The 144,179-nt window shown below is 38.7% G+C and overlaps 4 protein-coding genes and 1 long non-coding RNA gene across 5 annotated transcripts; 2 read left to right on the top strand and 3 right to left on the bottom strand.

The window, feature by feature from the left end:
- Positions 1-23,264: 23,264 nt before the first annotated feature.
- On the bottom strand, positions 23,265-24,107 carry LOC138876093 (uncharacterized). Its single transcript, XM_070154987.1, has one exon. It carries the CDS (start codon positions 24,105-24,107, stop codon positions 23,265-23,267), a length of 843 nt encoding a protein of 280 aa, XP_070011088.1.
- Positions 24,108-55,741: 31,634 nt separating this feature from the next.
- On the bottom strand, positions 55,742-56,982 carry LOC138876094 (uncharacterized). Its single transcript, XM_070154988.1, has 2 exons — positions 56,858-56,982; positions 55,742-56,198 (listed from the first exon to the last, which is right to left on the bottom strand). The coding sequence occupies exons 1-2, from the start codon at positions 56,980-56,982 to the stop codon at positions 55,742-55,744; spliced, it is 582 nt and encodes a 193-aa protein (XP_070011089.1).
- A 2,146-nt stretch (positions 56,983-59,128) lies between these two features.
- LOC104241002 (protein OXIDATIVE STRESS 3 LIKE 1-like) lies at positions 59,129-61,013 on the top strand. Its single transcript, XM_009795902.2, has 2 exons — positions 59,129-59,619; positions 60,463-61,013. Exons 1-2 carry the CDS (start codon positions 59,291-59,293, stop codon positions 60,956-60,958), a joined length of 825 nt encoding a protein of 274 aa, XP_009794204.1. The 5' UTR covers positions 59,129-59,290; the 3' UTR covers positions 60,959-61,013.
- Positions 61,014-63,647: 2,634 nt separating this feature from the next.
- On the top strand, positions 63,648-64,379 carry LOC138876470 (uncharacterized). Its single transcript, XR_011401767.1, has 2 exons — positions 63,648-63,868; positions 64,057-64,379. It is a non-coding gene; the product is annotated as an uncharacterized lncRNA (long non-coding RNA).
- On the bottom strand, positions 64,209-117,119 carry LOC104241003 (myosin-15). Its single transcript, XM_009795903.2, has 38 exons — positions 116,719-117,119; positions 116,477-116,620; positions 114,798-114,943; positions 114,553-114,709; positions 109,405-109,463; positions 108,951-109,107; positions 108,541-108,690; positions 108,301-108,437; positions 97,493-97,639; positions 97,299-97,400; positions 94,944-95,001; positions 94,697-94,798; positions 93,484-93,521; positions 93,265-93,391; positions 92,998-93,171; positions 92,037-92,168; positions 91,229-91,338; positions 88,833-88,893; positions 88,532-88,709; positions 87,111-87,316; positions 86,778-86,897; positions 85,386-85,484; positions 85,063-85,284; positions 83,436-83,575; positions 83,083-83,194; positions 82,929-82,979; positions 82,751-82,840; positions 82,222-82,392; positions 80,832-80,981; positions 79,219-79,395; positions 68,117-68,254; positions 66,066-66,136; positions 65,874-65,973; positions 65,731-65,787; positions 65,589-65,645; positions 65,426-65,506; positions 65,262-65,344; positions 64,209-64,825 (listed from the first exon to the last, which is right to left on the bottom strand). Exons 1-38 carry the CDS (start codon positions 116,836-116,838, stop codon positions 64,702-64,704), a joined length of 4,548 nt encoding a protein of 1,515 aa, XP_009794205.1. The 5' UTR covers positions 116,839-117,119; the 3' UTR covers positions 64,209-64,701.
- Positions 117,120-144,179: the final 27,060 nt, after the last annotated feature.

Below are 144,179 nucleotides of genomic sequence, written 5' to 3' on the forward strand. Positions count from 1 at the left end.
CGGCTTTTCAATCTCCGCCGGGACCTCAAAGTGGGGATTATAGGTATGTGGCTCGGGTGCTTTGAATGTGAGTTCAGGGGGGTAATATTGTGTATCGTGAGCCTGAAACAGTGGCTCACTAGATGATCTGTGCAATGGGGCTGGGGGAGGTGCCACAAAGACGGGAACATTTGGTGGAGGAGGGTTTTGAGTGGGTGGTGGAGCTTGGGAATCATAAGCCTCTCTTCCCTGATAATAGTGATGGCTTGGGAAACTTGTTGAAGGACCGGGAGAGGGGTATTCCGGCGTGTGTGTTGGTTGGAGGGTAGGAGTAACGGGTAGTTCTTGCCCCTTCTGGGCTCTAGCTAAGGCTATCTGCATTTCATTCATTTCTAGCCTCATTTTTTCCATTTTCTCCAGGGCTTCCTTCAGCATCTGATTGGCCGTTTTTTCTGACTCAACGCTGTTGTCTGACCCAGTCATGCTTTCTGGTATAGGACCTTTTGATCTTGTTTGATAATGGTACGGTGCCAGTACGCTCTAACAACTAACTGATATTGATTGGAAAAACAACAAACTTGTCAGTGTTAGAGTCTTAACAGATATTGTAATTGCACGTTATGGGGATGCAATGCTCCTAGGCAGTTAATCATTTCTAACATGCTTTTGCTCTGACCGCATGCATCATCCCGGCTTATTTTTGCTCTGACAAATATATATATATATATATATATATATATATATATATATATATATATTTTATAATTACGGTCGAATCCTATAGAGATTGCCTACGTATCGTGACCCCGCACGAATCAGACCAAGCGTAGTTCGTGCTATAAGACAAATTTTTTTTTATTACTCAAAATAATGCTATTACAAGCCATCACAAAAAAAAATACAGACTTCATATATATATATATATATATATATATATATATATATATATATATATATATATATATATATATATATATATATATATTTTTTTTTTTTTTTTTTTTTTGAGAATGTTTGAAAAAAAACATATGGGTAGACAACAGACTCGAAAAACAAACAAGTGCAAGATTGAACTAGGGATACATTAAAGCTTTGAATTTTGGTGCCCGCGAGGCATCATTCGGCCTTTCCGCGGGCTTGGGGGCCAGGCTTCTTTGCAAGCTTTTTAGTTCCTCCATGATCTGATGGACATAACCCATGACTGAGGCAAAAAGGATATCACGAGGCATCTCTTCACATGTTAGGCACTTCGTGGTGATATAGCGCCCTATATCATTGATCCTACCCCTGATTCTATCCCTCTCTATGCACAGCTGTTCTATCCGTTGATTCTTTAGTCCCAATATTCGAGTATTGTCAATGAGCTGCTCTTGGAACCTCTCCATTTGTTCTTCCATCCGGGCTATCGACTCATAGCAGCGTTCTCTATCTGTTCTAGCATCCTGGGCTTGTTTGAGGACCCGATTATTGAGAATGGAGTTTATCTCTCTCAATGTCGCAACACTCATTTCGTAGTCCCTTTTTACTTGCCATAGGTGCTCTCTCCGTGATGTTGTAACTGTGGCCCACCTGACCCGCATTCTTGTTATACAAGCCTGGGATCTCTCCAAGTCTTCTCGGCTTTGGCTGACTTGATTTCTCAATTCCGCTATCAACCTTTCATCAGAGCGAACGTTTCTGTCGGTCGCTATCACTCTTACCGACTTGGCGAATTCGGGCTTTCAGTGCCTGGTTTTCTTTGGCTAATTTGTTCTTCTCACCCTGCTCTGAGGCTACTTGAACGTTGTTTTCAAACATAAGCCTTTCAATTTGTCGCTTCAGCTTCCCGATTTCAACCCGGTAGCCTTCCTCTCTCACTAACCAGCCCCACTGTTCCTGCGAATCATCCGTAAATTGTTGGACGTGAGCTCTTTTGGCAGGCCTCTGACGAATCTGGAACCTTTTCCCGAACCAAACATCGTATTTTGGGTCTACCTCACCCTTAGCCAGCTCTCGAACCATAGTCTTGGGTTCAAGGAATCTACATTCGTGCCACAGCTTTCTAATTTTTCCTTCGGGGAACACGACTCCTGGACTCAACTCAATGGCGTGCTTGCTTAGATCCTCATCAGTGGGAATTACCTGAAATCTTCCTAGTTGGCGCAGTACCCGATGAGGAGCATATGGCTGGATGCTACGAAGTCCCATCAAAAGAACATGACATTCCTCGGCCGCCATGTATATTACCTCAGTATCATTCAACCACCCAAATGCCCATTCAACTTGGTCGGCTGTTGTTGACCTCAATTGTGCAAGCCATGCTTCGACGCCTTCGGGAAATATGACGCCTGTCATTCGTTTCTCAAAGCCGCTAATGCAGTTTCTCTCAGTCAACCCGTGGTTCATGTATCCCACTCGGTGATGGAGGTGTTCTTGCATCCACAGCTGGAGTAACAGATTGCATCCCTGAAAGAACTTGCCTCCTTCTCGGCATATAGTTAAAGCTCGGTAGATTTCGGACAAAATCAAAGGAACCACAGTACTGTCGGTTCTTTTGATTGCAACATCGGCCATCCCTACAAGGCCTATCTCTATTTTTTTATCTTTGCGGGGACAGACCACAACTCCCAGAAATGCTGTGATAAATGCCAAAGTACGTCTTGCTTCCCACTTGATTCTGTTCCCAGTGTGAATTAATCCGAGGTTTGGTTCTTCCAAACCCTGAGGAATTCCGTACCGTTGATACAAGAATTGGAGAGTACAACATCCCTTCGACAAATCATCATTCTGCATCTTCCGACTAATGCTTAGCAAATCCAAGAACGCGTGCGGAGATACTGGTCTTGGTGAAAGTAAATACTGCCCTCTTAGTTTCCCATTCAACCCCGCATATCCGGCGACTTCCTCTAGTGTAGGTGAAAGTTCAAAGTCAGCAAAACGAAACACGTTGCGTGTTGGGTCCCAGAACGGTATTAGAGCCTCGATGATATCTGTCCTTGGCTTGATATTCAACAGATCGACAAAACCTCCCAAAACTCTTTCCACTATCTTTATACTATCCTTTCCCATATCATTCCACCACATGTGGAGTTGCAAAGGGATCTCGCTACACACTGAGAATGGTTCATTTTGACTTGTGCTCATCCTGCACATTTATTATAGTGATTAAAGAAGGAAAAACTTTTATTTAACTTAAAAACTATCTATATTCTAAAGAAATATTTTTTGGATTTTATTTTTTATTTTTTATTTTTTATTTTTTTTTTGAAAAAACTTTTAAGGAGAAAGGAAATATTTTTGAACTAATATTCTGAATTTATGAAAGAAATACTACAAAAAAAAATATTTTTGAATTTTATTTTGAATATCTTTTAACAAATAATTGGGATTTTGAGATTAAAAGGAAATATGTTTTTAAAAAAAAAAAAAAATTGAAGTCTAAAAGAAAAACTTTCTAAAGAAGTGAGTAATGTTAAATATTTTTGGATTTTTTTTTGAATACGGTGAGCCGAAACCAAAGAGGTTTGCCTCTGATCTCACATCCGGTGAGAATCAGACCCGCGTAGTTCAGGCTATAAACTAACTAATTTTTGAAAACAAACAAATTTTTTCCTTTTTCTTTTATAGCAAAAAAAAACTATTTTCATTTTTCATTTTTTTTTTGAAAATAAAGCAAATTAAAATAAAAGACTTATTCCTACACACTTTCTGCTTTCTAGGCAAACAAACAATTCTAAAAGTAAAAATATATATGTTTTTTTTAAAAAAAAATTTCGGCAGCATTTCGACAGTACTTGGACACTGATTTTTCTAAATTAATCATCTAACTTTCCACTTGCTATTTTTATTTTATTTTATTTTTTACACTCCCGAGACTCAGAAGCCGGTCAACATGCAAGACCGAGCAAATAAATGCACATAAAACAAATAAGATGCATCAGGATGGTTCTTTATTTCAGGTTGCTAGCCCTAGACGGACTCAACCCCTGTGTTGAGTCCCCTAAGTCAAAATGCACATGATGCAAATAAGCGTTCCTATTAGGGATCCGGCATGAAACTGAGTTATTCTAGGTTCAGAACTTGGGTGTTTGTTCTAGACCTGGCTTACCCGAGCGGACAGCTCGAGCCGAGGGGGAGGCAGCGTACCGGGAATACAGAAGTTTCACCGGCTTTGCAACTTATCCAACCTCGTTCTAAATTGGGAATTTAGACACTATACAGAAAAGAAGTCACACGAAGTGCACCCTTCTTCATGATTTAGAAGACTCAGAGAGGAGATGGGTTTCGGCACAGCTTATATACAGTTCACATAAGATCAAAGCGGTAAAAGCAGTTAATTAGCACATTAAGCACAGATCATGTAACAAAATCAAACGAAGCCAAATACAACAATTATTCCAAGCTCGAATTCTGAACCCTGAACCAGAGATTGTGGGTCCTAGAATTCCCCAGCAGAGTCGTCAGAGCTGTCACACCTCCTTTTTCCGGCACCGCGAGGTGCGAAGGGAGTTTTTCCAATTAAAGGACAATCAAAACGGGATTTATTTATTTATTTCAGAGTCGCCACTTGGGAGATTTAGGGTGTCCCAAGTCACCAATTTTAATCCCGGATCGAGGAAAAGAATGACTCCATATTACAGTCTGCGTACCAGAAATCCGGATAAGGAATTCTGTTAACCCAGGAGAAGGTGTTAGGCATTCCCGAGTTCCATGGTTTTAGCACGGTCGCTCAATTGTCATATTTGGCTTATTTATCTGATTTTAATACCATTATGACCCGATGTGCCAATTTTAACTTTTTACCACTTTATTATTATTATTATTATTATTATTATTATTATTATTATTATTATTATTATCATTATTATTATTTTTAAAAAAAATTGTGAACATCGTTTAAAACATGTCTTTGGATTACGTCACATGAAATGCACCCGCAATCCGGAACACATTTTTATTCAATGTTTTAGGATTTAGATTTGGGTCGCATGAAATGCGCATCCGAGTTTAAGAAGGTAAAATTAATTAAATCGCGCCTAAAGAGTCTAGCGCGTCATTATCTTTGGGGAAGGAAGTGAAATTCACTAAACAATCCATCCCAAATTCTAAGTAATTTTTTTAAAATAATTAAATAAATAAATGAGATTGGAGAATCCTGTAAATTTGTATTATTTACATCTATTTATTTTTAGCGAAATCCTTCCTTATTTTAAGAATATCCTTTAATGACTACCTTTTTATTATTACTAAGTTTGTCTATAAATATAAAATCAATATCTACATTCTTGAAAATAACATATTAAATAGAAGAGAAAAACAAATATTAACAGAAAGTAATAAAAATTATAATCATAAATACAACATGGAATTATCGAAAAATAAAATAAAAAAATAAAAAAAACTAATTATCCCATAGTTGGATTAAAATTTAAATTGTTAGTAAGACTTAAGCTTATTGAAACTAATTATTTACAAATACTGAAAATTGAAAGAAAGAAAAAAAAACTTGATTACTAAACCATATTTCTAAAAAATTTAAACAATTTAACCTTAACTAACTTTGTTTTAATTCACATCATGTCCTAATACTTGTTCGCAAACTAATTCATGTTTTAACTGAAATTGACTACATGATTCCGATTAACTTATCGTTGACGAAAAACCTTATGAATAAGGAACTTAGTTAATTTTTGCCAAACTGATTCAATAACGCCATTTTTTACGTTATTTCTTCTATTTTTTTTTATTAAACAGTTTTAATTAATAATCAGGCTTAAATATATTTCCTAATAATCTGGTTAAGGCGTTATTTAATATGTCGCTATAATATGCCTAGTTATGCCAAATGACAGTGATTTACAGAATAATAATACATGAATAACCTAAATACAATACAAAAAATTAAATTAAACTAAATTAAAAATTTAACACTCCATTCTTCATTTCAGCTTACAAAATGCCAAAATTACAGTTGTGTACCTGATATTGTCAATATAAGAAGAAGAAAGTCAGCAACGTAATACGTAACACAGCAACAGCAACAATAACCAGCAATAACCAGTCAACGAAAATCCCAGTGACAGCTTTGAAAAATTCAAAATAAAATCCAGGAATGCCGAAAATAACGGACAGAAACCAAGGGAAATTTTCAGATTTTTGAAAGGCTAGTTAATCTTCAACCCTTAATTTCTACACCTGTATACCAGAATATTTATCAGGTGTGTACTACTTTCTCTTCTAATTTTCAACTTTTTTTTATTTTTCTTTGTATGTTTTTCTTTTCTTGAGAGTTTCAATGTTTTTTTCGGAATAAATGTTCAGCTCCTTTTTTTTTCTCTAATCTCTCTTTTTTTCTCCCTCTCCTCTCTGATTTTTCAGACCTCTATATATAATCCCCACCCTTTAATCAATTAAAATCAATCCCTTTCTCTACCAAACCCATTATCTTCCCACTCATCCCCATTACATTAAATAAATATATCACACCACCCCATTATATTTTGTCCCCCATGCTTCATTTAAAATAATGCAAGATTCCCCTTTAAATTAAATCTTGTCCCCCCTTTATATTAAATAATCATATCACAACCCACCCCATTTCATTTTGTCCCCCATGCTTCAAATAAACAATTACAAAATGTACAATTCCTAAACTACCCCTTCCGACCTTACTGAAATTACCAAACTACCCCTGAACGTATTACAAATTTACCAAACTACCCATCAGCTATAACACATCAATTAATCAAACTTAACCAAAATATAGACAATATGATCAATTTCTAACAATGTTCAAACAACAATATGAACACGGATGAACATCATAACAACAATATCACATGAACATGATTTTAACAATATTTCAACAACAAATCACATGAACACAAATTGAACAACCAAGAACAACTAAAATTTGATTGAACAATATTTTTGGCAACAACAAACCTATTTTTCGGATTTAAACAACAACAACAATCAAACAAGTATATTTAGATTCTTAAATTCAATAATATTGAACTTAAAATCAACTCTAACAACATTATAACAAACAATTCTTATATTAAACTTTAAACAAGATTATGAGACTAATTCAAGAAATAATCACAAATGGTAAACAAGAAATCAAACTATACACATTTCGGATTCAAAATCAAACAAACATAATATGAACATGAATTAAATCTAAAAATAAAAACGACGGATTCAAATGACTAAAAACCAACATACTTCCCTTATTGCAACTAAATTCTTTTAGGCAAATGACAAAACAAAACTAAAAAGAAACAATTATGAATTTAAACTTGAACTTTAACAATATTAACAATTTCCGGAAAATACATCAAATACATAAAACAAATTGAGGAAACAATTAATTAAACTTCAATTTGTATCTAACTAACATTAAACTAACAACATTTACCTAAACAATAAAACAAACATGAAATAAACATGAAAAATTCACCAAATAATGAACAAACTAGAAAATTATTTCAACGAAGAACAAACCAAACAAGAATTGAATCATTTATCGATTTTGGATCCGAAAAATACCAAACAAAAATATGGACGATAAATGAGATTCAAAAACCAACTAACCGGAAATGAAACGACGAACAACGACCAACCAACGACGAACTCGGACAGTGATCGACGACATCGACCAAAACTACTCCATGTACGCGAACTCGACTGGACTGAAACAGTAGCATCCGCTACTGCTGGACATCGGCGCTTGAACTGAATGATGAAGACGAAACAGAAGCAGCTGATGATGAAGAGAAATGGACGCAGCGCAGCTTAATGAAGAAGCCATAGCCATCGAGGTTCGCGAGCTCGACTGGACTGAAGCAGTAGCATCCGCTACTGCTGGACATCGGAGCTTGAAATGGACGCAGCAGCAGCTCGGACGCGAGGAGGAGCAGCGGCGACGGTGTGGTTTGGACGACGAAGCAGTGGCTATGGCTGTTCGAGCTGAAGAAGACGAAGTGAGGCAGCATCAACTCGGTTGTTCGAGCTTGGTCGTTAATGGCGGACGTCTGGCATGGTCGTTCATGGTGAAGCAACAACGAGAAACAGACGATGTGAGGCAGCAGCTAGGAGGACGCTGAAGCAGAAGCAGTGGGCAGTCCATGGTCGAGCTTGAGCTCGTCAATGGAGAAACAACGCTGGGGCGATGGACTATCGTGGTGGTTGTGTCGTTTGGTTATGTATGTGTATGTGAGTGTGACGACGTGAGGGGGTGTTCGTGGGGGAGGGTGGTCGACGTTGCAGGCTGGGGTTTGTGTGGACGAAGAAGAAAGTAAAGGGAAGCCATGGGAGGTGTCTTTGAGTTTGGGGAAGAAGAAGCCAAAATGGGGGGGGGGGGCGGATGCTTTAGGCATTTTTTAGGGTTTTCTTACTATTTTTTTTTTGTTTTTCTTTGTTTTATTTTTTGAAATGCAAGATAATAGGGTATTGGGTTATGGACCGGGTTGACCCAGTTCGAAATGGACTGGGTCGTAGGGAAGATTGGGCCATTTTGTTTTTGGGCCTGTGGCTTGAAATTGAAGAAGAGGCCCAATTCCGACTTTCTTTATATTTTCGCTCTCTTTTCTTCTTTTATTTTTCTAAAACTAAATTATAAAAATACTTAAACTATTATTAAGAACTAAATTAAGTTATAAAAGCGCAAATTAACTCCCAATAACAATTAACGCACAATTAAGTATTAATTAAGCATAAAATTGTATATTTGGACATTAAATGCTAAAAATGCAAACGATGCCTATTTTTGTAAATTTTTATTTTTGTAAAACAAATTTAATTATTATCAATTGTAGAATTAAATTCTACATGCAAAATGCGACATATTTTTGTATTTTTTATTAATTTAACAAATAAACACGCACACACAAATACAAATAATTATTCAAAATATCACAAAATATCACAAAATTGCATACCAAAGAAAAATCATTTTATTTTTGAATTTTTTGGGAGTAATTCTCATATAGGGCAAAAATCGCGTGCTTACACGGCCGGCGAGTAGGGGTTGTGGTTATGCAAAGAGCTTAAGAAAGAATGAGAGAGTGTAATGGCGGAGTGAAAGAGAGAAAATGAGAGTTTGGGGGGGTAGTCTATTAGGTTAAATTAGGAAAGGGGGATCTGGATCGTTGATTAGAATTGATCAATGGTCCAGATTGGGCCAGGGATTGGGTCGGGTAATTTAGGAATTGGGCTTTGGGATATTGGCTGATTTAATTAGGCTTGGGGCTAGTTTAATTTAGGCTAGAATTGAAATCTAATAGGTTATTGGTTAAATACCCAATTAAATTAAATAAAACAATTTATAAAAATACCTGATAATTGTACAAAATAAATTGCATGCATAAAAAGTAGTTAAAAATGATTGTTTAGTATTTAAAAATACAATTGATTAATTTCTGGTCAAAAATAGTATAAAATCATATGATTGGGCTATAATTGCAAAGTTATTGTAACTATAGCCAAAAGATGCCAATTTGGCTAATTATGAAATAATTTGGTTTAAATAGGACCATAAATAATAAATTAAATCAAGAGATGCTTTTTGAAATCATTTGTCTTTCCCTACTCCAACCAGCTTGTCACAGTAAGTTCTCAAATGGACACTTGGATCCCCTGTAAAATCAAATATTTCAAACTTCGGAGGTTTGTACCCCTCGGGCAGTTCGACATCGGGCTGTATGCAAAGATCTTCATTGTTCAGCCTTTCAATTCCCTCACTTCCTTCAACGCCTTGAATTCGGCTAGTCAATTTCTTGAGTTCTTCAGTCAGGTTCCTGATGAGAAAATCTTTGTCATCATACTCGGGTATGCTTGAGATGGGTTGGGTGGAGTGTGGCATAGTCTCCACATAAATGAGGGTGTTATGGTGGGTGTGGAAGTGGTCATTTGTGGAGTTTTGGAGTTCTGGGATGAGCAGCAGGGTGTTGTTTGAGGTATGGCAGGTGTTGCAGTGAGGAGCGGGATGGTTTGGTTGCTTTGAGATATTTTGTGGAGGTGTAGGGTTCTGAGCATTTGGGAAATTGATATCTGGAGTGGTGAGGGAAAATGACAGATTTGACAGATTTCGAACCTGATCAAGTTCTTCCTGGAATTTCAATAGCTTTTGTTCGAGTTGGGATGCATTTTCTTTGGAAACCTGAGTACTGTGACCATGAGTGACCTCTACCCGTTCAGTTGAGTTCTCTTTTCTGACATTATTCAAATCTTCCATCTTCCTTTTGTTCTTGTTTTTGACAGGAATAAGAGGAGGAGTGGGTGGAGGGTCCCTGGATCTCGTGGAATAAGATGATGTTGCTAGAGTGCACGAACTAACCTTTGGGGAGGGGAATAATAAACAAAAAGTAAAAAACAAAAAGGTAACAAGTTAGTGAGGATTATAAAAAGTATTGCAATATTTAAACACATAGTGCATGAATGTAAAGTGTGTCCTAATTTGGGAACCTCGCTGTGCCCGAGGTAGGCCTAGCGACAAATTGATTTGGAGAACTTAGAATGCTAAATGCCTCATTTTATTGATAAAAAAATAGACGAATCCCAAATCGACACTAAATAAACAAGAAATAAAAGTTACTAATTGCCATTGGCCTTATTACATTCATAAAGCGAAAAAAAAAAATTCCTATCTATTTGGTCCCAGAAGGACCTTCCTCAGGTTGAATGCTCTCGCTAATCAAATCCTCCAGCTCGCGTAGGTTCACCAGTAGAAATGCCTTTGACATGTGTTCTCCTTCGTTTCCTTCAGCGTTCTGGCAGTCGGTGACTCTCTTCCTCACTTTCCCTTCCAATTCCAGCAGATTGTACTCCAGATATTCCAACTTTCACTACCTTTGGCGGACCTCTCTTTCCACTTGTTGATTTGGTCATTTGATGGAAGACTCCTCCACTAGTCTAGCAAGCTTGGGGGCATGCTAATCATACCAAAAATCAACTATAAGCAAGAATAAGGAAATCAATGACAAGTGCACGGCATCACCTTTTGTGCTTTTACTCTCGTTCTTACCATAAGAATCAATATATTCGGCACGGCATCACCTTTCATTCTTTTACCTCACAAAATCGTGGCACGGCATTATCCTTCGTGCATTATCACTCATATCATGGCACAACATCACCCTACGTGCTTTTACATTTACAATATCGGCACGGCTTCAACCTTCGTGCATTAACACTCACTCATAAATATCACGCACGGCATCACCCTTCGTGCTTTTACACTCTTCCTTACCCACGCAAGAATCACAAGGCAATTCGGGCAAGGGAACAATAGTATAACAATAATATCCTGGCAAGGGAAACAATATCATCAGCAATAACATTTTGGCAAGGGAAATAATATCAAAAGTAATAACATCCCAGCAAGGGAGACAATATCATAAACCTCTTCTCTTTCCCACAATTACTTCACAACTCAATTCTCAACATAAGCCAACGCTCTACGATGTTCAATTACCAATAATGCTTCCATAAGCCTTGTTCAACATTAGAAATCATCATATTAAGCATGGACAATACAAAACGGAGTCACATCAATCATAGTATAAGACTCACGGGCATACTTGACACCGACGTATAGATACTCATCACCACACCTATACATCTTACTCAACAATTAACACATAGCAAATAAGACCATGACTCATATTCCCTCAAACTAAGGTTAGACCAAACACTTATCTCAATGCCACGAATACAATCAAGCCTCAACTACCGTTTTACCTCTTGATTCCACCACCGAACCGTTTGTATCTAGCCACAATTTACTTAACGATATAAATAAATGCTAAATGAGTCAATTCTAATGCATGAAAATAGGTTTTCCAATGATTTCCCCAAAAAAGTCAAAAATCGACCCCGGGCCCACATGGTCAAAACTCGAGGTTCGAACCAAAACTCGATCACACATTCACCTACGAAATCAAATAGGTAATTTGTTTTGAAATTAGACCTCAAATTGAGGTCCAAATCCCCAAAATTTGAAAATCCTAAGTTCTACCCAAAAACACCCAACTTCCCCAAGAAAACCCTTGATTTTGAATTGAAATCATGTGAAAAGATGTTATAGATTGAAGAAAATGAGTTAGAAATGACTTACAATGGATTTGGAGAAGAACTTTTCTTGGGAAAATCGCCCAAGAGAGCTTAGGGTTTGAGAGAGTTTGAAAAATGAAAAAATTTCGTCTAAGTTATAATTTGCACAAATATAGATATCGCATTTGCGATGCCAGGTTCGCAAATGCGAACTCGCAAATGCGGCCCAGGCTTCGCAAATGCGACGGTAGGCCAGTCCTGCTTTCTTCACAAATACAAACTACTGTTCACAATTGCGGTCCCTGTTGAAATCGCATTTGAAACACTGAACTTCGCAAATGCGAAGGTCTCCCTGCCCAGCCCATCTTCACAATTGCGATAATTCTTTGCAATTGCGAGCTCGCAATTGCGAAGCCTGCAGACCTGCAACACACTAGCAGTTTTCCTAAGTCCAATTTCACTCTGCGACCTATCCAAAACTCACTCGACCCCTCGGGGCTCCAAACCAAACATGCACGCAAGTCCAAAAATATCTTACGAACTTGCTCATGCGATCAAATCATCAAAATAACATCAACAACTATGAATTAAACCTCAAATTCATGAAATCACTCAAGAACATCAAAATTCCCATTTTCTCAATTAAAGGTCCGATTTATACTAAATGAACTCCAAATCTTACCAAACTTCAGATATTCAACTTAATTATTATATAAGACCTGTACCGGGCTCCGGAACTAAAATACGGGCCCGATACCATCAATTTCAAACCTCTTTACATTTTAAAAAACTCTTAAAATTTCAGTTAAACAATTTCTTTCAAAAATTCATTTCTCGGGTTTAGGACCTCAAAATTCGATTCCGGATATATTTCCAAGTCCCATATTTTACTACGGACCCTACGAGACCGTCGGATCACGGGTCCGGGTCCGTTTATCAAGAATGTTGACCAAAGTCAACTTTAATCAATTTTAAAAGTCAATTTCCTTATTTTTCTTAGTTTTCACATAAAAGTTTTTCGAAAACGCGCCCGGACTGCGCATACAAATCGAGGTGAGACAAAAAGTGATTTTTAAGACCTCGAAACACGGAATTTACTTTCAAAACGAGTGAAGACCTTTTGGGTCATCACACGTAGTTCAATGTAATATTGGAGTAGATAGAAGATCAATTTTTATCGTTATCAATAATCAAAAAGAATTTTTATGTGTTTAACCCATAAAAAATAATTAGAATTGCACGTAAAGAAGCTATTGAATATACAAGAGCACCTTCTCTAACATTAAAATAACGATGTTATTCTCTTTCTTTTCATATTCTCTTCATGTACACTTTTCTTTTTTAGAAAAATGGGGGTGCTACACTATTCTATATTTTCTACTGAAATCTTAAAAAATTAACTTTATTTATCTCTTTTTAAAATTCAAATATTTAGTGCCTATTTAAGCTAGAGTAGCTACCTTTTCTTTATAGAAAAATTAGTGAATTTTATCACGTAATGCGCGATCAAAAGATATCATTAGATTTATGATTTAATTTCTTCTTATACCCAAATATTGAAAGTAACCACAAAAGTAATGTTGTAAAATCTAAATTTCTTTATTTTTCTTTCATATGATAAACTAAAAAAGCATATAATTACAACTGATATGAATTTTGGTGAAACTTAAATTTTCGAAAATCAAACAAAAAGTCAAATATCACCTACATATTTTCCTCCTAATTTTATGCAAAATCCCCAAAAATCAGAATTTTCCTAGAAGACACTTATAAGTTATATCATTTTAGCCTATAAAGTGGAAGTGTTCTTTTTTAATATATAAACGATAAAGGTGCTTCAATGAAAAAATGGGAGAGGGGACAGTTGAAACTAAAAGAGAGAAAAAAAAACTAGTATCACACAAATTCATGTAAACAAAAAAGTATATCAAAGTGGTTTTTGCTTCCATGAAAAACTTCTACAATGCTTCTCACCCCCTGCTTCCTTCCTTTTTCGCTTGTTTCTTGGTCACGCCCAACTATGCCTTATTAAAAAGGATAACGGACGTTGCAAATATAATCTGAGTATTTCGCCCAAAGTCGAACCCACAAGAAATTAACCTATCAATTACTCTTGTCAGACTCACTTAATTCTACGTAATCAACTTCCCAAACGTTTTGAATAACAATTGAGGATATTTTTACTAACTATGATGGACTGCAATTAAGTAAATAAAGATTAACTATGATTAAAATGTAAACAATTAAGAGAATGATCTAAGGTTATAATTTCTCCTATTGATGGAATCCCTTCCGATTATGTTTCACATAACTAATCACTTCTATCAATCATGAGCACTCTTATTACTGTAAATCTCTCCCGAGTAATCACGACAATTTACTAGACACACTCTCCTGAGTTACACTAGCTGGCTTTGTTTATTATAGCTCACTTTAGATTACACCCACAGCTCCGTTATCCCTAATCCTGCCTTTAAACCCTCGGTTATTGATCCCTCATATACTCTGTGAGTGGTGTTGTTCAACAATTACCTAAATATGCACTCTCTCCCGAGTTATGCATACTAAATAGGCACAGCTAATTGAGGATCCTATCAACTAACTACAACAAGAATGTAGTTGACACAAATAGAGATTAAACCAAGCAATCTATATTAACATAACAAGAAGTTCATCCTTCAATAGGGTCCATCAAAACCTTAGACTAAATATTTAGCTACTCATACTAGTGTTCATCATAACAATAGCCAAATTCATCACAAATGGTAAAATACAAAAGGAAGAAATGAAGAACTCTATGTTGAAGTCTCCTCCTTGCCTCTTGCTTCTTCTTCCTTGAACTCATCTATCCAGATCTTGATAATCCTGTTGTGGGCGAGCTGGACCTCTTTTAGGTTTTGTGGGATTGCCCCCGAACTTCCAAGTTTACCCCTGAAATTCATTTTTCCGTAGCTGGACTAGCGCGGTCGCGCTTGTGGGTGCGCTAAAGGCCGCGCATATGGCCTACCATTCTGCCTCGAATTCCTAGGCTAGCACGGTCGCGCTAGAGGGCGCGCTAGTTTGGGTTCTCATTTCAGCCCTTCTTTCTCTCTTCTTCCCACGTACTCAGCTCTGAGGGCTTCCCTTGCTTCAATCTATCTCCAATTATAGTTCTAAGTCCTCATACACGTAACTCGCTCCTTCAAAACATGAAATTCACAATTAGAGTCAATTTACCATCATTTACCTATCCTACAACAGTCAAACCTAGTCAAGCTGGGGTATAAGCAGTCGTCAAATTACATAAATCTAGCCTATTATCAACACCCCACACTTAAATCATTGCTAGTCCTCGAGCAATCCATCACACTCTATAAAGGTCCCTTTGCTAAGTCTTTTCCCCTAACGTATCACACCAAGAACAAATTACCAAAGTTACACCTAGTAGTGAACAATCTTTGCCTCAGAAGTCGACTCTCACGTGTTGTTCAATATTCGTACTTACTCAAATTACTCTATAGATCAGTCAAGATTTACCTTTCCTTCGTGAATCGCATGTCCTCACATCACACAAGAGAGTAGTTCCGCAAATATTAATATTGAGAACAATTAGGAACTTAGATGAAGAAAATCCGCTCACTCTCAAAAAGAATATTCACATGCCACAAAGACGCACCATAGGCTTGCCCGTAGTGTACTACTCTACTAATCGAGCTCATTCAGTCGAAGATCAGTTAGGACTTCACTTGGTTGTAATGTAGGCTAAGGGACGGGTAGGATATATTTGGATACAGCGACTAACCTCCCTAAGCACTTTTAATACAATTACATTAACCTTCAAAACCATATTTATGTCAACCAGACATTCCACCACATTTTTATTTATAACATCTCATTCCATTAGGTGCAATTGTATCAAATCACCACTTATCAACTATTACATTTACTCTTTAGTGGTGCTTATTCTTTTACTTTTCCAAACAATTGCACATTTTCTCTATTTCATCGGTTCCACTCAAAAATCAAACCACCACCCCACACCTTAGCTTTTGCATATTTCACTACCATTCAAGTGCTTACAGGAGGTAACGGGGTTCAAATTGATGTCCATTCAAACAATTGGGTAAGGTTTGCAATGTGGTTGCCAAAGAAACAGGCTTAAAGGCTCAACGGGGTTGACTACGATGTATTACATTTAGGTGGGTCTACTTTATATATCTGGCTCAACAAAAAAATGCCTATATCGCTTCTAAGACTGAATGAAGCTACTATTTCGCTTTGCAAACACACGGGACAAGTTCTAGGCATCAAATGTAAAGCATAGAATACAGTACAACTCACACACACATGGCATATGACTCACTCCAGATTGGCTTATCCAGACACTCTCTTTTGAGTATTCAAGTCAGTTACAAATACAATTTAAGGCACTTTAGCAAGAGTCAACCACTGAGACTAAGCGTACACTCTAGTATCTACTGTGTTCAGGTGTATCAACGCCAAGGGTTTCTATTTCTATTTTAGCTCGTAGCCCATCAATACTAACTAAAAAAACTAAAATCAAAATAAACAAAAACTAACTACACCCGGTTCAAGATAAACCCTTGGAAAAGAACTGTGGCCCAAAGAAAAACCAAGGAGGAGTTATTACACTACCTAAAACAAAACAAGAAAAATACGAAATCTTTTTGGTATTTTCTTTAGACATACTTCCCTCAAGAAGATTTTCTAAAAGATCCGTCATCAGGAAGAGTCCTCATATTCCTCTTTTTTTTTAAAGTTAATTTACCTACCTTAAGCTTACCTAATGTACTATTACTCAAAACACCAAAAACAATCAAGAAGAAACGAAGGAACATTAATCAGTCAAATTATTACATATACATATATACATTCAAGTAACCCCCACCCCACACTCAAAATGAAGTCGTGTCCCCATGGCATACAAAATAACGAATAGTGAGGTAAAGGAATTTCCCTGAAGGATCACTCTTGGTTGGAGACAGTGTCTGGGTTCAAATTGCAAGCACGACCCAGCGCTCTCAACCAGCCCAATATTTTCTTCTTCGATTTCACCTGTCTGTCAGCCACCGCGTCAACACAGGTACCCAAGTCAGTGACTGAGGTACACAATCTAGCCACCTCCTGCTCCAAAGCTGTGAATCGTGTAACCCAAGCAGCTCCAGATGGTGTTGTAATCCCAGATTGTGTTGCAGCTGCCTCATTTTACTCATGGGCTTGTGGCTCGGCTTCCACCTCCTCCTGCTCAGCCTCCGCTTCCTCAGAGTTATTAGAATCATCACTAGTATTACCACCAGCTACCATCGACTCCATACCAGTAGTCACCTTGGCAGCTCGGAACTTGTGGTCTATTGGCACTCTCCTATCAGCATCTAGATTTTCCGGCACCCGAGCCGCCCTGCAAAGTTTAGTAACCAACGAAGGGAAGAAGAACCCATACCTTTTGATTGGGCAACGAGTGAACATCTCCTCATGAATCACTCTAGCCACGTCAAAGTTGTGACCATTAATGAAGCACCAATTCAAGGCCGCTCGAGGTCCATTTACCTCCGTAGTGTTGGAGGATGGGATCAGACGATTGTTGATAATATACAACCAGCACTTCCCTTCAAAGGTTACCGCCGAGGAATGAAACTTCCGACCATACTTCATCCAGACTATCTCCTTTCTGGGTACATAATTGTTTCAAAGAACCTCGCCCACTGCGTGTGTGATCAGCTATATCCCTCATAATAGTCATCATAAGGATCCACAGGAGGGGCAGCTGGTACATCATCCGTATAGTCTCAAAAGAGGCATTCACCGCCTTTCGGCGCACAGTGACTATGCCATCGATATGCTCTTTCGCATTGGCGTAAAACTCTCTGACCACCATCACATTCCCCTTGCCCAGCTCGTCAATGAAAGTTTGTAACCCCCGCCTCACTAGCTCAGTATACATGTGGGGGCATCCTAACTGGATCGATCCTATATTGATGCCCCTTTCCGATATCGGCTCTTTAGGGGCCTTATTCTCAAAGCGGTCCTGAGCCTTGGTAGATACAAACCTGTTACTATCGAAGGGATGAGCAAGCGCTGACCCGCGCGCCCTGGACGATCCAGCTTGACTGTTAGAAGAGGTACCTGTGGTACAGTGTTTCCTAGGTGGAGCCATAATACCTGGAAAACGGAACATCATTAGCACAACCCAAAACAAAATGCAATGCGGTTATTCAAACTTCACATGCACAATAGGTCATAATTACACAATTACATTCACTGAGACATTTACACAAACACCTTGTGGGCATTATACACTCACACCTCATTTCAAACATGTTATCACCCCAAAACAACCACAATGTTCCCAAAATCAGAAACTAATTCAAGTTACAACTCCACCAACCTTACCACCTACAATTACTACAACATATGCTACAAATTCTACTAATAACCAAAAAAACATAAAAAGAAAAGAAAACAAAATCTAAAAACATATATATAAAAAAATGGCACAAAGAGAACATACCTGTAGTGAGAATGGGTGGAAAATTGAAGAAGAGAAGTTAGAACGTGACTTGAAGTTTGGGGAAGGTGGGTTGGAAATCTGAAGAAGATGGGAGATGAAGAAGGGGGTTAGGGTTTTGAGGGTCGTTTGTTTTTGTTAAGTGTTGGGAGGATTTGGGAATGACAAGGGATTAAGAATTATATATTAGGGGTTATTTAGACTAAAGGAAAACTACATACTAAAATAACAAAAGAAAGTAATAGCAACATAAAATAACATACTAAAAATGCATCAGTTACGCTGTACTAGCACATCTCTAGTGTGATACTAGCGCGGTCGTGCTAGTCCAGGCAGAAGACTAGGCGATATGCGCGGCCACATGTGTGATCTGCAGCGCAGTCGCGCTAGTATTTTAGAGCTGAGGTAGAACACTTGCTCATATGCGCAGCCTGTAGCGCGGTGGGTAGCGCAGCCACGCTCTTGGGAATGATTTTTTTCATATTTTTCACATGTTCTTTCTGCTTCCGACAGACTTGTCACTTGCCCAAGCTCCCCTGCATTGGTTAGTACTTTCCTAAACTCAAAATTACAACTACTACCATCAATAGTTTGCCTCTCATGCAGCGCCTGATTTAATATCGTGGCACGATGCAGACAAGCGCATTTAAGGCTCGCTCGACCTCTGAGGTTCAGTCAGATGGATCTCTGATGCTTCTTTTGGTTCATTCATGCCTACATATAGTTTCAATCTCTGCCCATTGACTCTAAGAGTATGAGAGTCTTTCTCTGAGGCAATCTCTACAGCCCCTGAAGGGAATAGTTCGACCACTCAAAATGGGCCAGACCATCGTGCCTTGAGCTTACCCGGGAATAGCCTCAATCTTGAGTAATAGAGCAATACCATGTCCCTGGGGTTGAAATATCTCTCAATAATATTCTGGTCGTGCAACCTCTTCATCATTTCCTTGTACAACCTTGTGCTTTCAAAAGCCAGATATCGGAACTCGTCGAGCTCATGCAATTCTGTGATTCTTGTTGTGCCCACAGCCTCAATGTCTAGATTCAGCTATTGTAGTGCCTACCAAGTTCGATGTTCAAGTTCCACTGGCAAGTGACAGGCCTTCCCGAACACCAACTTATATGGTTACATACCAATCGGTGTTTTAAAAGCAGTTATATAGGCCCAGAGTGCATCATCTAGCCTTTTCGCCCAATCAGTTCTTGTGGCATTTACAGTCTGGTCAATACACTCTTTATCTCTATATTAGACACTTCGACCTGTCCACTAGTCTGAGGATGATATGGTGTTTCCACCTTGTGGCGCACATCGTACTTTTCCAGCAACTTCTCGAAAGCTCGATTACAAAAGTGAGTGTCTCCATCACTGATAATATCTCTTGGGGTCCCAAAACGGGTGAATATGTTCTTCTTCAAAAACCCCACCACCACTCTTTCATCATTGGTGGGGAGTGTTGCAGCTTTCACCCACTTGGACACATATCTACAGCAACAAGTATGTACTTATTGCCAAAGGAGCTGACAAATGGTCCTATGAAATCAATCCCCCAAACATCGAACACTTCAACCTCTTGAATTGGGTTCATGGGCATCTCATGGCGACGGGAGATGTTCCCGGTTTTTTGACATTCATTACAGCTCTTCACCCATTGATAATCATCCTTGAACATTGTTGGCCAATAGAACCCGGCCTCTAGCACTTTTGCGGTCGTCCTAACTCCTCCAAAATGCCCTTCATAAGCCGATGTGTGACACGCCTACAAAATCGAAGATTGGTCTATCCTGGGGACACACCTCCGGATCATATTGTCAACACATATTCGAAAAAGATAAGGTTCATCCCAATAATACATATGGCAGTCATGATAAAACTTTTTCTTTTGTACAAAGGAAAGGTCATAAGGCAATATAACGCTTGCCAGGTAATTTGCAAAGTCGCATACCATGGCACTTCCTCAAGGCTTGTAGCGAGAAGCTTCTCATTTGGAAAGGTTTCCAGAATATCCTCAACCTCGACTGAGTTTTCAGCTCTTTCAAGTCGTGATAGATGATCACCGACCTGGTTTTCTGTGCCCTTACTGTCATGAATTTCGAGATCGAACTCTTGAAGTAAAAGCACCCAACAAATCAGGCGTGGTTTAGACTCCTTCTTCTCAATCAAGTACCTGAGAGCTGCATGATCAGTATATACTATTACTTTAGAGCCAATCAGATATGATCTGAACTTGTCATATGCAAACACCACAGCCAGCATCTCCTTTTCAGTTACAGTGTAGTTCAGTTGGGCTCCACTCAGTGTTCTACTGACATAGTAGATCGGGTGTATTAGCTTGTCTTTTCGCTGCCCCAGCACTGCCCCACTGCATAGTCACTAGCGTTACACATAAGTTCGAATGGTTGCTCCTAGTCGGGGGCAATAATGATGGGTGCTGTGACTAGCCTCTTTTTTAACTCCTCGAATGCTACCTTGTAATCATCAGAAAACAAGAAGGGATGATCTTTTTCTAACAACTTACAAAGAGGGTTGGCAATTTTTTAAAAGTCTCTTATGAATCTCCGGTAGAAACCAGCATGCCCGAGGAAGCTCCTGATTGCCTTGACTAAAGTGGGAGGAGGGATCTTTGCTATCACGTCAACTTTGGCACGATCCACCTCGATTCCTTTACTTGATACCTGGTGTCCCAAGATTATTCCCTCTTGTACCATGAAATGGCACTTCTCCCAATTAAGAACCAGGTTAGTCTCAATACATCGTTTCAGTACACGGGTCAGATTTATAAGGCAATCTTCGAATGAGTTTCCCACCACTAAGAAATTATCCATGAATACCTCCATTATTTCTTCTACCATGTCAGTGAATATGTCCATCATGCACTTTTGGAATGTGGCGCGTGCATTGCATAAGCCAAAGGGCATCCTCCGAAAAGCATAAATGTCATATGGGCAAGTGAAGGAGGTCTTCTCTCTGTCTTCTGGTGCAATGGAGATTTGATTGTACCCTGATTACCCATCCAAAAAACAGAAGTGAGACCTCCCTGCCAATCTATCTAGCATATGATCAATAAAGGGAAGTGGGAAGTGGTCTTTTCGGGTGGCTAGATTTAATTTTCTGTAGTCCATGCAAATTTTCCATCCTGTGACGGTTCTTGTAGAGATCAGCTCATTGTTATTGTTTTTTACCACCGTCATGCCACCTTTTTTAGGCACACATTGCACCGGGCTAACCCAATGCTGTCAGAGATTGGGAAAATGATTCCTGCATCCAACCACTTTATCACTTCTTTCTTCACCACTTCCTTCATATTGGGGTTCAGCCTTCTTTCGTGTTCCCTGGAAGGTTTGAGTCCCTCTTCTAGCAAAATTTTATGCATACAATAGGCTGGGTTGATCCCCTTAATGTCTACCATGGTCCACCCAATGGCAGTATTACACTCTTTAAGCACCTACAAAAGTTGTTGTGCTTGCAAATCTAACAAACTAGATGAGATAATAACAGGTAGTGTAGAGTTAGGTCCTAGGAACTCATACCTAAGATGGGTGGCAGTGGCTTCAGTTCCAACTTTGGTGGTTCTTCTATGGATGGCTTGGTTGGAGAAGTTTCTCTATTTTCTAAATGTAGGGGCTCGAATGCAAGAGTTCTATCCCAAAACCCTCTGCCCTCTAAAGCCAACACCCATTCTGCCAGTTCTTCCCCCATCACCTCATCCAAATTTACCTAACATGCAGCAAGGGGGTCCTCAATAGTTAGCGTCTCATCATCAGCTTCTACGATTACATCCACGGCATCAATAAGAGAACAATTGGCGAATTCGCTTGGTCGCCTCATAGATTTCTGCACATTGAATATTATCTCCTCATCGTTCAACCTTATCTTTAGCTCTCCAGTCTCACAATCAATGAGAGCTCTCCCAGTGGCCAAGAACGGCCTTCCCAAAATTATGGAAATTTCTTCATCCACCTTGCAATCTAGAATCACAAAAACACAAATTTCCCTACCTGGATCAACACATCATCTAAGATACCAAAGGGTCTTTTCACGGTCCTGTCATCCAGTTGCAACAACATTGAAGTAGGTCTAGCTCTTCCAATCTCCAACCTCTTATAGATCGCCAGAGGCATAAGATTTATGCTAGCCCCCAAATCACAAAGTACTTTGGTGAAAGCAAAGTTGCCAATAGTGCAGGGAATTGTGAAACTCCTTGGGTCAGACAGCTTCTCAGCAATTGGTTTAGTCACCACTGCACTGCATGTCTGAGTAAGAGTTACCGTGGCCAAGTCTTGGAAATCGAATTTTTGGGACATCAAGTCTTTCATCATTTTTGCATAACCAGGCATCTCCTTCAAAGCATCAATCAATGGAATGTTTACCTGGATTTGTTTCAGCATCTCCAAGAATTTCTTGTATTGCTCCTCTTTTTGATATTTAGCCAGCCTCTGTGGGAATGGTGCGGGGGGGTCTCTTTTTCCCAATGATGTGGGTATTTTCTTTGTCAACTGCAACCTCAACTACCGGTTCCTGGGCTGTCTCAACTTCTTTCTCAGCCTCAGTCTGGGTGTTATGTACTTCCTGGGCAGGCTGCACTATCACCTCTGTCAGTCTCGTTGACTCATCTAGCTCAATGAGCACTGGTACAAGTGTCTCAGCCTGTTTGCTTTCTCGAATCCTCTCTTTCTCCAAGTCTAAGTCTCTGCCATTACGTAGACTCACTGCCATCAGCTGCTTCGGGCCTTGATCTTTTGAATTTATCTAAGTATCTGCAGGTAGTGTCCCATGAGGACGACTATTCAAAGACATCGAAATCTGGCCCATTTGCACTTCAATATTCTTAATAGCTGACTCATGTGCATATACTCTTTTATTGATTTTTGCATTTGACCCAATAACCTGCTGCATCATTTCCTCGAGTCTAGCAAACCCATCTCCCTGCCTTCCACCATGCTGCTGTTGCAGCTGAGGAGGATGATACCTTTGCTGCTGATTTTGATTATTATATCCCTGTGGCCTTTTGTAAGGCGTCATATTATTGAGATGTCTCATACCTCCCATGTTTCCATTATTGAGTTGCGGTTGGACTGGCCTGTACGGAAGATTTTGTTGGCCCCAATTTTGACCACCTTGTCTCTGGCCTCCATAATTAGACACATAATTCATGTCCTCATGATAGTGATGATGATCACTTTCTACATTCCACTGGTTACCAATTAGTTGACTAATGCAAGATGTGCATAAGCCCTCATTGGTAGTATCTTCCACTCTTTTGGTGAGTATGCTCATCTGTGTCATTAACGTGGCCATGTTTTCAGCAAGAGTGTTAGATGCATCTAAGGGTACTGAGTGAACTACTGGAGTGATAGGTGTATTCCTGGTTGTCCACCCCGAATTTTGTGCCATCTTGTCAAGCAGACTCTGGCTTTCTCTCCATATTTTGTACAAAAATGCTCCACCAACTGAAGTATCAACATTACCTTTCATACCGTCTGCAAAACCCATGTAAAATTGTTGCTTTAACATCTGATCTGGAATACCGTGGTGCGGACATATAACCAACATTCCTTTGGATCGTTCCCATGTCTCTTGTAGTGTCTCCATTGGTCTCTGTTTGAAACTCAAAATTTCATCAATTTGTTGAGCAGTCTTATTGGGTGGGTGAAACTTGTTCACAAATTGCTTGACTAACTCCTCCCAAGTTATTATGGAATTAATGGGGAGTGAGTTAAGCCAGGTCTAGGCAGCTCCTATCACTGAGAATGGAAACAATAACAGCTTGATGGCTTCCTGAGTTACGTTAGGCTGCCTTTGAGTTTTGCAGATTAACAGGAAATTCTTCAAGTGTTGTTGAGGGTATTCGATTTGTGACCCCGAAAATAGTCCTTTGTTTTGCAGCAGGTGCAGCATGTTGTTTGTGATTTGAAACGAGTCAGCCTGTATCTGCGAGACTAAAATCTCTGTGGTCAAGTTGTCTGTTGTGGGTTGTGCCTAGTCATATAGCACAGCCTCTGGCACAAGAGGTGCTACTGGCGCTAATGGCGCAGCTGGGTCTACTTCGTGATCCCCCATGTCTGGTTCGAATTGTTTAGTTGTTTGTTTTCCGGTTGGCCTGATTCAAGGCCTTGAAAACTTTCTCGGGATCTGATAATGCTTTAAATATTTCACTAGTTCTCGATGAGTTTCTAGGCATGCACTTGCATAACCAAGTCAACGGACGTTGCAAATATAATCTGAGTATTTCGCTCACAGTCGAACCCACAAGGAATTAACCTATAAATTACTCTTGTCAGACTCACTTAATTCTACGTAATCAACTTCCCAAACATTTTGAATAACAATTGAGGATATTTTTACTAACTATGATGGACTACAATTAAGTAAATAAAGACTAACTATGATTAAATTGTAAACAATTAAGAGAAGGATCTAAGGTTATGATTTCTCTTATTGATGGAATCCCTTCCGGTTATATTTCACATAGATTCGTATAATCGCCTCTATCAATCATGAGCACTCTTATTACCGTAAATCTCTCCCGAGTAATCACGACAATTTACTAGACACACTCTCCCGAGTTACACTAGCTGGCTTTGTTTATTACAGCTCACTTTAGATTGCACCTACGGCTTCGTTATCCCTAATTCCGCTTTTAAACCCTCGATTATTGATCCCTCATATACTCTGGGAGTGGTGTTGTTCAACAATTACCTAAATATGCACTCTCTCCCGAGTTATGCATACTAAATAGGCACAACTAATTGAGGATCCTATCAATTAACTACAACAAGAACGTAATTGACACAAATAGAGATTAAACCAAGCAATCTATATTAACATAACAAGAAGTTCATCCTTCAATAGGGTCCATCAAAACCTTAGACTAAATATTTAGCTACTCATACTAGTGTTCATCATAACAATAGCCAAATTCATCACAAATGGTAAAATACAAAAGGAAGAAATGAAAAACTCTATGTTGAAGTCTCCTCCTTGCCTCTTGCTTCTTCTTCCTTGAACTCAGCTATCCAGATCTTGATAATCCTCTTGTGGGCGAGCTGGACCTCTTTTAGGTTTTGTGGGATTGCCCCCGAACTTCCAAGTTTACCCCTGAAATTCATTTTTCCGGAGCTGGACTAGCGCAGTCGCACTAGTGGGCGCGCTAAAGGCCGCGCATATGGCCTACCATTCTGCCTCGAATTCCTGGGCTAGCACGGGCGCGCTAGTCTGGGTTCTCATTTCAGCCCTTCTTTTTCTCTTCTTCCCACGTACTCAGCTCCAAGGGCTTCCCTTGCTTCAATCTAGCTCCAATTACATTTTTAAGTCCTCATACGCGTAACTCGCTTCTGCAAAACATGAAATTCACAATTAGAGCCAATTTACTATCATTTAACTATCCTACAACAGTCAAATCTAGTCAAGCTGGGACATAAGCAGTCGCCAAATTACATAAATCTAGCTTATTATCACTTCTCCCCGTGATATCCCTGAAATTTAAACCCATAACAGAAGTTGCCCGACTCCTTTGCCACTGGTCAAGGAAGAGCTATTTATATATCTATACTATAAATCTATTTATGCTAAACTTTACTGCACAATGTGTGGATATGATGTCTGCTTATATAGTGGTTTTCATAATATAATGGTCAAGATTCCATTCAAATTATGTAATTAAGGAATGCATCTATAAATGTGTAACCGAAAGAATGTGGAGGAATCCATGATCATGTAAAGTTGTAACCGAAAGAATAATCAATTTTATAACTGACACTTTTTGTTAAGTCTTTAACATCAGAATGAAAAATGAATAGAAGATCGGAAAAACAAGAAATAATTGTGAAAATCTAAGAAAAAAGATAAATAAGAATGGTGGCTTAGAGGCATGCCACGTAAGCTTCTCAATTGCCCACATTTATATTTATATATAGTTACAAGTTTAATTTTGTTATGAACAACAAAGTAACCGAAAATACTATAAGATTATTCAACTGAACCTACAAGCTTTTCCCCATTAGTCGAAGCGCATAGACGGAGTTAATAACAATAACACTAAAAAAATAATACGTTTTGACTTTTCATGTCCCTTAAAAAATAATAAATGAAGTACATAATTTACCATATTACGCATGTTAATTGATGCATATTTTATTAAATTTAAGAAAATGATTTGAAATGATAATAAATATTATGAGTAAAATATGAAAAAATTTGTTATCTACTCCTAATATGCATAAAGTTTCAAATAAAAGTGAACATCTATTTTTAATATATATGCCAAATAAAAATAACCGAAGTACATTAATTAAAAGTTTGTGCGGCTTGAAAATGAATTTGTGGGGCTTGAAGTTTCTATGATTAGGTTGATCCAAGAAAAATATTTTTATAAAGGAAAAAGGAAAAGTAGAGATTAGAAATGGATTATCCCAAGAAATGGTGAGTCATCTCCACGTGATTGAAAGGTAAACCAAATCCTTAACTACTTTTTTATAGGGGATACGTGGTCGTTTGATACTTTCCCAAGTTTCTGTTGGACCCTTCAACTTCCCCTCCCTTTCAAAACTCTCTCATCATCTAATTTATTACTCGCTCCCGTCCACAATATGATCATTTTATATTTTTATTTTTGTTTAAAATAAATAAATATTTATTTATATAATTAATAAGAAATTAATTTTATTTTTTCAAAATTCACCCTTATTTACATATTCCGATATGTCAAGTTAACAATTAATTAAGGTTAATTTAGTGAATTTGTTTTTTTTCTAAAATTTTATATTTCCTTAATGAGTACTATGTCAAAGGTAAAATGTTCACCTACCGGAGGGAGTAATAAATTAGATGAGCGTTTTTAAGAGTTTCACAAGTCCTTTCGTATTTTCCCTTTTCAAAAAATGATTAGACTTTTATATGAAATGATAAGATTAAATAGTTTTAAATATAATAACTATGGCATTATTTTTTAAATAAATTTAAAAAGAAAAATATATCATATAAAATAAGATTGGAAGACAATAGATAGTAAGATGTATACTTTTCGTCTTTTGATTAAACCTTTTACGTAATTATTTATAAATTTCATCATTCTTTATGTAGGATGTTTTATTACTATTGAAAAAGACCGTTAATTTCAAATACTTTTTCCAATTTCAATTTCAATTTCAGATATGATCAAAACGCCTAATTACAAATAGAGTTGGATGCATACCTAACCTCCACGGATAATTGAGAAAGGCAAAAAAAAAATTAATGAAAGAATGCATATTGAAGCTAATATCTTGTTTTAACAAATTTATTTATGTAGGTGAGTAGGTCGTTGAGAAATCATGTAAAGAAAAGATTTTAATAAATGTCTATTGGAGTTGAAGCAAATTAAAGGAATACTATTACTCTTGCATCCGGAATCTAGGGAAATGAAAGGTTAAAAATCAAACTCGAAATTTTCATATTTAATTGGAATTGTCCAAACGCCTACCCCTACATGAAATAGTTAAAGAAATCTCCCTTTAAATTATTTTTATTTTTATCTTAGTGTACAAGTAAATGATTTTCACTAGTTTCTAGATAATGACTTCCCCCCTATAAATGCAAAACGAGGAGAGACATGAGAGAGAAGTTAGGACAAAGATCTAATCAAATCTTATCTTAAGAAGATAATGAGTAATGGGACCCACAACGGCCAAAACTGAAGCTTTAGACTTTTTTACATTGTTAGGATTTGGATAAGCCTATTATGGCTAGCTGGTCCTTTCTCAGTCTCACCACCACATCAATATTTGTACTGCCATTTCCTGTTTCCTTTTTTAAAGCAAACGAGTTAAAGATTGAACTGTCGCGAGAAAATTGTTAAAATAGTACTATCTTGACTCAGCATTTGTTAAGTCATTGAAAAATAGTTACTATTTTACTGCAATAAAGACTGGTCCAGCAGAATATACTGGAGTTCGGTGCACCTGTGTATGAACTTCCAACATATTATGCAAGATCGGTATATTTTGCAAGCTCCAGTATATTATGCTGGACAGGTATATTATACTGAAACTCCAGTATATTAGACTGGAGTTTTAGTATAATATACTCCAGTATATTATGCTGGAGTATTTTTCCGAATTTTGAACAGTGTTTTCGTTCAGATTTATCTTTACATGAAAAGTAACTAAATTTCGATTACTTTTAAAACTGTGGCTATTTTTAAATGACACTTGTAAATCTGACTATTTTTGAATTTCATTACTCACATATTATTCTTGGAAAAGATGAATTATTTAATGAGAATTAATACAAAAAAAAAAAACAAGAAAAACAAAATCGTTTTCTAATAACAATATCAACTAAAAATTGTGTTTTTTAACATGTCCAATTTACCTAACTATTAATTTTGCCCTCCATTACATTTTTGGTCCATTCGTGCCTTTGTAGTTAACAAATCATCTTGCATGTGTACTTGTCACCGTCGTGAAATGTATGAACTCTACGTGTTCAAAAAATAGTACTCTCTTCCGATTTATAATAAGTAATTTTTTTAACTTTTTATTTTGGTTCAAAATAAATAACCTTTTACATAATCAAAAAGGAAATAACTTTATTTTTTCAAAATTTATCTTATTTACATATTCCAATGTGTCAAGTTAACAATATACAAATTTAATTATGGGTAATTTAATAAAAATATCTATTTTTTTCTCGATGAGTTAATATTTTCTTAAGGGGTATACCAAAGGCCAAAGATCACTTATTATGACCGAAAGGAGTATATGTACTTGTTATGCCCTTCAAATTTTGGATATGATTTAAAAATTACTCTCATGTTAAAATATCATTAAAGGTCAAGGAAAAAAAATAAAGCCATTTCTGATGAGTTAATAAGATTAGACTAAACATTTAAGGGAAAATTACGTATCAAACATATACATTATATTTATCATTCGAAATTATACTTTCAGCAAATTTATTATTTGTATCTATATTTGAATTTTATAGCAAATTCATGAAACAAGATATTAATTATTTTAAACTGAAATAAGAGAGCAACAAGCTCTCCTGGTTCAGTTAGTTAGAGCGCACATTTAGTTAGCGGAGGTCTTGAGTTTGACTCTTAACAAAAATATTTTATTTTATTTTATTCTGAATTTCGCCTTGATTATATTCAAACAATAGCTAAGAATGATAATTAGGCAAATTATAGTTATTAGGCTGTAAACTATAGTGATAAAAATAATATTTAGTCAATGATTAACGGATGGCAAAGTTGCTCTCGCTCACCCCACCCCTAACCCCTTTTTTCACAAGTTTTAGCCATGTTACTGTATAGAGAGAGAGATGACTAGCTCTTCTTTTAATTGGAGAAGTCCAATCAATATTCACTTGTTTGTTAGTACAATAAGGAAATTAGGAGGATAAAGAAATGGTTGGATAAGAACCAACCAAAAGTAGCCACATTTTTTTGTTTTGTCCAATTGGTATTTATGATGTCTCCTTTAAGGGGCAATCCCTAACAATTCTTCTTCAATCTCTCATAAATCATAATAGTGCAATTTTATCATCATTTCTTAAGGCCCATACATATATTATTCAATCACTATCCATCCTATCGAATGTTTCCTATGCAATAACCAGTCGGTTTTCTTCCTACACGACTCTAATTTTCTTACCATTAATTATGTCATTGCTTACCATGGAAATGGATTTGAAAATTTTATAACTAAACACTAATTTTTAAATAAAGTGAAAAATTATTCTGAAAAAAAAAGTGAATAAAATTCATGGCCAAACGGCTTCTAATAATCACTCGATATTGATTTTTCAAGAGCGAAAAGTTAGAACTTTTTCGTACAAAATGAGTACTAAAACTAAAGTAAATAGATAGTACAGTAGTAACTATTTTCTTCTCTGAGTGTTCTCTCCATTTTAAACTAGTTTGTGCAACTACATGTCAAAAGAGAAACAGTCATATTCAACTAACAACCCTCAAATCCTCACTTTGTTCAATGAGCATCATTTTTATCAAAATACAAATTAATAAATTTGATATCAACAACAACAATAATATATCCAGTAAAATTTTATAAGGACATCTCAGAAGATAGAGTGTATGCAAACTTTACCCGTACCTTATGAAGGTTGAGAAATTTTTTTTTATAGCCCTCGGCTCAAAGAAAGTGATTCCAAAACAGGTTTGAAGAAAGAAGAAAAAAATATATATCGAAAGTACTAGCAAAAATAATACGGTAGTACTAGTAAAAGAATAGCAAAATAGTAATATGGTTGTACTAGTAAAAGAAATACAATAGTAAAGGAGTATGTCGAAAATACTGGCGAATAGAAAAGTATCAACAACAAAAACAGTAAACTAGCCTAAGCGACAACATCATCGGGTAGTTATAGATAGGGGCGGAGCTAAGGCAGAGAATGCGGGTTCGGACGAACCCAGTAACTTTTTTTGAGACCCTATATTTGTATTAAAATTTTTATTATTTATATATAAATATATCATGTCGAACCCAATAACAAAAGGGATCTGGGTTCAATGATAAGAGTTCTTGGTTCGCTTGGAGAATATGTGGGTTCAAATCCTGTTGAAAGCAGTGAGCTATTTTCTTTTTTATTACAATTTTTCTTTTTTAACAAAGCAGAAATTAAACAACGTCGTAATCCCCAAACAACTTCAAAGTTCAAAAGACACTTTGCCTTCCCAGCTTGTTTGGATGGTTGTTACGTATCGTTTTATAATGTATTGTATCGTACTGTATTGTATTATACTGTATCGTTTGATAAATATAATATTTGGATAGATTGTGTCGTTTGTCATTGTTTTATAATATCACACACCAGCAATATAAAGAATAAACTTGCAATATTATAAAAACAACTTATGATATAGGGTAAAATTATTACATAAAAAGGTAGGGTAAATGATAAAATAAAATTATTTAATAATAATGAAGGGTGAGATTGAGAGAAAAAGACAAGGTAACGACGCGACCACACCAAATCAGTCGTTACATAAAGTGGCACATTTCATCGTTATGTAACGACGGATTTAACGATACAATACAATAAAATTTAAGTAACAATCAAAATAAATATCGTATTTAATGTAACAATACGATACAATACAATGGTAACAACCATCCAAATAAGCTGAACTACTCCATTTATTCTTTTTAATAAATAAACCATAAGGATGTTTCTTCTAATCTTCTCAACTCCCAAATCAAAAAAGCTAGGGTTCTGCCTCTATTGATTGCCGGCGCTGCTACCACAATTTGCCGGAGCCGGACGCCTTCCAACTCTCGCAGTGTATGCTCTTTCTCCCTTAGAAGTTAGACCCTTTTTCCTTCTTCAGTTCTTCTTTCCTGATTTTTTTCTTCATGTTTTCCTCTTATATTTTATATTTGTCAATTTATACGAAATCTGATTTTTAATTTTTGATTCTAGGGTTGTCCCATATTTTGAACTTCATTCTCTTTGTCAATTAGTGTTTTGGTTCTTTCAGAAAGTTCAAACTTGGATTCTGCCGACTACAAGGTATGTGGTTGTTGTCCTACTTTCTTGTTTTTAGTTTCTTAGTGAGACTAACTTGCATTCACATGGAGTGGTCTTATGCCCTTATTAAGAAGAAAGCTTTCATATGTAGTCAGGGGAGGAGCTACAGTAGAAGAAAATTCAGTGACTTTTTTCGAGACCCTGTATGTAATTTAACACATACACTTTAAATCCTAGCTCCGCCTCTGGTTATAGAAATGGAGAATAAAATAATACGAGCATAATAGTAATAGTACGGATAAGGCGCATAGGGAGCAGAAAAAGGTACTCCAAACTAAAGCCATGTTATCCCATAGAAAAGAGAGAACACTCGACTACCTACTAACATTTTACCCTAATTCTGAACCTTTATACCTTCCTATCTAGGATCATGTCAGCTATAAGCTGAAAATGTGTCATAATGTCTAATCACTTCTCCTGAATACTTCTTCGGTCTACCTCTATCTCTATTCAGACTTGCCATTGCCAACCTCTCGCACCTATTTACTGAAGCATCTGCACATCTCATCTTCACATACCCGAACCATTTTAGACTCGATTCCCTTGTATCTTCCATGAAAGTCACTCCCACCTTAATTTTACAACTAATCACAATAGCCACACAAGTTTGAAACAATAGGACTGCAAGCCAATAGGCACGTATATATAAAGTTACTGATGACACAATTACATTTTTTTTTGGTGAAATGCCATTAGTATTTTAAATTATGGAAAAAGGTCAATAGTTAAAAAAGATTTAAGTAATAATACGTCAACAACGTCAAAGAACTTTGCACTGCTAGAATGTTTAGGGATCGTTTGGTTGGGAAACAAGCTATCCCATAATTAATTATCTCGAGATTAGTTAGCCTAGGATTAGTTATTCTATTCTCCCATCGGGATAAAAAATACTATTGTATACGGTTAAAACCGGGCCTATCCAATTCTACTATTTGATCGAGATCAGGGAGTTGCATCGAAGGCTGGCCCCGCAATGGATCAGACCAAAGCATGAGGACATGGTACCGAGTTTGAGAATCGAGGTGCCTGTCGAGATCGAGGCCAGTAGAGATTGAGACCTAATAGGGCAGGCTTCGAGCAAAGCACAATAACAGAAAAGCGAGATATCTGTGACTGGCCGAAGATCATGACGAAAATCTCGGAACAGATCAAATCAAAGGTGGTTATTTAAGCTAATCATAGGATTTACTTCCGTAATTAGAATTGTACCATAGATAGGGTTCCTCTACAATATAAAGAGGGTTCTAATCATTTTGTAAGCATCTTACATTCTGAGACATAAAAGCAATATAACGCCTTTTCTTTTTCATATTCTTGTTCATTAGCTTGTTATATTTTTAATTGTTCTTCCACCAACCAGTTCGAGGGTATTCAAGCTCGAGGGTTGAATTCCGTTCAAACATCGGTTTGCTTTATCTTATTGTTAATTTCTATTACTAATCTTTATATTTATCAATTGATATTAGGTAAAATTACGTGTCTTTAAAACCACATTATAAGTTTAATTGTTATCCAATTTTAATGGTAAACAGTTTGGCGCCCACCGTAGGGCTAAGTATAATAGTGATTTCCTGGTATTAATTCTCATAACACATATTGCTTTACGCTTGTTCTCGTAAGTGTCTTTGATTTCAGGAATCAACATGTCAAACCCTCAAGTAGCGCCCACTCATACAGACAACGGCCTTGGTTTTCATGGCGAGAACAAAAACATAGTTGTCCCGGAAAACAGAGTACATTCAATCAACCCCGATGGACCACCGGCCATAGACCCAGTTGATGTCATCTCTTATATTGCCAGTAGTGGGAATTTGGGCGTTGACTGGAGGTACTTATCAATCCGGAGGATCAGGAAAAGACTTCGTTCATCACTAAATACAACACCTATTGTTAAAAAATGTCAGTGCTACTTATCAACGCCTAGTGAATCGGATGTTCGAAGAACAAATAGGTAAATTAATGGAGGTTTATATTGATGATATGTTATTCAAGTCCCTACGAGCAGATGACCATTTGAAACATTTGCAGGAGACCTTCGACATATTGAGAAAGTACAGCATGAAGCTTAACCCGGAGAAATGTGCATTAGGGGTTGGCTCGGGCAAGTTCCTCGGCTTTATGGTATCAAATCGGGGAATCAAAATCAACCCCAATAAAATCAAGGCAATCGAAGACTTCACAGTTGTTGATAATGTCAAGGTTGTACAAAGGTTGACAGGGTGCATAGTCGCCCTGGGTCGATTTATTTCGAGGTCCTCAGATAGAAGCCACAAGTTCTTCTCACTGCTTAAGAAGAAGAGCAATTTCACATGGACCCTAGAATGTCAACAAGCCTTGGAGGAACTCAGACGATACCTGTCGAGCCACCATTGCTTCACATCCCGAAGGTAGACGAGCAACTTTACTTATACTTAGCGGTCTCAGAGATAACGGTAAATGGGGTATTAGTTCGAGAAGAGTAAGGTACGCAATTTCCTTTTTATTATGTTAGTTGGACCCTAAGCGAAGCCGAGACGCAGTACCCGCACTTAGAAAAATTAGTGCTTGCTTTAATAAGTGCCTCTAGGAAATTAAAGCCATATTTTCAATGTCACTCAATTTGTGTTGTAACCACCTACCCCCTTTGCAACATTTTGCACAAGCCCGAACTCTCGGGTCGATTGGCTAAATGGGCCGTCGAGATTGGATACGAAATCGGGTATCAGCCCCGAAAAGCCATCAAGTCCCAAATCTTGGCAGACTTCATGGCCGACTTTACGCCAGCCCTCGTACCCGAGGTCGCAAAGTAACTATTATTAAAATTAGGTACATCATCGTGGGTGTGGACCCTCTTTACAGATGGCGCTTCGAACGTGAAGGGGTCCGGGCTAGGCATCATTTTGAAGCCACCCACAGGTAATACAATTAGACAGTATATCAAAACTTCGAAATTAACTAACAATGAGACCGAGTATGAGGCCATGATTGCAGGTCTCGAGCTAGCTAAGAGCTTGGGAGCGGAGGTCATCAAGGCCAAGTGTGACTCCCAACTTGTGGTAAATCAAGTCAACAGAACTTTCGAGGTTCAAGAAGATCGAATGCAGAGGTACTTGGACAAACTACAAATGTCTCTACATCGATTTAAAGAATGGACCCTGCAACACGTACCTCGAGAAAAAAATAGTGATGTCGATGCCCTTGCAAATTTTGGATCGTCGATCGAAGATGATGAACTTTTCTCGGGGGATGTCATACAACTTTCGAGGTCAGTAATCGAAGAGGGACACGCTGAAACAAACTCCACAAGTCTAATCTGGGATTGGAGGAATAAATACATCGAATACCTAAAGAACGGGAAGCTTCCATCGGATCCTAAAGAATCAAGGACTCTATGCACGAAGGCCACACGGTTTACATTGGCCGGGGATGGGACACTGTATAGGAGAACATTTGATGGACAATTAGCGAAATGTTTGGGACCAGGAGACACCAACTATGTTTTGCAGGTAATTCACGAGGGCACTTGTGGAAATCATTCTGGTACCGAGTCATTGATTCACAAAATCATCAGAGTAAGGTACTATTGGGACGATATGGAAAAGGACACTAAAGAATTTGTTTGAAAGTGCGACAAATGTCAAAGGTATGCACCAATGATCGACTAGCCCGGAGAGCAACTCCACTCAGTCCTATCCCTATGGCCGTTTATGAAATGAGGGATGGATATCGTCGGCCCTCTACCATTAGCCCCAGGTAAAGCTAAATTCATTTTTTTATGACTGTCTATTTCTCTAAGTGGGTTGAAGCACAAGCCTTCGAAAAAGTTGGACAAATAGAAGTCATAGACTTCATTTGGGACCACATTATATGCTGATCCGGAATGCCCGTCGAGATCGTGTACGACAATGGAAAGCAATTCGTCGGTAGCAAAGTGACAAAGTTTTTCGAAGACCATAAAATAAAAAGGATCCTATCGATACCATATCATCCTAGTGGGAACGGACAGGCCGAATCGACAAACAAGACCGTCATCCAAAATCTTAAGAAAAGATTGAACGAAGCTAAAGGAAAATAGAGAGAAATATTGCTCGAGGTCTTTTGGGCGTATCGAACAACGTCAAAATCCAGTACGGGGGCAACACTGTTCTCTTTAGTCTACGGTGCCGAAACTCTAATCCTAGTCGAAGTCGGGGAACTTAGCTCCAGGTTTCGATATGCAATGGAAGAGTCAAATCACGAGGCTATGAATGAGCCTTGAATTTCTAGATGAAATACGGGAAGCCGCCCTCGTTCGAATATCCACACAGAAGCAGCGGATCGAGAGGTATTACAACCGAAGAACCAATATTCGACACTTTAAAATCGGGGACTTAGTTCTGAGAAAGGTCACCCTCAATACTCAAGACCCAAATGAAGGAAAACTTGGCCCGAACTGGGAGGGACCGTATCAGGTCCTTGATATCGTCGGAAAGGAATCCTACAAACTTGGCACGATGGATGGCGAACAATTACCAAACAATTGGAACGTATCACTCCTCAAAAGATATTACTGCTAAGGTACGACCTTCTCTATTTTCATTTAAATTTTGTACTAACCAATTGCAAGTATTCAATCGAAGACATCGAAGGATTCTTCATCACAAAGTCCTTAGGTATAAAAGCACGCATTGCACTCTTTTTCCCTTAGACCGATTTTTAACCCAATTGGGTTTTTCCGGCGAGGTTTTTAATGAGGCAAGCATTGTTTGTGCTAACTTAGAGAAATTCAATAGTATCCGAGGCTTCTTTACAATCAACCTCGAATACTGGGGGGCATCACCCTCGGATGTTAACTTTGTTACAAGGAAGGTACTTCCTATTAACAGTGTCTCAATAGGTAAAACTTTATAAGGGCCAAATGGTTAAATGAATCGTGCCCATTGATAAGTAGAGATTTTAACGAGTTTTATGCTCCTTCTTGCTTATGCTTTGATTATAAATCGTTACAAAATAGTCCCAAAAGGCTCATAAGTTGTGCTTGATTGCAGGTTTGATCGACAAAGTGACGAAATGTCAAAGATCGGCTCAAAAGGAGTGAAACAAAGTAAACTAAGGGCAAACAAGCCTAGTGCGGACCGCACAAAATGGAATGTGGCCGCACTAGGTGATTTGGAGAGATGGCAAGATCAAGCTTCAAGCAACACGGCCGCAGTCCACACTGTGCGGCCCACGGTGAAAGTTCTGTGGCCGCACTGCCTTTTTGTGCGGTCCGCGGAAGAGGTATTCAGAGAGATGACAAAAACCAAGCCTCAGGCAATGCGGCCGCAGTCCACATTGCGCGGTCCGCGGTGAAGTTTCCGCGGCTGCACTGCCTTCTTGTGCGGTCCGCAGAAGAAATATTCAGAGAGATGAAAAATGCCAACGCGGTTCGCGGTCATTGTTGCGCGGTCCGCGACAGCTGCCTCCGCGGCCGCGGTCCATTTTACGCGATCCGTGGAGCCCAAGTCAGAGAACCCAAAATTGAAGTCCAAGAGCCTAGCACGGCCACAATCCATTTTATGCGGCCCGCGCTAACCCCGCAGGGGTATTTTTGTCCAATTTTTCCAGCCTAGTATAAATAGAACAATTTATCATTTTAGGGTATCAGATATATCCAGAACTTAGGTGCGCTCATGGGAACTTCATCTATAGCCATTTTTTGGCATCTTAGCTTCAAGTTAACGATAGATTCTTGTATTTTCATTTAGCATTTAATTAATATGCTTTGTTCTTCATCTATTTCTCTATTTTCTTCTTCAAGCATGAGTAGCTAAACTCATTAGCTAGGGTTGTGGCTCAACTCTAGTGTGGGTAATTGATGGGTGTTGTCATCTATTGTTAGATTGACTATGGGTGTTTGTTATTTGGGTCAATTTTATGGTTTATTCGATGAATTGGTGATTGCAAACACTGGTTTGTGCTAAGTTGACTTGGCTCTTCTTGAGAAAGACCCCAAGTCTCCAAAATTGACCCAACAAGGAATTGGGATGGACTCAAGAGAATTGATAGTCCCAATTAAAGGGTTAAACCTCGAGAGAGTAATTACCCCACTTGAACCCTAGTTGCTTGAGCTAATTTGCCTACCCATTTGGTCTCGAGAGAGTCAATTGGGCAAAATCACTCTCTCTATCGAGAGGTGTGAGAGTGGGTAAAATTGTGCAACGGTTACAGCATAAGCCCCAATTATGTCAATCAAATTTTAGTAACTTCTACCCGTCAATTAGCCACCTAGGTAATGTCACGACCCTAGTGCCCTTCTTCCCATTAGATACAACTTAACAAAACTCGTAGCATAATCTAGTTTCAATTAATAGCTTGGTAATAGTAGTTTATAATCTAAAAACCCAAAAATGTATGGAAGTGACATTTGGAACAAATACACACTTCTAGTCTAGATAGATACTCGACTTCATTCCTAGATCCCTGTGGAAATCGATCCCGACCCTCATATCAGGTAAAAGCTATTACGACCCTCTCTTCCTACTTTTTAGTAGTGTGTAGTTTGAAGCGATCACTTTTTGGCGTCGTTGCCGGGGAGCTAACGGTTTTGGCTATCTATTTAGTTAGTTTTGTGTATTGTTCTTCTTTCCTTTCTTGTTACTTACTTATTTGTGTCATTACTCAGGTACCAACACGGCTTAAACAACGCTAATGATCCTCTTGGAAATGTGATAGCGGGGGAGGAGGTAGATGATCTTGAACAAGATGAGGTGCCTCTTGCGCCTCAAGGTCAATGGAGAGGCCGGAATGCAAATGTTATTCCAAATGACAATATTCCAGACCCTCCCTCGGTTCCCCTAAGAGTGGCTCCCAGAGTATTACCGAACCAGGTCTACGCAAGTGCTATTGTCCCACCCCGAATTCGGGCGGGCAACTATCAGATAACCAATGTGATGTTGACCTTACTTGAGCAGCGTGGGTACTTCACGGGCGCTGCAAATCAAAATGCCTACAAATATCTCAAGGGGTTCATAGATACATGGTGGGGGAGCAAACAGACGAATGTGTTCGAGGATGCATTGAGATTGAGACTTTTATCATTCTCACTTCGGGGAAAGGCATTGGATTGGCTCGAGAGACTCCCCAACCATTCCATCACAACTTGGGATGAGCTGGCGGATAGGTTTATTGCCAAATTCTTCTATCCTAGTTATATGGCGGCACTTCGAGATGAAATATTAGCCTTCAAGCAAGAGCTAACGGAACCTTTGCATGAGATTTGGGAGCGATATAGAACGATGGTGAAGGAGTGACCAAATAATGATATGATCGAGGCCATGATCCAACAAACCTTCTACCGAGGCATAAATACTACAAATCAATGCATTGTTAACCAATTGGCCGGAGGCAATTTTATGAAACTTTCTTATGAGGAGGCATGTGATGTACTTGATGAAGTGGCGGACATATCTTCAGCATGGTAGAGTAGAGCAAATGTGCCTCAAGATGACCCTACGGTTATCCATTTGCACAAGGAATTACATGATCACGGGAAAGCGATAGTTGAGCTTACCACCACGATGAATTAATTGGCTAAGGCACAATTGCAACAAGTTCAGAATCCGCGTCAAGTGAATGCCATGGAGGGTGTTAGTATGCTTGTCAACAAGAGAAGGCAAAGGAGGCAACAAAATCAAGGAAATTCTGAGCAATTTGTTGATGAATATGATGGGTGTCAAAATGATACAATATGTCAACAACTATCAAGGCAATAGGGGCAACTCTTCAAACCAACAATGGTGACCCCAAGGAAATTGGGGCGTTCAACAACAAATTGGTGGCAATTGGAACAACAACCAAAACAACAATTGGGGTAATCAGAACAACAACCAAGGCAACTGTAATGGAAATAACAACAACTGGGACAACAAAAACAATCAAGGCGGGTGGAACAACAATGGAAACCAATGCAACAGGGGGCAAGGCTTTCAAAGGCCCCCAATGTACCAACAACCGAACAATCCACCCCTTTTCTCTTCTCAGGATCCTAGTTCTTCTGGTAATGATATGGGTAGAATTGAAATGATGTTCGAGCAGATGATGAAGAGGAATGCAGATTCTAATGCACAGTTGGCTTCTCACAACACCTCTATCCGAAACTTGGAGGTGCAATTAGGCCAAATCTCTCAGTCATTGAATACTCGCCCAAAGGGTGCTCTACCAAGTGATACGGGAGTGAACCTAAAGGGTGGAAATAACAATCATGTGATGGCGGTTACAACAAGAAGTGGGAGAGGTGGTGATGTGAATGCCTCGAAGCAAAAGCAAGTTATGGATGAAGATGTTGAGTTGCGGGATATTGATGTACCTTTGATTGTTGAAGATGTGGTTGAAGAGAATGTGAACAATGATGTAAGGATTGATATTGGTGAGTCCGAGGTAGAAACTCATGATGTCGTGAACCCGTCTAGGGAACACGTGATTGACATGCCCGAGCCGGTGGTTCCAAAAGCCAAGGTTCCTCTGTCAAAGCCACCTCCACATTATCCTCAAAGGCTCGCAAAGCAGAAGATTAATAATCAGTTTAAAAAGTTCATTGACATGATGAAGGACTTATCTATTAATGTGCCTCTGGTGGAGGCACTTGAACAAATGTCGGGCTATACAAAATTCATAAAAGATTTGGTTACAAAGAACCGTTCTATAGGCTATGAAACTATAAAGATGACTCACCAGGTTAGTGCTATAGTGCATTCAATGGCCCCGAAGCTTGAAGATCCCGGTGCTTTCACCATTTCTTGCACCATTAGGAGTGCGGATTTTGCTAAAGCTCTTTGTAACTTAGGAGCTAGTATCAATTTGATGCCCTACTCGGTTTTCAAAACTTTGGGTATTGGGTAACCTAGTCCAACTTCAATGAGACTTCAAAATCGATCGATGAAGCGACCTTTGGGCATTATTAATAATGTGTTTGTTCGGGTGGACAAATTCATATTGCCGGCCGACTTTGTGATTTTGAATTGTGAGGTGGACTATGAGGTTCCTATTATCTTGGGCAGACCTTTCCTTGCAACGGGGAAGGCATTGGTTGATGTTAAAGCGGGTGAGCTCACTTTCCGAGTGGGAGACGAATAAGTCGTTTTCCATATTTGCAAATCTATGAAGCAGCCCAATAGCACCGAGGTGTGCTCATTTGTAGACATTGTCATAGTAGTGATTGTGGATGATACCAGTGCTATGATCAACGTGGAAGATCCACTTAAATCAGTGCTCTTGAAAATGGATGTCAATGATGATGCTAGTAGAGTGGAAAGTGTCAATGCCCTCCATGGGATGGGCTCTTATTATTATGAGCTGAGGAAGCTATCTTTGGATATTAAAAACCGGAAAACTCCACCAACAAAGCCATCCATTGAGGAGCCACCGGTGTTGGAGTTAAAGCCATTTCCTCCACACCTCAGGTATGAATTCTTGGGTTCAAATTCTATTTTACTAGTTATTTTTTCTTCTTGCCTTACTAACATGCAGGTTGAGGCCACTTTGGCGGTGCTTCAAAAGTGAAAAAGGGCAATTGGATGGACTCTAGCTGACATTCAGGGAATAAGCCCCGCATTATGCATGCACAAAATCATTTTGGAGGAGGATGCAAAGCCTTCCTTGGAGCATCAAAGAAGATTAAATGAGGCGATGCAAGAAGTGGTGAAGAAAGAGGTTATCAAGTGGTTGGACGCCGGTGTGGTTTATCCTATTTCTTATAGTTCTTGGACTTCTCCGGTGCAATGTGTGCCGAAGAAGGGTGGTATGACTGTGGTGGCCAATGACAATAATGAACTCATTCCTACTCGCACGGTCACCAGGTGGAGAGTATGTATGGACTACCGGAAGCTAAACAAGGTGACCCGAAAAGATCATTTCCCATTGCCATTCCTTGACCAAATGCTAGATTGTCTTGTGGGGCGTGCTTTCTATTGCTTCTTGGATGGTTACTCGGGGTACAATCAAATTTTAATTGCCCCGGAGGACCAAGAGAAGACAACTTTTACATGTCCCTGTGGCACATTCGCCTTCTCTTGAATGCCATTCGGATTGCGTAATGATTTGGCAACCTTCCAACGTTGCATGATGGCTATTTTCACCGACATGGTGGAGGATATCTTGGAGGTTTTCATGGATGATTTCATTGTGGTTGGGGATTCTTTTGATGAGTGTCTGAAAAATTTGGATAGAGTATTGGCCCGGTGTGAAGACACAAACCTCATACTCAATTGGGAAAAATGTCATTTCATGGTTGAAGAGGGTATAGTGTTGGGTCACAAAATCTCGAAGCGAGTAATTGAGGTTGACAAAGCCAAGATAGAGGTGATTTCAAGGCTTTCTCCCCTATTTCTGTCAAAGGGGTGAGGAGTTTTCTTGGGCACGTGGGTTTTTACCGGAGGTTCATAAAGGATTTTTCTAAAGTGGTATACCCTTTGTGCAAGTTGCTAGAGAAAGATGCAAAGTTCTTGTTCGACGAGAGTTGTATGCAAGCATTCGAGCTTCTAAAGCTCAAGTTGACTTCTACCCCCATCATTACCACACCAAATTGGAGCTTGCCTTTCGAGCTCATGTGTGATGCTAGTGACGTTGCGGTTGGGGCTTTATTGGGCCAAAGAATCAACAAGATGTTTCATCCGGTGTACTACGCAAGCAAGACCATGAATGAGGCTCAAAAGAACTATACAGTCACCGAGAAAGAGTTGTTGGCTATTGTGTTTACTATGGAAAAGTTTCGACCTTACCTTATGGGGGCCAAAGTTATAGTGCACACCGATCATGCCGCCCTTAGGTATTTGATGACCAAGAAAGACTCCAAGGCGAGATTGATGAGATGGGTGTTACTTCTTCAAGAGTTTGATCTAGAAATTATTGACCGGAAAGGTAGTGAGAATCAAGTGGCGGACCACTTGTCCCGTTTGGAGGAGGAGGGAGGCCTTGTGATGGCCTTGAGATCAATGATTCATTTCCCGACGAACAACTCCTTACGGTGTCAATGAAGGATATGCCATGGTTTGTCGATGTTGCCAATTACCTTGTGACCGGAATAATCCCGTGTGAGCTCTCTTCTAACCAAAGGAAGAAGCTCAAGTGGGATAGTTTGGATTTTTATTGGGATGAGCCATACTTATTCAAGATTTGCACGGATGGTATGATTCGTAGATATGTCCCGGAGGAGGAATAATTGAGTATCTTAGAGGCTTGCCATTCTTCACCCTATGGTGTCCATCATGGTGGGGTGAGGACTGCCTCGAAAGTTCTTAGTTGTGGATTCTATTGGCCCACCTTGTTCAAAGATGCGGGCGATTTGGTGAAGAGATGTGATGAGTGCCAAAGAGCGGGCGAAATTTCAAAAAGGGATGAGATGTCTCTCAATACGATTCTTGAAGTGGATACCTTTGATGTTTGGGGCATCGATTTCATAGGTCCATTTGTTAGCTCTTGTGGGAATACTTACATTCTCATGGCAGTTGATTATGTCTCAAAATGGGTTGAAGTCATGGTTTTGCCTAATAATGAAGCCCGGAGTGTTGTTACATTTCTTAAAAAGAGCATCTTCACAAGGTTTGGCACTCCTCGTGCGATTATTAGTGATGGAGGGTCTCACTTTTGCAACAAGGCTTTCGACACGTTGCTTTCCAAGTACGGTGTCAATCATAAGGTTTCTACCCCCTATCATCCTCAAGCTAGTGGTCAAGTGGAAGTCTCCAACTGAGAAATTAAGAGCATGTTGTCAAAAGCTGCTAATGCTAATAGGACCGATTGGTCAAAAACGTTGGATGACGCTCTATGGGCTTATCGGACGGCTTATAAAACTCCGATGGTATGTCTCCGTATCGGTTGGTGTTTGGAAAAGCTTGTCATTTTCCGGTTGAGTTAGAGCACAAGGCCATGTGGGCTTTGAGGAAGTTGAATTTGGAATGGGATGTTGCGGCAAATCTTCGTGTTGAACAACTCAATGAGCTCGATGAGTTTAGATTCATGCCTACTCAAGTTCATCCTTGTATAAGGACAAAATGAAGTACCTTCACGACAAATATGCTCGGGGTAAGGAGTTCAAGGTTGGAGATATGGTTCTCTTATTCAATTCCCGATTACGTCTATTTCCGGGTAAGCTCAAGTCAAAGTGGAGTGGGCCATTTGAAGTTGTGTTTGTGACCTCATTTGGTGCTCTTGATCTAAGGAACAAAAATGGTGAAGTTTTTAGAGTTAATGGGCACCAGGTCTGGCATTATCTTGGAAAATTTGATGACAGCCACGTGGTGACACTTCTTCATCTAAAGTAATGTGATGATAACATGCGTCGTGTCGCGACGTTAAATCAAGCGCTTCTTGGGAGGCAACCCATGTCTTTTTCTTCTTATTTTCTTTCATTTTCTTTGTAGTGTAGGATTGATTTTTGAGCTAATTGGCTGTGAGATGTTGCAGGGACTTGATCTAGTGCAAAACAATTTGGGAAAAATTGAACAGTCTCTGAAGTTGCCAGTGCGGCCTGCATTGCACTTTGTGCGGTCCGCACTGGTGAAGGACAAGTGAGGTTCTCTCTGATGATTGCCACCGTGGCCGCATTCCATTTAGTGCGGACCGTGATGGACCTCCGCGGCCGCGGTCAATTTTGTGCGGACCGCAGAGGTTGCCTTCTCAAGCTTCTTCTGAACAAACCCAGCGCGGTCCACGGTCCGTTTTGTGCGGCCACGCCGGTAGTTGAGGATGGGTCCCATGTGCTTTTCTATAAATAGACCTCTGAGGTCACCGGTTACCCTTTTCGAAAAATTGATTCTTAGAGACCTAAAAATCACTGTTTATCTTCCCTCTTCTTTATACTAGCTTATTTGCATTGTGTTTCTTCACTTCTTCTCAATATCTGGCAATAATTCAACCACTTCTTGTTATTTTAATTAGTTAATCATTTTATGTCATTTTCTATTAACTGTGTAGGCTTCTTTCCCCCGTAATTCTTCAATTTTGATGTTAGTTTAGTTTAACTGTTAAGTTTTGCGTGCCTGAGGAGTATTATTAACTGGGTAAATTGAGTAGGGACAAAGTTAGGTGAAAATTTGAATAAAAATGCAAGACCAAGAACTCTAACTCAATGCCTTGACCAAGCACCCACCGCGGACCGCGGTCGTTTTTATGCGGTCCGCGATGCTTTGATGCGGTCCGCAGTACCATTTTGTGCGGACCGCGATGAGGATTTTTCAGGAATTGAGCTCTTGCCCAACGCGGCCGCGTTGCATTTTGTGCGGTCCGCGCTGGCCCACCGCGGCCGCTGTGCTACCTTGTGCGGGCCGCGGTGGTTGGATTTAGAGAGGTGGTGTTATAAACCTTGCCTCAGTGCAGACCACGGTAGCCTTTATGCAGTCCGCGGTGCCCCTAGTGCGGCCGCACTCCTTTTTGTGCGGGCCGCGGTGCACTATTTCTGCAACATGTTCTGCAGCTTGTGGTTTCTATTCTGCAATTCATTTTCCACATCTTTTTCACTGTCTGTGTTGATACTAACAAAGCTAGATGTTTATGTTTGCAGGCAATGATCAAACAAAGAGGCAAAGGCTCGAAACAACCCGGCCGAGGTAACTCCTCCCGGGGAGGGAAGCAAAGGATGGTAAAACTCACTCCCCAGGCTAGACAAAACATAAAGGACATGAGGAAAGCAATATAAGAGGCTGACAGAGCCATTGACAACTCGGGGAGTGAGTACGAGCCCTCTCGGGAGATCTCTTCAGATTCAGTCCCACTATACATCTCGTATCCGGAGAACGCCATACATAGAGACACTCCTCCCTCTTCCTCCGATGCTCGAGCTTCAATCAACATTTCTTCTGGGTTGTCTGAGGGCTCAACAGCAGGTAGTGAGGATGAATTCTCTACCTCTCCCACAACGTCAATATCTGGAGAGGGTGCTAGAGGTGATGAGGGAGTTGGGGAGTTACCTGGGGGTGGTGTGCCTCAGGTTGGGGGTGTTGACCGGACTAGAAATCTCGTTATTTGGGAAGATAGATTCGTCAGCCAGGTGGCGTTCCACAAGTTTAGGGAATGGTGGTCGGCATGAAAGTTGATTCTTGAGAGGAGATTCATTGACAGAGACCTTCTACCCCTACACCCCAATGTACATAGACAGTTTCGAGCTCGAGTGGGTTGGGAGCATTTCAAAGATAATTGTGTGAAAGTAAATGAGCACATGGTAAAGGAGTTTTATAGCAATGTGGCCCACATCTTGAAGGGCACTAAAGTGACCAAAGTGTGAAACAAAAATGTGGTATTTACCGGAAAGGCACTAAATGAATACCTGGGGTTCAACGAAGAAGATGAGTCCCTTTACAATGAAAAGTTGGTAATGGGCGAGGAGGTTCGTCCGTGGTTAGCCTCATACCTGGCAGTCTCAGGTACGGTTCTAGAGTGGTTGCAAGCAGGGGTCAAAATACTTCGGAGGACTTTTAACTTTGAGGCTAGGGGTGGTTGACTTTTGTGTGCAGTCGGCTCGACCCCACTACCCATGATCAGACTATTCCGCTTGCCTGAGCTGTTCTTGTTGCATCTATTATGGCAGGATACCCTATCAATATGGGCAATGTTATGTCCTGCGTCATTTCTGCAGTGGGGGTTGAGCATGACCGAAACTACCCTTTTTCCATCACCCTCATTATGTATTTTAGGGACCTGGAGGTGGAGAAGAGACCTTTTGACATCAAGGTCAAACCTGTGGCTCCGTTTTCATGGTACAGTCTGAAGGGGTCAGACAACCCCAAGGACAAAAATTACAAGCCACCTGCTTCTGCCCCAACCGGCCAGTCTGAAGAGCCGGTTGCGGTAGAGCCCTCCACTGAGCCTGCTTCCACATTTGCTGACATGCCTCCCGGACCTTCCACTACTGCTGGTCCCTCTACTTCAGCTTGCTCGGGGATTCCATCTTCCCGGGCCCATCCTATCACTGCCCACCAGCTTAGCCATACACTTCATAGCTTGAACAACTGGATGTTAGCTGCGTCATCCAAGTTGTCCACCTTGACTTCTACCATTGTGGCTCAATCGGCACTGCAGCCAGCACAACTTCCATAGGCCATTGATGATACATTGAAGAAGATCCTGGAGAACCAGGAAAAGATCATCATTACTTAGGGTGCCTTGTCTAAGGCAGTAGATTCATATGGCAAGGCCCTGAAGGAGCTTGCCAGGGAGCACAAGAAGCTGCGCAAAACACATGCTTCCAAGGAGTCTGTAAAGGAGCTTAGAACGGATGTGGACAAACTGAAGGCAGACCAGCTGCCTTTAGACTTGTTATTTGAGGATCCAGCTCCAGCAACAGTACCAGCAGCAGAGCCACAGCAGGAGCAGACACAAAGGCTTCCAAAGAAGAAAAGGAAGCTCCCTAGTGCAGATGAGGCGATCATCCAATTGGCGGACCCACCGGAGGCTCCCTCCAGTCAGCCACAGGATGTTCCTGATATTCAGCCCATCCAGGTCCAGGCCCCAGTCCCAGCAGCTGAGCAGCAGGAGACCAGGAACCAGTCTGAGGTTCCCGCACATACAGAGGATCCAGGGACCACTGATGATCCTATGCAGACGGACACAGCTTAGGGAGTTCCCATATCTTTTCCTTATACTTTTTGGTGCTTATTTGTTTAGTTGGCATTGGGGACAATGCCAGCTTTTTTTTGAGGGGGTGCGCCCTACATACTGTATGTATTGTTACATTTTATGTCTTTTTGATTTTCATCTTTGGTCTGTATATAATTTTATGTTTAGTTACTTTTATCGCACTTTTTATCTTTCATTTGGTCTGTATATAAAGTTACATTATTATATATATTCATCCTCATTGTATATTCAAATCCCCTATTGTGCACATTCATTCTATTTTCTATTTTCGTAATTTTTTTTGTTTTTAGTTTCTTATATAGGCTCGTAGCTTTTTGTTTTGTTTTTGGCGCTTTCAATAAGCCTTTAGTTTTCTTAATGCCACGGCTCTGATACCAAGTTTGTCACGACCCAAACTGAAGGGCCATGACTAGCACCCGACCACACTTGCCGAGCACCAACGTACATTTCATCTAACCTTCATTATTATCTTTTAGGGCTGACGAGATCAATATAAATGGTAGACCTAGATCATGGACAACCAGCAATAAAATATGACGGCATGAACATACATAGCAGGGGATGACCAGACAATCAAGAAACTACATATAAGGTATGAGCTACCACGCTACTATGAAAGACTATACAACAAAAACTAGCCGACAAGGCATACCAAACTATACATGAGCCGACACCTGTCTATGAGCCTCTAAAAGAACATAAGTGTTGCAACATAGCCGGAACAGGGCCCCGACATACCCATAATGTCTATAACAAAAATTGCATACCAAGACCAAGGCAAGTCCGGAGAAGGGATCTCGCCAATCACCGCTGAACTGGACAGTCTACTGTGGTGGGGGAGCTGCACCTGCCTGTCTATCAGGACCTGCAGCACGACATGCAGCGTCCACAAATAAAAGGACGTCAGTACGAATAAAGTACTGAGTATGTAAGGCAAGGAACCATAAATACGATCAGTAATGTAAGCAAGGATAGAGAATATACAACCTGTAACATCTTAGTACCTCTGAGGGATACTTACATGAAATGCATGATACATATGTATAAATACATAAACCTTTAAAGCATTCGCCTCTGTGGGCATCATCATCATCATATCGTACCCGGCCATAATAGGCTCGGTAGAATCGTACCCGGCCACGTGGAGCTCGGTAAAACCCAACTGATCAGTGGTTGCACAATAGGTGCCGTACCCGGCCAACTATAGCGTGGCTCGGTAGAGTAAAATAGATACATATATATAATGCATGCTCGACTCATGGAATCACATTCTAAACCTTTCGGAGTGACGTAAGGTCGGTATCCTCTATACACGTTATTAGGACTAACTCTTCACTATGAACCTTATAATATTTAGGAAGTACGAACAACATTGATAACATAAGAATAAGAGAAGTAACATTAACATCAATCGTTCCATAAGAGGGAAAACAATGTAAGTACTGCTAGCTTCTAAGAGTAGAGTATCTTGGAAGCTCGTTCATTACATTATATACAATCGGAGTCGTGCAAAAGAAGGAAAGGGATAGCCTCACATACCTTGTATATACTGCCCCAATCTCAAGCTATGCAATTGTCAAAACTCCTTAGTCTACAATAAGAGAAATGATACTATCGTTATCATTTAAGCGTCATAACTATTATGTATCGACCACAACCTATTTTACGATGAAACGGACAGCACCTCCCCTATATATATGACCTCACACCATTCAAAACAGTCACCAAACAGCCCAAACAACATCAATAATAAACATATTGAGCCTCCCAAAATAGTCCACACACAGCCTAATCACTCCATACATACGACGACCACCGTAGTCGTGTCAAACAACCTGGAAATGTTACGAATAACTATCAGCCCATAACCCTACATATATATGGTGTTTATCCACACCCTTCCTCCTCCAAAACTCCACAAGATAGTAGTAAAATACGCAGCCCAACAACAACGCAAAACAGTCCACAAAACAATAACATTACTACCAAGCCTTTCGATATATATCTCACAAGTTCTAGCTTCAATGGCTTAGCCGCAACTTGGATAATCTTAAATACATATAGAGTAAGAGGTTCCTTACCTTTATACAGAAAGAACAACTCCAATTTGACCTTAAATTTCCATGAAATATCCCTCCAATGCTGCCACAACAACAAAAAAGCGAAACTAGCGATCAATTAGTGTTTTTCGGCACTAGAATCACTTTAGAAGGCTTGAAATCACCTAGGATTGATATTAAGAACATGAGGGAGTATTTACAGAACATAAACCCTTTAAAACAACCTCCCACACGAGCTGGAACGACACAAAAATGAGCAACAACAAGAAGAACAAGAGACTTACTAGCGCCACGGAATTCCCGACACTTGATTTGTGTTGTTTGCCCTTTTTTTGGGTCTTGAATCTTGAGAGAACCTTGAGAGGATGTTCCTAGGGTTCTAAGGTCTGAAAATAGTGAAAATAAATGACTTAAAACGGGTTGGAGGCATCCTATATAGGTCCAAATATCTTAAACCGACTTAGTGGGCCCCATAGAGAGGTGCTTGGCGCAGTCTCGCGAAAATGCGAATATCTCTCTACTCCGAGATCGTATCGATGAACGGTTTAATGCGTTGGAAACTAGACTCATAGATATTTAATTTGGTTGGTAGATCACCCCGTAATTCCTTGTAAATTATGAGAAAAGATTAGAAACATTTGACCCAATGTTTAAGTAAAATTATGAACCTAAGTTGCGACAACTTTTGTCGACTTTTGTTTCATAACTCGTTTGACTTCAAGACTTATGATACGGATATTATATGATTAAAATACCTTAATAAATGACCTCTTGAGTGTATTAAGCACCGCTAGATTACCTGAAAATACGAGTTACAACATCCTTGATTCGTTTAACTTCTAATACTGGTTAATCACCCTTATACACTCTTGTATCACTTAAGACCAATAGGATTGACTTCTTATCATCTAAAAGATAATTCCTTCTTGGATTTATGTTAACTAATATATGGCATGAACTAACACATGTGGATATGGGTTGTAACACCCTCCCCCCCTTAGGAACATTCGTCCTCGAATGTAAGGGTTTATGGGGAGTTTAAATCATCGTGGATTCCAATGGAAATTTCCGATCAATTTTCCCCTATAAAATGGTCACTAGCAAAACTTGCATGTAATTAAGCCCAACATATGGCTTCACAAGGCTACACAAAGCATTATGCGTATTTACATTATCTACATATCACCATTTTGTATTAAGGAGGAGTATTCTCAAATTGTGTCTAAGGTTGTTGTGGGTCCCCGACTCTATGTCTTTAACAATCCTTGAGTTTGTGTGGTGAGAAATTGAATTGTGAGTCCAAGTTCCGAGCCAATGGTCTAGAACTTGCCCTGAATGTCTGTTGAGGCGAAATCTTAAGTGAAATTTGGCTTGAGAAGTGATTATAGGCTCTCCTTGATCCAAATGATAGTTGAACAATTCCATAGCCCACCAATGATATACTCCCTAGTTAACCCTTTTGAGCCTTAAACCTTTTTCTTTCAAGAACCAATACTATCAGCCTATATCCATTCTAAAATATACCCTCTTTCGGCACCCGATATTCCCTTGAGCAATGGCAAAAGTCTAAGTTTGGGGGAGAGACGAGAGAAGGAACAAGTGGTAAAAGGTACTAAAGCGAAGAAAAGGAAGGCAATGAAAAAGAAAAGAAAAGAAAAGAGAAAGACAAAAAGAAAGCCCAATGTGAAAAAGAATAAAAAGGATTCAAAAAAACAAAAGAGAAAAAGGTGTGGAAAATTTTGAAAAAGGAGAAACGCTTTGAAGTGCAATAAAAAGAGTGACGTCTCTCTAACCCCTTAAAAAGAAGTGAGATACTCAAAGAGTCAAGAGAATTGTGTCAAATGAATCAAAAGAAATGCTTAAGGGAAGATGGGACCCATTTAGACCAAACCTTTCCTACCCTGAACCAAAAGCCTTCACATTGACTCCTCAAAAGCCCTATATGATCTTGAGTTGAAGGACGCTTACATTAGAGGATACTTACATGAGGGGCAAGCATATGGTACTTAGAGCCGGACTTGTGACCTTTCCTTGAGAAGAGATGAGTGAATTCCCATTAACCTCGGTTTGTGTGTTAATACTCTAAAAGGTGAGGTTTGCTTAGGGAGAGTTGAGGATGTGTGAGTTTGGGTTCCACAATGGCCAAAGTAAATTGAGAGAGTTCTTTGATGTAATGAGTCAACTCTTGATGCTCTTGTGTCACACTTGATCCATAGTATTTCAAAGTTTAAATGTTGTTAATGATTCATTTGTATTGAGGGCAGTTGTTAGTCACAATTGATGATTATTGAGGTTATTTTAGGATAGTTGAAAATACTTGGATTTTTCCCTTAGGGGTTGGGTCTTATTTTATTTGCTTGAGGATAAGAAAAGGCTTAAGTTTGGGGGAGTTGATAAGTAGAGATTTTAACGAGTTTTATGCTCCTTCTTGCTTATGCTTTGATTATAAATCATTACAAAATAGTCCCAAAGGGCTCATAAGTTATGCTTGATTGCAGGTTTGATCGACAAAGTGACGAAATGTCAAAGATCGGCTCAAAAGGAGTGAAACAAAGTAAACTGAGGGAAAACAAGCCTAGTACGGACCGCACAAAATAGAATGTGGCCGCACTAGGTGATTCAGAGAGATGTCAAGATCAAGCTTAAAGCAACGCGGCTGCAGTCCACACTGCGTAGCCCGCGGTGAAAGTTTTGCGGTCGCACTGCCTTTTTGTGCGGTCTGCGGAAGAGGTATTCAGAGAGATGACAAAAACCAGGCCTCAGGCAACGCGGCCGCAGTCCACATTGTGCGGTCCGCGGTGAAGGTTCCGCGGCCGCACTGCCTTCTTGTGCGGTCCGCGGAAGAGATATTCAAAGAGATGAAAAATGCCAATGCGGTTCGCGGTCATTGTTGTGCGGACCGCGACAGCTGCCTCCGCGGCCGCGGTCCATTTTACGCGATCCGCGGAGCCTAAGTCAGAGAACCCAGAATTGAAGTCCAAAAGCCTAGCGTGGCCACAGTTCATTTTACGCGGCCCGCGCTGACCATGTAGGGGTATTTTTGTCTACTTTTTCCAGCCTAGTATAAATAGAACAATTTATCATTTTTAGGGTATAAGATATATCCAGAACTTAGGTGCGCTCGTGGGAACTTCATCTATAGCCATTTTTTGGCATCTTAGCTTCAAGTTAACGATAGATTCTTGTATTTTCATTTAGCATTTAATTAATATGCCTTGTTCTTCATCTATTTCTCTATTTTCTTCTTCAAGCATGAGTAACTAAACCCATTAGCTAGGATTTTGGCTCAACCCTAGTGTGGGTAATTGAAGGGTGTTGTCATCTATTGTTAGATTGACTATGGGTGTTTGTTATTTGGGTCAATTTTATGGTTTAATCTATGAATTAGTGGTTGCAAATACTGGTTAGTGCTAAGTTGACTTGATTCTTCTTGAGAAAGAGAGCCCACGTCTCTAAAATTGACCCAAAAAGGAATTGGGATGGACTCAAGAAAATTGATAGTCCCAATTAAAGGGTTAAACCTCGAGAGAGTAATTACCCCACTTGAACCCTAGTAGCTTGAGCTAATTTGCCTACCCGTTTGGTCTCGAGAGAGTCAATTGGACAAAATCACTCTCTCTACCGAGAGGTGTGAGAGTGGGTAAAATTGTGCAATGGTTATAGCATAAGCCCCAATTATGTCAATCGAATTTTAGTAACTTCTACCCATCAATTAGCCACCTAGGTAATGTCACAACCCTAGTGCCCTTCTTCCCATTAGATACAACTTAACAATTATCTCGTAGCATAATCTAGTTTCAATTAATAGCTTGGTAATATTAGTTTATAATCTAAAAACCCAAAAATGTATGGAAGTGACATTTGGAACAAATACACACTTCTAGTCTAGATAGATACTAGACTCCATTCCTAGCTCCCTGTGGAAATCGATCCCGACCCTCATATTGGGTAAAAGCTATTGCGACCCTCTCTTCCTACTTTTTAGTAGTGTGGAGTTTGAAGCGATCACCCATGTAGATTACTCGAGACCAAAAGGTGAACATGTACGCATGTATAATATATTGAGAGAAGTATTTTTCCTTGCCAAATATTTCCTGCCTTAAAGAAATTTTTACTTTATGATTTCATAATTTTGATCTATTGTGGAAACAGGCTTAAGGACCAATCACAACTGAAGTTCAAACAACTTACCCCATACTCGGGGACTGCCATCCAAGAAATCGATGTAATCGACTTATTAAAGCCTCGAGATTATAAGACCTTGAAAAGGCAACCCTCATTTTTATAGGCCACGGCCACCCCACTCGGGGACTGACACTTCGACCAAATTTGAATTGTAATCGGGAAATAAGCGCAAGAGGCAAATCCCAAATTAAAGGCTACCGCCAAGACTACCACGGTTCGGAGATGTCCGAATTCCGTAATGAAACAGGCCTTCTAATATCTTCACAAAACTGGTTAAAAAGGCAACCCTCGGCAAAATTATAAAGGATTCTGATAACATCAACCCTCGAAAACCCTAAGAGGTACCAGATTGTTCGAACTCTCGAACAACCTTATTTCATGATAAGGCATAACAAATTTTTATATGATCAAATTTTTAAGCCGAAAAGGGAAAAGAGTCATTCTTTTGAGGCCATATCGGCCTAATTCAAGAACCTAAGGGCCATTCCATTTTTTGAGTTCGAGAAGTCATCCTCTATCAACTAAAACCTAAGGGTCATCCTACTTCGAGTTCGAGCAAGTACTCGCTCGATTATAAAGACTACACTAGTCTGACTTCGATCAAATATCCCAAACCTCGTACTTAAGAAAGTTTTCAAGATGTGGACGAAACAGAATTTGCACGAGGCAAAAATTGAAATAAAGCCAAGTCCAAGAGAAAATAGGTCTTTTATATATGAAAATATTTACAATGACTGATCAGGATCCTATGCAAAAATTCAAAAAAGAAAAATCCTAACTGCCTAATTTTCCTCATGAGCTACATCTTCGCCATCGGGATCTCCTCCGCTCTCGGATCCACTCACGCTCCCAGAATCATTATCATCATAAGAGAGCAATGCTTTGGATTCAGCCTCAAGCTCTTTCGCATTCTCGATCTCGGCAACAAGGTTAAAGCTACGATCATGAATCTCCTCAAGAGTCTCTCTTCGAGACTGGAACTTGACATGCTCGGCAATCCAAAAAGCTCGATTTTGAGCGGCCTCGGCAGATTCTCTTGCTTGGTCTTGAGCAACTTCAGCATCAGATCGGTAAACGGCCACGATCGCCACCACGTCAGCCTTTACTTTTTCTGCCTCAGATTTAACTTTTACAAGTTCAGTGGCTAACCGAGCCTCGAGATCCTCTATTTTCTTGGCTTGAGCTGAGCTTTCCTCCTTCATGCCTTGAAGCTGATTTTTGGCCGATGATAGTTGGGCTCGAGTAGCTTCTTTCTCCGAGGCAAGGCGGTCCATGTTTTGTTTCCACCCCAAGGTCTCCGCCCTTATCATGTTAACCTCCTCACGGAGCTGTTCGATCTTTTCAGCCTTCTTCTAAACCTGTAAGATCAAAGTATTAGTCATCGTCCCCGGACTGATACATTGAGATTCTAAGATTTTCATTACCTGCTCAATCAGTTCGGTCTACTCTTTCTAAGTCGTGGCCAATGCAGCTCGGAGGTCCTTGATCTCCTCTTCTTTTTGCATGCTAAGAAGTTTGAGGGCATTTCTCTCCTCCGTGAGCCTTTGAAGATCGGCCCCGCATCGGCTTAGATCTGCTCGAGAAATGCATCATGATAGAGTGTCAAGGCCTATGCAGAAAGAAGAAAGGAAATTAGACAAGAAGAAGTAAATATAAGTGTGATATCGATGAGGGGAGTTGAGACTTACCCAACTCAGGATTCATTGAGCCTCATCGAAGAGACTTGATGCTTCAATCATGTCGGCAGCATCTTCGACCCCGGTAAAACACCCACGGAGGAGGTCCTCCCCTCCGTGGGCTCCTTCCACATAGGGGTCCCCATGGCCTGGGCTTCTTAAATTGCCCCCTCAAAAAATGTAGGAAGGGTCGGCGAATCGCCAATTTCTATTGCCCAAGCGAGTCACTTGGGGCGTTCTCTTCATTTCGAAGGGCCTCAGAGCTGGCCCCTTCAGGCATACCCACCGATTGCTCATTTCGGCGAGAGGCATCTATAGTCTCCGATGACTCGGGGATTTTTCTCGGGCCTTCTTCCGGGACCTCCTCGGTTCGAGGCTGAATCTCTTCAACCCTTACCGACTCAGCGGCCTTTGAGGCCTCAATGTTTTTCTTCACTCGGGCAACCAGTTCAGAGCCATCGTCTTCATCTTCTTCTTCTTCCTCTCTTAGTCCCTGAGCTACATCAACAGGTAGAGGGACGGTATCTGTCTTCGGCTTACAAGCCTTACTTTTCTTGGGCTTTGGATCCTCGGAGGTCGAGACCCTTTTTCTCTTTTTATCCTTCGCCGATTTCGGAACCTCCTCCTCCACGGATGGGGCCTCATGACAACATCTTGTCTGAGGTCTGTATGAAAGGAAATCAAGTGAGTATGAAAAGAAACATTTAAGCGAAAATCATTAAATACGCGAAAAGGGGCTTACCATGATTTTTGACCTCCCATCGGCCCCTTGCCAAATCACGCCATGAGCGCTCAGCGTACGAAGAGGTCAAAGTTAGGTCCCGAACCCAATTCTCGAGGTTAAGAATTGCACCGGGCATCCAAGAGAACGCTACATCGTAGAAAGGGCTGTCGATAAGAAGAAGCAAAGGAAACAAAACAATAAATGGAAGCTATAGGTGGGATTGTACTTATGTTTCATATTCTATTTCTCGGGAAATGGCATCTTCTCGGTCGGGATTAGGTTGGAAGTCTTCACTCGAACGAATCGGCCCATCCATACTCGATCCTTATCCTCATCTATGCTCGAGAACAACACCTTGGTAGCCCGACGCTGAAGCCTTATTAACCTTCCTCAATAGTGTCGGGGGATGTACAACCTGATGAGATAGTCGAGGGTGAAAGACATCCCCTCGACTTTGCTCGAAAAGAATCGGAGCAGAATAACAATTCGTAAAAAGAGGAATGGATTTGACCTAAGGTTATTTGATATTGACAGCAAAAATCAACGATGACGGGATCGAGAGGACCCAGCGTGAAAGAGTAAGTGTAAACACTTAGAAACCCTTCCACATGAGTAGTGATGTCTTCTTCTGGGGCCAGAATCACCACCTCTATGTCTTCCCAACGGCAGTCTTCCTTTACCTGCTTAAGGTCGCTCTCAGTTATCGAGCATATATATCTCGACATTGACTCGCATCGACTAGGGACCGACAAAGTTTTCTCGACCTTAAAGTCGGAAGTAAGGACACACCCCCCGGGAACGCACTCATCAAGGCACGGTGCCACCGGTGTTTTATCGTCAGCCGGTCGCGATGAAGAAGATTTTTCCTTTTGAAGAATGGTTTTTGATGTTTTTGCCATTTTTATGTGAGTTTGAAGAGAGAAGGAAACGACAGGACTTGGTGTTTGAGAGGGGATTAACATCAAACCCTGGAAATTCTGAAGAAAGGAGTGACTTAAGAGGCGTAAAAGCTTAAGAGATTAGAAGAAAGTGAAAGTAAAGATTGAATCAATGAGAGAGAGGGCCTATTTAAGGGATCCACGACGACGGTTCAATGGCACTAGTGGCCGACCACTAACTGACGCTCATTAATGACTTGGGGAACTGTACTGATGGGACATTTCAGTCATTTCCGCCGCTTACGTCACGAGAATGACGTCATGACAGGTCGAAGTACAAAATTGAAGGGTCAATTCGTTTCTTCTCATTACATTCCAAGAAACGAGGGGACTGTATGTATACTGTTAAAATTGGGCCTACCCGATTCTACTATTTGATCGAGATCAGAGAGTTGCATCGAAGGCCGGCCCCGTAGTGGATCAGACCGAAGCACGAGGACAGGATATCGAGTTCAAGAATTGAGGTGCCTATCGAGATCGAGGCCAGTAGCGATCGAGACTTAATAGGGCAAACTTCGAGCAAAGCGCAATAACAGAAAAGTGAGATATCCGTGACTGGCCGAAGATCATGGAGAAAATCTCGGAACAGATCAAATCAAAGGCGGTTGTTTAGGTTAATCATGGGATTTACTTCCGTAATTAGAATTATATCATAGATAGGATTCACATACTATATAAAGAGGGTTCTAATCATTTTGTAAGCATCTTACATTCTAAGACATAAAAGCAATATAACGCCTTATCTTTAGTTCATATTCTTGTTCATCAGCTTGTTATATTTTTAAATGTTCTTGCACCAACCAATTCGAGGGCATTCAAGCTCGAGGGTTGAATTCCGTTCAAACATCGGTTTGCTTTATCTTATTGTTAATTTCTATTACTAATCTTTACATTTATCAATTGATATTAGGTGAAATATGTGTCCTTAAAATCAAATTATAAGTTTAATTGTTATCCAATTTTAAGGGTAAACAATTATAATCACGGGATAACTAATCTCGGGATTAGTTATACCACGATTTTATCCCAACCAAACATGGGATAAACTCATCTCAAATTTAATATCGGGATTAATTATCCATTATCTGTCGTACCAAATAAGTCCTTAATGTGTTATATCATAATTACTTACTACTATTTGTTCTGAGATATTAATTAATATTTATTAAATAAGTTCCCTTGTAATTACTTTTTAAGCAACTTTGTTGCATAAATATTTCTTGCACCCGAAGTCAAACTCTAATTTTGGTGGTAATGATTTTTATTTATTGAAATATAGCATCTCAACAAGATTGATACGGATTAGGTTTATCCTTAACAATAATAGCTGTAAAGCTGACTAGATGCATAGTAAACCATATCCTTTCTTGGATTTATACTATTTAACGCAAACCAATGGATTTACATCTCATAATGACATTGCCAATGGCTTATCCTTTATTTGTGATTTGAATATTTATTCAATTTGTACTCTTTTTTTAAAATTAAAATTTCTTTTTTCTAACAAGGACAATCAGTGGATTAGGATTCAGGATAAGACCTACCCCTTCTTTTTTCTTCATTTACTATCTATTTATTTCTGAATTTCATAAACATTGACAATGTAGTTTTTTTTATACTTATTAAAAAAATTAATTTATAATATTAGGGCAGTTATCATTTTTCTGAGATTATAAATTAATATCTAAAAATTATATAAAATTATAAAATATTGATCTGATTGTATAAATATATCTTTACACATCAGACTTAGACTCATTTTTTATATATATATACCCCATTAGCCCCATTATTCTATTTACTTATCTTTAAGGTTTCTTAATTATTTTCTAAACAAAGTTTTTTCTTTTTTCTTTTTTCCAATGATAACTTATCATCTCAATATTATATAAACAAGATATGTGTCCTCTATTCTGCTCTTCTTCTCCTTCTTGTCCCAAAGATCTAAGCTTTTTCATGTTAAAATTTTGCCTTTCTTTCACCAACCTTTTCTTTAAAATCCCATTTTTATAGTTTCCAATATTTCTTAATTCAATATTTGGCTTATACAATTCTTTTTTTATGTGATCTGAAGCTGAGGAAAATTAAAAAAGAAATGTCTGTGAGTATGATAATGAAGAAAAGAGAAGTTGAAGGTTCATCTGGATTTATGCATGCATTAGCATCTGTTTGTGTTAATCCAAATGAGAAATTTAAAGGAGATCAGAATTCTTTTTGTGGTAATAATAAAAAGATGGTTTTTTATGAAGAGAAAATTAATGAAGAAAAGTCATTGAATTCATGTAGTTCTTCATCTTCTATTGGAAAAAATAGTGATATTTCAGAAGGATCAATGGAAAAAACAGATGATTCTGAGGAAGTTCAGAGTTCTTATAAAAGTCCTTTGAATTCTATGGAAACTCTAGAGGAAGTTTTACCAATGAGGTAATTTTTACAGCTTTTTATCTGTTTTTTTTTAATTTTTATTTTGTCCATGTTTTTTCTTATATTTTAGATGAAAACAATTGATTCTTTTTCACTCAAAGAAAAAATAAATAAATTGCATTCTTCATCATCCAGCAACCGATGAAGTTTTTCTTTTAAATTTTTTGAGGATTTTCCTCTTCTTCTTTTTTTCAAACTTTTAATGTTCTGTCTTTTTTTAATGGTTTCTTCTAGTTTATCTGTGTTGTTTTGAGAGAGATCAAAGCTTTTGATTTGATTGATAAAGCCAAGTTTTTCCTTAGTTTATTAATCATTTTTTATATTAAGAACATAGTGGGGTTGCTAATTAGCTGGAATTCAACTATACTATTTAAGAAATCCAGATTCTTTAGCATATTCACCAATATTATAGTCTCCTATTTTTTTGTCCTTTTGAATTTTCAATTTCTTGAGAAAGTGAGAATCTTCCAACACTTGAGAGAAATCAAGAATCAGTTTTTTAATTTAAAAAAAAATTGTTCCAGGCTTTATCAAAATGATTCTCATGATTTACCCTTTCTAGTAGGAATCTATGCCTAGAAAATTAATTTTTCTTTATGTGCTCCAATTTTTTTTTGAATCTTCTTGAGCCGAGGTCTATCGGAAACCGCCTCCATATCGGGTAGGTGTAACGTCCGCATACACACGCTGCCCTCTTGTCGTGCTCTAATTTGTTATAGATCTGGATTTCAATGAGCTACTATTTTTACCAAAAATGTTAATTTTCATCTCTTTTGGTAGGTTCTTATAAGGAAAAAATATTATCTCTAGATTTCCAATTAACATATGTGTGATTTTTTGCAGAAAAGGTATCTCAAGGTTCTATAATGGAAAGTCAAAATCATTCACAAGTTTAAGAGAAGCTTCAACTACATCCTCAACAAAAGATTTAGCAAAGCCAGAAAATGCATATATTAGAAAAAGAAGAAACCTATTGGCTTGTGGTTTAGCTTGGGATACTAACAAAAACAGAGGTGGAATCTCAAAAAGAGTAACAAATTCAAGTAGAACCACATTAGCATTAGCAGCAGCTATGAATTGTTACTCATCATCAGGTTCAGTACTTAGCAGCATTAGTGAAAACACAACAATCTCATCTGTTCCTTTCGTGTCGCGCCTTAATCCTCATTTCAAAGAGTACAACAATCACAACCATTGTAATGGATTGAATTCTCCTTGTTTATCGCCATTAGCTCGTGGGAATTTCTCGGGTTGGAGATCATTCTCCTTGGCTGATTTGCAGCAATGTGAGGTTGTTTCTGTTACAACAAGTCCTACATTAGAAGCTAATATGGAATAATTTCTTGTCCAAGAATTTCCATAGAAATTATAGTATAAACAGAATTTCTTGTTCAGTTTATTTAGCAAGAGGGTTCAAGAATTCTTGTCCTTTAAGCTAGCAAGTCTTATAGAAGCCTCCAGATTCAAATGCGTTTGGATAACATCCTTTTTTTAATTAGGTTTAGCGAGCTTAATCCTGCAACATGTTAATTAGTCATATTTTAATTAATGAACGTATAGTAGATATACTGACTTATCGCTCCAACTCAAATATCATTAGTCACTTAACGTCGGGAGATGCCAGATTGAGTGAACGGAAATAATTTGGTACAGATATATCCAATCCGTTTAATACTTGCTCATTCATGCCCTTAGTTTTAACGGAACCACTATTTTGTCTTTCTTTAGTAATGAATAACTTGACCCAAACCCAAATTTGCTAACCCGATCTATTAGGACCCGACCCACTCTTATTTCAAAAATATTTTTTGATATATTATTTTTGTTTGATTGAGAAATTGTGTGATAATCATATTTATTTATTTGAATAATTGATAATCAATTTATTTTTGTTATACATCATTTCGGGAAGTAATCTTACTAAAAGTAGTAATATTTATTTATTATTTAAATAATATAATATTCGAACTAGTTTGTGCTTTCTTCGATCATTTTACCATCTATTTTTATTTTTCTCACAATCTATTTGTTATTTTTCACCAATACAAATATAAATAACTCCATGTTCACTATAACTTAACCCGATGGATCCATTTTTTTTGTTTAGATAAGTGATCATTATATGATTGATTATTATTTTATTGGATTATTTTCTGCATTACAAATTTGTTATGAAATAAGTAATAAATTGTTAAAACAATGGTGCTTCTTTTCCATTTTTATTAATTAATTATTTCATAACAAATATTATTTCATAGCAAGCACCTCTGTTAAAATAGTGGTACTTCTTTTTCATTTTTATTAATTAATTATTTTATAAATAATATTATTTCATAACAAGCACCACCGAGAAAAATAAAAATAGATGGTAAAATGATTGAAGAAAGCACAAAGTAATCGAATATTATGTTAGTAAAATAATAAACAAATATCACTTGCTACTTTTAGTAGGATTACTTCCCGAAATGATGTATAACAAAAAAAAACTTATTATCAAATTACTCGAATAAATAAATATGATTATCACACAATTTCTCAATCAAACAAAAATAATATATCAAAAAATATTTTTGAAATAAGGGCGGGTCAATAGATTTTGGTTGGATCCGATTATTAATTATTTAAAAATGACAAAATAGTGATTCTGTTAAACTAAGGGTATGAATGAGCAAGTATTGGACGGATTAGACATATATGTGCCAAACTATTAACGACGGGCATATCTGTCCTAATTCGCATAGTTCACTGGTATATATGACCCTTTGGATGTATGAACGAATGAGCAATTTGGGATGTAACATGAGAAATGAGGGTATGAATTCCTTTAGATTAACATTTTATGAGGTGAAATTACTGGTGGCCTGTTTAATAGTCATGCCTATAGCAACAACAATGCTTTAATGGATATAGAGCCCGTTCGGCTTAGCTGATTTAGAGTAGTTGATAAGCATTAAGTGTTGAAAAGCATTTTTAAGTGTTGTAGCTAATTTAAAAAATAAGCAGTTACGTGTTTGGATAAAAGTGCTGAAATTAATAATAAGCAGCTGAAGAACTGGGTATACGAAGAGTTTTGTTTTAAAAAGAAGTATTTTAGAGATAAAATAATAAATATTTTGGTCAAATCTAAAGTGTTTATAAGCTGAAATTTGATAAGTTGGAGGAGACCAACTTATGACTTTTGGCTTATAAGCACTTTTAATTTTACCAAACGCGTAGATAAACCAAAAAATACTTATAAACCAGTTTGAGCAGCTTATAGGCTTATCCAATAGTTGATTTAACTTTGCTTCTTTTTATCTCCTCCACTCCCAACTTTTAACAAGTTTTTATCTTATATAGAGCCCATATTGCTTTATTGGACAAAGGACCCCCACATTTAAAGTGACAACATCCCCAAAGCCAACAGTTTAACTTATGCCCACTGTTTTCCCTGCTAATGGAGCTGGCACCGAGTGATGTGGAGATAGGAAAAACCAATTTTTTAGCTTGAAGCAAAAGATTAAAATAGGACATTATTTTGTCACTATTAAAGCAAAAGACTTTAAATGTCACTATTAAAGGACATTATTTTGTCCTACCAAAATAGGATATTCCACTGCAGCTTAGGAAGTGTAAAAAGTTTGAATATTTTGATTTTCAGATTTCAGCGTGACTTTAAATAATTCTTTAAACTTTTATGAATTTACATAATAACAAACTAAATAGAAGACTAAAAACCATACGTTTTTACAACTAACAAGAAATTGAAAATAATCAGTATTCAGTCGTTAAGTTGTAGAGTAAGTGAGTTTTCAACCAATATTGTCCCTTATCTTTGAGGATAGGTTTATTTTGGTCCCTCAAATATAACCCTAAGCATATTTAGTCTCTTTCAAACAAAATTGGCCAAAAACTCTAGAGTAAGTAAATGGCCCATCTTTCAAACAATATTTTTTTATCAGATTATTTTCAGTATTGAGTCGTTAAGTTGTAGACTAAAAGCATCACATAAAATGAGATCAGATTATTTTTAGAATATCAGTGTTGCGAAGATGTTGACAATAAATCTTTCAAAAAGTTGATCGTTTGCCCCTTACGCCTGTTCTAGATAAGTAGATATGGTTACATCATTTATTTAAGCTGTGTTGAAAGACGAATGCCTAAACAGGATTTTGCAGTAAAGGGAATACTGGTACAGATCTTTCATTAAAGCAACTTTGAGTCCAATCCAACGCATGAAAGGGAAGGAAAATTAAAAGAGAACCAAATAGTAAGTAAATGCCCCATCTTTCAAACAATATTTTTTATCTTAAATTGACAAAGCATTTCTAAATGGGTACTAAGACTATCGAAATCTTTCAGCTAAAATTGACCCCATGGATAAGTATAAAAATGAAGTATTTTAATAAAGACAGTAAGCTGCTGTTAGGGCAAAATAACTGAAGCACAATTATACAGATCACATAATGAAGTATGCAACTCATCAATCCTTGGAACCAGGTTCAAGAAAGAGCACACTTGCCGAACTATGAGACTTGGCTCACTATTTACACTTGAGGAGTGGAACAAATGTAGGAGAACTTGAATGGTTGCATTTGTTACAACATGACTGATTTCGATAATTTTTCAAAATATCAAATAAATAAGGGTATTCACAGTAAATGTACATCAACAAATACAAGCCTATCATTTGTACAGGGAACAGAAATGGTTAGTGAGGTAAAGGAAATATGGCTACATCTCTAAAATGGCAAGTGCCTTGAAAACTTCAAAGGCAGGAAGATACAACAATGAAATAACCAACATGACAGATATACAGAGCTCAAAAGAGGCGGCACTCCGAAAAAATAGGAAGCCTTTTGAGTAAATTGCACCTAATGCCTGTACAGATCCTACTCTAGACCTAGACTGCCGTGTAAACAATCTGATGGCGTGTTCTTTTTGGATGACAACTTGTCCAGCATCTCCAGGAATCAGTTCCCAACTTCAGATGCAGTTTTCCCCCAGCAAGAATTGGTGACGTTGCACTGTGTGCAATGTCGCGAATGGACAATGCTGGGAGTTGTGCAAGAAAGAAAAGCTCTGAATGTGCCAAAAGAAAATTTACTTTGCATGCTGTATCATAAGCAATGCCGATGGATATTCAGATAGGAATTTTGGCAGCTCCATAAGTGAAGGATCTAACTCAGGAAGTGCCATATAAATGTCTTCTGTTAAGAACGGAATACTGCAAGCAGCAACAAATAATTAAAGAAGGCAACGGGGAAATGATCAAATGAATTCTCCATACACCAAGCAACTGATATGAAGCTTGCATCTTATGGACTCATATTTCATTAAGCAGAAGGCTTGATTAACGTCAAACCGAATGGCATTTGCAATATTGATGTGATCTATGAACTGGTTCTTTATGCTATCCTTAAATATTTAGTGTGCTAAACTAAATGCTATTGAGCATTTGTGTAACCAGGACAAGCTGCTACTTAGAAAAATCACTTCTAATGATTAAGATATTGTTAATCATCGACGATATCCATCAGAACTGAACAGTAAACTAATTTATATCCAACTTTGACAGAGAACAATTAACTAGTAGTTTTAGGATAGGCATACCTCAAAAGGAAAAAAATGCTGGAATAGCAGTATATATCAGTAAACCATACCTCAGATCATCATCCAACAAAAATGAGTTAGATGTTAGATTCTGAGAATCCTTGTTTAAAATCTCCCTCATCTGTGCGACAACCTACAGAGTATACAGAGTCATAAGCCTATGAGCCAAAACATTCCCGGCAAAAAGACAGGAGAAATGCACTAAAACACTTACCTCATTTGACACACTTTGAGTTCCATACTTGTCATCCCAATACATGGTACTAATTCGATATATTTGTCTGATTGTCAATGCCTGTTCAAGATGAAATACTTCGGATATTCAGTCTGCAAACAAGACTGACATCACAATGACATGTTGTGCTATTATCTCTTACCGGGCAAAGGTCCTGTCTTATCTCTTCCAGTGATTTCTTCCTCTTCTGATGAATTACCTAGATAGCCACGGCGAATAAAATTTAAAGCTCAGAATGAAACGTTCAGATATTAAAGTGCTATTTAGCAAGGTATGGCATTTACCAGAAATCCAACAGCTTGTCTGATATAATTAAGTTCATGCCAAGATGTACCTGCAAACTACATTCAGCATCCACATACTTCTTTGTCAGTTCAACATCTACATTGAAGAATGCACAGGAGAAAAAAAAAGTCTTTCTTAATACCTCTTCTTTTGCATTGACTATCCATTTTTCTAATTCTGCCAAACCGGACTTCACATATTCTCCATTTGAAAAGGTGCAACATTCTCGTCGGAGTAAAAGACTTGCATAAAATCAAAGACAATCATAAGCTTTATTTTCACAAAAGAAAAAGGATAGGATTAAAAGAAGAAGATACTTGTAAGTTAATGATACCTGTTAAAAAGTGATATGTTGATGAAGGAGAAAACCTGGGTTGTCAGCTTGCGGATGAAAAACGAAGGCACCTGGAAATACATCCATTTGTAGACAGTAAATTGACAAGAGAACGAAATTGCAAGTTTTGAAGTAACAAGGAGTTAGAAAAAGCAGACACCCTCTCCTATCACCCCAGACTAATCTTTTGCAAGTGTACTAACTATCAATGCTGTAATTGCAAGGGACACAAAAACAGAATACAAGCTTTCTTGAAGCAATACCCAAAAAACAGAATATCATTTGGATGCTTTGGAGGTTATTGAGCTATACAAAATAGAAGAAAAGGAAAATTAAGGAGTAATTGATAAATCATCAAGGTGTAATATATCATTAAGGTGATCAGGAATCCTCGGGGAGCACTGAAATAGACGTAGAGGCAAGCTGAAATAAGGCATGTGCACATTGCGAACTAAATAACCTGACCACAAATATCCGACACATACTTGGTGACTTGGGAACATGGCTTTTGTATAAAGGTATTTTATATGAGACTTCAACTATCCTCTTAATGTTCTCCAAAGAAATATTTATATTCTAAAACATCTCAAAATCCTGGTCAAATGCACAGCTTAAACTTGGGGTTGTGGTATTCTTTCTTTTTTTTTTTTTTTTTTTTTTGGGGGGGGGGGGTGATTGAGTTGCGGAAGGTTACCAATTTAAAAAGCCAATAACTGTATCTAGCCAACAAACTAGCCATCCTGTTGCGAACCCATGCATATCCTCATAAGAAGGGAGGAATAGCATAGTGAAAAAGACCCCCCTCCAACACCAAGAAAGCAAAGTGGAAAACGGCCTCCTTTGGGTAGAGGTTTTGGGGATAGATTTACCATATCCGAGGGAAAAAACAAACAAAAAGGAACTTATGCATATCCTCATTGTTGGTTGTGAACTTCTGCAAATCTCACCAGTTACATTTTGTGCACAGCATAATTTTTTTTGGGATGAAGTAACAAATTTATTGATTTGGGACAAAGTCTCATATACAAGCAGTATAAAACGAGTATAGAGCCTACACAAAAATGTGGTTCTCTATGGGAAAAACCAATGATCCATATAAACAGGAACACTCATGGATGCACCAAAACTAATAAAATTTTGGAGGTTATTCCACATATATACAAAATTATATTCCACTACTTCCAAAGCTATCATATTCATCTCCCAAAGAACCCAAATGAGAGCTAGTGAGGCTACATCTCATGCCCAGCCCTGCGTCATCTTCTCCCCTTTACAAAGGTCCAATTGTGTAGCACGTGATTTGCAAAGCATAATATATATTTTTAAATTGCACTGCGTTGCATAATCCCTACTAACCCATTTTTAAATTGAATGGCATGTTATCCATCTGGCAGTGCCAAAACAGCATTTCCCAAAAATATATACTCTATTTGACCTACAAATAGACTGTTCTAGTTTTAAATTATTTACAGGGCAACTTTCCCTTGCACTCTTCAATATTTTAACCATCATTCAGAAAGACCAGGCTGTGGTAGAGTAATTGTCCCAACCACAAAAAAGAAAACAATCTAGGTTCTGGATGACTTCTATTAAGAACGAAACTCAACTCTCATCTTAACTTCTGTGTCCACACAAAAGAGAACTCACGCATTGCAACTGAAAATCCCACTTTGCTTCCTTGGTAACTCGAATCACCAACTTCATGGTTGAGGTTGAGGACCCTTTCCACTAGGCTATCCCTCCTTTATCACTATTCATAACCAAAAATGTTGTTTTAAAAACAAGAGTCAAACAACACGTTCAGCTTGAAATAGAGGGAATAAAAAACAGTTGTTGCAATAGAAATAAGGATAAGCTGTTTATTCTAAGTCTAGTAACGGTAAACATAAATGGAATAGCAATTGTAAGGACTTTGCAACATTAAAATGCAACTACAAACATGACATATGAAAATTGCATCAAAGAAATTCTTCATGGACGCAATACTGCAACCTCAAATTAAGAGTGAGAAAAAATACAGCTAAATGAGACGATGAGAACAATATGCATACATGATTTCCGCGTAAGCGACTCAAGAAAGAATCCAGAAATTTGATGATGCTATCCCACTGACTGCTTGGTGCCTGTTGAGGGATACCACCAGGTGATCTAGTTGATTTGCCTCCATGCACCCGTTGGATTTTTGGTGCCTTCACACATGAACACGTGATACAGAAAATTAAAATTACAGTGCTAGGAAAAAAAGGTAGCCTATCAGGTGATGTACATATCATGCTTAACTACAGGAAGAGCATGAAACAATCAACAAAATTCCCCAATTTAGCTTTTTTTGTTCTTAAGAATCCCCCAATTTTAGAGTTTCAGAGAAATCCCCCAATTAAGCAGCAGTTACTTATTTAAAATTCAACAGAGTTACCATACGGCAATCAAATATCAGCCAACACCACCTCAATCCCAAACAAGTTGGGATTGACTAGATGACTCTGTATTAGTGTGAGAATGCACGGGAGAAAAATCTATTATTGATTAAAAAATTAATAATGATACACTGAGCCCTATATATATAATACATGTCCTACTCCTAATACATATGGGATTAGGGTTATATACTACTATTTAACTATGTACCGAGAGTATCTTTTCATTATATACTACTGTTATAATGATACAGAGCTTGTTACATATATAACTAATACGAGGACCAGTGAGGGACTTGGTGAAAATATCAGCAAACTGATCATTCGACTTCACAAATTTTGTAGCAATATCTCCCGAGAGTATCTTTTCTCTAACAAAGTGACAGTCAATCTCGATGTCTTTAGTTCTCTCATGGAACACTGGATTTGACGCAATATGAAGAGCAGCTTGATTATCACACACAAGTCCCATCTGACTAATCTCACAAAATTTCAACTCCTTGAGCAACTGTTTGATCCAAATTAGCTCACATGTAGCCATAGACATTGCTCGATATTCTGCTTCTGCACTAGACCGAGCAACCACATTATGTTTATTGCTCTTCCAAGACACCAAATTTCATCCTACTAAGACACAATATCCAGACGTAAAACATCTATCAGAAGGTGATCCTGCCCAATCAACATCTGAGTATCCAACGATCTGCTCATGGCCTCAATCCTCAAACAATAAGCCTTTGCCTGGAGCTAATTTTATATACCGAAGAATGCGGACAACTGCATCCCAATGACTATCACAGGGAGAATCCATAAATTGACTCACAACACTCACATGAAAGGAAATGTCAGGTCTAGTCACTGTGAGGTAAATTAATTTACCAACCAACCGCCTATATCTTGCAGGATCGCTAAGAGGCTCCCCCTGTCCTGGCAGAAGTTTAGAATTCGGATCCATCGGAGTGTCAACAGGTCTACAACCTATCATTCTTGTCTCCTCAAGATTATCTAAGGCATACTTCCGTTGTGAGATCACAATACCTGAGCTAGACTGAGCGACCTCAATACCCAAAAAATACTTTAATCTGCCCAGATCCTTAGTCTGAAAGTGCTGAAATAGATGTTACTTCAACTTACTAATACTATCCCGACCATTGCCGGTAATAACAATATCGTCAACCTAAACAACCAGATAAATACAGAGATTTGAAGCAGAAATGTCGATAAAATACAGAGTGATCAGCCTTACTACGAGTCATGCCAAACTCCTGAATAACTGTGATGAACTTACCAAACCAGGCTCGAGGAGACTGCTTTAGACCATAGAGGGACCGGCGCAACAGACATACAAGGCCACTAAACTCCCCCTGAGCAACAAAACCAGGTGGTTGCTCCATATAAACCTCATCCTCAAGGTCACCGTGAAGAAAAGCATTCTTAATGTCCAACTGATAGAGAGGCCAATGGCGAACAGCAGCCATGGATAGAAAAAGGCGGACTGATGCAATTTTAGCCACAGGAGAGAAAGTATCACTGTAATCGAGTCCAAATATCTGAGTATATCCTTTGGCAACAAAACGAGCCTTAAGTCGATCAACTTGGCCATCTGGACCAACTTTGACTGCATACACCCAACGACAACCAACAGTCGATTTACCCGAAGGAAGAGGAACAAGCTCCCAAGTACCACTCGTATGTAAAGCAGACATCTCGTCAATCATAGCATGTCGCCATCCGGGATGAGACAGTGCTTCACCTGTAGACTTAGGGATGGAAACAGAGGACAAAGATGACACAAATGCACAATGAGATGATGAGAGACGATGGTAACTTAAATCGACATAATGAGGATTAGGATTAAGTGTGGACCGTATACCTTTTCGTAGTGCAATCGGTTGATTAAGAGGAGACAAGTCCGCAGTATTAGCAGGGTCAGGTGCTGGACATGAATCAGCTGGGCCTGATGCTGGGGGCGGTCGATGATGATAAGTCAGGAGTAGTGGAGTTGTAGAAGGTTGAACTGGACTAGGTGGTCGCACTGGAGCTATAGTTGGTGGAACTGGACTAGGTGGTGGCACTGGAGCTATAGGTGGTGGAACTTCAACTGGAACTGTAGGCGGTGGAGCTATAGAGTAATATGAATGGGAGATAGGGACTGAATCTCCAAAAGAAGGAACGGGTAGCACCTCAGAAATATCTAAGTGATTAACTGGACCTGTGAAGTATGATTGGGTTTCAAAGAAGGTAACATCAGCAGACATAAGAAATCGCTGAAGCTCAGGAGAATAACATCGATATCCCTTTTGCATTATCGAGTAACCCAAAAATATGCACTTAAGAGCACGAGGAGCTAACTTATCTTTTCCTGGAGTAAGGTCATGAACAAAGCACGAGTAACTCCCAAAGACACAGGGTGGAAGAGAGAACAAAGGTAAGTGGGGAAACAGGACAGAGAAAGGAACTTGATTTTGGATAGCTGAAGATGGCATACGATTAATAAGATAACAAGATGTAAGAACTTCATCCCCCCAAAAACGCAGCGGAACATGAGATTGTATGAGTAGGGTACGAGCAGTTTCAATAAGATGTCTATTCTTTCTTTCAGCTACCCCATTTTGTACGGATGTGTACGGACAAGATGTTTGATGAATAATCTCATGGGAGTTAATAAAAAAATGGGGAAGACAAATACTCTAGGGCATTATCACTACGAAATGTGCGGATAGAAACCCCAAATTGATTTTGAATTTCAGCGTGGAAGGTCTGGAAAATAGAAAACTCAGATCGATTTTTTATCAAAAATATCCAAGTGCACTTGGAATAATCATCAATGAAACTGACAAAATAGTGGAATCCTAAGGTAGAACTAACCCAACTAGGACCCCAAACATCTGAATGGACTAAAGTAAAAGGTGACTCTGCTCGATTATCAAGACGCCGCGGGAAATGGGAGCGGGTATGCTTACCGAGCTGACACGACTCACACTCTAAAGTGGACAAGTGAGATAAGCCAGGTACCATTTTCTGAAGTTTTGACAAACTGGGATGTCCTAACCGTTTATGTAATAAATCTAGTGAATCAGTAACGGGACAAGTTATTGGAGGAAGACAAGATGCGAGTCCATGTGATTTTGCAAGGATAAGGTAATAACGTCCATCTGATTCACGTCCGGGACCAATGATTCGCTCTGTACTGCGTTCCTGTATAAAAACAAGGTCATCAAGGAATAAAACAACATATTTAAGTGATTTGGCTAAGCGACTAACGGCTATGAGATTAAAAGGACTACCAGGAACATAAAGAACTGAGTCTAAAGGTAAGGAAGGAAATGGACTTGCTTGACCTATTGCAGTTGCCATGGCTTGAGACCCATTGGTCATTATGACTGTTGAAAGAGATTGAGAATATGAGATACTAGTGAAAAGAGATTTGTTACCAGAAATATGATCAGATGCACCTGAATCAATGACCCAAGACTCAAAAGGTGAAGATTGGGAGACACAAGTCATGCTACTATTTGTTGGAACAACGGAGGCTAATCCTGAAGATATTTGTTTACGTGCTTTCTACTGAAGAAACTCAATATAATCCGGTAAAGAAACCATCTGGATTGGGTTTAATGCATTCGATCCAACGACTTGTGATTCTAAGGCTTCTAATAAGAATGACTTTATAATGTTCACGCCGGAAAAGGTCAGAAAATTGTTTGGAAATCATTGTTTCACTGTTACTGTTTACCGGAAACACTGTAGCTCGCCGGAAAATAAAAAAGTCGTCCGAATCTGATTTAAACTTGATGGGTAGGCTCGGAAAGGCCACACGAACAGGCTGTCTGAAGGAAAAAATTTGAAATCTGGCCGGGAAAAGGCCACACGCGCCGGCGTGTGGGGAAAAACTCGCCAGAAAAACAGATTTCCGATCCGCGCGTGAGAGGTCGGTTGCCGGAGATCTTTGGTGGGATTTTGTTGCCTAAGCCTTGGGAACCCTGTGGTTGTGTTGGTTTTTGCACAACACCAACGGAAAGTGATTTTGTTACGGATAGCCTCTTAAGTCGCCGGAAAATTGCACGGCGACGAAGTCTTTCTTCCCGGAAGTCGCTGGAATGACGCACAACGATAATTTTCTCACTGAAGCTCTGATACCATGTGAGAATGCACGGGAGAAAAATCTATTATTGATTAAAAAATTGACAATGATACACTAACTTCCTCGGTATTAAAATTGATAATGAAAATCCAAAAACTCCCTCAATCGGCATTCACTAACTTCCTTTGTATTTCGTCCTAAAGAAAATGATCTTTTCCACTAAAATAAGATGTTTACCTTAGGGGCGGGCATAAAATCCGAAAAACCGAATTCCGAACCGAATCGAATTAATTCGTTATTTCGGTTTCGGATTTTTTCGGTATTTCGGTCTAATTCGGTATTGCAATTTCGGTATTTCGGCACGGTCCTCGGTATTAAAATTTTGAAATTTCGGTATACCGAAATACCGATTTTTAAAATACATTTTCTTAATAACCCAGCCCACTGCCCATCGCCCCAGCCCCAACGCCCAAGCCCACACCCTTCTTTATTTAATTCCCAGCCCTAGCCCACTCTAAACTCTAATTTCTAAAGGTTAGCTTGCTTAGCTGGTTAAGGAGGGACTTAGGTCTTAGGGCATTAGTAGCCATTTATCAATTTAGACTTAGAGAGAGTACAGTATAGTCTTGAGCGGCGATTTAGGCATTTGGCAATTTCCGACTTCCGAGCTCCGACTCCTCACTCCTCACCCACGCTACTGTTGCGACTTGCGAACTTGCGATAGTTTCAATTTTCAAAGGTATGTTTTTCCCTCTTTTCTTCTTGGATGAAATTCGTGGTTGTGCAAAATATTTATATATGTTGTAAACCAGTTTTCTTTTCTTTCAAACTGATTAACAATTTACATATTTGGTTCTTGTAACTAATTGTGAATTTTAAAGCTTTTATCACGTAATTTTTTTCGTGTAGGCTGTGTTCAACTAGGAGTAATTTTCCGTTTCATTTTCAATTCATGGAAACTGGAAAGGAGCTATGATTGACTTTATTCTCATAGAAAATAAAGAGAAGACATTAGTTGTCAAGTACTAAGTATACTTCCTTTAAATATGATGACAATACTAATAGCACATCACATGCTGATATGGAAAAAAACACAGAAGAATCTAAATTGTATGATTGATATTTGAGGGTAAGCAAACACATTATGATTTATTAAGTTCCCAAACTCTTCCTTAAAATAATCCAAACATGTATAAGATATTGGTAAGTGAGGGGAGCCAGAAAGAAAATTGGATCAGAAAGACAAATGGATTAACAATTTTGCTACAAAGTAAAGAACCTTTTAGCATATGTTGAATGTTGATTGTTATCATAAAGAACTGCTAGTGTTACTGTTAGCATCTTTTAGCTGATTGTTAGTTTATGTTTATATTTGTTTAATTTTGTATAGATGGCAGATACAAGTAGAGTAAGTGATGTTGGTTCAAGCGAAAGTTTACCTATTACGGTAGATAGTAACACCAACACCATTGATACTCAAGATTCCAAGAAAAGGAAAGCCATGCAACCTAGGTCTGACGTTTGGAACCATTTTGATAAATTTGAGGTTAATGGGGTTGGGAAAGCACGGTGTTGATATTGTAAACAAGCTTATGCTGCTAATTCATCTAAGAATGGAACAACAGGATTGAAGAATCATTTGCTTAGATGCAAAGAATACCCACTTAACATTGCTAAAGATAATAGTCAAACAAAGATAAATTTTCAATCTTGCCAAAATGATGAAGGATCAATTTGGAAATTTGATCAAAAAGTGGTTAGGAGGGCCTTAATTGAGATGATAGTTATTGATGAACTACCATTTAGCTTTGTAGAAAATGAAGACTTTATGAAGTTTATGAGAAACACTCAACCACTATTTCGTCTTCTTTCTCGTAGAACAATAACAATTGATTGTTATGAAGTTTACGGTGAATTGAAGCAAAATCTAAGAAGTTCTTTTAGAAAAGCACAACCAAAAATTTGTCTCACAACAGACACATGGACTTCATTACAAAGAATAAATTATATGTGTTTGACAGCCCACTTCATTGATAGGGATTGGAAGTTGCATAAAAGAATACTTAATTTTTGCCCTATCACTAGTCATAAGGGTGAAGAGATGGCTAAAGCTATTAGGGATTGTTTGCTTGAATGGAAATTAGACAAGGTTTTCACTATTACTGTGGACAATGCTTCTTCAAATGATGTCACTGTCAAAGAATTGTCTAAACAGTTAGATATGTGGAAAACTAATATGATGAGTGGTAAACATCTTCATGTGAGATGCATGGCTCATATACTAAATCTAATTGTGCAAGATGGTTTGAAAGAACTTGATGCTTCTGTGACACGTGTTAGAAATATTGTGAGGTATGTGAGATCTTCGCCTGCAAGGACCCTAAAGTTTAAACAGTGTTGTGCACATGTAAAGGTAGAATGTACCAAAACGTTGTGTTTGGATGTTCCTACTAGGTGGAATTCCACCTATTTGATGTTGGATACGGCACAACACTTTGAAAAGGCCTTTGACAAGTTTCATCTTTTTGATGATGGATTTTCTGCTTATCAATGTTCTCATCTTTGTGAAGATGGTGGTAATGCAGGTCCTCTTGAATCTGATGATTGGGTGAATGTGAGGAATGTGATAGAGTTTCTTGCAAGATTTCACGAGCTAACTAAAAAAGTTTCAGGTTCACGTTATGTCACTTGTAATTCTCATTTTGAGGATGTATCTGAACTTTATTGTCATTTGAAAATGTGTTTAGCTAGTGAGGATGAGCATTTGAGAAAAATGGTTGAGCGAATGCAAGAAAAGTTCAAGAAGTATTGGGGTGAGCCTGAAAAGATGAATACAATGATTTTTATTGCTTCCGTCTAGGATCCACGTAACAAACTTGAATATGTTGAGGGAGCACTTGAAGAACTTTTTGGGGAGGAAAAAGGGAAGAAAATAAATGTCGAGGTGTATGCTTATATGAATTCTTTGTTTGGAGAGTATCTTAAAAAGTATTCAACTGGATCTTGTCCTCAATCTCCATCTAGTTCTACTTCATCTCACAACACATCTAATACATAGTGCATCAAAAATAAGGACTAAGCTTAGCTTGAAGAAACAAAAGGAAGACAATGGAAGTGGGAGTGCTAAATCGGAGTTGGATAAATACATTAGTGAAGAACAAGAGCCTTTTAGTGAAGAATTTGATATCTTGAATTGGTGGAAAACACATGCTCCTAGATTTCCTATTCTTTCGGAGTTGGCTCGTGATGTGTTGGCCATTCCAATTTCTAGTGTGGCGTCGGAATGCGCATTTAGTACTGGTGGTCGTATTCTTGATTCATTTAGGAGTTCATTGACTCCTAAAGGTGCGCAAGCTCTTATTTGTGTTCAAGATTGGCTTAGAGAAGAGAAGAATCCTATTAGTGTTGAAGAAGACTTGAAGTATCTTGAGGAACTCGAGCTTGGTAAGCTTTAATATTTTGTGTGTATTTTAGTTCAAAATAATATATCATGCTTTTTCATTTGTATGACATATTTGGTCGAATTATCTTTAGATATGGAAAATAATGGAAGCACTACTATCATTGTTTGATGTATAGTTGCAACTTGCATTTTGAGTGGTAAGTTTAATACTCTATTTGTTTGGTGATATACTTAATACTTTTGTAGTTTTGTTTTATTATCATCAAAATATAATATTCTAACTTATGATTTATATTTTTGTTAGGTTCAAGTGCAATCATGCCCCGTGCTCCTAAAGTATGCTCCGATATTTGGGAACACTTTGAGGTGAAAGAAGATAACGGAGAAGTTCGCAAAGTAGAGTGCAAGCATTGTGGTCAAGTCTATAATATTAATCCAAAGAGGAATGGAACAATTGGTTTAAGGAAGCATATTAAGCGTTGTCTTGCGTGTCTTCCTGGAATCCGTATTTAAGAATTAAGACTGTTTTTGTGTCCTCTCTGTTTTTGTTGCACTATGTTTAAGTGTTAAGACTGTTGCAGTTGGCCAATTGCATTGTGTTTAAGTGTTAAAACTGTTTTTGTTGCACTGTGTTTAAGTGTTAAGTGTTAAGACTGTTGCACTGTTAAGTTAATTCTGTATTTTTGCTGCATTCTGCTGCATCTGTTGGCTGTTGCACTGTTAATTACTTACTTCTGTTAATTCTGTTGTATAGTTGTGTAATGTGTAGTTGGTCGTCCCTTTTAGGCCAACTTTCAGCTTTGGAGTTAGGCAAAATTTTCATTTTGCAGTGCACTGGAGTGGCGTCAACTTGTATTTGCATTGTTGGTTCAATCATTCTTTAGCTAGTGATGTCTTGGCAATTTTTTAATCCTTTTAATTATTTGGTGTTTTAGCCTATACTTTGACTAATAACTCAATTCTTCCGAATTTGAACTCTAGAAAAGATTCCATGGCTTGATTATCAGTTGATTGTCTCAAATTCTCTATTCTTTATAGTTCGGAACAGATTCTTTCACAATTCACAGTGAAAGTTTCAGTTGTGCATGTGCACTGTTAGCATTGATTATTCAGCGATTATTAAACCGAAACCGTACCGAAACCGTACCGAACCAAATTAAGAAATACCGAACCGTACCGAAATATTTTGGTATGGTATTTGGTATACACAATTGATAAACCGAATACCGAAATACCGAACCGAAATTCTTAAATACCGAACCGAAATACCGAATGTCCACCCCTAGTTTACCTTATAATAACACCAAGCAACCCAAATGCTCATCCTAGGAGAAGCCCTTTTTACTCCTTTATTTCCATTTTATATGGCGATATTTGACTGGACACAATGTTTAATAAAGAAAGAAGGAAGACTGTTGGCACATATTATAAGTACCCTTAGAACTTATGGTCTTAAACACACCACGACATTTCTATGACTATAACAGCATGTCACTACAGGTAAAACGAGAAGTTTAAAGTTAAGAGTTCTCAAATGTAGACAAGTGTTATTCTTTTTGGAATAGACAAAAAGGGAAAGAGTGATATACCAAATGTAACAAAGGGAATACCAACTTTTATGTCTAACCTTTCAGTTCAGCTACTTCCATTTTCAATTTCCAATTAATTTCTTTTTAATTTATTATTTGCTTAATGGTAATATATACACAACAACAAACAACAACAACAAACCAGATGAATTCCCACAAGTGGGATCCTGGAAGTGTAAGATGTACGCAGTCTTACCCCTACCTTGGAAGAGCAGAGCGATCGTTTCCGATAGACCCTCGGCCAAAGAAAGGATGAAATGAAGTAATGACAATAATTAATAACAACAAGATAAAAAGAGAAAACCGAAGCCAAGATAGCAATTATACGCTAGGTAGTAATAGCAATCTAAGAATAAAAATATACATGCTAACCTAATGCTATCAAACTAAGGAAGACAAAGGAAAAACGCTCGACTACCTACTAACCTTCTACCCTAATCCTCAACCTTCATACCCTCCTATCAAGGGTCATGTCCTCAGTAAGCTCCAGCTACGACATGCCCCGCCTAATCACCTCTCACCAAAACTTCTTTGGTCTACCTCTATCCTGCTCGTACCCACCAAAGTTAACCTCTCACACCTCCTAATTGGGGCCTCTGTGCTTCTCCTCTTAACATGCCCGAACCATCTCAATCTCGCCTCCCGCATCTTATCCTCCACAGGGGACACACCCACCTTATCCCGAATAACTTCATTCCTAATCTTATCTAACCTAGTATGTCCACACATCCATCTCAGCTACTTTCATCTTCTAGACACGAGAGTTATCGACGGCCAACACTCTGCCCCATACAACATAGTCGGTCTAACCACTGCTACGTAGAACTTACCTTTAAGTTACAGCGGCACATTCTTATCACACAAACCACTGGAAGCGAGCTTCCACTTCATCCACCCTGCTCCAATACGATGCGTGACATCCTATCAATCTCTCCATCACCTTGTATTATTGACCAAGGTACTTGAAACTTCCTTTCCTGAGGATGACTTGTGTATCAAGCCTCACATCTATGTCTGCTTCCTGGATAACGTCGCTGAACTTGCACTCCAAGTCCTCCGTCTTGGTCCTGCTTAGCTTGAAACCATTAGACTCAAAAGTCTATCTCCAAACTTCCAGTCTCTCGTTAACACCACCTCGCGTCTCATCAATAAGAACTACATCATCTGCAAATAACATACACCATCGCACCTCCCCTTGAATGTGTCGCGTCAATGCGTCCAAAATAACATACACATCGCACCTCCCCTTGAACTACATCATAAGTTTTCCTTATTTTGAAATACTGCTTTTGAGTAAGTTCAGCCCCGAGTTACAATAAAAGTGTCTGAAACAGGAAAAACAGGTCCCAGGAGCATATGAGGCCAAAAGACAAAAGCATCACGGATTCTTCTTCCAACCTCTCACTCAATTATCATTACACAGTTCTTCATACCCCCTCCCCCCAAAAGAAAAAAAAAAAGGGAAAGGACGTAAAGCAGTAGGTAGGGCTTGTCATGCCTAACTAGTGGTTGCAGAATCAGTAGATTCGACAAGAAAATAATGCTGACTTGGAAATCAGTTCTATAAAAGGCATTAAGTACTGAAAGACAGTGTTCAACAGCTGAATCTAATGACATGCTCATGCACAGGAAAATTATTTGGGAGGCAGGAATAGCGCACCTGAATGCACAGACCCAGCAATGGGGATATTTCCTTCTTCAAATTGTCACGAATCAGACCAAATATCTTCTCTACACATGCGGTTAATTGTTGTTTAAACAGTAAAGCTGGATATCTTGCTTCCATATGTGACATTCCATCCTCCGATCCAATAAATTTCAAGGGCGACTTTAAACTCTGAAGAAGGTGAAAACACAAAAACCTGTTAGGTCTCTTGACGTAATCCAGCAATTTGAATGATGATAAAACCAAAAAGGTTAACGACAATCATAGCAGATTTGATAAGGATAAAGCACAACGCATTGAACAATAAATACACATACACAAACACACTAAATATGTACACACACACATAGATATTTCCAACACACACATAGATAGCCTTTCACCTTCCTCGGGGACCCAAGGGTGAAGGGGAAATGAAAGAGATAGAGCCCGGAGGATTTAAAGAAGACTTATCGAAGAGGACACACAAATCAAGCACTGAGGCCATAGACGACAGCAACATGACTCGTTGGCTAAGTTGCTTGGACTCGGGTACAGATATCCGATACAGTTGCCGATCTAGATGTCGGATCCTTCATGATCTAAATCTTAAGATTCGGGGTACGGATCCAGGTATGGTAAATGCGCCGGGACAGGCTAAAAATAATTCAAATATCTAAAATAGAGTCATAAAAATATGCATAAATTATGAGACATTATGTGGAAAACTTACAAGGTATTCCGAGGAGGAGAAAATATTGATCAAGAGGAGAATCCAAGAAGGAGATAAAAGGAAAAGGACTGACATAGAAATTTCTACATACAAGGTATTCCATTTTCTTCAATTTCACCTTACCTTTTGTTTAATTTCAGAAATTATTGTATCTCTCCCTAAATTCTCTCGATTTTAGTCAAAGTACCCAAAATCGGTTGACCATATCCCACACCAACACCCACGTCGTGTCAACACGGATGCGAAACCAAAAGAAAAGAGTCCGAGCAACCTACCTCGTTGGCCACATAGATATAGCTTTCCCAACAAGAGAAGAAGAAAAAGGCATCAAAGGATTTCTAGCATAAAGTTGTGGGAAAGAATACGTGAAGGCGATGAGATCTATACAGGATAGGATAACACTAGGCTGATACCGCGTCCCAGTGATTTGCTCGGTGGTTAGAGCGCAGTGCGTGATGTGTGAGCTAGCCGTCATGACTCATGGGTTTAAACCCTATCAAAGACAAACAACTTGGTATTTAAGTGGAGAAGGGTAGATGGCGAGCTCATATACACCGAATTTTGAATCATGAATCAATGACCCTCGAGGATTTTCGGTCATGCATAAAAGAAATTTTAACCACCCAAAAAGAATGGCAAGGTTCGCGATACAGTCAACTCATCCAATTTATGAGTATGCAGACACAATTTTGTAATTTTCTTAACTACATAGAAATACAAATAATATTTTGCAGCTAAAAATAGAGGGGTTTATGTTAATTTTTCACTTTCTACTTTATCAAAAACTTTCCAATTACAATCATGATCAAATACTATTGGATATTAGTAACAACGGAACATGATTACACTATTACAAACACCAGATTTTTCCTTATCATCTCTATACACAACTTACTTGTGCGACCCTCCCATTTAGTGCAGAACCGCCTCCAGAACGCTGAGAAGTACTAAAGAATCCATTCGCCCTCAAATTTCTTTGCAAAAGACAGAGAAGTGCAGATGCATTCGATAACCAATAAGGCAATGTGACATCCTCATCTCCGACCTGACACCCCAAGAAAATAGAAGAAAGAAGAAAACCTGGTTAAAGATGAATGAAACTAAAGACACTAGCTCGTCTAAAACTACCAGATAGCTGCATCTTTTTGAAAACTGCATTTATTCAAAAAGGAAAAGGTAGCCTTTCATTTAGAATAAAACTGTCATTTGTTCAACGATCACAGTTGGTACAATAGATAGCAAGGTGATCACACACTAGGTTAGGAAGCCACCTGGATGTACAGCTACATATCATGGTAAGCAAGTTATTAGAGGCACTGTCTATACAATGAGTTCGGTTCAATACTTAGCAAGGTGGTTCACAACTAGGTTAGCAAGCCAACCCAGATATGCAGCTGCATATCATGGTAAGCAAGTAATTATAGGCTTGTCTGCAAAAAGATTTGAAACTTTGTATTGAACTGTATAGCCGCCTCTGACAAGGAAGGTATAGCCTAGCGGTAAGGACCTGCCACCTCCAAACATAAGGTTAAGGTCCGGGGTCACACAGGTAATGAAGCAGGGATTAGGAAAAGAGCCATTGTTGGGCTCTTGGGTGGGGTAAAGATGGGTGGGTTTATCACATCAAAAAAAAAAATTGCATAGACCACTTCATCCAAATATTTAAGATGAAGCACATTTATTTGCAGGCCAATTCTTTTTCACAGGTCAAGCATATGAAATATTTGTTGATAAGCAGCCGAGAGAGTTGAATCCAGGATCTTTTAAAGAAGTATGAACCGAATCCAGGACCTTTAAAGTGTATGAACCACCTCATCTAAAAGCTTATTTTGTTAAGGAACACTTCTATTGTTTTTAGATCTGCAACTCAATGGATTTAGGACTAGGACCACAACTCCAACTTCTTGGTAGTCCCTTCAAAAAGTTCCATATATGTTGCTTAATCTCACAGTAGTCACATCTGACAAACACATCAATCCAAAGCAGCCATTAGCATTTTGACTTGCTCAAGATTGCACCACAGCGTGTTAATTTGGAGAAAATCAAAGATAATATCCACAGAAATAGAAAAGTTGGTCGAGGGATTTACTCATAACATGGTAACCAAAAGCACAAAAACAAACAATTAATATAAATGTAACCTTGAATCGGCTACAATCTGAAAAGATACACTTACGCAAAACCTGGTTATGAACTACATAATGAAGCATCAAGTAGTTTGACAAAGCCAAACAGAATTTAAAAATTAAGAAATCCTTTACCCCCAAGGACATCAAAGAGATTACCTTCAAAACTTCATTGATACCCGCAATGATAAAGTCAAAAATAGCAGTCCTCTCTGACTCAAAGGCATGCCAGTGAAGGAGGCACCTGTAGATGACACAAGCAGCAACTGGCTTTCCATCTTTAAATCCCAAATTCTCTTTGATACACCGTGAAAGAATTTCAGAGTTCTCCTGCAACAGAGACTTCACTTTAAAGAAGCGTACATCAAAGCCACCTTTACTTAGACCTTTTACACTAGTTACCTACTAAACTTACAGTTGGGACAGAGGGTAACTAGAGTAGGGGGAACTCATCACTTTTCTCTCACAAGGGAAATTAGTTCTTTCACGCGTTGTTTTACAACTAGAAGGGAAGTAAATGAGATTCAATCCTCTATAATCCTCTTCTACTACCTGAATGCCAGTACCCTTCATCACTCCTGTCCATTAGTTTTCTTAAACTTCGCATCCACCCTCCCCAACAGTGATAACCAGGCCATCATGGCAAAGAAAAACATAAATCATCACAAGTTTTGAAACAGAAAGAAACCTGCTGCTTTTCACTGGTCAACTTAGCTCTACGCGAATCAGAAAATCCTTGAGCAAGAGGAGGTATGATTTTTGTTGGAGTGGGAGATTCCTAACGAACATAACACAACCGTTAGTGATCAAGAAATAGAGAAATGGAACTACATACTTAAACTGAGACTGCAAAAAAGGATACTTACAAATGAAGATTTACGATCGGCAGAGGGCAGAGCGAGTGCACCAGAAAATTTCTGCACAAAGGGGACAAAAGTTTATTGGATCTAGAGCTATAGCATGCAAGGAAGAATTCTCCGCCATGGTTTATACATTATAAGTTAACATATAACAGCTTACATCGATAAAAGGCTTGGCAAAACCAGCACGATTGCTCCTCGGAGTTACACCCAGTGCTTTCTGTCGGAGGATATGATTTTCATCCTCTAAATTTGAGAGCTTCTCTTGCATACTGATATAGAAAAGAAGCATAAGTTTTAAAACATCTGGAAATCAACCAGTTATGAAAAACTATATGGTTGCAGCACCAAAAATGAGTGTAGATAGAGACAAATTCAACATTTTTAACAAACTAAAACAGATATCATTCCATTTCCTTATATATGTATACGTTTTACCATTAACAAGAAGCAGAAGACTAACTATGCGATGAGATTGCCCCAAACAACTTCTCATTGGTTTATTAAAATTACCCTTTTAAGTTTTGTTGGAGTTGTGAACATGTTTCTTCAACTGCTGTCAACTTGGAAATTGTGTTAGTAGACTCTTCTTTAGCCTTTAGTAGCTCATGCTCCAATGCTGAGTTCTTTTCCTCTAAGGCGCTCAATGAACTCTGGAAAGACAGCAAATAATAAGTATCCACAGTGTCAAGTCTTTGGCCATTCTTATAGGGTTAGAGTTGTTATAGAGCATGTGAACTGGCTATCCGAGTTGCAGTAAGGCATGCACATCAGGCCCTTTCTGCTCTAAAGCAAAAGCAATTAGCAGGACTCTCTTTAAAGTGATTGTCTACAAGAACAAGCAAGTCATCTAGAAGTAGTATCTTGCAACTTATATTAATCAGTCATTAAATGCAAATAATTCCAAATGTCAGCTAATCATAATAAATATATAAATATTTCATCTAGTAGTTACAGCTTAATTTCTTGTGGTTATAGAAGCCTTAAAGACATCCAGCCACCCTCTCCCCCCCCCCCCAAAAAAAAAAACAAGACAACGATAGACTTTCTTTTGATAACGGGTAACCAAGAAATCCCGAGGGCAAATGGCGCACGGCTCGAAACTCATGGATTAGGGCACACCCCTCTACCCGTCTCCAGTTAAAATACCAGGCTTTTGTTTGCAACATAGTTCGAACCTATGCCGTGCGCCTAACTCACACATCACGCGCTAAGCTCTTACTACTAGATCGAAGCCCTAGGGGCCAGAAGAAAGGCATATATAAGTCCTTCATTGACATTTGGAAAAAAAATGCATAACCTTCAGAGCTCTTATAAGCAACATGTTAGCATACAAACACTCTTACCATCAATGGATAAATTCTACATCATATTGTTCTAAGCTCTTAATCTCTTAAAATCTATGCAGATTTAGTGAAAATCTAGCACAATGGATTAAATAGACACAAAGGTGATGCCAATTAGTTGAGATTAAGGTTCAATCATCTAAGTAATTTTTTTTTTTGATAACCGACAAATCCCTTAGGGCCAGTGGCGCACGGTTAGAAACTCGGTGGAAAATGGGCCCGCTCCACTACCCTCCACTTAAATACCAAGCTTTTGTCTACGGCCGGGTACGCACCCGTGATGTGCACCTAACCCACACATCACAAGATGTACTCTTAAAAGTAGACCAAAGCCCAGGGGCTTGCTGGTATGTTTATTTTAGGTTTAATGTTTGCTAGAAATCTTTTAGTCTTGTTAAAGATTGTATCCTAGTAGAAAATGTAGAGACTTCTAGTGCTAGAGAGTCTAAATAGTTAAATATTGAATTGAAACGGGTCTAAATGGACCGACATAGATTGTGAGGATTTATATAGCCAACCCAAACCAGCTTGGGATTGAGAAGTAGTTGTTGCTGCTCATCCTCTTAAGCTTATAAACTTTCTGGCTGATCAAGATCCATTGGGCATAACAAAAGTCTTTCCATTCTAGAGAGTGACACTACCAGGCCAAGATGCATTATGAATTCCAACAAAGAGAGATGCTTAAAAGATGCTCACAACATGTAGAACTAAATTTCCACAAGGGAATCAATCATCCAATTTCAATATGAGTGCAATCAGAGTTGAATGCAAACAGAAAATCGCAGTTATATGACCTTCAGAAATGTATTTTCATTTCTTAGCTCAGTCACTGAAAAAACTTCTCTTTCCAAAGCAGCTTTCTCCTTCATGGATAAATCCAGTTGCCTTTGGAGCACAGCATTCTTGTTGACCTCATTGACTGCAGCCAACTTTGCTGCATCTAACTCAAGGCTTAAAGATTCTACAGTCTTGTGAAGTTTTGAAATTTCCACTAATTTAGCCTCATCATTAGATAGCTGCATCACAATGTTAAAAGGACATTTTGTTCAATTAGAGAGCAAAATATGGTACTGCATCAATAAATCATTCACATGTAAGTTAACAAATGGACTAGTACCCGCAATTTTTTTTCTAGTTGCAACCTCCAAGTGAGATCCTCCAACTGCTTTTCAAGCTTGGTTTTTGCTATACGAAGGGCACCAGCTTCATTAGCTTCCTGTACAAGGGAAAAACAAAGTGTCAACTCTTCAAAGAGAAATAATAGCTGAACTTTTGGAAAATTAGGGGAATAGAATTTCATCCGGAAAATCTGGCACATCAACTTTCATAATATCTGTGAGGCATGGCAACAATCCACAAGATTGAATCAAAATTGAAAAGATTCTATAGCGGCAACAGCCAACTAAAGCATATAAAAAGAATTATCTTGAATCTCTGACTAACATTCCATTCTGTAAACATTGTTCTTTTTTTCTTTTTAATATTGGTGGTGTTGGGGCCAACTTGCATACACCTCGATTAATTTCACTGGTACCTGCTACCTCCCACCAGCACAGGTACCGGGTAACTATATCCACTTAAGCATAGACGGATGGGAAGAAATAACCGATGGAATTTAAACCTGAGACCTCATGGTTCTCCGCCCACTTCATTGCCTGCTAGGCTACAGAGTAGCCTATGAGTTCTCTGTAAAATCTATCATCTCTTTTTTGATGGGGGCAGACAAATATATAGAATCTCAAGCACAACCAGCAAAAGCAAGAGCATCAATTTCGCAAATTTACAGTAAACAAAAACAAGATACAAACTGTAATATATTTACGCAAAAATGTACATTTGTTTTCATGGGGAGCCTAGATTTAGCATAAATGTAATGATATTAAATAAAATTACGCAACAAAATAAAGCAGATCTGAAAATGAAAACTACAGTACTGATATAAATGTGAACAGTAATAGATCCCAGCCATGCATAAAAAGGGAACAAATGGCAGTGTTTCTAACTTGGCTGCTAAAGCATAGTGTTTATCACTTACCCCTGACTCTAAGAACTTTGTAACTCGCATCTAATTTCTAAATCACTAGAAATGTGCGTACTAAAAGGCTATGGCTACACATATTCTGGTATTTTTCGTATGACTTATGCAAGCACAAAGTTGGGCAACTTACTCTGGGCTTCAAAATTTCATGAACAGACTAAATGACATGGTCACTAATAAAGGCAGGCTAATCTTTGTCAAGTCTTTGTATTACAGCATCGCATCTTCAGCAGATGCAACCATAAGCTTCTTTTGTCTAAAAGCAGCACACAGTCAGCTAGAGCAATAACTTATTCCGTGAAAATATTGTACCATCCAGCTACAACATTTCTCATCCTTCCTAACTACTTTTATCACAATTTTGGTCACTCATAAATATGAGGATATCTCCATCAAATGAAGAAATTTCAAGAAGAGCTTGTCAGTAAATACCAAACTAGACACTGAAAACAGAGGTACCATCCTTCTTACCTGTTTGAGCTTTCTGAACTCTCTTCTTGCCATTTTTCGCCTCCAAAGACATTGTATAGAAATAATATTGGACTGCCGATGACGAAACGCTGATCGAAACTTGCACATTCTCCAATGTGCCTATGCAGTAGCAGAAAGAATATCGAACATTAGCTTAGAACAATTCCTATTTTCCTTTCTTCTTTTTCTTGTTGGGGTGGGGTGAGGGGTGGGGGTCCAAACACACAACAACCACAACTTTTCATCGCATCTAAATAGTTCTTGTTTAATTTAAAAACTCAATTTTATAAAATGTAAAAGCCGCACAGGGTGGGAAAGGGAATATATATTCACCTGAATGATAGTAGCAGCCTTATTCTCCTTCCTGTATAAGAACTTCTGTCGAGCAGCAAAACCACGAACGCAAGACTGTATCAGTAGAGAAGCAGCATAAAGTTGCACATAAGCATTCCTCAAGATCCACTTCCGCATGTATTTTTGGATTATGATCGCAGCCGATGCTTCCTGCAGTGCAGCATATAAATTACGAGCAAGATAACCTGCAAAAGTCGACAATGCTTTCAAGCCTCATTTACTGCTAAGACCAAAATAAAAAAGCTGATGCAGGAAAAGCAGCCTGACATTAGCGTTAATTAATTAAAACACATAAAACGGACAAATACAAACAAGTAAGGAAATGCACACAAGTCAGATCACATACTGTTACAGCCAGACTGGAGACTTCATCTTTTTTCCAGATATGATAAGTTGGATACATTGTTTTTTCAGAAATAATTACTAGCAAGAGTTGTATATTAGACCAACAATTACAAAAACTCACGATGCAAAGCAAAAACATGACATCTATTATTTTGTAAATAAAGCTGCTTCCATTAAATATATGAGAGCACATCACTTAAATCTTTATCCAGGAGGAAATATGCCATTAATTGTTGCATATGTGGCTTTGTTTTACTCTATGATCATAAGGATACCGTCAGTTTCCATCTTAACAAACTGTTCAATCCTAGAAATCTGCCTGAGAGAAAAGACCCCTGCAGCCTAATTATATCACCTAGGAAATTGACCCTTGTTACAAACCCAGTGTAGTCCCACAAGTGGGGTCTGGGGAGGGTAGAGTGTACACAGACCTTACTTTGCCTTTAAAAAGGCAGAGAGGCCTGAACAAAATGAAATTGACTGGTTTAACAGCCTAATTAAATTTTTGCGAGAACAAATTGAATATTTGAATTTCCTGCTTCTAATTTTTCAGTTATACTGGCATCAAACAAAATCTTTATGATTTACACTGCATTTTATTATTTATTGGTCCCATTAATGAAAAGCAGTTAAACCAGAAACGTTAGGAGAATCCTAAGAGGTGGCAAAGCCTAACCACAAATCAAACTAGATGAATATCAAACTCATCATAAAAACATCAAAGGTTCCTTCTAAACAAAGTTTTGTTCCCCAACAAAACAAGAACCAAAAAGTAGTGGATAAGGGGAACCAAAACCACAACTTATTTCTACTAGGCTAGAAACAAACAGTATATTACATTGTATTTCATCAAAAATAATAAATTTAAACTAGGAATAGGCAGAAAGTAACATCATTCCCTTCTCATCTAAAGATTCACGCAAAAAGGGATAACCAAAGCAAACTATTGCGGTAGTAATAAGCACATGAATATCATTTTGTGGAGAGCAGACAGTTATGCACTATTCTGGACGAAGTATAGTTTAGCAGCAAGACATTATACTGAGAGAAAGGACCTCTGCAGCAAGACTGTAGACGAATTGCAGCCAATCGGTTTGAGATGAAGTCCTTGCGTGCAAGAAATGTACGTAGCCGACTTTGTATTTGCTTCGCAGAAGAGTCCAAAATCTCAGCACGACGTGAGTCTAAAACACCAATCTGGCCAGCCCTAAGGAATACTTTTGTCTTTCCCAACTGCAGAAATGAGAACGACAACATTACTTCAAGAAACTCACAGCATGAATTAACAAACTTAAAATTTGCAATTGCTAGAGCATCAAACTTCAAAAAGTTAGTGCAAAAGCTTATTACAGCAACCTGATAATTCCCGAGCTTGAGTTTCTGCAATATTTTCTCTGTGATGGTTTTTTCATCATTACTGGACGCATAGGAGAAAAGCAAATTAAAGATCAAACAAAGTGGACTAAGATACAAAATTTACATCCAGTGCAGGAAGGGACCAAAACAACATTGTTGTTTAATAATGAAGGATATTGTAACTAAAACATTCAGCTAACATTCTCCTGCATGCTTTTAGTTTTACTTTTAAGAAAAAAACATAATCCAGCATAATCACAACAATGAAATATTTCCTTCTTTTAACAGAAGCGATTAAGACGAATATATAATGCCACCTCTATAGATCTTCAAAAATCGAGGCTATCACACCAAAACATCTTGCCGGAAAGGGCTGAAAGAGTAGTTCTCTAAATAAACCCGAAGGATGACAGCCACATCTCATTACCAAAAAGGAAAGCTCTAGATATTGATAAGACTGTAGAATCAGTTATACATTGATCGCATATAGACATATAACAATGTTTTGGGTAGCCATATGCTGCAAATACAGAAGATGGTAAGACTAATCTCATCATCCAACTTTATTTTTCCAAACTCTAATATTACCTATCTTGCTCGGACACTCTGAAAATGTCGATGCGTGCATGTCGGATCTTCCAAAAGTAGTTCGTTTTTGGAGGATGCGACACGGGTGCGGCAGCTGATTTAAAGACCCCACGCAACATAGAATGTTACCCCGGTTACTATTAATCAAATCACTCTCATGCCTTATACCAGTCTTTAAAAGAATCCAAGCAGGGTCCATTCTGTTAACCTAAGTTGCTCCGATACAGCAATTTAGGTGCAGCACCCGTGTCGACATGACACTAATATGGGCGTGGGTATTGGATTTATGCCGGATCTGGTCAAATAATTTTGGATACTTCAACCACAACGGAAGGAAAAGTTCGAGACAAGATATAATTTGATTCCCAAAATCAGAAAACTAGGGTAAATTTGAAGAAAATAGCATACCTTATCTAGGAAATCAATCATTTACTTATCTACAACTTGAGAAAGAAATCCACACTTTACAAGCTATACATAAGTAGCCCGAAACTTTTTTCAAAATTTAGAGATATTTTTAGATTTTAATTTATTTTTGAATTCAGATCCCCGCACCCGTATCCGTACTAGGATCTGTATCCCAAATTTTAGAATTTACATTTCGAAGGATCCGACTTCTAGATCCGCAGCTGTGTCCGAGCAGCTTAGCTATTAACAGAAAGTAGCAAATATTTTTATTTTGGTTAAATGAAACTTCAAAAGATAATATAATAGGTAAATCATAACACCAAAGTGTATTTTACTAGTTAAATGAGTTTGAATTCTTCAGATACATGTAAAGAATAACACTGAAATTTTAGGACGTATAAAAATAAACAGAGGCAGACATGATTTGGCACTAAGGGAATACTAATCATAAAAAAGTTAACCTGCCAAAGCAGAGAATTTCAATTGTTTGACTTGACAAGGATTGTCTACCTTCCCAGGTTAGAGGTAAAATCTGTGTACACACTAACCTCCCCAGACTCCACTTGTGAGATTACACTCAGTTTGTTGTTGTTTGTTGTTGTTGACTGGACAAGTATTGTAGGACACAACTTCATAACAGAAGCAACTAGGGTTCAGTAGAGCAGGGGACAAAGCCAGTACCCTATTGGCCTATACCTAGATAAGTTCATCACCTATATAGTCATCCTAAACAGCAGCAGAAAAGGATCGAATGCACGCACTCAGCTAACACAAGCTCTACACAAAATGCAGAGTGAGTCGCTGACATATTAATCCAAGCATCATCAGCTACCTACTTCCACTTTGTACCTGGGCAAGTATGCCTTTTCTTCATTTTTGGTTGGGCTATGCCAGATAAACCAAACTCAAAAAAGTTCAGCTTCCCTTTCATCTTTCAGATGATTCAGAACAGCACTGTTAATCTTAAAGCTATATTACTTAGTGTTTACTTTAATTCTGCTGTTAAAAAAATTGTAAGAGAATTTTGATATTAAGCACTTTCAGGTATATTCAAATGATTTCAGCCCATGAAACTTCTTAATCTTAAACTTTTAAGAACAAGCCGCACAGAAATTCCTTCCTGCATAAGCTGGTCATTGCAAATCACACTTTGGATGAACAATTGTCATTTTAATCTGAATTTTAACATTTTCACAGATCTAACTAGCAAAAACATTATGTTGGTAGCTCTGCTAAACCAACCTATGGATTATATGCATGGAAATGTTTGCTGGTCATGTCGGATGCTTCCAAGCATCCCATTACAAATCCAATGCAAGAGAACAGAAAATCAAAAAACAAAAGGGTCAAATAATTTCACCAAAAAGAGTTATAATAGTCAGGACAAGATGCAAACCCACCTTCCATCCAACATGTCTAAAACAATCAGTCCAAATCGATCTATAAATTCATGGTAAGTTCTGCGTGTGGGATAACCTGCCAAACTTATGCGCACAGCCTCCAGAACACCCTGCATTGTATCAAATTATTGCTAAATGAGAACACAGCACCAAGAGAATGCACATGAATATCCTTTTTATTATCAAATGGTAAAGGAAAAAAGGAATTTGGAGCCAAAAGGATGCAGGAAAAAGCATCAGTATCACAAAGTTCAACACATCACTGTGCAACCCAATGGAAGAAGCAAAACCGATTTGAGAATTCAATAACACAAAGAGATCCCTGATTCACTCTATCGCACTCTAGAGCAAAGCAAATGAAGGTGTAATTAGAAAGAAGAGAAAACAAAAGCAAATTGCACTTATAATCAACAGTTTAAGAATTGAAATGAGTCAAATGATAGAAGATAACCAAACCGGAAAAAGATCAAGAAAATACTAAAAGAAGAACCCTTGTAAAAAGAAAACAAGCAGCGAAGTGACAAAAAACAACCCACCTGAGAGATATCATTCCAAAATAGGATAAGAGAATAATAGGCGAATCTTGAAGAACAATGAAAGAAAATTATGCATGTGAAGTAAATATAGCAGGCATGAAACAAGACTAGCCCTGGATGCCATACATTCCACTATATACCATATGCAAGAAACCAAGGTTAACAAGCATGAAGCAACTACATTGAAAAATCAAAAAGTCACATCTTATCAGTAATATGACTGAAGAGCCAAAACACTGACATATGGCAATAAATAAATTATATCAACTGACCCCACAACGCAGTTGGTGCAGGATGCTGAGATTTTCAAATTTTTGAGGCCGATTCAGAGAATTTGGCTTCACACAACGAACATAGTGCGGTTCAGTTGAGCTGAGTGTCTCCATGAGAGCTTGAAGTTGTTGCTACAGAAAGAAGATGTGAAGGACAACATAAAACAACATTATCTAATAAATATATAATATATATCTAATCAAACTTTTGCAGCAACTGCTCTTTAAGGTGGTTCTCACGCACAACTTAGGAGAAACCTTGACACATAATCATTTAGTCTTTGACTTTAAGCAAGAGATGAATACATATCAATGCACCAGAAAGTAATGCACATCGCAAGGCCAAAACCAAAAGAATTGTGGAAAACAAAGTTCAAACCCTAGATTTTTTTAAATTAAGCAGAGTATGCACTGAACATTACAACTAAATGCATGTGTTCTCAACTTCTCATATATAATACAAAACTGAAATAAATACCACTTTCTGCAGATGTTTACAACAATACAAGCATTTACAAGATGTATACCCCCAGACACGTACACTAACATAGCATTCTTATCAAACATTACAAGGAGTCAACACAATGTTCATATTACTCTGCTTTAGCAACACATGCTCAATTTGTTTCAGCTCTCCTTAATCCTAAAAGGTTTAAATACGACTTCCCTGAAACATTTGACTGACCAGAAATTTACAGAAACACCATCGACCATCCGACCTATCACTATAATTTTACTCTCAGTTTTAAATAAACAGAGATACTTGACACCAGAGTGTATCAACCATGTTGGGGTAGAAATTGTGACATATTTAGGCTAATAACATGTCCAACGCATGCATCTATGCAAGAAATTGATTCGTGTTAGTTCCACCAAATGATGACAAGAAAATTTGTAAACTTAGCTTGTGATGTTAAATGCTGTGGCAGTAAACAGTGCCGCATTAGAGTAAGCTTCATACCTTAAACCGAGAAGCTACTGAAGAGAACTTGTATGATGACCTAGACGATTCTTCTCCAAGGAATGGAAAGAGACCAGCAATAAAAGGACACTTCGAAGAAGATAACAGATTACGGTGTTCTACCACGACATAATCACGATTTTTATCTAAGAACGTTTCTGTCTTATATGTGACCTACAAAATAAGAACAAAAACATGAGTAAAAATAGCAATCATTCTCTTCATGAACATAAACTGAGCTTTCAAATTCCTATTAGTCTGACATGCCTTGCCAGCATAATGGGAGATGGTAAAATCTGTTTCATAAAATTTCTCCTTCTCTAATCGTGGATGCCCCCGAAAATTCTGGAACAACTTATTTGAGAAAGTTTGATGCGTTGACTTTGGGAACATGCTGCAATGGTGAATACATAAAGATAAGGAGATGTTACACCCAAAATTCCTAAAAGAGAATAAATTGAACAAATCACATCACATATTTTATACCAAGCTTCATCCAGAAGAGCAATTACCCCAATAGGCTTCTGCAAAACACATTTGACATTAAGTCAAAACAAAACTCCAGTTTCAAAGTAGAAAGCGAAAAGTGCAAAAACCCAAAATATGAGAAGTGCAAAAATGCGACTAGGTCCAGGGGACTTGAAGTTCAAAGCTTGAAGTGCAACATACAATTTATGAAAAATTAGAAACTACGGAACACGTGAGTTTAGTACTATAATAATCAAATTGCAATTATAAAAATATAATAATGCCGTCATTAATCCAACTTCTCAAAGTTGAGATTCAATGTACAGACTAGTTCTCACTGAGATCATTTAGAACATCATTATTTGAACTTGCCTACACTTCGCTAAAGAACATGGCTTTTCCCATGGAGCGTTAACCCCTTGCTTTTTGCGCCATCACTGGAAGTGACGAAGTGATGGCTCTTAATAACACTGGATAGAAGAAAAATCAAAATGAAATAAACCACAAAAGCTTCCAACGGTGAATCAATTTACATCTCCAATAACAACCTTGATGCATCTGGATTAACTAATAGTTAAGAACTGACAGCTCTGGCCAACAACAAAAGCATGGTGGTAGCTATATATAAGGTCTCCGGAATCAAGCATAAACTAAGAAAGTTGCACTAGTGGAGAAGACACGCTTTCAGAAGTAAATTATGCCCTTTTGCAAGTAAATTATACCCATACATCAGTTAGAAATTGATCGTAGTGAACCTTCAGGTTAATAAATACCTGTGGTTCTGGCAAGCTACAATGTCTAAAGTGCACAGCATGCCAAATGCCCAATGAAATATTATGAGAGATCCGAACACAAAGTATCATGATTGTATCCTCTTCAGAAATCTTATTTAGCTTACAATTTTCAGTGAATGATAAAACAAATATACACCATGATATTCAAGTAAGCACAAATTCATCACAAAACCAAGAAATTTAGCATATCCAAGTTTGCAATCTTTTCCTACATGAAATATGTGCTATAGAACATTTAATGTGTAATATCAGCTGACAACTTCATACAGATATTCTTTTGTCCTTGCAGTAAGGTTGCTCCTTAAGCTTACGCAAATCAATTTGAAGATCCCAACCACATTGCAAACTTTGTTTCATTCATTGCATCACCTAATTAACAGTCAAGTCAACTGTATAGGTACGATGTAAAATAGATTATGAGGAGAATAGCGTGGAACCTTCTCTATCAGATCCAAAACATCTTGGTTGTCTATAAATTCAATGTAACTCCAATTGATTTCCTCTTTCTGATATTCTTCTTGCTCCATCTTGAATACATGCTAGAGATTTAACAGGACCGAAATAAATAAGTAAAAGGTGAAAGAAGAAAAGGTGAAATCAAAAGGCCATAATAGCAATTAAGATTCATAAAATCTTTAGTTCTTTTATTAGAAGGGTAATTTATCCTAGAGCAGTACAACTTACCTCATTAAAATGTTGCTGAAGCTTTTCATTTGCAAAATTGATGCAGAATTGCTCAAAGCTGTACAAGGGGTAGTACCGAGAAATCAATTATTGGATTGTTCAGGTACCAATTTCGAGTTATTGCAATGTTTGGAAACCAAGATCCTTCTCGAAAATGAAGCTAAGAGAAGCATCCCAGAAATTCCAAGCAAAAGATATTAACAAACCATAGGAATATAAAAAATTGAGTTTCAAACATTAACATGAATTGCCTATGAGATGCAGTTGATAACAGCAAGAAAATCAGAATATTATTGCTAACTGAGTTGGCAAGATGGCAGAGCAGAAACTTGCGTCAGCGTAGCCATAGGGTAACTGAATATCTTCACCAAGTCCAAGTTTATGAAGTCAGCTGGATACAATGTGTTTCAAAGTTCATATAGCAAACCAGGGTCAGGAAGTGCATACAGTGTTCATATGATATTTGATACGGGTGTCAAAAATAGAATTGGTGTTGCTGTTTGATATCTTACAGCAGAGAAGATTGGGTGATGAGTGTCGTTTGTAGAGGATCATATTATGTTGTAGATGCTCTACTTCTTCGTATACTGTTTGTATACGGGGGATTATCCCATTCTTAACAAAATTACTTTATCAAAAGAAAAAATCTTACAACAGTAAGAACAGTGTCTGGAGTTGGAACAACTGTCATAGAGCATTGCCCAAACATATCTTCTTCTGTGATAAAGAAGGCTCTATTAATGAGAAGGTAGAAAACAATTCTATTTCAGTGATTCAGTCCTCGGTCTCCCTTCAACAATTCCATACTTTTCCACTACCACCTCCCTCCATAGAGCATGCTACTCAATCCTGAATCTCCATAACTATTTCCCTAATAAGGCCTTGTCGAAAACTTGGAGATATTTCACCCCCTGACTTCTTTGGAGATGTAACAAACTCATAGCTAAGTGAAACTTCCTATCCTCGTTTGTTGAATCCAATAGAAAGTTCCTGTGATACCTCTCAAATTTACCTGACACTGGCCAGTGCATGAAGCAATGACATAAAGTATGTAAAGATGCTCGACAGGGATACTCAAGCCCACCATAACCACTCGTCTTGTTCATCACTCCTCAGCAAGGATAAAGCTCATCCTTAGTGAAAGAGAGGACAAATAGTAAGTCAAAGCTTCAACCTCCATGGCTCGAATTTCTGAGTTCCTTATTCCCAGGCTTCCCCCCGCTCAGCTTCAAAAATTCATAACACCATTTAGCCAAAATTCTCCTTTGGTTCCTTGATTCTTCAAGTAGGACCATGATTTTGTGGATTCTAAAAATACTGATAAAAAATCAAAAGCATTGATTTTTCACCAACAATTTTTCAAGTTAGTAAGGACACCAGAAAACCATTTTTTCCTCTTTTTTTGGGTCAATCAAACATTTAGTCCATAGAGTCTAAGATGAAGGGGCAGGACTTACCCATCTGGGTTTTAAGGCAAAATACAAAAAATGTTCCTACTTTAAGCACATACTGCCTGCACATGATAGGCTAATATTTGTTTCAAACTCCTAGCTCGTGACAAGAACCAACTTAACATACAGCCCACTATATTGTGGACCAAAACGGGAAGACAATAACCAAGGGCTAAAGCAATAAGCTATTTCCACAATAACTCCAAGACTTTCCCGTTTATGAACATCCAATAATTTCTCAACCTTTTGTTTCCAGTTTAGGCTAAAACTCCTTATATAAAACTAGATTAATTAAACAAATTTTTCATAGCCAACTGTCATACCACTCTAAAACATTATTAGTGAAATTTCAATAATTGCCAGCAACCATATACTTCTTAAGTTTCAATCAAGCTTTCAGTAAAGCATGAATAACATTAAAATAAAAGGCTTGTGAGCTCACATCTAAAATATAGACCATTGCTTTTAGGTGCTAAACATCACCCAAGCTCAACATAAGACTGCCTTTCATATTTCATTACATGTTTTTTCCCAAAATTAAGGCATGACCTTTTACCGGCTGGCAAAACCAGTAGGAGCATATGCCTACAATCTGGAGTTTTTAAATTCCTTTTTTTTCACCCAAATGAGTAATTTTAAGTTGAAGTTGCACAATTAAAGAAGGCTCAACTGGAAATTCCATTACAACTGCAGTAAAGAGGATGCAATGTCAAAAATTCAGACTTGAGCCAAAAATAATTGATCAACTGCTTCGGGGTGTCTATTATTTACAAATCTGATTCTAGAAGGACTTCCAATAACCTTTATTTTCCACATTTAAGTAAATATAGCAACCTATTATCTTCCTTATATTACATGATTTTTGAAAGAAAATAAAAGGCAAAAAAGATAACATGTAACTAACCTGTTCTGCTTAAAGCATTCAAATCCATATATATCCAAAACACCAATTTGTATCTGGGAATCAGGATCTTGCCCAACAGATCTATTAATCTTTTCAACTAACCTGAAAGCGATGGTACAATACTCTTACAGAAACAACTAATGTTAACAGAATATTGACTATTGGATACTGTAAACGAATTCTAGATTACCAACCAATCAAATAATTGGGCATAAACAGTCTTCGCTAACGTATCACGTCCTGCAACAGCAGCACTACAATCAAGAGCCTTAATGATGATGCCTTCGTGAGTTTGAATTGATCTTGTACAAAGTGTGGTCACTAACAGCTGGTCATCACACCTTTAAAAGGGAGTAATTGGGGATCAGTTGGACTGTGAAGACGCTAAGTAAAACAGGTAAATTACCACCCTAAATCCTTATAAAGCAAATATGACAGATCTTGAATTTTTTATTTTGTTTCAAATAATAAGGATACTGGGAAGTCTCCCAAGACAAGAAATATAAAGAAGGCAAACGATAAACAGAAGTCAGCAATACTTCAAGGCAATACAAATACCATTAAAGATTAAACCCAAAACACTGGTTACCTTTGCTTCTTTTGAGAGTTTTGAGTTTTATTTTACACGTAAACCTTACGCTACATTTTTTTACCAGAATTGACTAAAAATTTTATGTCAAGCAAAAGTTATAATAACAACCGTGAATTAGTCTTACCCTATATGACGACATGAAAACTGCTATCCTTTCCTGAATAATTTTTTTCTTCATGCCAAAATCAGGAAAATGCCAAGACAGAACATGAAAAGCAAGAAACAAATGAAGAACTATTGCAATAACTTTTGAAGATGAGATATTCATTATAAAGAATTGTGATCTACATATTACAGCAAGACATATAGAGTGTACAGCAACAACTACGAAGTCCCCAATACAAATTGAAATTGTACGAACCAAAATAGGTAATAAACATATTCTAAGAGATTGAGAGCCCGAAAACTTAAGAGAGCCGACAGACCAGTATTTTCTACTTTTTTTTTGTAACACCCTGTAAAATTCGGCTTAGGTATGAATGAGTTAAAGGAGTAGTAAGGATATATTTTGAACATGTGAAGTCCTATCGGGATGATTATGGGTGAAAATAGTTGTTTCAAAATCAAGATGGAAAGTGAGGTGCATAAGATTTGACAAAATCGACTAAGTTTGCAGAAGGTCTGTCTTCCAACAGGGTTTAGTGAAAATGTGTAAGGAATTTGGGAAAATTCAAAGCATGAAAGTTGTAGGCCTTTGAAATAGCTTTCCAACAATATATTGTGGAGCCCAAACGGAGCTCTCTGTGCAAAAAGTTATGCCCGTTTTACAGAATGGTGCGTAACCACCGCGTTCGGCCACGTTTTACCACGACCGCGGTCGTGAGGCAGTGCTCCAGCTATTTACCGCGGTCAGGACCGCGGTCACGCCTACTGGGACGTGGTGGCCGACTTGGGAAGTCGTTTTTTTAGCCTTATTTCATCCCCACAGCCCCAAAACATAAAAACTTGCTCTACAAAGGAAAGCTCTCAAAAACCTAACTCCTTAAGGGTCCCTCCACCACCCAAGGTAAGTTTTAATGGTGATTCTAAGTTAATTTCAATTTCCCAACATCTTATTAACATGGGTAAACCCTCCATATCATTAGATATTCGATTGGGACATCATTGCTGAGAGAAGGAAGCCTAGAACTCGAATTCAAAGGGTTTGAACTTCAAAAAGGTAATGTCTTCACCCTCTAATTGATTCTAGCATTGGTTTAATGATTATAAACCCTAGTTCATGAGATATGAGTTGATGGGTTTGATAGAAAAGCATGAACGATTATGGGGTTGGGGTGTTGAGTGTTGATTATTGGTTAAGGGTGTTGTTTACCTTATGGGTGATGAAGAATAATGTTGATTATAATCATTTGAGACTTTAGAATTTATCTAGGAACATGAGATTGAGTTGTTGGGTGTAGAGACACCATTAATAAGGACTATGAAGCTTTATTTTCACCAAGTGTTTGATAAAATGCTTAAGTGACCAAAACATGAGCATCATAGCTAATATGGAATCCCTTCGACTTGTATTGCTATAGATTAAAGTTGAAAGGGTTGATAAATGTTGTATTACGCACAAGAGCAGGAAGTTAAGGTATGTGAGGCTAACTCTCTATGTTTGGGAATTTTAATGATTCTCCCTACACTACGTTTGTTTTACGACGTAACCAATTGCCTCAGAAATATAGTTAAGCCTAGTTCCTTGAATAGTTATAAAACTTCTATTCTCTAGCTTCATAACTCGTTCATGACTTTCATTCTGAACGTTGTGAGCTCAGTTCGTATTCAATATAGACTTGGGCTTGATGTCCCTGAGTCTCAGTATAGCTTACTCAGTATGTCATAAATAGTTAAAGTTTCAGTGTTCATAATCAGTTCAAGAATACATGTCTCAATCTAGTCCTATTCAGTATTCCAGTATTATGTAACTCAGTGTGATTCAGCATTTCAGTATCATGTATTGTAATATGATTCTCAGTTCCTGATTTTATATTCTTGAATGTTGAACACCTGTATTTGGGCCTGAGGCCGCAGATTATGTTTTATGCATCTTTGGGCCTGAGGCCGCAGTTATGTATACGTATACTTGGGCCCGAGGCCGCAGTTGTGTGTGCGCGCACACACACACACACACATATATATATTGGGCCTGAGGCCGCAGTTTCATATTCAGAGAAACAGGTTGTTCATCATTCAGAAGAGGGAGTATTCATATCCTTACTTCCTTGTTCAGTTATCAGTTTATCAGCTAGCAGTTCAGTTTCAGTATTTACAGTTCTTTTCTTCAGTTGTTTTACATACCAATGCAATTCAAATGTACTGACGTCCCTTTTGCCCAGGGCCTGCATCTCGCGATGCAGGTAACGATTTTCAGGTTAACGATTTTACTTGCTAGGACATCTCGTATCAGCTATTGGTGAGCCCCAGTCTTTCGGGGCCTTATCTCTCTTTTATTTTAGTCATTATAGTATTTCAGTTAATAAGGTATTTCGGGGACCTTGTCCCGGTAAACAGTTAGCATTTTCAGTATTCTTTAGAGGCTTCGTAGACTATAACCCAATCAGTCAAATATTAGCAGGCTTTCATGTGTTAGCCTTGTCGGCTACTTGTTTATACTTGCAGATCCTTCCGTATTTTCCGCATCTATGATATTTCAGTCAGACTCTTTAGTAGATTATCATGCTATATACTTACCTCTAGCTTATAGTTATACCACATGTTGATCCAGCCATACAGTTGGTTCGCTCGGTCACATGCAGTCAGGCAACGAGTGTCGTGTTACGCTGAGACCATGGTTCGGGGCGTGACAAAACTTGGTATCAGAGCCCTAGGTTCAAGAGTCCTAGGGAGTCTATGAAGCCGTGTCCAGTGGGGTCTCTTTTATGTGTGTGTGCACGCCACACATGTAAACAGTTGACCACCAAGACATCTAGGATTGTTCCATTTCTTTCATACTCTAGATCGTGCAGTTAGAGTTATGCTTTCAGGAATCTTTCTAACCCATGCGAATTGCATATTTCAGAAAAATGCCTGCAAAAAGAAAGTACACCAGGAGGGCCTCAGCTACTAGCCATGGGGCCACAACTAATGATGCTCAGGAGGAGGACACTCCGGCCCAGGGGGTTGCACCGGGCTCAGTGCCCAGTGCGTCAGACATGGATGTCAGGGGAGCTATCCAGCTTCTCACCCAGATTGTTGCTACTCAGGCTCAAATGTAGGGAATAAGTGATGTTCATGAGACGGGTAGTCCCAGGTCTAGGGAATTCCTCAACATGAAATCTCCCGTCTTCACAAGGTCCAAAAAGGATGAGGATCCGCAAAACTTCATTGATAGGTTCAAAAGATATTTCGAGTGATGCATGCTACAGACACTGAGGCAGCAAAGCTTGCTGCGTACCAGCTGAAGGATGTTGCCAACATTTGGTATGAAGCATGGGAAGAGTCCCGAGGGGAGGATGCGGATCCTGCGACTTGGAATGAGTTTGCAGATGCGTCCTTGAGCATTTTCTACCCATTGAGGTTTTGGAAGCTAATGCTTTGGAGTTTGAGAGACTCAGACAGAATGATATGAGTGTGAATGAGTACTACCTCAAGTTACTCTCTCTAGCCAAGTATGCTCCGAAAATGGTATGTGATATGAGGGCCAGAGTTAGGCGGTTTGTGTTGGGGCTTTCAGATGATTTGTTTGCTAATGCTAATATAGCTGCTCAAAATAATGACATGACCATCATTAAGATGGTTGCCTTTGTTCAAAGGAACGAAGACAGGTTGAAGGAAGAAGAGCGGCTACGGAGAGAGAAGGAGACAGTATTCAGCAAGAGAGCTAAGATTGCAGGAAATTTCAACCATGGGGGATCTCAAGCAGGAGGCAATCGCCAGTTTTTCAAGAAATCAAAATCAGGACCTGCTCCATCTTCAGCTAGTTCACCGGTTCAGAGGTCAAAGTTTAACAAGAAACACCAGAATTTCAGAACAGTAGACTCACAGTCCCAGGCTAGTGTGGGCTACAGAGTCCCCGGTTACCCTATTTGCAACACGTGTGGTAAGAGGCACCCAGGGTTGTGTCGTTTGAGCACAAATGGTTGCTTTTGGTGCGGTCAGCAGAGCCACTTCTTAAGGGATTACCCATCGGCAAAGCAGAACAATGGAGGCAATGTAGCTCAGTCCACTAATTCAGCAGCCCATCATAACTCTCAGGCCCAACAAAGGCGCGGTGCAGCAAAGTCTAATAATGCAGGCGGTGGTCGAAACCGCTTGTATGCACTGGCAGACCGTCAGGATACTGAGGCTCGTGGAGATGTTGTCACAGATATGCTAACAATATTCACTTTTGATGTCTCTGCTCTTATAGATCCGGGGTCCACCCTATCTTATGTAACCCCATGTATTGCTAAGAAATTTGGGAAAGAACCAGAAAAGTTGTGTGAACCCTTTGAAGTGTCCACTCCAGTTGGAGAATCAGTTATAGCAAGGTGTATCTATAGGGGATGTCCAGTCAAAGTGCATCATCGTCTTATTGCAGCAGACTTAGTAGAATTGGAGATGGTAGACTTCAATGTGATCATGGGCATGGATTGGTTAGAGTCCCGTTATGCCACAGTGGGTTGTAGAACCAAAATAGTAAGTTTTGAATTTCCCGGTGAACCAGTCTTAGAATGGAAGGGTGATGCAGTAACACCTAGGGGTAGGTTTATTTCCTATCTTAAAGCCAGAAAGATGATCTCCAAGGGATATATCTATCACCTAGTTCGAGTTAAGGATGCAGATGCTCAGATCCCCACTCTCCAGTCGGTACCAATTGTAAATGAGTTTCCAAAAGTGTTTCCCGAAGATCTCCCTGGAATCCCCCCGATAGAGAGATTGACTTTGGAATTGATCTACTTCCAGGCACTAAGACGATATCTATTCCGCCTTATAGAATGGCTCCAGCAAAGTTGAAAGAGTTAAAAGTCCAGTTGAAAGATCTTCTAGATAAGGGATTTATAAGGCCAAGTGTCTCACCTTGGGGCGCACCGGTCTTGTTTGTCCGAAAGAAGGATGGGTCTTTGCGTATGTGCATTGACTATCGTCAGTTGAATAAAGTCACCATCAAGAACAAGTACCCTCTTCCCAGAATAGATGATTTATTTGATCAACTTCAGGGTGCCCAGTGTTATTCCAAGATTGACCTCAGATCGGGATACCATCAGTTGAAGGTTAAGGAAGTTGATATTCCAAAAACAGCTTTTAGGACTTGATATGGGCATTTCGAATTTTTGGTAATGTCATTCGGTTTAACGAATGCACCAGCAGCTTTCATAGACCTTATGAATAGGGTCTTGATTTGTTTGTTATCGTGTTTATAGATGACATCTTGGTTTATTCCCGTAGTGAGACTGACCATGCAGAACATCTCAGAACTGTGTTGCAGGCACTACAGGATCACAAGTTATATGCAAAATTTTCTAAGTGTGAATTCTGGTTGAAATCAGTAGCGTTTTTGGGCTATGTCATCTCAGGGGAAGGCGTGAAGGTGGACTTTCAGAAAATAGAGGCAGTGAAGAATTGGCCTAGACCCACCTCAGTATCCGATATAAGAAGTTTTTTGGGTCTAGCAGGCTATTATAGGCGTTTTGTAGAGGGATTTTCTTCTATCTCGTCCCCTTTGACTAGATTAACTCAGAAGAAAGTCAAGTTTCAATGGTCGGACGCGTGCGAGAAAAGTTTTGAGGAGTTAAAGAAGAGATTGACTTCAGCTCCAATCCTGACACTACTGGAAGGAACCGAAGGGTTCGTTGTTTATTGTGATGCTTCAGGGATTGGTCTTGGGTGTGTATTAATGCAGCACGGTAAAGTCATAGCCTACGCGTCGAGACAACTCAAGGCTCACGAGAAGAATTATCCGACTCATGATCTTGAATTAGCAGTTGTGGTGTTTGCGCTTAAGATCTAGCGCCATTATTTGTATGGGGTACATGTTGACATTTTTACAGATCACAAGAGCCTCTAGTACATCTTCAAGCAAAGAGAATTAAATCTACGTCAGAGAAGGTGGCTCGAATTACTTAAAGATTATGATGTTGATATCCTCCATCATCCGGCGAAAGCAAATGTTGTAGCTGATGCTCTCAGTCGGCGTTTTATGGGAAGCTTAGCTCATGTTGAGGCAGACAAGCGAACTATGATGAAGGAAGTCCACCGCTTAGAAAATCTAGGAGTCCGACTTTTGGACTCCGAAAATGGTGGCGTTGTTCTCCAGAACAGGGCTGAATCCTCCTTAGTAGCCGAAGTAAAAGAAAAACAGTTCAGTGATCCCTACTTATTGTAGCTGAAGGAAGGAATTCACAAACACAAGACTATGGCTTTTGAACAAGGGGGGATGATGGTACTTTGAGATACAGAGGCAGACTATGCGTTCCAGACGTAGATGAGCTCAGAGAGCGGATTATGTCAGAAGCCCACAATTCCAGGTATTTTATTCACCCAGGTTCCACAAAGATGTATCATGATCTTAGGGAGGTTTATTGGTGGAACGATATGAAAAAGAATATAGCAGATTTCGTGGCTGAGTGTCCAAATTGTCAGTAGGTGAAAGTCGAACACTAGAGACCCGGTAACTCAGAATATAGAAATTCCCATTTGGAAATGGGAGATGATAAACATGGACTTCATAACAGATCTACCTCGCTCGTTCAGGAAGCATGATTCGATTTGGGTGATTATAGACCGACTTACCAAGTCAACTCACTTCTTGCCAGTGAAGACTGAAGACTACAGATTCGGCCGGGGATTATGCCAAGTTGTATATCAAAGAAATTGTCCGATTGCATGGGACTCCTTTGTCCATTATCTCAGATCGTGGTGCTCAGTTCACAACAAACTTTTGGAAATCCTTTCAGAAGGGATTGGGCACAAAGGTGAACCTCAGCACCGTTTTTCATCCTCAGACAGATGGCCAGGCGGAACACACCATTCAGACTCTTGAGGATATGTTGAGGGCGTGTGTTATTGATTTTAAAGGTAATTGGGACGATCATCTACCTCTCATTGAGTTTGCTTACAATAACAGCTATCACTCTAGTATCAAGATGGCACTGTACGAAGCTCTGTATGGGCGAAGGTGTAGATCACTAATTGGTTGGTTCGAAGTCGGAGAAGCGGAGTTGTTAGGACCCGATTTGGTCTATCAGGCTATAGAGAAAGTCAACTTGATACAAAGGCATTTGAAGACGGCTCAAAGTCGCCAAAAGTCCTATTCGAACGTGCGACGTAGAGACTTAGAGTTCCAAGTTGATGATTGGGTGTTTCTGAAAGTATCGCCCATGAAAGGCGTTATGAGATTTGGGAAGAAGGGGAAGCTTAATCCCCGCTATATTGGTCCATATAGAATCCTGCGAAGGATCGGACAGGTGGCTTGTGAGTTAGAACTGCCTCAAGAACTAGCTGCTGTACACCCGGTGTTTCATGTGTCCATGTTGAAAAAATTCATGGGAGACCCGTCTTTTGTGGTTCCTACAGAGATTATAGGGGTTAAAGATAGCCTGTCTTACGAAGAAATTCCAATGGTTATTCTTAATCGTCAAATCCGCTAGCTCATAACTAAGCAAATTGCTTCAGTAAAAATGCTTTGGAGGAATCAAAAGGTTGAAGAGGATACATGGGAAGCCGAGGAAGACATGAAGTCCAGATATCCTCATCTCTTTGAAGAGCAAAAGGAAAATGTGGAAGGTAATTAACCTTTCCATTCAGGTCTTATATTATAATCTCCATGTCTTTCAGTATTTACTCAGCTTAGTATTTAGTGATCACGTGCTCGTTCAGTTTGATATACATGTATTCATGATATTCCAGTAATCTCATACCTCCATCACACCCGTTTAATGTCCATAGATAGATAGTCGTAGTTGCAGCCAGGACCATCATTCGAGGACGAATGATTCCAAGGGGGAAATAATGTAACACCCCGTAAAATTCGGCTTAGGTATGAATGAGTTAAAGGAGTAGTAAAGATATATTTTGAACATGTGAAGTCCCATCGAGATGATTATGGGTGAAAATAGTTGTTTCAAAATCAAGATGGAAAGTGAGGTGCATAAGATTTGATAAAATCGACTAAGTTTGCAGAAGGTCTGTCTTCCAACAGGGTTTAGTGAAAATGTGTAAGGAATTTGGGAAAATTCAAAGCATGAAAGTTGTAGGCCTTTGAAATAGCTTTCCAACGATAGATTGTGGAGCCCAAACGGAGCTTTGTGCAAAAAGTTATGCCCGTTTTACAGAATGGTGCATAACCACCGCGTGCGGCCGCGTTTTATCGCGACCGCGGTCGTGAGGCAGTGCTCCAGCTATTTACCGCGATCACGCCTACTGGGACGAGGTGGCCTACTTGGGAAGTCGTTTTTTTAGCCTTATTTCGTCCCCCACAGCCCCAAAACATAAAAATTTGCTCTGCAAAGGAAAGCTCTCAAAAACCTAACTCCTTAAGGGTCCCTCCACCACCCAAGGTAAGTTTTAATGGTGATTCTAAGTTAATTTCAATTTTCCAACATCTTATTAACATGGGTAAACCCTCCATATCATTAGATATACGATTGGGACATCATTGTTGAGAGAAGGAAGCCTAGAACTCGAATTCAAAGGGTTTGAACTTCAAAAAGGTAATGTCTTCACCCTCTAATTGATTCTAGCATTGGTTTAATGATTATAAACCCTAGTTCATGAGATATGAGTTGATGGGTTTGATAGAAAAGCATGAACGATTATGGGGTTGGGGTGTTGAGTGTTGATTATTGGTTAAGGGTGTTGTTTACCTTATGGGTGATGAAGAATAATGTTGATTATAATCATTTGAGACTTTAGAATTTATCTAGGAACATGAGATTGAGTTGTTGGGTGTAGAGACACCATTAATAAGGACTATGAAGCTTTATTTTCACCAAGTGTTTGATAAAATGCTTAAGTGACCAAAACATGAGCATCATAGCTAATATGGAATCCCTTCGACTTGTATTGCTATAGATTAAAGTTGAAAGGGTTGACAAATGTTGTATTACGCACAAGAGCAGGAAGTTAAGGTATGTGAGGCTAACTCTCTATGTTTGGGAATTTTAATGATTCTCCCTACACTACGTTTGTTTTACGACGTAACCAATTGCCTCAGAAATATAGTTAAGCCTAGTTCCTTGAATAGTTATAAAACTTTTATTCTCTAGCTTCATAACTCGTTCATGACTTTCATTCTGAACGTTGGGAGCTCAGTTCGTATTCAATATAGACTTGGGCTTGATGTCCCTGAGTCTCAGTATAGCTTACTGAGTATGTCATAAATAGTTAAAGTTTCAGTGTTCATAATCAGTTCAAGAATACATGTCTCAATCTTGTCTATTCAATATTCCAGTATTATGTAACTCAGTATGATTCAGCATTTCAGTATCATGTATTGTAATATGATTCTCAGTTCCTAATTTTATATTTTTGAATGTTGAACACCTGTATTTGGGCCTGAGGCTGCAATTATGCTTTATGCATCTTTGGGCCTGAGGCCGCAGTTATGTATATGTATACTTGGGCCCGAGGCCGCAGTTATGCGCGCGCGCGCGCACACACACACACACACACACACATACATATATATATATATATATTGGGCCTGAGGCCGCAGTTTCATATTCAGAGAAACAGGTTGTTCATCATTCAGAAGAGGGAGTATTCATATCCTTACTTCCTTGTTCAGTTATCAATTTATCAGCTAGCAGTTCAGTTTCAGTATTTAGAGTACTTTTCTTCAGTTGTTTTACATACCAGTGCTATTCAAATGTACTGACGTCCCTTTTGCCCGGGGCCTGCATCTCGCGATGCAGGTAACGATTTTCTGGTTGACGATTCTGCTTGCTAGGACATCTCGTATCAGCTATTGGTGAGCCCTAGTCTTTCGGGGGCTTCTCTCTCTTTTGTTTTAGTCATTATAGTATTTCAGTTAATAAGGTATTCCAGGGACCTTGTCCCGGTAAACAGTTAGCATTTTCAGTATTCTTTAGAGGCTTCGTAGACTATAACCCAGTCAGTCAGATATTAGCAGGCTTTCATGTGTTAGCCTTGTCGGCTATTTGTTTATACTTGCAGACCCTTCAGTATTTTGTGCATCTATGATATTTCAGTCAAGACTCTTTAGTAGATTATCATGCTATATACTTACCTCTAGCTTACAGTTATACCACATGTTGATCCAGCCATACAGTTGGTTCGCTCGGTTACATACAGTCAGGCACCGAGTTACGCCCAGACCATTGCGTGACTTTTTTTTTTGGGGGGGGGGGACAAAGAAGCCATACAAGTAGATGATAAAAAGTTCAATTTTCTTGTTGATTTATGCAGAGAAAAGGACATGAAAATCATCCATCAATCAGAAAAACAAAAGAAGAAGAAGAAAAACATCTTCAAAAAACCACTTACGTAAAAAGCTTAGCAGCCATCTGCAGATGAAACCTGGACTTTTCATCTTTTATAACTGATGAGTCATGTTCTTTGCCCGGAGAGAATTCTATGTTTCCTAGGTGTAGAATTGCTGCCAAGGTACGAAATATTGCTTCCTGTTATTGAAAGGACAATGCAATGCAATAATTAATGAAGTAGAATAATTATGCTACTAAACAAAGAAATATTGATTAGGATAATAAACTACAGCTGCAAAACCTGTTCCTCCTGAGTGATTCCAACAATGTCCATAGCTCTCCTTGTCTTGATATACTCCTCAGCATTGCTAACTCCATCTAGCTCATAGGTTTTGCTCTGGTTCAAGTAGTGAAAATCACTCGGATGACCTAGCTTGTACCTCTCAGCATCCTGAAGAAGTAAGAACATAAAAGAGAAATAACCTTAAACTTTTACTGTGATAGTCAAATCGCATCAACTAGCCACTTGGAACAACCTAAACTACAGCATACACATCAATGATGTCACCACATAGAAGTTAATATACACACAAGGAAAAGAATATCAGAACACACATTTCACTTGGCATGAAGAATTTTTTTTGAAAATGAAAACATGAAGAATTTCATGAATTAAACATCATAACCAAGCACATGGAGGGAAGAAAATACCATTCCGGATGCACATAATTGATAAAAGCAGTGATAATTCCTCTCAGGATTTGTTATCTGAACAACGCGAGATCTCTCCAGAAGATAAGTCCTAATTGCAGCACCAGATATTCTACCACTTGCATCAAATTGGATCTCAACAAACTTGCCAAAACGACTGCAAGACACAAGGATTAGAGGTATTAATCATAATTCAATTGACCTCAAGAATGGCTGCCCCATGTTCTGCTATCACTTTACTGAATAAGTACAAGTTCAACAATTACAATTAATTTGAAATAACAAGTTTCATAATAAAATGGTGAAAGACAAGACAGAGAGATTCCATATAAAGGAGAAAATTATGCTTTTACAGAAAACAAAGAAACCAGCTTCACCGCTGAAATAATGAACATCACCGATTGCATCAAATGATACATGTGAGCAATGCGAACATTAGTAGTCAAAAACACACCTTGAATTGTCGTTCCTAATAGTACGGGCATTGCCAAAGGCCTCCAGCAACGGGTTAGACTAGACCAAAAATGAAAAAGGATTAAGAGTTAGTAATCTGAACCTTTTTAACTGCAAAAAAAATCAACCAAATTTAATCATCAATGAAAGAATTTCACTAAAAAACAAAAAAGAAAAAGAAAAGGGAAAAAGAATCTCACTACAGTAAATAGAAAACACTGAAACAATAAAGAATCATAGAGGATGATCTCCAAGCAATTAGAATTGCATTAGCAATCTTAACCTAACTGGCACTACATCTAGATTTTGATGATGAAAAAACACTAGGCTAGAAACTAACTGTTCCAATGACATGAGAATGACAGTAAGAACACTACAGTTTATTTATTGAGCTTTAGTCTGTCATTTGCTGATTTGATGGAGAAAGAATGTTGTCAATTCGCGTGCAAGAAGAATGTTGATGCTTCGTAAGGTAATGGGATAAGATGATTAGTCCTTTACATCTGGAAAAGGAAGGATGCTATCCCTCCCAGTCTGAGCCACATTAGCTTTGTTAGATAGTTATGTGTAAATAGTCCTAATCCCATATGTAGTAAGAGTAGAGTATGTCCTAGTTTCGTATGTAGTAGGAGTAGAATATGTCCTAGTCCTATATGTAGTAGGAGTAGAATATGTATTATATATAGGGGTTATTGTATCATTGTTAATAAATAGATTTTTCTCCCGTGCATTCTCACATGGTATCAGAGCTTCAGTGAGAAAATTATCGCTGAGCGTCATTCCAGCGCATCCGGGAAGAAAGATCTCGTCGCCGTGCAATTTTCCGGCAACTTCGTTTTGTTCCCAGGGTTCATCACTAATACAATGGTGTTGTGCATATACCAATACCACCATCAGATCTGAAACCCTTGTGTGACCAAACCCTAGAAATTCCAGTCCCATCTGAACAAAAAAGTCAGTCACCGTGCGTCTTTCTGGTTGACGACTCAAGATTGAATTGCGTTATTTCCTCATCGGTAAGTGTTGTGCGAAAACCAACACTATCATCTTGTTCGGGAAATTCAGGCGACAAAACCCCAATCAATCGCTCCGGCAGAAAGTCATGTGCCTCCACGCGCCGCCAAAATTAGGGTTTCGGCGAGCTACATTAACTTTTCCAACGTGTGTGAGCCATTCCGGCCACTTTTTGACAAAACTTCTTCAGGACAACTTACTTGTCCAGTGATTCCGAACCTACCCATATAGATTACATCAAATGCTGACAATTTTTATTTTCTCCGGCGTGAACATTGCACTTTTTCCGACGTAAACGGTTCACTTTTTCCGACGTAAACGGTTCACTTTTTCCGGCGTAAACAGTGATTTCCAGAATTCTATTTTCTGTTGGTGTTTGAGAATCTATTTTGTAGTGTGGAATTTGGCATAGTCTCACTATTTTCAAATTTTTCTGGAGACTTTTCGGCATCATCAACCACCTGGTTTTGTTGCTCAAGGGAGTCTAGTGGCCTTGTATGTCGAATGATCAGCTTGCAAATATTTTCACCAAGTCCCTCACTGATCCTCGTATTAGTTACATATGTAACAAGCTCAGTACATATGATTTGTATGCACCGGCTTGAGGGGGAGTGTTAGATAGTTATGTGTAAATAGTCCTAGTCCCATATGTAGTATGAGTAGAGTATGTCCTAGTCCCGTATGTAGTAGGAGTAGAATATGTCCTAGTTATATATGTAGTCGGAGTAGAATATGTATTATATATAGAGCTTATTGTATCATTGTTAATAAATAGATTTTTCTCCCATGCATTCTCACAAGCTTCATGACAGGAACATTCATTGTTGCGTGCAGATTTACAGGTTCCTCTCGTATGACATCCCTCATCACAATGTGAAATGTTTTGATCTGATCAGTTTTTCTTTCCTGGGCGCATTTAGCAAACTGTTGGAATGAACAGCCATCCAATAAGTTTATGGAGATGCCACCTCCAGTGCAGTTAAGATGCATAGAAGTCTTGACAAAGAAATGGATTATAAAATTTGTGCATCTATTTTGTCCACGTAGCTCGATCTGAAGCTTGAACATCTGAATGGTTTTCTAAGTGAATATCATATCCTTAAGAACTGTTGTGTTAGTTGAACCCAATACAGCGAGATTCAGACACTGCTGATAGGCTAGGAATAAGCGTCATGAAAGGGCAAACTGGATGGAGTGATAGTGGTCTACTGAAATGGCTGCACATGCCAGCGCATGTACTGATAAAGAAAGGGCTCTGGTTCCGCATGTGAGGTACACGAGACTCTTCTGAGGTCAACACTTGTAATTTGAGGTAGATGTCTACATGCTTTCGCTATTACTGAGAGGATATAGTGGACCTCTACTGGAAGTTGCAAATTGAAGAACCAAGATCTGTCATATTGGCTCTGTTTCAGTGTTTTGCTTTGTTTTTTTTTCTTTAATGAGAAACCAGAGGATGGACTCACACTTGACTCTGATAACATGTAAAGATTTGAGAATGAAACTTATTATTCCCTCAAGCCAATGAAGAAAGATAATGTTTACAAGTTTACAAGTAATCCCAAGAAAACGAAGAGCATGTCATTGCAACCCATAAATCTCTGAATTCCACAGTTATACGGGTTCGGGATTTTTCATATTTACAAGTCATAGTATCTTGCTTCATTTTCATATTCTTAACGTATTTAAAAGGATGGATAAAATATTGCATCTCCACTATTATCATTTCTAATATATATGAGGAGCCAACTCAATTTTCCCAAGCATAAAGAGTACTCAATTGAGTAAAACTCTATCTCCCTTCTTGTTCAAATTGGTTAGGGTAGTCTTGAGCAGAACGATAGATACAACAGCTGGAGAGGACGGCTAAAAGGTTTCAGGATGCAAATAGCTCAGATCCAGGCAGTATCTCTTACATTTTGTATGAGGATGACACAATGGTTCTTGTGATGCTGATGTGATATTGTTAAAATTCCTGAAAATAATCCTAATAGCCTTTGAAGTTGTTTTAGAGTTGCGCATCATCCTGGAAATAAATTACATTATATCCCATGAATGAGGTGGAAAGCGTGCAGCAACTAGCAGAGGTTTCTACAAATTAGCCTTCTGCCCGCCAACCTATCTGACTCTTCCCGTAGGGACAAGCAAAGCTTTATCACTGTTGCAAGGGGTTATTGAGAAGTTTGAGGAAAAAATAAGATTTTTGGAAACAGCATTATTTATCTTTTGGAGGTAAGGTAACTCTAACAAATAGCGTAATTGATATCTCACCTGCTTATGCTATGTCACTGTTTCCACTTCCAAAGAAGGTGGAAAAGCAGCCTACAAAGTAGAGTGCTTTTCATGGTTAGTAGCTAAAGAGGGTCTGGTGCAAGAGGTATGACTATTTGCAACAGATGTGTCAATAATTTCCTGAAGAAAATTATGAAGACGCAAAGCACCCCTTTTTTTTTTGGAAGGAAAAAGTTAGGCAAAGCACTTATTCATCCACAGCAGAATCACAAATCAGATCCGGCACATGTCTATGAATTTGCTTAAGTTAAATGGTGAAAATCCCCTAAAGACCTACAACTTTGATGGAATAGAAGAAGACTACAAAAAGATGATAAAAGGTTGTGGACCACTACACTAGAGGCTATAAGTTTTTTTTTTTTTGGGGGGACAGAGAGAAATCAAAGATACTATAAAGCAAAAAAGAAAAATCTGTGTATCTTAAAGCATAGATGTTTAACTCTCATAGCCTTTTGGTGCAAAAATGCAAATGTAAGAAGTAGACAGGATGGTTAATTTCCTTGATTTTTTTCACACGTAGCTAGTGTTGTAATATGCATACTACTGGGTTTGTACTACTTATCCATTGCACTCTCTAGTGCTCTTCTTTAATAAAATTTTCATTACATTTTTAAAAGAAATGGAAAATTAGCTGCATAAGTTGAGGAAAAATTTTCCCTGTGGGAACGCAACTGTCAAGAAAAGATATTCCGTCTTATGAAATGGGAGAAGTGTCTAGAACTAAAAAAGATGGTAAGTTAGAGGTTAGGGCTAAGTAATCTGATCCTTCAGTAGAAGTTTATTATATAAGTGGCTTTCGGGATGTAGAAGCTTATTATATAAATGGCATTGGAGATGTAATGGAGAAGATGGGTGCTCTTTGGAGGGGAGTGGTCTTTGCAAAGTATGTGATTTTTAATAATTTAAGTGCTAAAGTGGCACAAGCCCCCCATGAATATGGTTTCTGTGTAACTATATAATAAGCCTTTAGCCAGAATTCAAGCCTTTCACAACAGTCACAGTTGGAAACTGGCATAAATCAAGTTTTCCGAGTGATACAAGGTGAGAGAAATACCGCAATATAAATAATTTGGCGGTGCTACTGGATGCAACTGTAGCGCATACAGATCTGAGAAAGTATGGTATATATAATACTAAGAAGAGACTTGTCAGACTGGAAATGGACAGCCAAAATTGTTGGCCAGGTTGGAGGAGAAGGGACAGAATAGTGAATGCAAAGACATGTTAAGAGTGGATAACTGACAGTAGAGGTACTTTTACTGCCAAATCTAGCTATAAAACTTTATTTTCAACAAAAATGGAGGCGTGACTTTAGAATGCAATCTGTGAAACCACGGCATCCCCTAAGGTGGCACGCTTTGGGTGGATTGCAATCAATGGAATTTACTCACACGTGATAATCTAATGAAGAGGAGAATTTTACTATAAAATAGATGTCATATGTGTGAAGTGGGAGAAGAAACTGTAGCTAGCTTCCATCATAGCTCATAAGGAAGCATGTTATCTGTACTTCAAATCCTATCTAAAGCTGCACTTTCTTGGTGCTTGCAGTAAATAATAACCATACCTGACTACTTCTTTCGAGTTATAAAAGAAAGTTGCTCTCACCAACAAAGACAAAGTTGAAGAAATTGAAAAATACATTCTAATGAAGCTAATAGATCACTAAGCAATCAGTCCCATCCAGGGAGATGCTATTCCTATGTCGACATGCCGAAAAATATGACACCCTTCTGAGAATATAACAATCTAGACCCAATAATGGAAATTCATTAAAGTTACAGAGAGAACCACCATGAGATGTTTTGCCTCTAAAACCATTAAGCAACAGCCAGCAAGTTACCTCGAGAACCTGTTGTTCAACTGTTCTGTCATCATCAGCAGCACGACCACCAACATAGGTAAGGTATTGCATTATCAATTTTGTTGTCTCTGTTTTCCCTGCTCCACTTTCGCCACTAACCAATATAGATTGGCTTTGGTTCTCAGACATCATAGCCCTAACAAAGAAATTTGAGCAAAAATAGATCACCATTTGGTTCACTTTTGGCAAACCTAACTAGATCCTCAAATGACCAGTCACCAAACCTGTATGATGCATCAGCCACAGCAAACACATGCGGGCTAAGCTCACCGAATGGAGCTCCTTTATATTGCTCCATCATGTGCACGTTGTACAGATGAGGAAGTTTAGTGAATGGATTGACAGCAATTAAGATGCTTCCTGTGTACGTCTATTAAAGGGGAAAAGGGGGAAAAGCAATTATATCACAATGCATAAGTAGGATGACGGTGTTAGAGCATATGAAAAAATGGCTATTTAAGTTAACATCGACAGGAACTGCAACTACTGAAACCCCCCAGGCAAGAGCAATGATTCTTAACTAAAGCTACTGATTTTAAGCACATTGTTATATGCAAATAGCTTTTGGTTCAAAATTTAGGTTAGCACACCATATGTCAAAATCGATGAGACATTCTAGAATCAGTGGCGGATCTATGTGGAGGGGCAGGGGTTCACATGCACCATGCTCCTCTTCCTAGACTATGTATAACAATGCTATATATCTTGAAAACTACTTAAATACAAGTGTATGCATCCAAACTCAAAGAGTCATATGGTGCAATTACTGGTGCACCTTTATAAGTGAGTTTGGGGGTTAAATCACATGTTTGTCTTCTTGTTTTTTTTCCTCTCTTTTTTCCTAGAATTGGACCCACCCATGGGGATGGGCAAGTCTGGTATCCCTTCTTCATTTTAGTTAAGTACTTTTATTTTTCTTTGTTTGGTTTATTCTTTCAAATTTTTAAATTCCCACACATTGAAATCCATATTCTCCTATTGTTGCTGTAAAAGTTTGTTTAATTCAACAAATGTCTATATTAAAACTAGCAGCAGTGGAGGATATAGTATATAGTCAATGGGTTTTACTGATCACAACATTTGAACAGGGAGTGTATATATATATATATATATATATATATATAAATCTAACCTATAGTTTTACAGTGCAATGGGTTCAACGGTAAGAATCTAAAGGTTGAACCTATGAAATTTAAATCCGGGATCTATTTATTCGTAGTAGTCCACCAATCTTCTTGAAATCCTAGATCTATCCCTGTCTAGAAGGCCCGCACAAGATATAGCTTCAAATCTTTCCTCACCAAAATATTTTCAAGGATATACTTTAAGCAAATATTGCAAACACATTGCAGCAGTCTGGGGGCAAATATCAACTGCTACAGTGAATAAACTCAATAAAGTGTATCAATTAAGCCAGAGGGCCCATTTGAGTAGAATAACAAAGTAACATCCAGAACAAGGTAGATATACTATTCATCTACCAGAACAAAAGTAGAACAAGGAATTGAACAAATATGGCGCAGGTTGATAATGGAATTTCATTGACTTATTCCTAAAACCCTAAATGGATCGAATGCAGAACCATTTTAGCAGCTTTATTTTACTTTTCTTAGTACTCCATATAGACACTAGTAAGAATAACACTACTTCAAGAAATAAGATAAAGATCCATTAATTAAATTATGATACATTATGTTTTCCTTCCTCCTCCAACCAACCACTATACAATAAGCTTGTAACCCTGCTCCACGCCCAAAGCATCTTTCTTTAACTGGTAGGTAAAGCTAGAAGAGGCATCACTAACACTATGCGCAGACATGAAAGCTCTATCAATAGAAGGATTCAAGTTTTTTCTTAATTTATAAAAGAGAAATTATCAAGAAATGTAAAAATGAGAACTAACATAAATTTCATTAAGAGCATATCTTCTCTGAAGATTGTCTAAAACACCGGGTTCATTCAAATAAGTCAATTTGGTCATGTCATCAACTCCTCCATGGTCTGCCTCTTCATCCCTTGGGTACAACTTCTCCGGTAAAGCTAACATCTACAAAAATTAATTAACATTTTTCAATCAACCCATTTGACTAAAAAAAATTGGTCAAAATCAACAGAGAAAAATTCAAAATTTGAAAGTGCTCTCACTTTCTTCCCAGAATCAGTAACGACTTGAACTTGTTTACCGATAAAATCAGTCACTCCAGCTGCAACCCAGGCGGAACTTTTGTCTTCGACCCATACTTTAGAGCCCTTTCGCAGTGTCATTTTTTGGATTTTGGATTAGCTAAAGCGGCATAAAATATCAACTATCAACTATTCTGTGTGAAAAAATGGGGATTTTTTGGATTTGAAATTTGAAGTAGCATCAGCAATTAGAAAAACCCTAGAGAGAGAAAGTTCAAAAAAAAAAGGACGATATCAAGAGAGAAGAAAATATTGATTTTATCAGCTTCCCGCCCTAAAACCAAAAATGGAGCATCTGACACAGTCCAAATTTTTGGCCTTCTGTTGCCTAGCGTTTTCTTAAGAGTATATTTACTAAATGGGGAACTTAGAGCTCGTGATAGACAAATTGAGGTAGAATTTTTGAAAACTTTCTTAATTTGGATAGAATTGTTCCAAGTTTTAATTTTGTTCCATTTACTACAAAATTGATGGTTAACCGTTAGAATTAGATGCTTCTTCTGTGTAATAATCTTTGTCAAACTAAAGTATTAAGATATACACAAAAGGTTTATATATGTACTTCGTTATATTTTAGGTCTAAATATATTTTTGTCGTAATATCATTGGTTCAAATATACTTTTCTTTTGTTAAGTTTGTCCAAGGTAAACATCCAATCTTATGTGGCACTGACATTTGATGAGGTGGATGTCACGTGGCATCCATCTCATTACACCTAACCCATTTTACCCCTCTCTATTTATTTTTTTTACCACTAAAATTTTCTTTTCCTCTACCATCATTGTCGCCATAATCGACACCATGAACAATATTGGATTTTCAGCTAGTCAACTCAGATCAAATTAGAGTATCTTAACAGTATGAGACTGAATGATGCCATCTAGCAAATGCTTTGAGCACTTGGGTCTACAAAAAAAAATACGTCAATTGGTCACCCCCAATATACACATTAGTAGTAGATAAAGAGATTATCTAGTTTCTCGAGGAAGAGAACTTCACCTGAAATTCAAGAAGTTTCGGATTGTATTGAATCTAATACGAGTGATGAGTCGAGAAACAAACATATATAAAAAATTAAACTTTACAACAACAACAACAACAACAATAACTCAGTAAAATCTCACAAGTGGGGTCTGGGGAGGGTAGTATGTACACAGACCTTATCCCTACCCCGAAGGAGTAGAGAGGTTGTTTCCGAAAGACCCTCGGCTCAAGATAATAAGAAAAAATAAAAGGAGAGAATATTAGTTTCACCATAGTGATCATAGGAAAAATAGGAACATAAAATGCAGAAGAAAAATACAAGGCAGAAATGATGGCTAGTAAATAGGTCCTGCATCGAAAAGATAAAATATTAAGACACGACAATGCCCCTAGCTATTTTAGACAAAAACCTTACCAAACTAGGCTCACAACGGTACAAAGTAACGTAAGACTCAACTACCTCCTAGCCTACAACCGTAATACTCGACCTCCACAACTTCCTATAAAGTGTCATGTCCTCGAAAATCTGAAGCCTCGCCATATCCTACCTAATCACTTCTTCTTAATACTCCTTAGGCCGCCCTCTACCTCTTCTCGTGCCCTCCACAACCAGCCGTTCACACCTCCTTACTGGAGCATCCGGGCTTCTCATCTGTACATGCCCGAACCATCTGAGCTTCGCTTCCCGCATCTTATCATCAATGGGAGTCACGTGCACCTTCTCTCGAATTTCATCATTTCTAATCTTGTCCATCCTAGTGTGCCCGCATTTTAAACTTTGAAGTACAATATTGTTCGTGGTGGCGATAATAGTGGCAATGGTAGTGGAGGAGAAGAAAAATTTTGTGGTGGAAAAATTAGAAGGGATAGGTAAAATAGGTTAGGGGTACTGAGGTGGCTTGCCACCTCTTCAAATGTCGAGGACACATAAAATTGGATATTCACCTTGGACAAACTTAACGGATATTTGAACAAATAGTATAACGGTAGTGATATATTTGGACCCAAAATATAACGAGGGGTATATTTAAGCTTTTTATTACATCTCGCATTTTCGTATGTTAAAATTTTGTCGTAAGTTAATCGACGTAAGTTCGGGAATGGGATTATTTCGAGATTATAGGCATTATGATATTTCCAACAAGTAATGAGTAAATTTGTGAAGGCGAGAGGGGAAGCAAGCCAAAGAAAATTTTCGTCCAAGTTTGGCATGTCGGGATAAAATATGGGTCGAGTGTTAATACCTGATATTTATGAACTAGTACCATACAATGTACTATATGACCAAGATAGTAGGATGTATAAAGTGTATTAAAAATAAGTAGAATTTTAAGTAATTTAAGACAATTAATAATTATGTGGGTAATTGGTTAATTATCGGGTAGCGAGATATTACCTAATTAAATTAACTCACTGATAGATAAGATCAAAATAGCAAGTGGCAACAAACTAATACACCAACCATATGACTCTTAGTCATAATTCATGACTAAGAGTCATTTTTTTATAGGTGGCAACCTCGTTTGCCTTCTAACATTTTGAGTGCAAATAAGATCCCTATAAAATTCTAGTAACGTAGCAGTATGACTTCTTACAAACTTGACTCCTTAGTAATGTTACTTCTTACAAACTTTACTTCTTAATAACGTGACTTCTTAGTAACATTTTAATACAAATCAGATTTTCAATACAAACCAGATTCTAGTAACGTGATTCTTCAACCAATCCAACGAGAATTGTTAAAGCTTTAGCAACGTAAAATATTGCGATTCTAAGAAAGTACGGTGCAACTTTTTCCAAGAATATCATACGGATTTTCCCTTACTCCAGGTATGTTAAGGTTATCCCTCATTTCTTTTTGGCATGATCCAAATAATAAAAATGAAACGAGCAAAATACACGACTTTCATAAATGACTCAATTCATAGAAATACTAGAGGGTGTCTATATTCTTGATTCCCCATGGGGATTATTATTATATCTTCTGTTCATGGGTATCAGAAAAATACGTATTTGATAAAGTTCATCCGAAAGACATATAGATTTTTATGGCATTCCAAGAAAATCTTATTAACGTATTTTTATGCATTTAATGCATTTATACAGGTACATTGACCCATGAACACACGGCGTTATATACGCATATAAATGTATATTATATTTATATGGGATATGGGAAAAGATTAATGCGTTATATACGCACCACTACTGATCAGCTGGTATACGTTGATGATTTTGCCCACAGTGACCGAGATGATATGATGTGATGCCCTCAGAGGCCTGATGATGTTATGAAACATATACCTATGCACGACATGACATTCATACGCATATGTATGACACTATAATTATATCATGATTTATAGAGTTATCCAGACTTATAGGTTCAGTCATTTACTCTATATTTCTTCCATGTCTGTTATGTACTTATTTATGTGCCTTACATACTCGGTACATCATTCGTACTAACGCCCATTTTGCCTGGGGACGCTGTGTTTCATGCCCGCAAGTCTCGATAGACAGGTCGAGAGTCCTCTAAGTAGGCTATCAGCCCAGCGGAAGATGTTGGTGCGCTTCATTTGCTTCGGAGTTGCTTGTTTGCTTAATATAATTTAAACATGTAATGTTTGGTATGATGGGACTCTGTCTCAGTCTTTATGAAAAAAATGTATTCTTAGAGGCTTGTAGACATATGCCATGTACGTAAAAGATTGTATGGCCTTGTCGGCTTATGTTCAGTACACGAGTGATTATTTTGGTCTTATAGGCACGTACTTCACATGTATAAGTTTGTATTCCCTTATGCTTTACTCCAGTTTATTTACCTATGATAGAATGATATGAAAGATATGTTACGTTAGTACTCGGTTGACTAAGGTACCAGGTGCCCGTCGCGGCCTATCGGTTTGGGTCGTGATAAAACTGGTATTAGAGCACTTTTATCCTAGGGAGTCTACAAGCCGTGTCTAGTAGAGTCTTGTTTATTGGTGTGTCGTGCACCACACTTATAAGCAGGAGGCTACATGGCATTTAGGACTGTCACTCTTTCTTCTTACTCTAGATAGTGTGGTAGAGCTTAGTTGTAAGAACTAAATTTTCTAAACTCTGTCTTATTCGTAATATGACGATGCCTACATTTAGAAAACTGGTTGGTAAGGGATTGAATACGGTTGCGAAAGAGTTGAGTCAGAAGAACTCGATGAGCTTCTGGAAAAAAAGTCTTAAGGCAAGAATATTTATCCACCTTTATGGTGAAAGACAATGAGAGATTCAGAAGATAAATACAAGTTTTAACAAGTAAAGAAGACAAGGTGAAAGAGGGTACGAGGTACCCAACTAATGAAGATTATCCTTACGTACCATTATAAGCATTTTGAGTTGTCTTCAACAGTAATAGAGATACGTGCAATTGGCCACACCGATCTAAATTATGCTCTATGAGAGCTAACAAATTTGGTTTAAGAGAAGGACATAATATTACGATCTGGCTGGGGTTAGAGTGACCCAAAATGGTGGATGAATTGTTTGCGTTAGGTGACATTGCCAAAGGATATTGCAAATATGCTAATAGATCTCCCTGTGAGACACACAAATGGTGCACTCAAAAATAGTACAACTAGATATGAGTACTACGAAGATAGGCACTAAAAGTGTGGAAAGGATAAATATTACCTTAGTGTGACTCTCGTCCCTAGTAGAGCGAGGACGTTGAGAAACCCGAAGAGCCGATGAATGAAGCAAGGGGAGCTAAAAGCAAAAGAATGTCTTGTTGAAGTTTTCACAAGAAAGGGATACGCACAAATATTAGTAGAGTAATGAGAAGAGAAATAAGGAAGAATTATAAGCAAGATGTGATACATGGATGACAACGATGGAAAAATAAAATGAAATGACAATATTACATAGTCGATAATCGAGGGAAGGAAAAAAATGAGAGGTGCCAGGCCTGGTGACAATAAAAGAGTATAGGCCATACAGTCACATCCTCATTTCGAGAAATAAGTTCGCAACTCTAATGTGATTAGCAGAAGGAAAAGTTAGACCCTAGAGTAATAGAAATCAGTATGAGCTGGTGAACAAGATAAACTAAGCATAAACTGGGAACTGAGTGATTTGACAATAGTCAGCATCATGAGAATTTTAGATTGTATTCCGGCAATAATAGAATGGACAACAGAAGAAGGTCCATGATGAATTTTGAGAACGGTCAGTTAGGGAGACGTTTCCCTAAAGCAAGCAATATGAGCAAAGTTAAGCTTAAGGGACTGTATGTGCCAGTTACACTAAGTGTCACCATCGCGAATGAGGAATTTTGGTATCCTTGACACAAAAGGATTACCGCAAGGCGAGTAAAGATCATTGATGATGTGAAAAGACGCCAAAAATAAAGGGGAAAAACATCTATAGGTAGATCGTCATAGCTCCAAATCTTAGTACTCCCATAAAGGGGGAATATGGAATGATAAAGGAAGAACGCAATTAAAAAAATGAGAAAGGGGTGAGAGTGCACTTATCCAAATGTTACAGATATGTTATGATTCCAGAACGTTATGTATGCACGATGTTAGAAAAAAGGAAGTAAGGATTCCTGCCGGGATGTTATTGATAAAAAATTAGCAAGTACGCGGGGTAAGTTAAGACAAGGAAATAACCCAAGAAAGATTATGCGGAATATGGATATGAGAATGGGCCGACGAGCAGTTAGTAGTTGATTCAGGAAGAGCCTATTCATGACTAGACAAAAAGTTACAGAAAAATCAGCAGATCATGCAAGATAAATGTAGTAAACCCCAACATGGAGAATTCAGCCTCGCAGTAATGTCATTATAATACTTGAGATATATTCAAATATGATACGGGGTATTTAAAGGTATCATATGAGTGTTATGAGGATAAAAGAAAGTGCCACAGGGAAGACAGTCAAAATATCAGTTCAGAAGCAACCTTACAAGCACAAGGGCACGGAGGTAAGCAACTAGGTATGATTATAGGCAAGGAAGGACATCAAAAAGGTCCGTAATAAGCTCACAGCTTTACGAGAGTCAAGGGTTCTCCCTAAGTACTACAACGAAAGACTAGCTGAGGAAATAAGGAAGAAGGCTGCAACCTAAGCACAACGACCTAAAGAGGAAATTGTCACAACAATCTCACAATAACATTGTAAGTACTCCAACGGAAAGTAGCACTTACCGTGGCTAATGAATGGAAAGTAAAATTAAAAGTAATATTCGAGATCATATGAGTTGTATAAAAACTCTGGCATGTGTGAGAACTAAGATAAACTAAGTATGGACGCAACAAGGGGGCAGAAAGACCAGGAAAAGTAATAGCTTACTTTGAAAGAAAGCTAAGATGGAACGAAAGAAATTATTCGATCAATGATCCAAATATTGTGTTTTAATTAGATTATCTTTACTAATATATAATCCTCCATACAATTATTTATGTGCTTGCTAAGGCGAAAATCAAAACAGTAGCACGTCAAAGAGTTATTTACTTGAATAACTAAATAATTATAATTTTTACGTCTGATATAGTTTCATTTTCTCAATGGCACTGTGTTATGTGTCTGCATTTGATTTATGTTAATCACTAAAGGTCAAAATGGCACGTAGAGAGCATCACTTGCTAGTTGGAATGAAGAAAAAAATACATGTTGTAGACTGTAAACATTCCCAATCATCTTCACTCCCCATTTAAAAATTTGTGAGAAAACGAGTCTTCCTTTTCGTTTTAAACGAATATTAGTCTCCTAGTTTACAATTATAAAAACAATTTGTTCAAAATCAATTAATGCTAAAAAATTAGGTGGAGGAATATATTTTCGTGTGTGACACGTCAACTAATAAGAGTAGTGTAATGAAAACCTTACTTGTTAGGAAACTGATGACGTGGCAAATAACTAGGAGTAGACGTTACCTATTTTTGTCTTTCTTTTGTAATTTAGCAAAACTGAGCACTTCACTACAAAAATGGGACTCAGAGGGAACGAGAGAGGTGAAGTTTCAAAATTTTGGACAGATTTGAAAATTGTAGAGGCAGAGATAAGAAAAGGGACGTAAAGTTCGGTCAAATTTACGGAGCCTGCCATCGTGGGCCGTAATGGGAGGCGCGGCTCTTGGACCGAAAGATGCTAATGAGTCAGCTGAGCATTTGCATTTATATTCGTTTTTTATGTCACATTTTAATTTGTGCTCGCTTTGCAAAAAAAGTTATAAGCGTACCCGTTTTTTTGCATAACTTCAGCACACGGGGCTGAAGTAGCAAAAGCAATCACGCAAAACTTCAGCATTTTAATAGTCGGGCTTGAAGCTGAAGTTTTTATTTTTGTAACTGACGAAGTTTTTGTTTTGTAACTGGCGAACTTCATCTCTAGAGCTGAAGTTTTTATTTTGTAACTGGCGAACTTCAGCTCTAGAGCTGAAGGACCACAATTAACATTGATTTTTTAAGAAAAATAGTATCTTCTCAGCTCAAACACGAATAAACATACAAAAACTCCAAAATTTTACAGCTCATCCTATTGGTAACTTAAACTTTTTCCTAAGAGTAATTTGCTGTAAATTTGGAGCAGAAGTACAACTGTCGAACTGTTCAATTTAAAAAAAAAATTGACTTTATAACAAAAGCAGCGTTGCTTCTGATGATAAATACCAGTTTGTTTTGTAACTTGAAGAAGAAAACGAAGGAGGAGAAGGAGGAGGAGAAAGGGGGTTGAAGTTATTTAAAAAGTGAATACAAGTTAAAAATTTAAAAAAAAAATGCGTATAGGTTAAATGAGGCGACCAAATAGGACGCTCGTGCAATATTTACGAGCCAGCTGTGACGTTTGACTAGAGCGCCTTGTCCCCATTTTAGTTGTTGTTTTAACTCAAAAAATTCCCCAAACTAACTGTTATTTTAAACTATCTAAGACTAAATTTATTATTTGCTTCCAACTATACCTCAATATTAAAAAAGAAATTTCTTTTTAATATTGCTCAATTCTTAAAAAAATTCAATAGAAATTACTCAGTAAATTATATCTTGTATTTTTTTAATAGACATAAAAATAATTAAAACGTAGATTAGAGAGGAAACACCTTGATTTAGTTAATTATATATTAACAGTTAGTACGTTGTTGTTGAGTTAGAATACTCCACCATTTAAACACTTGGTTAAGAAATAATTTTAAAGAAAGTCGAACGGCAATTCAAATGGGATGAAGGAAGTGCAACACTAGAACTAGTTCAAACTTAACGTTCCCTCAAATGAAACTGGAAGATGTTTTTCCCCGAAATAATATACTCCACTATCTAGTTATGTTTGTTTAGAGAACTCATTAAACAATTTCTTGAAGCAAATACCGCCTATAATACTTAATTTTAACATTTCATCTATTTCATCATATATGTTTCTATTTCATTTTTTGTACGTTTTGAAAAGGTCTGTCCTATATTATACGCGAACTGATTTTAATATTTCTTTCTGTTCTTAATGATGTGAATTGTGATATGTGGAAAGTCGCAATATTCAACAAACCATGTTTATATTATTTAACTTTAAATTTAATCGAACAATGCCTTAACATGAATAATGAAAATACTAACTTTCATGTAAAGAAAATGAAGGACCTGTATGGGTCAAAATCTGACCACAAGATGGTTGTCCTTAAAATGAACGATAAGGGGTCGACCAAGTCGTAGTCGTGCCCACGGGGCGTGATAGCAATAAGTGTCTCGGCCACTGCTGAGATCAAGCCGTCAGAAAGCTTACATCGCAGAACATATGTCATAGTATTTGGGCGAGTAGGGAAGAGTACAGTCATGAGAAGGTACGGAGGTCAAAGACCGTTAGATAAAGGGAAAAATTGTTAATATATATATGATGGGCTCTCATCCAAGAGGGGGGGGGGGATCGAGAGGTAAAAGATAAGAACAAGATGAGGTCTCCAACAACGAAGATACGGCTCAGCTGCTGGTTACCCCCCTCGTAGCCACCATTATTGAATCCGCAAAGATAGATCTCACAGTTATCAACAACTTTCCCTCTTCCCATTATTTGCCCTTACAAGTACAGAACAATATATCAAAGATGTAAGCCTATCATTTACATTTGATGCTTGTTAATCATCTCAATAAATGTTATACAAGCTCGGTCTCCTTTGATTTTCATATTTTGACACGTTCGGGTCTAGAGTTAATTATGTTTGGTTAGGATTTACCCTTCCTTTCTCTATTAATTGATTTAACTAAAAGGTTTAATACTTTTTTGGTCAAACAATTTGGCGCCAAATGTGGGAATTTCTTAGCCAATTTTTTTAGTTTCCTTTAGATCTAGAACCAACCAAATATCACTACCAGGCTGTCATGGCCTCACTATCTCAGCACAAACACCAACTCGAAGAATGGTAGGTAAGCCTTTGAGATAACCATACCGATCTAGGTCAGATCTCTTCATAAAATAGAAGTTATAGCCGATGTCTATACAAAACCCGCGTCTCACCTGTAACGATGGGTTTGGCACGCCATATGCATGTTTAGAATGGAATCAGTCACTATGAGATTGGTATGACCGCAACCCCATCTGACGTAATCACCTTATATATCGACTTGTACTCGCACCTCTTGGGAAAGGACGATAACCTGCTGTGTGACCCTTTAACAGAGCGGGCACATCCTGCCCTATTTTCATATCCATACACACTGGATGATTTATGAACGAAGTATGACATATTTTCCTTGTTGTTTGTGCAAATCAAATGAGGTCGGACCGGGACTCGGTTTCGACATCTCAACAAGCAAGTTAAGTCCAACCCACGAGAAGCCTAGATGCGGTAAACGACAGAGTTGAACACGTGCGCCAAACCTGAAATCATCATTCGAGTATGGGGCGACGCGAGCGACCCTACGGTGCTATTCCTTTTTTTACCATCTTGCCAGGCCAAGGTAACAAGCAATTTCGTTTGGATTTCACTTACCATGATCTCTTGTTTATTCAGAACAGGAACACAAGCACTCTCATAGGTATGCGAACGACGAACGAGCACCACTAAAACATCCCATGAAAAGGTTTTGTACCATACCATTTCGCAAGCAGTGACCGAGCGAAGCCCTGTAAGCCGTGCCGAATTATAAATAACCGAAATGGATCATCACATGTCAACTATCAGGCAAATCTCCATAACAGGGGGCTCACCCACGAAACGCACAGTAATCTCCGGTGAAACATAGTAACCCCCAGTGAAACGCACAGTGATCTCCAGTGAGACGCACAGAACTCTCCAATGAACGCAAAGCTAAGCACACTGGGACTCACCCGCGAAGCGCCTAGTATTCTCCAGTAGAAGTAAAAGAAAGCACATCGGGACTTATCCCAGTGAACGCCTAGACAGTACGGCAACGTGTAATGTTCTCCAAAAGATAATCAAGTAGGTTACAATCCGACCTCGCTCAAATTAACACCTTGATGGCCACATGCCATCGTCAAATCAAATAGGTTACAATTCGACCTCGCTCGAATTAACACCTTGACGGCCACTGGCCATCGTCAAGTCAAATAGGTTGCAATTCGACTTCGCTCGAATTAACACCTTGACGACTACTAGCCATCGTCAAATCAAATAGGTTACAATTCGACTTCGCTCGAATTAACACCTTTACGGCCACTAGCCATCGTCAAGTCAAATAGGTTACAATTCGACCTCGCTCGAATTAACACCTTGATGACCACTGGCCATCGTCAAATCAAATAGGTTACAATTCGACCTCACTCAAATTAACACCTTGATGGCCACTGGCCATCGTCTAATCAAGTAGGTTACAATTCGACCTCGCTCGGAATAACACCTTCACGACCACTAGCCATCGCCGAAATAAGTAGGTCACAATTCAACCTCGCTCGAAATAACACCTTTACAGTCGTCGGCCACCGTTAAATAAAAGAAAAAGTTCGAACTCGTTCAAATATAAGTCAGAAATAGACTTCGCCCAAGACGACGACTTCAAGTTCAAACTCGATCAAACATAAGTCAGAAATTGGCTTCGCCCCAAACAGCGACTCCAAGTTTGACCTCATTCGAGCATATAAGTTCGAAATTGACTTCGCCCGACGACAACTCTAAGTTCGACCTCGTTCGAACATATGAGTCCGAAATTGACTTCGTCTGACGGCGACTCCAAATTCGACCTTATTCGAATGTACAAGTCAGAGATTGACTTTTCCCTAAAATGTCCATTCCAAGTTTGACCTCGCTCGAATACATATGAAAAAAGTAATTTCGCCTAAGTCGGTAAGTCTGAATTCAATCCCACCCAAATGTTCAAGTCAAAACTGACTTCGTTCAAGACGGCGAGTCTGAATTCAACCTCGTTTGAGTCAAGGACGATTTCGCCTAAGTTGGCAAATCAGAAGTCAACCTCTCCCGGACTTGCAAATCTAAAGTGACTTCATTCGGACTCACGCAACGAGATCCTACTCGATCCGGGCAGGGTCAGATTCCCAATCAAAAAAATCAAGGGCTCGTCACAAAAAAAAAATCTGAAGGTCTACGCCAAAACAAAAAGATATGTAACAAACGAGGGAAAGAAAAAGAAAATAAAAAAATACACAAACAAAGGCGAAACAACTGTTTTATTTAAATATATGTACGTAATAGCCGCACCTTACAAAAGGCCGAAATAGGCCCTACAAAAAATGACAATGAACAACAAAAGAACAAAAAATAACTATGAAAGTTGCAGCAACCTTTCACTCGGCGTCATCACCGTCATCCTCCCCATTGTTATCTTCAGGAAACCCATCCTCAACATCAACATCCTCGCCAACCTCCGGTGTCGAAGGGTCATAGCCGCAATTGACACGAGCCTCGCGTGCCTTCGCCTGAGTTTTTTCAAATGCAGCCTCAGAAACAATGCTCGCCTCCCACAAACCCTTGTATATGCCTCGTTGGGCCTAGGCATGGACCCACAGCTCATGCAAATGACAAGGAACAACGAAAGAGGTAAATTCAACTTGAGCCAACAATTGCGCCATCTCAGCCTCAAGGGTCGCAACCCGGTCTCCTAAATTTGAAGCTTCTCGATCAATTTCGCCGATGCGCTCCTTGAGCCTTGCCTCCCTCAGCGTGGTCGTTGCCCTCTCAGACTCTTGCTCAGATTTAAGGATGCGGATAGTGTCCTCCAGCACCGCCGCTCTCGCCAAAGCCGATGCCTGAGAATTCTCGGCACTTTCCATCTAAGCCACTTTCCTCTCCAGCTTGGCCAATTTTCTCATCCATTTTACACTCAAAGCTTCGACTCTGGTGGCATTCTGCTCAAGTTCGGCTTACAATGATAGCACCTTCGCCTGAAGATGTTTGCATTCCGCAACAACCCCCTTTCCCAACTCAAGCTCTTCATCCTTGGCACGGAGCAACTCCTCAAGTTCACTGCATCTGCGAATAGACCGCATCAGGTCCTCATGTCTTTTCTCCAACCCCTCCCTGTTAGATTGAGTACTGGCGCCCGCTCTAAGCTTCTCATGCATCTCACGGCACCTGTTATGGTACCACCGATACTTCTCAGCCATCTTCAGAAAAATCACAGCCCGCGTCTCGGCCCTATGAGCATTCTCGATTTCCAGCATGTAGGTTTAAAAAGGAGGGAGGAAAGGAGTTAGTAATATATAAAAAAATGAACGAAGGTCACTAAGCAAAAGAAACGAAGAGGAACTCATCCTCAGGCCCAGAGAGGCCATACTGTGTGATAGCGTAGAGTCGCTGACATCTTGAAGAGCCCCGCTTTCAGCGGCGGAGCATAGAAGGTCAAACTGTGGCATAAAGTCTACCGTATCTTGCAGCAAGTTGAGTTCAGATAGGATTTCGAGTATTCGAGAAGGGCCTCCCGCTTCTACTACGGTTCGGGTACAACCCTTCTCGAACATCCTTATGTCCTCAGAGTCGATGTCGAACTCGAATTCATAATCATTAACCACGATGCCCTACCCTCTCTCACTAGCCGAAGAGGGGGCGTGGTTCGGCTGCGATGCCGAAGGGCCGCCCAAAACCGCAACGACGACCGCATAACTCTGTCTCTCCGCCACATCAACTCCTCGCACGCTCGCAGTGGGCATGGTCTCCATAGCTGGGTTGGCACCATCTCCGATTTCGTTCACTGCTGGGGTAAGGACGACCCTCGAAGAAGTTTCGGTCGGGGAAACCTCTTCCAATACCACCCTCCGTCTCTTAGATGGGGCCTCCTCACTATTTGCGTGGGAAGATTCGCCTATGAAGTGGGGTGCGGGAGTCAGAATCTTTGGCCGAGTAACCTCCGAGCGCACAGCTTCGGCCGCAGGTGCAGGCTGAACAGTAGCCCTTGGCACGTGATCGGCTCCAACCCTACACCACTATATAATGATGAAGAGTGGTCAATGCAGCTTTTACCCGAAAGGTCGGGATCGATTTCCACAGGGAGTTAATATTGGTTGGGAGTTGGGTTTCTATCTAATCTAACTACACGTGTTGCTTTTAATTACACTTCTAGCCATGTTTGGATTTGTTTCTATTCTACTTTTAATGCTAATGATTGCTGAAAATAATCTAAGTACAATGTTTTGTAAGAGTTTTCTCAATTGATAAAAAGCACTAGGGAAGTGACTTACACCTAGGCGAGTATCTAATGGGATCTAAAATTTAGGACAAACTTGTTATATTTGGGGTCATGATATAACTTTTACACATAATTACTCACTCTATACCTCTCGGTAGTTTGAGTGACTTTGCCCTAATTGGCTTTCTCAAGCCTAACTGGGTGTTCAAACAATGCAAGTAAAATTGGCTCAAGTCGGGTATTACTATCTCTAGGTTTAACCCTTTAATTGGGGCTATCAATATCTTGAATGCACCCCAATTCCTTGTTAGCCTAATTTTTCTAGAATTAGTCCCTCTTTTTCAAGAAGAGTCTAAGTCATAAAGGCATGAATTAGTGTTTGCAACTACCAGTTCTACAATTAAAGCATGAATCAAGCTAAATATCACTAACCAACAAACAAATAAGCCCTAAAATTGAAGACCTTTTAAATACCCATACTAGGGTTGGGTCACAACCCTAGCTAACGGGTTTAGCTACTCATAATCAAGGTAGAAATCAAATATGAAGATGAAATATAAGCCGTAAAAGTTGATTACAATAATAGAATCTAAGATTATAAGCTAAAGCTACTCTAAATTACTCTAAATGGTAAAGTACGGTTGTTCACCAGCTCACTGATACAAAAGATGACCTAAAAATGTGAAAAAGATCTATTTATACACAGGATAAATTATTGGACAAAAATACCCTTACGGGAGTTCCACTGTCAGCATAATAATGGGCGGCTCAATGCCTGGAACTTTCGCGACCGCGCAAAAGCAAGCGCGGACCGCGTCTTCTCTTTTGTGTTTGGCTTGGACTTGATTTCACGAGGAGCATAAAAATTGCCGCCTCAGCATTAGCATCAACTGCGGTCGCGCAATTTGCACGCGGACCGTGCTCCTTGATTGATGCTCTTAGCGGAATTTACACCACGGCCGCATCAGGTATTCTGCGGCCGCTCTTTTTTATCGTGGTCAACGGGCTCTGTTGCACCCAAAAACACCTTCTCCGAATCTCAATTATGCGGACAATGTAATTGTGGCCGCCTCAGCGGTGGACCTTCCGTGGCCGCTCTTTTCCTCTGCGGTCAGCGCTTTTATCTCAGCTTTGAACTTGTGCAAATTTAACTCCTTATGAGTTGATCATGGTTTTCTTATCTCATTTTGACCTTGTGCAAATTTAACAGATAAGTCAGTTTTTGGGAATACTTTTACACATTTTTTATCCAAAACCTAAGCAAAAGAGAGCATAAGATAGGCTAGAATCCATAGTTATCAACTCCCTCAAACTTAAACTTTTGCTTGTCCTCAAGCAAACAAAGTAATTCCCACCTCCACAAGACAAATAAGAGGAAAATTTTAGCTGTCTTAAGGTGACTTCATCAAGCATCAATTGGGACTAACAACTACCCTCAACATAAATGTATTATCTACAACACACAACCTTTTTAGCACCATGGCGCTAGTGCGACATAAGAGCATCAAGAGTTGACTTGACTCATCAAGGAAGCTCGCTTTACTACGTAGGTCGTTGTGGAACACAAACTCTTTCTCCTCCACTCTCTATAAGAAAATCTCACTTAAGAATTGAAGCACTCAAAACAAGTATTGTGAAGAAGCACACTCATCTCTCACAACGGAATGTCACAAGTTCGGCTTTAAGTACCATAAGCTTGCCCCTTATGTGAATCACCACTAATGTAAGCTCACTCAACTCAAAATCATATAGGGCTTTTTGTGGGAATGTAATGAATGCTTTTGGTTTAAGGTAGGATATGTTGGTCTATGAAGGTTTCATTTTTCCTTAAGCACTTCATTTTCTCATTTCGGCTCACACTTTCTTGACTCTTTGAGTCATTTTCTTCTTTCTTAGGGGACTAGAGAGACACACTGCCACACTTTCTTGTTCATGACAATCATTTTTCTCCTTTCTAATCATTCAAATCCTTTCATCATTGCTTTTATTGAATCCCTTCATTTTTCTATATTATTCACTTTCTTTTTGACTTTTTTGCTTTTCTTTCTTTTTTTTTGCCTTTCCTTTTCTTCATTTTGTAACTTTTATCACTTTTGCATTCCTCGCTCTCCCCCCAAACTTATACTTTTGCCAGTTGTGCTAACGAAAGATCGGGTGACAAGAGAGGGTCATTTTAGAATGGATAAAGGTTTGTATCATAGTTATTGAAAGAGCAAGATCTTCGGCTCAATGGGGTTGACTAGGGATATCATATTTGGTGGGCTATGGATGCTTTCGAGTTTAAATTTGGATCAAGGAGAGTCTATAATAATTTTTCAAGTCAAGCTACACTTAAAATTTCGCCTAGACAAATATTCAGGGCAAGTTCTAGACTTATGCACGTGACTTGGATTTGCAAATCAATACCTCCCCTCACAAGCTATTGGATTGCTAAAGAGAATAGAGTTGAGGGCCCACAACAACCCTAGCTAAGATTGAGCAACACAAATGACTCCGAAGAACCACTCGCTGATTGTTTAGTCAACACAAAAGTCTAACGGTCACAATTAACACCATTCTTTGCAAATCTAGTTGTTTCTAACCATAAGGTCAAAGGTAAATGTGCTAAGCCCAAATGAAGCTTTGCTTGAGACACTTTTATTCATTACTATAATTTACACAAAAACATAAAGAAAACGGACCCAAACCCTTAAGAATATTGTCATGCCATCCATCATTGGAAAGAGCCACCTGGTTCACACAAATTCCACCTTTGAAAAGAACCGTGACATTAAGAAAATCAAAGGCTTATTAATCACAAAAATTTGTAAAAGTAAGAAGCTACAAGTTTAAAAATAAGCTACTAAATGAAATAAAAAGCTATGATATTTAGGAAAAGTGTAAAAGAAGTTATAAATTAAAATACGGAAAGTAAACTGAATATGTACAATAGGGGATTGATACGAATATACATAAAAGGGGAATGAATATATACATGGAAAGGTAACTTTATATACATACCAAAAGTATGAAAATAAAGAATGATAAGTAAAAAATAATGAAAATAAATAGTATCAAAGTTATTACAGACCAATATCCGAATCATCATCAAAATAAGGCCACCATCCCAAATAAAAATTAGCATTGTCCTCAATGCTATCAACAAAAATAGAATAGGGGAAGGGTAGAGAGTAAAGAGAAACTCCCTATGATGCCTCTGTCTGCATGGGATCACTGGCTGGGTCCGGTGGCTAGCCTGAGTCACCTCCATCGGGGTCCTCCAGCTCAATCTCCAAATCCTCAGTTTGGGGGATCACCCCTCTCCTCATGGGCTCTCTATCAGCCTCCTGCTCTGGTGTCTGTGCTGCCTAAGCTACCGGAACTGGCTCTTCCAAGAGTAGGTCCAATGGGATGTCTCAAGCTGATCTAATCTTCTCAACCTCCTTGCTCAGCAGTTTGACTGACTCCTTTGAGGCCCGAGTCTTTTTCATCTTCTTCGTTTGTTTGCGCAGCTCCTTGATTGCTTTTCCCTATGCTTCCAAAGTGGCCATGATTAGCATCTGGATGTCCAGGAGCTTCTTCTGGTTGTCCAGAAACTCCTTTAGTGATTCTTCCACTGAAGCAGGCACCTGAGGCTGTGCCAGAACTGACTGAGCTGCCACTGTACTGGAAAGGACAGACAACTTTGATGTAGCTGCATGCATCCAGTTGTTGATGCTGGAGAGAGTCTGATACACCCTTAGTGCGGTCAGAGGGTATGCTGATGAAGAAGGCACTGAAGTCGGAATAGAAGAAGATAGTTCGGATAATGGAGGTGGCATAGTAGCAGAAGAACCTTCAGCTGTAGAAGGCTCGGAACTAGTGGCCACCACCCCTGGCTCTTCAGACTGGCTAGTGGAAGTGGTGGCTTTGCCTTTGGACTTGGGGTTTCCCGGACCCTGAAGGTTGTACCATGAAAATGGCCTCTTTGGTGTCATTCTGATGTCAAAGTCCCTCCCTTTTACTTCCTGATCCTCTAGGTACATGGTGAGGAAGTTTGGGAAATGATATTAGCTCTCATCCTTACCAACCACTCTGGTAATCACTTTGGCCATAATATTCTCGACATTGATCGGGTACCCCGCCATGATAGCCCCCATAATAATCGCCCGGGAGACCGGCATATCACCGTCATGCGTAGTAGGGTCTAACCGGCTGCATACAAAAGTTTCCCAATCCTTCGCCTCGAAGCTCAAAGTGTTCCTGTAGATCGGGACCCCAAGTGTCAGCCAAGCTGGAGTAGTCCCCGAAAGAGCAATCACTGATGCAAGCCAAGGGCGGGCTAACTCATTCATAGCCACCTTTTCCAGATACATGGACTCATCCTCGTCATTGAACCCATCATAATCATCTAGAGTCTTGCCATCAAACTTAATATTCATGTTGTGGATTTTGGTAAAAATTGTGCCCTTTTTTATGTGGGCGACATTAGCGTAAAACTCCTTGACCAAGTGTTCATTGGCCTCTGATAAGTTGTTGGTAAAGTACTTCCATCCCAGTCTCTCGTTGAATTGCCTCTGGACATTAGGGTTGTGTGGTAGAAGGTTTCACTCAATGAACACCCTTTCAATTATAAGTGACTTTTGAGGCCACCACTCCCCTAACTTGTGGTCGGTTTTCTCACTCACAAACCGATCTTGCCATACCACGGGGTTTCTTGATCTCACTAACCCCTCTGTCTAGGTGTCACCACCTCTCCCGTCGTCAGGAATCTCAATATCAACATTAATAGGATCCGTTGGTGAGGCCAAAGGTATAGCAGGTGGAGAAGCTGATGTTGAAGCCTCACTACTCTCCTATGAGCCATCAGACAACTCAGAAGACTCAGGGGAAGCAGGGGGAGTAGGCTCGTCTCTTAACTGGAATTTCCCTTAGAAGTCTGTGGGAATATGGGTTAGCCCTAAGCCTCCTCCCGAAACTTCCCGAGAAGGGACATACTCATTTTCTTCAGAATGGGATCGGCTTTGTTCGCAGTTTTGATGGTTTTCCGCAACTTCCTTATAGATTTCTAGACCGCTAGTGGTAGCTTGGTCCTTCTTTGACCTCCTTTTCCTCTGCCTCGGGAGCATTCAACCCTCCCTTTTGGCTTATCACTTCCGCCTCTAGATCGGACCATTGTTTGCATACACAATCAGTAAAATCTCATTAGTGTTATTGTTAAAAGAATCATCAAAGGAAAGCAGATGAAAAGTTGACAAAGTTTCTAACAGTAAAGGTCCACTGAGAGAGGAAAAAGGAGAGTGGCTGCGGAATGGGTACCACTGACAGCGGAAAAAGGGGTGTGGCCGCGAAAGACTAGGGATCAGACTACCCAGTCTCTGAAGTTTGACCACCGCTTAGAGCGGATTTTTGGGCGCGGCCGTGAAAGCCGTATCGCTTTCCGCGGAAAAACGAATGCGGCTGCTGACCCAACTTGGAAATTCTCTGAACTTAACATCCGCGGTCCGCGAAAAAAAGAAGCGCATCCGCATAAAGCTGGCCGCAGAATTTCCACCGCTGCCCGCAAAAAACTAACCATTAGTACTCTACACTTAGATGAACGCTGATCGCGGAATTACGGTTGCGACCGCGGAATTCAAAAAGAACGGGCATTGAAGGTTTTTTTTACTAGCATACAAATTAAGCTATTAGGTGCTAAAATGAACAACCCTACCCCCGATTAGGCATAAATAACAAATACCCACATGAATTTTTAACATCAATGCCTAGATTATGGGGATTAATCAAACTCTAATTAAAAAGAAGAAATTAAAACTAAGAGAAAAGAAAAGCAAAGACATAAAAGCAATGCTATGATTTGAGCATACCAGTTGTTTGATTGTATGTTGGAAACTAACTTGTGATTAGAGTTATGACGTTGGGAGTAGATTAGAGGAGATGAACAATGGGCTATTTCTTTTGAGAGTGAAAAGTGCGAAAAGGGTAAAAAAAGGAGGGTCCTCCTATTTATACTAAAACCCCAAGGTCCCACATCGACCTACCTAGTGCGATCGCAAAATTCCACCGCGGTCCGTGCTTTTGGCTTATTTGAAGAGTTGTACGATCAATAATCCTGCTGAGAGCGGAAAAGTGGCCGCGGCCACGGAATAAGGTCCGCTGACCGTGAAAAAGCTACCGCAAACGCGGTTGAAACTTCAGAGAAGTCACATTTTGGATTTTTCAAGACCGAGTCCGCTACAAAATCACGCCCCCACAAAAAAGCTTCCACTGACCGCTAAATTTTGAGTGCAGTCAGCGGTCCAATCATTTACTTAGCCAAATTTTCCAGTATTGGTCTTGCACTGCATCAAAAATTCCTACACAAATCTCATAACCAGTTAGTCCAAAACAAATCCTACACTAAGAAGAAAATTAAAAAGAAAAAACACATGGGTTGCCTCCTAAGAAGTGCCTGATTTAACGTCGCAGCACAACGCATGTTACCATCATCATTTGAAATTGATCAAGGCCACCACGTGGCTGTCATCAAATTTTCTCAAATAATGTTTGACTCGGTGCCCATTAACTCTGAAAACTTCACCGTTTTTATTCTTCAAATCAAGAGCACCAAACGGAGTTACATGTACCACTTCAAAAGGGCCACTCCATTTTGACTTGAGCTTTCCCGGAAACAGTAGTAGCCGAGAGTTGAATAAGAGAACCAAGTCACCCTCCTTGAATTCCTTGCTCCGGGCGTATTTGTCATGTAAGCACTTCATCTTGTCCTTATACAAGGAAGAGCTGGAATAGGAATGAAACCGGAACTCATCTAGTTCATTGAGTTGCTCCACCCGTAGACTGGATGCAACATCCCACTCAAGATTTAACCTCTTCGGTGCCCACATAGCCTTGTGCTCTAACTCAACTGGAAGATGGAATACCTTTCCAAAGATCAACCAGTATGGAGACATACCAATTGAAGTCTTATAAGCAGTCCTATAAGCCCACAAAGCATCATCCAGTTTCCTTGACCAATCAGTTTGGTTTGCATTGATAGTTTTTGATAAGATGCTCTTTATCTCCCTGTTGGAGACCTCAACCTGTCCACTCGCCTGAGGATGATAAGGGGTTGACACTTTATGATTATCACCATACTTAGACAGTAAAGTATCAAAGGCCTTGTTGCAAAAATGAGACCCCCTATCACTGATAATCGCCCTTGGAGTGCCAAACCTTGTGAAAATATTTTTCTTTAAGAATGCCACTACACTCTGTGCCTCATTGTTGGGCAAAGCCAAATTCAACCCACTTAGAAACATAATTAATAGCAACCAGAATGTAAGTGTTACCACATGAACTCACAAAAGGCCCCATGAAGTCTATGCCCCACACGTCAAAAATGTCAACCTCAAAAATAGTGGTGAGAGGCATTTCATCCTTCTTGGAAATTCCACCAGCTTTCTGACACTCATCACATATCTTAACAAGCTCACCAGCATCCCTATACAGAGCAGGCCAATAAAAGCCACAGGTAAGAGCCTTTGAAGTAGTTTTCGCCCCACCATGATGACCACTGTAGGGCGAGGAATGACAAACATCAAGAATACTTATTTTCTCTTCTTCCGGAACACATATCTAGATCACACCATTAGTACAAATATTGAAAAGATAGGGCTCATCCCAGTAATAATCCAAACTGTCATGTTTAAGCTTCTTCATTTGGTTGGAAGAGAGCTCACTCTGGATAATGCCGGTCACGAGAAAATTAGCCACATCGGCGAACCAAGGCATACTATTTAAAGACATAGAGAGGAGTTGTTCATCCGAAAATGCATCATTGATTTCAAGACCATCTTTGGGTCTCCCTTCCTCTTCCAAGCGGGACAAGTGGTCCGCCACTTGATTTTCACTTCCTTTACGATCAACAATCTCTAGGTCAAACTCTTGAAGCAAAAGAAATCTTCTTATTAACCTAGCCTTAGAGTCCTTCTTTGTCATCAGATAAAGTAGTGTCGCGTGATCAGTATGAACAATCACTTTGGCACCTATGAGATAAGGCCTAAACTTTTCCATGGCAAACACAATTTCTAGCAACTCTTTCTCCGTCACCGTACAGTTAACCTAGGAATTGTTCATAGTTTTGCTTGCATAGTACATCGAATGAAACATCTTGTTCACACTTTGCCCCAAGACCGCTCCTACCGCAACGTCACTAGCATCACACATGAGCTCAAATGGCAAGCTCCAATTGGGTGCGATAATGATAGGAGTGGTAGTTAATCTATACTTGAGAAGCTCAAAAGTTTTTATGCACTCATCATAAAACACAAACTTTGCATCTTTTTCCAACAATTTGCACAAGGGATTTACCACCTTGGAAAAGTCCTTGATGAACCTTCGGTAGAACCCTGCATGCCCAAGAAAGCTCCCCACTCCTTTGACGGAAGTAGGAGAAGGGAGTTTTGAAATCACTTCAATCTTCTCTTTGTCCACTTCGATACCGTTCTTTGAGATCTTATGGCTGAGGACAATGCCTTCCTCAACCATAAAGTGACACTTTTCCCAATTAAGCACTAGATTTGTCTCACATCGGGCCAACACTTTGTTAAGATTACTCAAACATTCTTCAAAAGGGTCACCCAAAACACTAAAATCATCCATAAACACTTCCAAGAAATCCTCCACCATGTCCGTAAATATAGCCATCATGCACCGCTGAAATATAGCCGGTACATTACACAAACCAAACATATGTGCGAATGCAAAGTGTCATACGGACATATGAAGGTGGTTTTCTCCTGGTCCTCTAGTGCAATCAAAATCTGGTTGTAACCTAAGTACCCATCCAAAAAGTAATAGTAGGAACGCCCAACGAGACCATCCAACATTTGGTCAAGAAAGGGCAATGGAAAATGATCTTTTCGGGTCACTTTGTTCAGCTTCCAGTAGTCCATGCATACCCTCCATCCGGTGACAGTCCTGGTGGGGATTAACCCATTTTGCTCATTTGTGATCACAGTTATACCCCCCTTTTTCGGCACACATTGTACCGGTGAAGTCCATGAACTATCCGAGACGGGGGTAGACAACCCTTGCATCTAGCCACTTGATAACTTCCTTCTTTACGACCTCGTGCATAGCCTCATTCAACCTTATTTGATGTTTCATGGAGGGTTTGGCATCATCATCAAGTATAATCTTGTACATGCAAAAGGCGGGGCTTATCCCCCGAATATCAGCTAGAGTCCATCCAATTGCCTTCTTCCTTCTTTGTAGCACCTCAATAGTGGCATCTACCTGCACGTTAGTTAAGCACGCAGAAAGAATAACAAGTAAAGTTGAACAAGGTCCTAAGAATTCATACTTGAGGTGTCGAGGCAAAGGCTTCATTCCAATACGGGAGGTTCCTCGATTGAGGGCTTTGTTGGTGGAGTCTTTCTGTTCTCAAGATCTAAAGAAAGTTTACGGGGCTCATAGGAGTAAGAACCCATCCCTTGCAAGGCATTTACATACTCTACCAAACCTTCATCCTCAGTCGCATCATGGTTCAACAATACAGCTTCCAAAGGGTCCTCCACATTGATCATGACAATCGTGTCATCAACTATCACTTCTATCACCAGATCCACAAAAGAACAAAACTCAGTACAATTCGGCTGCCTCATTGATTTGCACACGTGGAAGATAACTTTTTCGTCACCTACCTGGAAGGTGAGCTCCCCTGCTTCCACATCAACCAATGCCTTCCCTGTTTCTAGGAAAGGCCTTCCTAATATTATCGTCACCTCATAGTCAACTTTTTAGCCGAGAATCACAAAATTCGCAGGCAAAATAAACTTGTCAATCCGGACAAGAACATCATCAATAATACCAAACGGCCTCTTCATTGTTCGATTCGCCATTTGCAATCTCATTGAAGTTGCTCTCGGTTGACCAATACAAAAATTTTTGAATATAGAGTAAGTCATCAAATTTATACTTGCTCCCGAATCACATAAGGCCTTTGCAAAATCCGCACTCCCAATGGTACATGGAATGGTAAATGCGCCGGGATCTTCAAGCCTTCGAGCCATTGAGTGCATAATGAAACTCACTTGATGAGTCATTTTGATGGTCTCACAATCGATAGATCTCTTTTTAGTTACCAAGTCTTTCATAAACTTGACATATCCCAGCATTTGCTCAAGAGCTTCCACCAAGGGCACATTGATCGACAAAATTTTCATCATATCAATAAACTTCTTGAACTGGTTTTCATTCTTCTGCTTTGCAGTCTTTGAGGGTAAGGTGGAGGAGGTCTTGGCAAAGGAGCCTTGGCTTTAGGCATTACCGTTTCTGGCATGTCTATCACGTGTTCCCTGTAGACATGTAATTTTTTACCCTCCCCAAAATTTTACATATTTTAGCATTTAAATATTTAGTTTAGGCCTAATATCGCTATTTCAACTAGTTTTGACTCTTTTACTTTATTTTGTCACAAAAATAAAAATTACAAAAATATTTTCTTTTATTTAGGTAATTGATATTTTATCTTGTTACTTTTAGTTTATCTACCTTTCATAAAATTTAAAAATACAAAAATAATTCCACTATGTTTTCAAGAATATTAGCAGTTTGGTAGGAATATTATTTAATTTTGCAATGATTTTAATCTAATTCCATTTTTATCTTTTTAGTATGATATTTGAAAAAATACCAAAATAGGTTTGTTTTAATGGTTAGTTTTATTTTAATAGTTATTTCTACTTAATTAGGATTAATTAGTCAATGGGGTAGTATTTTTAATCTTATTCAATGATAAAGAATAAAATTTGGGCTAAAACAATCTATTTTTAAGCCCAATTTTCGGATTAACCCATCAAGCACAATACCCACTAACCCTTCCCTAACTCTAGAGACCCTTCTAGAAAAAGCCTTCTTCTTCTAACCTAAGGACATACCTTAAGCATATACTTCTTGAACAAAAAAGATCCCTAAACCTAGAACAACCCCCCAGCCGTCACCCAAACAAGCCCCTCTTCATCATGGACAGACCCAAGAAATCCAGAAGCCATCGACAATGACCAACCCTAATTTCTGGAGAAAAAACCAATGACACATAGCAGCGAAGGAGAACCCTACACCACCGCTCACACCACGCACCAACCTGCCGCCATCAACAAGCACAACAACACCAACCAACGACCCTTTTCTTATTCATCTTCTTCATACCAAGAACCCAAATCTCCTCAGTAGCCCACCATCACCGCTGGTTCCACCAGCCAACAGCCCACCATCAATAATATGTGAAAGCTTAAGAGGGCAGGGAATGAATATCAAAGAATTGTAATCATGTTGGTTCATCTTTTCATCATTGTGGCAATCTCTCTTAAAGACTGTGTGTTATTGATAAAAGTTATCCAGTCAACTCACTATGCAAAGTTTCACTTTCATCTATAGCAATTCTTCGATACTCTGAATTTTAGTTCTCGCTCTCTTCTCCATCGCGAATCTGATGGCACAGTGTCTTTTGTTTCTGTTCTTGGCTGCGTTTTTCTCTATTTTTTGGACTCCTCCATGCCAGTGCCGGCAATGTCGATCCGATCTACATGTGACCTGTTCGAGGTCCAGGTTTAGCTCCTATCATTTTATTTCCGATTGATGTCCATTTTTTCTGGTTAGTTGGCTAGCATTGGAGATCTTGTATTCATTGAGGTCCATTTCTTAACATTATTTTTTTAATTAATCTTCACTATTCCTCCTTATGTGTTTTGAATATAATGAAATTCCATTTGATGTTAGTTTACCCAATTGCGTGTATTTGATGTTTTATATTAGTTTCTTATCGACTTGGTTTGTTGATTAATTACGGAGAAGTAGGCTATTTTGATTTGAATTGAAAGAATGAGGCATTAAGGAATCATGCAACTTAGATTTGTGGAGTCATTGGTTTAAAATTGGTTTGGGGCCGGGGTTTGGAAATTATAAGACAACCAAAAGAAATTGTGCCGGAAATGAGTCTGTTACTTTACTTTATTTACTTTATTTTTATTACATTGTTCGCTAGGAGCATGCTTAGGCCGACCACACTAGGGTAGTCAAATCTTAGTTTTTCTTTATTTCATTTTTATTTGAGGCGAGAGGTCGCTTCTTTTAGTTAAATTCATCCGGGGAATTCCCCAAAGGATTTGTATATATTTTATTTCGAGGAATGCCCCGTAGTATTCTGTAATTGGAGGCCGAAAGTAGAACTCATAGTACTTTTATTCTTATATTATTTTTATTTTATTTTATTATGTAGGGATGACCTCGAGCCTCTTTTGATTGTTTATTTTCTTTTTGTGTGTTTTACCTCAATCTGAATATTTTAAAAGCCAACTTGATCATGTATGCAACTATACTAGTTACAGAACTCGGGGAATGCCTAACACCTTCTCCCCGAGTCTAATGGACCCCCTTACCCAAATCTCAGGTGCAGACATAGTTTTGGAGTCCAAAGTGTTTTAAAACGAAAAATCATTTTTAAAAATCGGTGACCTGGCACATCGAAACCAATGTCAGGTGGCAACTCTGAAGAATCCTTTTGAACACAAAATTTTTATCACTTTCGAATTTGATAATCCTTTCATGCTTCAAAAATCACTTTTATTTATTTAAGAGGGGATAGTGATGCATATAAAAGGGGTGTGTCAGCTCAGATAAAGGGGTCAGAGTTCATTTCAGAGTCATTTCAAGTTTCAAGTCGGTAGCAGGCGCCCACCTGGAGAACGAGGGAAATCATTCTAAAATTCAATTCAAGTTAGAAGAACCAGAAGCTCGCGGCAAGAATGCGAGTCGACAATCCGAGATGACCAATAGAAGTAGTCTCAATCCAGAATAAAAGAAGGAAAAAAGTATCCGAAATGCAGAAGCGGAGATAAGATATGAATTGCTCAAGACATGACTGAGTCACGAGCACTACATGTCCAGTCTTGATCCGAAGAAGTTGTGGAAGAATGAATCAGCACTTGCAGCTAGCAAGCGTCAAGGTTCAAATCTGAAGTCTGCATGAAGAACCATTCAAAACTCAAGATCAAGCTTCATAAGACTTATAGATAGGAATCTTGTAACTCATAGCTGACAAGCTTAGTTAGTCTTTTTTTTATTTTGATGTGATAACAGGACCGCGGACCAGAACCTCGATGGAACGACACCTCAATCGGCTCTCCACCTCGGTATACTCCATCACTATTCCTATTTCTGAACTACACGCAGCCTGATTCCTTTATAGCCAAGGATATGTAGGCAGCTCAGATACCAGGGCTCAGTCGCATTCTCCTTTCTTTTAGTTTTTGGTCTCTCTAAATAAGGGTCAGGTCAAAAAATCTGTGTCGTCATTCTTTGTCTGAAAACTCTTCGTATTTCCCGTCAAAGAGGGGCAGCTGTAGCCATGTAATTTTTGACCCTCCTCGAGATTTTACACATTTTAACATTTAAATAGTTAGTTTAGGTTTAATATCGCTATTTTAACTAGTTTTGACTCTTTTACTTTATTTTATCACAAAAAATAAAAATTACAAAAAATAGTTTCATTAATGTTTTGTAGTCATACTATTTTACTAGAATTTTTATTTTTACATAATCTGGAAAAAATACCAAAAACAGTTTCATTTTAGGTTTATCTTTTATAGTTTATTTTAATTAATTAGGAGTGATTTTACATTTTTATAGGTGCTTTATACTATTGTACAAAAAGAATTGGATTTGGGTCTATAGTTTATGAATTTTAATTTTTAACTCAATTTTAATCCAATAATACGTAGACCCAACCCAAAACCCAAAGCCATTTAAGCCCAAATCTCGTTAACCCATACCCCATTTCCCTTAAGGAGATAAAAAAACCTAAACTTTTCCTCTCTTCTTCAGACCTGAACGATACACCCCTCAGATCATCTTCTTCACACCAAAACTCTAG

Source organism: Nicotiana sylvestris, chromosome 8 (assembly GCF_000393655.2).
Source record: "Nicotiana sylvestris chromosome 8, ASM39365v2, whole genome shotgun sequence".
Taxonomy (NCBI): Eukaryota; Viridiplantae; Streptophyta; class Magnoliopsida; order Solanales; family Solanaceae; genus Nicotiana; species Nicotiana sylvestris.

Bases quoted from the DNA above. Each gene is read 5' to 3' on its own strand.
- LOC138876094 (XM_070154988.1), bottom strand. From the start codon at position 56,982: ATGTCGAGATATATATGCTCGATAACTGAGAGCGACCTTAAGCAGGTA. The intron at 56,199-56,857 runs GTTTCTAAGTGT...CCTTTCATACAG, and splicing joins ATCACTACTCATGTGGAAGG to ACCTCAGACAAGATGTTGTC.
- LOC104241003 (XM_009795903.2), bottom strand. From the start codon at position 116,838: ATGACACTGCGAAAGGGCTCTAAAGTATGGGTCGAAGACAAAAGTTCC. The intron at 109,464-114,552 runs GTAACTTGCTGG...TTTTTGGTCTAG, and splicing joins TTGAACAACAGGTTCTCGAG to TCTAACCCGTTGCTGGAGGC. The intron at 83,195-83,435 runs GTAATTTTAATA...TTTCTATATCAG, and splicing joins CTCCAACAAAACTTAAAAGG to TATGCAAGAGAAGCTCTCAA.
- LOC138876093 (XM_070154987.1), bottom strand. From the start codon at position 24,107: ATGGAGACACTACAAGAGACATGGGAACGATCCAAAGGAATGTTGGTT.
- LOC104241002 (XM_009795902.2), top strand. From the start codon at position 59,291: ATGTCTGTGAGTATGATAATGAAGAAAAGAGAAGTTGAAGGTTCATCT. The intron at 59,620-60,462 runs GTAATTTTTACA...GATTTTTTGCAG, and splicing joins GAGGAAGTTTTACCAATGAG to AAAAGGTATCTCAAGGTTCT.